A 140,210-nucleotide genomic window follows, 5' to 3' on the forward strand; every position below is an offset into this window, starting at 1 on the left:
TGGGAATGTGAAAATTGAAGAATCTAATTTGTCCTCGACATGCTCAGGTGGAAGTGGAATGAAAGGGGGAGGGATGATGATATCATTTGGAAGCAGAGGAACATTGAAAGTAAAAGGAGTGAAATTATCGGGATGTGCTGTGCCATCAGAGGATATTGAGAATGGAGGGAGAGGAATGGGAGGAGGGATGTTTGCTGAACTTGCCAATCAAATGGGAACGTTTTCATTGGAGAGCATGACATTTGAGGGATGCAACGCATGGAAAGGGAAGAATTTGTTTGTGGAAGCACAGGATTTGACAACTGTTATCAACAGCACATCAATTGGATTCGATCCAGAAATTGGAATTAAAGTTGCAGACTTGAATGAACTTTGTGGAAGAGAAAGAGATGAGGCAGAACTGATTGTTCCACTTGTTGTATTTCTTCGGACATTTTCATCACCAGCATATGTGAGTGGGAGAGAACAAGGAAGTGAATTCAAATTGTGTGGATATGAAGATTACCCATGCAAAGGAATTGGGAATGTTGGAGAAGTTCAGTTTCCGAGTTCAGAGAGAACGATCAGACTGACAAGCACATTTTCATTTGATGAAGAAGTGAATTTGGATGAACAATCATATGAGATTGATTCGAGCAACAAAGATGTTGGAATAAAAATTGGAGGAACAGGAACAAAAACACAAGAAGCACTTGTGATGAACAGTGTTTTATCAACATTGACAGGGATATTGTTTGAATTTGGAGGATCAATTGGGGAACGATCATCATTTGTTCATTCTTCAGGAGGGACATTGAGATTTGGTAATTGTGGGATAAAGATGGGAAATGGAGTGGATTCTGCGAATTATGTGTTTGTGAGTGCAAGTGGAGGGACATTATCCATTTCAGGTTTCAGCATGACTTATGTGAGATTTGGAATGAATCCATTCATTGTTGTTGATGGGAGCGGAGAGGCTTCGATTGAGGATTCGTTGCTTGAGAGTGTGGAAACAACAAATATGAAGGGATTGATTGATTATTCATCACCATCGAGTTCATTGACGATCGGGAATGTGACAGCACAAGAGTGTGTGATGGGAGGGAAAGGACTGATATGGGATGATAATGGAAAGAAGCTGGGGATGAGGAATTGCACGATTATGAAAATGAGCAGTTTGGAGGGAAATGGGAGTGTTGTGAGTGGAGAAGTTGGGGATGGATGTGCTGTTGAGGTGAATGATGTTGTGATTGAAGAATGTGGAACATTGAAGGGATGTGGAGGAGGGATGAGTGTGATATTGAAGGGAACAGGAGAAATGCGTTTGGGGAAGAGTGGAGTGGTGACATCGTTTGAGAAATGTTCGGCTGGTGGTGAGGGATCAGTTGGGGGATATGGAGGAGGAGTGTTGTTGAGATGCGAGGAAGGAGGAAGGGACTTTGTGATGAGTGGATTGACATTTGGAAGAGGTGAGGGAGCAAACACAGCGGCACATGGAGGAAACAATGTGTTTGTTGAAGGAACTAATTTGTATCAATTGGTGAATAATGTTTCATTTGACTTCTTGTTTGAGATTGAAGGTGAAGGATTCAACATAAAAGATCTTATGGGAGCAGAAAATGGGAATGAGTTGAAATTGATTCCAATTGTGGTGTTCTTTCGAGAGAAGCCGAGTGTTGGGTATGTGAATGGGGGAAATGGAGGGATGGACTATCATAAGTGCGGATATCCTGACTTTCCATGCTCCACATTGCCATATGCAGGAACAAGTGTTTTTGGCACATCGCCAGCAACACTGAAACTTGTTGATGGAAGTTCTATTTCTGATGAAATGATACTCAACACTCAAGAAATGAACATTGATGGAGATGTTGAAAAGGCAAATATTGGAATTAGCGAAGGAGGAGAAAATGAATTTTTGATAAAGAGCGAACGAGCAATATCGTTTTCATCATTGGCATTTTCGATAACAACATTTGCCGAATCAAGAAAGGAGTGTGTTTTTTTGTGCAGTGCAAGCACATTGAGATTTGAAGGATGCTCATTTGGAGCAGAATCAGAAAAGATTGGAATTGGATTGATTTGCGGGAAAGGAGGGAAAGTGGAGCTGGCGAAATGTGAATTTGGAGATTTTGCAATGACCAAATTAGGGATGGTGACTTTTGATGGAGCAGGGGTTGGAGGATTGATTGATGAGGTGATTGTGAGGAATGTGACAAGAGAATATGAGGGGAGAAGCTTATTTGAGCTGAGAAACGGAGGAGATGTTGAGATTAAGAACACGACGATGAATGAATCGAGCTTTGATGATGGAAATGAGATTGAGATTGGAGAAGGGATTAATGCGAAAATCTGGAACTGCACATTCAAATCGATTCAGAGAGTGAATGGGAATGGAGGGGTGTTGAATGGGAGACTGGGGAGTGGGAAGTGTGTGGATATTAACAAATGCGTGTTTGAGGAATGCAGATGCAATTCAGCGAGCGCAATTGGGGGAGGAATTGTTATGATTGTGGGAGATGGAGGAAAACTGTTGTTTGATGATAACAAGATGAATGGATGCACAGTTTCAGATAGGAGTGGAAAAGGAGGAGGGATGCATCTGACATTTGAAACAACGAATATTGACTATTCTATGAAGAATGATGATTTTGCGAACAATGTTGCACAAAAAGGAGAAGATGTGTATTTGGTGTGTGGATCACCATGGACGATGCTTCTTCCAGCGTTGTGGGAAGGGACAGCCACAAGAGTCACAGCAGAAAATAGGATGTGGGTGCTTGAGTCATCTGAAGCAAGAAAAGAAGACTCGCTGATCAATTATCTGTTTCCAAGGTTGGGAACGGATTTGTTTGTAAGCAATGCTGGAAACGGATTATCAAGTTGTGGAGCGAAAGAAAATCCTTGCTCGTCTGTTGATATTGGGTTTGATCGGTTGAAGGATGAGATAGAGAGGATTATGCTTGTTGGTGCTGCTTCAGTGAGCAAGACGATCAACAGAGGTGGGAAAGGACTGACAATCAAAGGGAATGAAGTTACAAAAAAACTGGTTGTTGAAGAGGGAGGGAAATTTGAATTGACAGAAGGAGATGGGCAAACACATTTGACTTTGTCACTTCTTCAGATTTCGCTTCAATGCTCCTCCTCTGCAAGCGCAAGTGGTGATGAATCGATTGTGGAAGTGAGGATTGGGGAATGCTTCATTTTGGATTGTTTGTTTTCAGGAGGAGAAGGGAATTCAAATGTGAATGAGTGTGGGAAGTGGATCGTGATTGGGAATGGAGGGGTCATTCGAATGGAGAGAACAGAATTGAATGGGATAAAGTTCGAAGGATGTGGAGTTGCAAGATTTGGAGGAGGGAGTGTGATATTTGAGAACTGTTCATTTGATGGGATTGAGACTAGTGGAGGAGGAGTGATAGTGGGGCATAGTGGATCGGAAGTGACATTGAGGAACATGACAGGATTGGGGTGTGTTGTGGGAGCTGGATCGCTGATAACATCTAATGAAGGATCGAGTTTGAGGGTTGATGGAGGAAGCAGATTTGAGGATATTGAGACAGAAAGTGTGAGTGGAGGGTGTGTGAAGAGCGAGATGAAGCTGAATGATTTGCTTGAAATTGGATCAACATCCATATTGAGATGCTCGGCGAATGGAAATGGAGGAAGAGGAGGAGGAATATATCTGGATTTGAGTGACAATTGTGTGAATAACTTTTCGTTGACAACATTGACATTCAGAGAGAATGTTGCAGCTGAGGGAAGGGATTTATTCATTTCTTGCAAGAAACTGAATGAAACAGTGACGAAGGAGAGGTTTGGATTTGAATACAAATATGAAAATGGAGAAGGAGAAGGTCAGGCAGTTGATATGAAAGGGATTGACAGAGACTATTTTGCAGAGAGTGTTGATCTTGGGCTGTTTCTTGTTGAAATGAAGAGAATGGATGTGTGTGTGTCGAGAGAGGGTTATGACACATTGGGATGTGGGAGCGATGGATATCCATGTGAATCGATGTGGAGTGGAATAAGCCACATTGACATGAATGGAACGGAAGGAGAAAGGAAAGTGAAAGTGAGGGATGAAGGGACAATTGAAGATGTTTATTCATTCACAGATGCACTTGCGATTGATGGTTGTGTGAATGAGGGAGATGAAACAAAATACAAGCCTGTTCATTTTGAGGAGACAATCAAAGGGAATTCTGCAACAACTTCATCTGTTATTTCATCAACTGTCTCACTCAGCTTGTTATCTTTGAAATTGCAGTTTCCAAGTCAATTTGAGCCAAATATGAATTCGTTGATCTCATCGGGTGGTGTTCTTCAACTTGAAAGCTGTTTATTTGAGATTCGATCATCAACAGATATTGTTCAATACTCATTGATATCCACAACCAGTGGAAGTTGCACATTGAAAGGATGCAGTTTAGCAGATTGTTCGTTTGTCAAATCTCCATTGGTAATGGCTTCTTCTGTTTTATTTGAAAACAGCAACTTTTCAAACATTGTGAATACTGGTAGAGGTGAAGGAGGCATTGCAAAAGTGACATTGAAAGGGAATGAAAAACTGGAAATAAAATCAACAAATGTGTCATCTTGTTCGCTTTCATCAAGAAATGGAAAAGGAGGATTCTTGTATTTGGATTGTCAAAACTGTTTAAATGAAAAGCCATTTCTTTTTGATGCTTTCATAACTTTAAAGAATAACAATGCAGCCATTGGAAAGAATATGTTCATTTTGGGAAAGGATTTTAATTCTTCTGTGACAAATGAGTCATTCAAGTTCGATTACTCATCAATGATCAATGATAAAACTCTGTTTGTGGGGAGTGACAACTTTCATTCAAACAAGGATTTATTCATGTTCCTCGTTCCATACAGCTCATTTGAGATATTTATCTCATCAGGAGGATTTGATGTTGCACGTTGTGGAAGTGAGGAAGAGCCATGCTTCACAATGTGGAAAGGGATGGAAAACATGAAAGATGAAGAAGGAAATAAAACAATTCAGATTGAAGGATCAACCGTTATTCTAGATTCTTTCAATGTTTCCAATTATTTGATCAAAAAGGGTGTGAAGATGGGAGAGGAAGATACAAAAGCAAATTTGAAATTTGAAAAGACAATTGGAAATAAATTGGAATATTTCATGGTGAATAACGTTCATCTTGAATTGACAAATATCCAACTCCAATTAACATCGGGATTCGACAACTCAGCCAAAACAATTATTTCAAACAAAGGAGGAGATTTGGTGATTACTGGATGTTCATTCCATTCAGAGGCTGGAGTGAACAATGGATTTGATTGTGCATTTGTGGATGTGATTGGAGGCAGTGTGGAAGTGAATGATTTGTCATTGGAATCATGCAATGTTGGAAACAGTATTTTTGTCATTCACGATGCTGGAATAACTTGCCATTTTGTGAATGTTCGAGTGGAATCGTTGAATGAAAGTGGAGGGTGCATTTTATCAATCAAGAAATCTGAACCAGGATTGAAGATAAATGAAGGAGTAAATGAAGAATGTGTAAATCTTGAGATTGATAATTCATCATTTTCAGGAGTAAAGAGAAGTGACAATGGACCAAGCATTTTGGATTCAAAGAGTGAGAATAAGATTTGTTTTGTTGTAAAGGAGAGCAACATCACAGAAGATAAGGCAGAATATAGTGAAAAAGGAGGGGCGATATTCTTCACATTGGGATCGTTTGGATCAATGAATATGATTGACTCAAAAATCACTAATTGCAATTGCAGTATTAGTGAAGGGAAAGGAGGAGGAGTGTATTTGGCCACAAAGGAAAGAGGAGATTTGAATTTTTCATTTGTGGGGATGAAATTCAGTGACAACGGTGCAAGTGTTGGAAAAGATGTTTTCATTCATTGCTTTAACATATCTTCGCAGATCAATGAAACCCAATTTCAATTTGATCTTCGAGAAGGTCATTATTCACGAATTAATGCAATATATGGAATGGATAGTTGCGATTATCCAAGCGATACTGATCTGATTGAATTTGTGACGATTCATCAGAGTGATACGATCATTGTGAACAGCTTGAATGGATCAAACGAAAAACAATGTGGAACGAACATTCTTCCTTGTTATTCAATTAATCATGGGCTGGTGCATCTGACTTCGGAATATGTGAGTCTGTTGCACATTGACACCAAGAGCGCAATTGAGGAAGAGATTAATTTGAAGGAAATGAGTCTGAGTTCAAAGAGCAGAGAGATGTGTGAAGTTGAAGTGAAATCAAGCATTGAAAAAACAAGAGAGGCATTGATGGCAATAACAGGAACAGTCTCATTGTTGAGAGTGAATTTTGTGTTTGATTCAAATTTCATCTCTTCACATGAATCACTGATATCACCAGAGGGAGGAATTCTTGAGATAATAAATTGCTCATTTGACTCAAAACAATCCAATGAAGAAGGAAATGCTGAATTTGCAATCATTCCATTTCACATAATAAACATGGAAAAAGGAGAATTACAACTTGATGGATGCTCAATATCAAATCTCATTATTCATGAATCAGCATTGTTTCTTTCTTCTCAACTTCCATCAGTGATTTATTTGTTTGAGATCAGCAATTCAACAATGAAAACATCTCTGATAGATATAAAGGAATGTGGACAATTAACAATTAAAGATTTCAAAACAGAAAATATCACAGTTGAAGGAAATGAAGAATCATTGATATCTTGCTTTTCAATGAAAAAAACGATGCAGTTGGCAAATTGCACAATAGGTGGAGTCAGTTCAAACAATACAAAAGGGAAATTGATGAAATTGGAGAATTGTTTGGATGTGAAAATGGACAGTTGCATTTTTGATGGGAATTCAAAGGAAAGAAATGAAAAGAATCTGAATGCAGAAGAAGAGATGTGCAGATGGGAAGGTTCTGTTGTGGATGTTGTGAAGAGTTCTGTGATGATGAAAGATACAACAATATCGAATTCACCAGAAGGTGGAATAGCAATGAGTGGAGGAAATGTGATAATTAAGAAAGGAGAGTTTTTGAATAACAATCCATCAATTGAAGGATATCCATCATTGAGAAGAAACATCATCTGCTCAGACTCAGGGGCATTGAATGTGATGAGTTTGAAAGGAGGAGATGGAGTAAAAGATAGCTCCTCACTTTGGATGTTGAATGAAGGGTGCAATTTTGAAGGGATTGCTTCAGAGAGGGATACATCATTCTTTATTCCAGTTCTGGAAAGCGTTGAAGCAAAAGAAGAGACAAACAGAATGAAGCTGACATTCAAAGGAATGCTTCTTGTTCCATGTAATTTGTCATTCTCAGTTGTAAAGAGAAAAGGAGATGAGAAAGAGATTGAAAAACATGATTTTGATTCAAATGGATTCTTATCGGAAAGAGAAGTTGAAGGAAGTGTGGGAAAAGATTTTATAAGCGGTTGTGGAGATGAAATAGAAGTGAGTGTGCACATTTTGTTTGGGAATGCAGAATCTCCATTATCAACAGATTCATTCATTCTGAAGAACAAAAGTGAAACTGAACCAAAAGGAGATGAAATAATATCAAAAGGAGAGGATAAAATTGAATGGAGTTTATTTGCATTTATTGGCTGTGTTGTTGTTGTAATAATTCTATTGTTTGTAATTGTTGTGGTTGTTGTATTTCTGAGAAAGAAACTGAGGAAAGCCGAAAAGAGAGTTGAGAAAGAGAGATTGGAAAATGAGCAGATTTTGGAGAAGATGGAGAGGAGAAGAAGGGAAAACAATGGAGAGAGCTTTGAGATGAGTGAAATGCCATCGACGTTGCTGGAAGGGATGACGAGCCAAATTCCACTTTTCATTGACAGCGATGAAGATCTTCCAGAGCCTCCACCAATGACTGATGGAGAGCTGAATGAGAATGATCTTCCAGATTTGGAATCTCCATTGCTATTTACTGATGATGTGTCTATTTCTGAAGTTCATCAGAACAATTCATTCAATGTGATATCAGCAAAGAAGCCATTCAGAGAGAAGGAAAAAAAGAACCTGGAAACATTGCATTCAGTGATTCATTCCGTTCAAGGTGATTTCGCACTGGGAACGAGAGCAATGGATGTTTTTGATGGGAAGGAAGTGGTTTTGGCAGTGGCAGAGCTGTTTGAGCATTTGATTTCTGTTGGAGATGAAAGGGTGGTAATGATGGGGAGGCAACTGTGTCCGTATATGATCTTTGTTGAGGAAGGAAACAATGAAATATTTGTTTTGACAGAGGAATTGGAGGAAGAGAAGCAGAAGGAAGAAATGAAGCGATGGAAGGCTCCTGAAGAGAGAGATGAGGAAATAGAAAAGGCAGTTGTTTTTACACTTGGACTGATTCTCCATGAAGTGACAACAGGGGAAGTGCCTTTGAGCGAATGTGGTGCGGAGGAAGCGCAGGAGATGATAAGGGATGGGGTGCGACCGCTGACAGAAGGAATCGAAGGAGAAGATCTGGTTGAGCTGATGGAGAAGATGTGGGCAGATGAGCCAAAGGAAAGGCCCACATTGATAGAGGTGAAAGAATCGTTGAGAGAATTGATAGAAAACGATGTGTAGCCACAATTAACAAGAGAAATAAGATGCATTCTGATCAAAATAGTACGTTTTCATATCACTTCAATTTCATAACATTTCACATTCATTATTTCGCATTCATTATCTCTTTTCATCCATTTTCATTTCATTCATTTCAATTTTTGTCTCATTTTTTTTTTATCGTTTTTATTTCTTTTTCATTCGTTAGAGAACTAATTAAAATACAACTCCTCTTTCTATTTGGGATAGAGCTTCGTTTTATGGGCTCAGCCGATCAATGTGACGTGAAATTTGTGGTGTTTGCTGATGTGATGAAAAAGTTAAAAAGAATTAAAATGTTAGCATCGAAAAAAAGACTGTGCAAGTTTGCACTGAGGAGTTATATCTTTCATTTTAAACGATAAAACACGAAGGCTATCAACCTGCAAGAAAAAGTTTTATTAACTGTAAGTTCCATGGGTGGGAAAAGCTTCGCTTTGTGGAGGGAAAAGAGGAGTTGTATATTAATTAGTTCTCTAACGAATTAAAAAGCATTAGCTTCTTAATTCTCGAGAACTAATGAAAATACAACTCCTCTTTCTATTTGGGATATGGGTGATTATTTTCGAAATCATAACTTTTTTGGGGTATCAATTTTTCAAACGTTGTTAATCATTGGGAAGAGACATTGTGCTTATATTGTTAAATTATCACAACTGCTTTCAAAACAAATGATAAAGCTGAAATAAAGATGATAATGTTTCTAATTGGTCTTTTCCCTATGCAGTGATCATTAATTCATATTCAAAGGAAATTCTTGAACCGTAAATTTTTAATGAAAAAATATGACTTCAAAAATAATCACCCATATCATTAATTGGGCATGTTTTGTGTCTCCTCTTCCATTAATATTGCGTAGGCTCTTGTTACCACTCTCTCTGTTCGTGTGCATATATTTCTTGATTTCTTGACAGTTGCATGGGAACATGATCGCTTCGAATCCTCTTCCTGATCCACACCAATATTTTCCTTATTATGCAGTTTATCTTCAACTTCTTTGACTTCTTCATTTTCCTTATTGCTATCCTTCTCCTCTCCAACTGTCTGCGATGATTGCGACTCTTCGATGTCCATGTCAATGCTGTGTTCTGTGAGAGAGGGAAGCTGTTGTGTTGGAATGGAACAATTTGTCTGTAAAGATAGTTGTGGAGAATTGAAAGTTTGTGGTTGCGCCAGCGATAATCCAATTGAATTTGAAGGTTGAAGGCTATGAAAATACTGAGAGGAGGGCTGATGATTAAACGTCTGAGGTTGTTGTTGATACAGTTGTGAAGGATGTGGTCGAGGTGAAAGGACAATATCATGTTGAACAGGAAACACGTTTATTGCAGATTGGATTGGAGTCTGGATGTTTGCGAAAGCAGATCCTTGAATTATTTGAGCACTCCAAGGTTGTATTTGAGATCCTGTTTGTGGGAATGGTTCGTGTTCTGTCAGAACCTGGGCCATCGCTTGAGCAGTGTTTGTTTTGAAGAAAGAATTAGTTGATGTGTGAGCTGTGGGAGACAATCGAGCAAAGTGTGCTTCCATAACCTCCGGAACTCCAGCGGCAAGGAGAGCAGACAAAGTTGCATGCTTTATTGTGTAAGGCCAAAACGAGGGGTTGATTCCTGCCTGCTTCAATGCCTCCTTTGCAAGTTTACGAATTCCATCCTTTGACATTCTTGATCCATTTCTCGTGTTTTTAATGAACGTGTCTCTACCTGGATACAAAACTTTAATTTGGTTCCAAAGTTCCAATATTGTTCGCACTGGACAAACATCTGACTGGATCTCCTTCAGTTTAGGGACTGTGATGAACGATCTTGCGAGTCTTTTTTACAATTGGACTGAAAGATGAATTGCATTCTCAGAGATTATCGAATCGTTCATTGAAATGCTCGCCAGTTCTGAAAACCTGCATGCAGTGAATAATATACACAGAGTTATTGATTTCAATGTCAGAGAGAATACGCTCAAAGTCTCGTTGGGCCACAGAGTTCTGAGATAATTGTAAAGGACCTGTGGATCTCATATTTCCTCGTACGGAGCTCTTTTCTTTTCCTTTCTCATGATAGAGCGAAAGAATGTCTTTATTATCGGAACTGTTCCAAAATCGAAAGAGAAAGCACTTCTTGTGAATAGCGACACTGCGGACCTTGTTTGCTTTAAGCACTGAGGAGGAAAACCCTCATTATCTAAGCATATGAAAGTGTCCAAGCACTTCCTCACCCAAATCACAGGATCTGACGGTAGCTCCCCCATATTCCCCTTGATCCAAGATTTTGCAAAATGTGCGAATCCAAATGTGTATGTTGTCCATGTTAGAGATATGGTATACCCGCTATGGATCCATCTCGATGAGGTCAATCAATATTATCGATTCATGAATATCTGGTAGTTATTATCATCTTGTATAATAAGCTGGAATAGGCAATGATAATGAGATAGAGATAGAGGGTTATTGATGAGACTCTTAGGGGTTTCTCATGATTAGATAATCAGTGATGTTCTATAAAGATGGAGTAATTGAAAGGTGTAATCGAGATATATCCATAGCGGGTATACCATATCTCCAAGGAGAAGAATTAGCTAAAAGATTAACTGGAAGTGTTCAAGTTGGTAAATTAGTGGTGAAATTGTGTGAAAATTGATGTTTTCGTTGATGAAATACATGAGTTGAACATGTGTCGAACGTTGATGAAATAGCAAATAAAAATAATTGATTTTGTTTTTTTGTTTTATCGTAAATGGGTCGGAAGAAGATATTCTCGACTGTGGAAGAAGCGAAAGAGGCTCAACAGAAACAAATTAAACAGTTTCAGGAAAAACGTAAAGAAGAAATTAAGTATTACAACGAACATGTATCTGAAAAACAGAAGAAAATGATTAAGATATTGAGGAGAAAGGTTATCGAAAGTGATGAGCTGTTAGATGAGTTGATGGAAAAAGTTAGTGGTTATTGCCTGCACAGGGTGGATAGGTTAAGCTGGACAGAAAATGCAAATGATGCTGTGTTGTGGAAATATTGAGTAAAATCTCCATGCTGGAAGTGTGGACAGGTGGACAGGACTGGGCAGGATAATTTAAATTCTTCAAAGAATGTGTGCAAACGGGCAAACTGAGCAAATTGGGCAAAATAAAATTTATGTTTTAATTAACTGTTTCCCTTCAAAGTTCGACATCAACCTCAACATCATCTTCCTCGTAAATGTTCGTTTCAAAAATAAATCTGTTTCATTTTAAAAAAAAATTTGTTTTTTTTAATTTTAATAAAATGACAAACCGCCAAGCAGACACTGACAACGTAATCCAACAACTAATTGATTCAATTTCAACAGAACAGCAAACGCTGGGAGAACGAATGAAAGATCACATCGTTGACTTGTTCGACTACAAGAAATACTCTGACAAGAAGCAGGTTCAACGACACACTGGAACAGCTGTTGATATCAGCAAATGTGAGGATCTCTGTGTCGTTGATGTTGACATTAACAAATCCCTTCAAGCTGAACAAACGAAAACCATCAGGAATTCCATTCTCGACAAACTCCCCCGAAACGTCGGACTTGTGCAAACAGCTCATGGTGGTCTTCATATTTATTGTGAGCTGTGTGGTTATCCCCTCAAATGTTCGTCACAAACCAAAGTGTTCACGAGTCCAGAATACGATATCGACATTTTTGCAGGTATTGGGGATGGAAAACAGAGACTTGTTGTTCAAGCTGACTCTTCATACAGAGAGATGAAAGATGGCAAGAGAATCATCACCAAATTCACTCCACTTAACAATCACAGAGAGCTCACAGATCTTTCATCACTCGAAAGTGTTCTTGACGTATTCGGTATTGATCTCAAAACAGAGAATACATCAGCGACAATGGCGGCTGAACCACATAATTTTCTCACACAAGATGGTGTTGTTGATATGTCTCCAACTGTCGCTCTTGCTTTTGTCAATAAAATCAAAGATGTTGAAATACATAAAGACACAGGTTCTCTGTCACTTGATTCTGAGTTAACTCTTTTACCGTTATTTGCAGCTCTCAACTCACTCGTTAACATTAACGGTTTCGAAAACGAATCAATTGATTTTCTTTACAATCAAATCAGAGAGACAGCTGCTCTTACAGCAAATGCAATTACTCACTTTGAAGAGAAAAGAAACAGATACAGAGACAACAAGTCACATCCATTTGTTCTTCAAAAGATTGTCAAGAGATGGAATCCAACATATTAAAACGATGTTATCATTCCACTCCTCAGAAAAGAGAATGAGCAAAAGGAAGAACACCCACGAGAGATTACTGTTCATGAAATTGATCTCAACTCATCGTTCTCGTTCTCTGAAATCAGGGATAAAGCTTGTCGAAAACAATACTCCACACTGTCGGAAGTCGCCGAAGATCTCACAAAAGTTCTGAGGTTTGTTGAAGCAAGGATGGAATTCATTGTGAAAGAGTTTGACATTCACACCTCTTGTTATTCAATTACATTCAAGATAAAATCATCAATGAACGAACTGTTCAAAACAATAAAACTGTGGCATGATGACAAAAAGACTCTCACAGTTGAGACAGCTTTCGAACAATACTCTCATGTTCTATCGATTGATGGGGTGAAGTTCTTCTCAGATAACCCTCGAATATTCTCTTTGTTCCATGGGTTCAAATACCAAATGGCAAACGAACAAAATGACGAAATCATCAAGCCATTCCTTGATTTCACACGAGAAGTTATTGCCAACAACAACGAAGAACTCTATCAATACATCCTCTGTTGGATTTCATCAATTGTTCAAAATCCTGGTAGAAAAGCAGAAACATCACTTGTTCTCAAAGGCTTGCAAGGTATTGGAAAGAATGTCTGGACAAATGTTTTTGCTGAACTGTTGGCAGGATATTCATGTCCGAATGTCACAGAGATTGCAAAACTGACAGGACAGTTCAACTCCATCGTCGAAGGGAAAATGCTGATTGTACTGAACGAATTGAAAAATGTTGGAGATGATCGAACAGCTAACTTTGATGCATTGAAGAGTATAATCACAGATTCAACAATCAGAATCAATGAGAAGAATCAGCCAAGAAGAACAGCTGAGAATGCAGCTAACTTCATATTTGTGACAAATCACACATACCCAGTAAAAATTGAGATTGGTGACAGAAGATATGTTGTTTGTGATTGCAACTCAAAATATAAGAACAGTCTCACATTCTTCAAAAATTTCACAAGCTCTTTCGACAATGAATTCTATGAACAACTTCTCTGTTATTTCCTCAGCAAAGATCTCACCAATTTCTCCACAAGGGCTATTCCAACAACGGAGGCAAAAGAAGATATCATTGCAGCATCACTCTCTGTCATCGATGTGTTCTGTCAGGAGCATTACAATAAACTCAAAGAAGGGTGGAGATGTTCTGATGCACTTTGTTGCAGACTAGTTGAATACAAGAACGATCGCTCATTCCAACTAGCAATTAAAGACAGATGTGAGCACAAGAAAATGGGTGGAAGAGGAAATTAAGTGTGGTGTTATAAACTTAAACCAGAGTATGAACAACTCCTCAAACAACGAGAAGATGAAGATGACATTGACTGTTCTGTGGAAATTAACTAAACATATTCGTTTTTTTGGAAATCATTAATACAAAAATTATACAACTTGTGTGCCACATGTTATATACCACCAACGATACCATGTGGCAATGTGGCAGAATGACAACACAATCGAAAAACAAAATACACCTCAAAATCATGGTAAATTAGGGGTAAATTGCTCATGTTGGCAGAAATGGCATGCTGGCAGCTCTTTTCAGATGAAATAAAACTGTTTTGGACACCTGGATACCTGGACACGCTTCCAGCACGGAGATTATAGTTAATATATCCCTTCTGCTGAGTCTTCGATATTGCCACAATCCGGTATCCAGTATACCGATTTACTACTTTTCCGAGTAAAAATATAGATGTTGGCAATCAACCCGAACATCAACGTGTCCACTGTTCTTAACAATCAACAGTACAACAAACGTGTTCCCCTTGTTATGTTTCATCAATTAACACATTTATCCCAATCAAGCTTGTGCAGACAATGACCACTAACTTTTTCCATCAACTCATCTAACAGCTCATCACTTTCGATAACCTTTCTCCTCAATATCTTAATCATTTTCTTCTGTTTTTCAGATACATGTTCGTTGTAATACTTAATTTCTTCTTTACGTTTTTCCTGAAACTGTTTAATTTGTTTCTGTTGAGCCTCTTTCGCTTCTTCCACAGTCGAGAATATCTTCTTCCGACCCATTTACGATAAAACAAAAAAACAAAATCAATTATTTTTATTTGCTATTTCATCAACGTTCGACACATGTTCAACTCATGTATTTCATCAACGAAAACATCAATTTTCACACAATTTCACCACTAATTTACCAACTTGAACACTTCCAGTTAATCTTTTAGCTAATTCTTCTCCTTGGAGATATGGTATACCCGCTATGGATATATCTCGATTACACCTTTCAATTACTCCATCTTTATAGAACATCACTGATTATCTAATCATGAGAAACCCCTAAGAGTCTCATCAATAACCCTCTATCTCTATCTCATTATCATTGCCTATTCCAGCTTATTATACAAGATGATAATAACTACCAGATATTCATGAATCGATAATATTGATTGACCTCATCGAGATTGATCCATAGCTGATATATCATATTTCTTCCATTTAACTTTTCAGTTATCATTAATTTATATGCAATTGATATTTTTGAACAAAAAAATTAAAATGAAAAAATATTATTTCAAAAATAATCATCCATATGTAGAATTTTCTTTTTCAAATTTTTATCTTTAAACAAAGCCGTTTTTGTTTCTTTGTTCTGTGTTTCTTCATTTTTAGACTCTTTTCTTTCATCCTTGTCTTTTTTTTCATTCATTCATAAATTCTTCATCAATTATTTATTTTCAGAATTGGTAAAACGTTTGTGTTATTGTATTTATAATGATTGACCGTTATTTTGGAAGCTTGGCTAACAGTTCGCTCCACTGATGTGACAGTACTCCGCTCTTCGCAAATGAAGAGTTGATTGTTGAAGGCAACAAAGAAGTTTGCAAAGCTTGTGAAAGAACATCAGCCAGTGCTTTACATCGCAAAATAACAGTAGTAGAAGAAGAAGCTTTATAATTGGCATTTATTGTTTTTTTAAAAACAGCAAATACGCCACGATCCAACGGCTGTGCGATATGAGTGGTGTGGTGCACGAAGGTGACGAAATCCATTGAAGAATCGGCATACTTCTTCCATAAGTCAGGCTGCGCTCTCGAAGAATGCTAATCAAGAAAATAAAGGCAATGTTCTTCACTCTTCCTCAACATTACTATTCAATATTTGATACCTGAATGCAACACTTCTTCATCATATTTGAGGAATAGCGCTTCAGTCATCCAGCCTTCATTTTCACCCCAAACATCCAACTGCGAACTCAAAACAAGGAGCAGTTCATCAGGTAATTAGTGGCAAGTCCACAGAACGACGCTTTTAAGAGAGAAGCCATCAGCTGCTGCTGCAACGACGAGAGTTGCTTTAAGCATATTCATCGGTGTTTTGGAGAAACCGGCTGGCATGTCGGAAGGATGGAAAACAAGAGTAGAGAAAGAATCAGAGAGTCAAAGAGAAGATTCATCAATATTGAAGATGAGAGAGTTAGAAAAATGATGTTGATTATGAAGGTTTTGTAGAAGAGTGAAAAATGGAAGAAGAGTTTGTTGATTTGATGCAGAGAGTCGTTGGATGTCGACATTTCGAGGATGAGAAGCTTTAAGTTCGGGGTTCCCTTTGGTGTATTGATAGGGATATGCTTTAGAAATGTTCATTTCTTTATCTTCTTTGTCGAAGTCATCTTTTTCCTTTCATTGATAACAGCATTCATCAAAATTTTTAAAAAATAGACAAACACAACAAATAAAAAATTTCAATGAATAAATTTACTCATAAGCTCAGCGTTGTGAATTATTCCAGTTTCAAATTCTATTTTCAGCACTTCAAATATGGTTTCATTTTCTTCCTGCCTAAATAATACGGGTCTTCCATATTTTCCTGCCTTTTTTCTTTTTTTGCACATGCCACAGCACTTACAATTACCGAGCGAGAAAACTCCTTCATGTTAGCATCATCAGCAACAAGAGCTTCTCCATTAGCAATAATTGTTGTATCACGTTCTTTTCGATATATAATTCAACGATAGTGGAAATATTTCATTATATCTCTCAATTCCATCAATCCACTTTCTTTTCTTTGTTTCGCTATCCTTATAATAAAAAAAAAAATTTAATATGGGTAATTCTTTTTGAAAAGTCGCGAATGTTTAATTTTCAAATAAATCAAAATATTTTAATTTTGCTCAAATTTTTGTTTGCACCCACGAAACTTCACCAAAGTGGAAGAAATAATTTGACAATGCTATTTAACGCATTCCTGTGAAGTGACATGAGTCGGAACCGAAATATGATCAAGATATGAAATTTTTGATTTATTTGAAAATTAAACATTTGCGACTATTCAAAATGAATTACCCATATAAATCTGTTTTCTTTTTTTTAAGATATTTTTATTGAAATGAAAAATAAATAAATAAATAAATAATTCAATAAAATTCTTTCTTAGAAAACCTTGTTGCTATTTCCTAATCTCCTTTGGAGAGGCACTAATTAGAGATAGAGGAGCTAACCACTTCAATTTCTCCAGGGCTATCAGAGATAAGGCATTCTATTTTTTGACATAAATTCTGATTACCGATTTTTCCTTTTATACTGATGACAACTAAAATAATTAAAAAAGTGAGTTGAAAAAACCGATGAAAAAAATGTTCGGGTTGAAAAGAATGTTCAAGAAATAAAATCACACTATTTGATTTTATGTGTTTTCAAAAATTTCAAAAGTTCACATTGCAATGAAATAGTATTGAAAAAAAATGTTTCTGAAAGTATTTTTCGCAAATATTGTGTTATTTTATTTAATTAATCATTCGTTTCATCACTGAAATGAAAGAATTTTGAATTTGAGTTATTATCATATACTGACGGGAATTCTCAATTGCAAAAGAATGTGACAAATAAAATTTGTTTCATATAACATGTTTTCTGAATAACAAAAATGGGCATAAAAGAACAATATTGCATTTTGAAAATTTTTCTAATAACACTATACTTTGATAATATATGTTGTTTTAAGCATGTACTGCATGATAAAAGTTTGAGGAAATGTGTATTTGACAAATATAAAAAATAAATCATTTCTACACCATTTATTATTCGATTTTGGTAATCTTCTTATTCAAAATTAAAAAAATTGAGTATTTTTTTTCAAAAAATTATTTGTGAAAAATTGGTTTTTTGCTGAGTATCAAAAAGTGATAAAAATATAATATTTTTTCATTATTAATAAAAAGGATGAGAAAACGAACCTCTAACATTACTATTTGTGAAAAAAACATAAAAATTTCAAATTTTTTAGAAAAAAATCTTCTTCATAGAAATTGGATTATTTTCGAATCATTCCACCTCACATTGTTAGATTAAACATTATTCAATCAAGAAAAGTTTTTTGCATCATTATTATAAACTGATTACAAATATTTTTCTCAACTGAATAAATTTGTAAATGCACTTTAAAAATTCTTCATTAGTTTTTTATTGATCTTCTGAATATATTTCGAAAAAAAAACTTTTCTTGATTGAATTATGCTTAATCTAACAATGTGAGGTGGAATGATTCGAAAATAATCCAATTTCTATGAAGAAGATTTTTTTCTAAAAAATTTGAAATTTTTATGTTTTTTTCACAAATAGTAATGTTAGAGGTTCGTTTTCTCATCCTTTTTATTAATAATGAAAAAATATTATATTTTTATCACTTTTTGATACTCAGCAAAAAACCAATTTTTCACAAATAATTTTTTGAAAAAAAATACTCAATTTTTTTAATTTTGAATAAGAAGATTACCAAAATCGAATAATAAGTTTGCCAAATTTGAATAATAAATGTGTGATTATTTTTGAAAAGTCGCAAATGTTTAATTTTCAAATAAATCAAAAAATTCATATTTTGCTCAGATTACTGTTTCTTCTTACGAATATACTTAAGAATGTTTGAAATAGCATTATCAAAATATTGATTCCATGTTTGTGAAGTTTGGTTGATGTTAACAAAAATTTGAGCAAAATATGAAATTTTTGATTTATTTGAAAAATAAACATTTGCGACTTTTCATAAAGAATTACCCAAATGGTGAATTTTTTCATAATTCGAATTTCAACAAAAGAATGCATTCCAAAGCAATTTTCACCATCTCAATTTCCTTAATAAACATCTCAATCATTAAAAACGTTATTTTGAGCCTGGGTGACGTGAAAAAAAAGTTTGTCACGTCCGTCACCAATTTTCCACTTCAAAAAAAGTAAAAAAAAAAAAAAAAAAAAAAAAACAAGATATTTTATTCAAAAAAACACATTTCGGTGAATATACAGATTATTTGATTTTTATTTTTATTTTCTTTTTTCGATGATATTTTTTGATCAATTCGTCCTATCATAACATAATTAATGATACAAACAAAACGCTCTAACACTTTGAAGGCAATAATAGCATAATGAGAATGTGTTACAGGTACTAATGTATTTATTTATATTAAAAATTTTTTATTTAAACCATTTTCTTTCATCTAAGTGTTCGCAAATTCCTCATTTATATTCTTCCACCGCTGCTTCTGGATGCAATGTTTTTCTAATTTGCATGCAATTGAAAACGATAAACGCTATGATATGCAATTGCTAATTGAACTAATTTTTGTTTGTATCATTTTCTTCTTCAAAAGGAATTATTTCATTAATTTATAGAAGGCAATGAGGAAGTGCAAATCCAAAAAAACTTTGAAATAAACAAGTGAGCAGACGAAATGAATTTCCAAGAATATGAATCAATTTTTTTTTATAAAATCGGTCAATTATGCTACAAATATGATTGGAAAAAGCTAAAATCTTTGGATAAATATATTGTGTTGTTACAGCATTTTAAACATTCTATGCATTTGAGAGAATATAGATTCGGAAGTTTTCTCCATTCTTCGCGGTGGAAATAAATTGCGGAAGCAAATGTTGGTGAAAATGGGAAGCAGAAAGCAAAGGATGAAAGACTCTTGGTTGATCTTTACAAATGCTTTACGAAGCTAATTGAATGATTCATTTTTGAGGAATTGCTTTCGATAATTGTGATTTTCCTTCTGAAGATTGAGTCAAAGAAAGAAAAACGTAAAGAGTCACAAAAAAGGTTTTCATTTTTTTTTGGATCACTTTTAACGGAATTAACCATAGGGGAATGTAATTTATTATTTGATTGATTTTTAGAATTTTTTGTTTCATTTATTTATGTCTTTCTTTTTTATTAGAAAAATGAGTCAGAATTTCATAACATAAATGAAATTCAAGAAATCTTTAAATATCATCAGAATCATAACGATCTTACTCATCTTGTTTTTCAGCGCTTTTGGGTGTTTGCAATGGGGAGGATTGTCACTGAACGAGGCTTGAAAGAACTTGTGCATGATGGGTAGCATTTAATCAGTGAGGCAATAAAGGAAATGGAAAAGTTTGCAAAAATTGAAAATAGGGAAAGAAACGAAGATGAAAATGGAGAAGAAGAAGGGAGAAATAGTGAACATAATTAGAAGATAGCTTCAAGAAAATTCTTAAGAAGTTATTTTTTTGCAAACTTAGGAACAAATAATACGCCAAATTTTTTTATCAGCATTATTTGTGTATTTGGAATGGAAGACAATTAACAAAGAGGAATAAGTGATCAATGCATCATATTGTTTCGAAATGCAACAGAAAATGAATTTGTGGAAATGGATGACTTATTGCAAAATGGAACAGTTGAAGCTAATTTGAAACAGGTCAGTCAATAAACAATAGATGTTGAAATTACATTCAAAAGCATTTCATTTTTTTGATTTTTTTTACAAGGTCATTGAAAGAAGAGGAGACTGGAGAAACGAAAAAAGTGAAAAGAAAGATAATTGAACGACATGTTCTTGAAAAGATAAAAGAAGCAGAATACGAAAAGGAAATCGCAAACTTTTGTTGAATATTGGATTTCCAAAAAAGGAAACGCAATCTTTTTGTGTTCTCGTTGAATATTTCTGATAATTACGTGAAAGCTTGAGAAATAGTTTAAATTTTTTCAGTAATTTTGGATATTTGGTCTTTCTTTTTTAATCGTTTAACAAAATAAGTGACAAACATTCGCTAAATAAACGAAAGCATATCTTTTATTATGAAAATGTTTCGAAATGAAACAAAGCGATGAAAGAAAAGTTTTTATTTCCTGTTCGATTAATATCTTTTTTCTTCTTTCAAATAAAGAACAAATTGGATTATTCAAAAAAAACACTCCACAAAGCCGGTATGCCCTTTTTGAAAATAATCGTCATTAGATGCTGTTTGGAAATTATTAAAGAATTTAAAAATCTTTAAGTCTCTTTCAGTTCTTTCTAAAAATATGCTCGATAATATTTGGGTGATTTTTTTTGATATCATAAAAAATTCCGACGTTTGATCATAAAAAATTTTCATTAAGGGTGGGGTTGATGTGATATTCTTTATATGAAAATACATAAAATTATAGTTAAATATATTGTTGTTATTTATTGTTTGTTGAAATAAATTTGTTTCCAATCGTTTTTCTAACAAATTTTGAAAAAAACATAAAAAATTTATACAAAAATATCGAAAATTCGAAATACATTATAAAACTTTAGTTAACTGATTTCAAAAACATGATAACAATAATTACGATAATGGAATATAACAATTGCAAATTAAAAAATGTGTTTCATATTGTTATTGAAAAAGAAAAAAAAATTGATTCGTTGATATTGAAAATTGTGAATTGAATCAATAAATTTACACAGATCTTGCGCTGACTAACATATCGTCCTTTCTTATATCCTTTTCTCCTTTAAATGTTTCTTCTTTTCTCGAAAAGAAGAGGTTTTTGTTTGTTTTATAAATCCAACTGCTTCAAAAGAAATTAACATCTCTAATTTCCTTCTCAATCCCTCTGTCCTGTGGACTTTCTATGAATTCTCTCTCCCAATTCGATGTCAATTCTGCATAACACGATATCCAGCTTTTTCTCATTTTCATTCATTTCCACCTCCTGCCCTGAAAGAAACACAAAAACATCAACAGATAAATATTCATATAAAGAAAAATAAATAAAGACCAAACTGCGCTTCGACTGTTTTTCGCCAAACAGCCTCATCTCCACAGCCATCATCATTCCAAAAATAAATCAATCTCTTCATTTCAGTCTTAGAATGGTCAAATACAGCATTGCATCCTTCTCCACAAAATACATCGTGTATTTAACTGGAGGGTCTTTTCAGCCCGTACACATTGTGGTGGATGTCCAGAGGGGTTTTTTCTGTTTTTGTCATGATCATCTCCTTTAATAATATTCTCAACAATACAAAAAAGTATTTGATGTTTATCTCATCAACACCTTGCACATGAGGGATAAGGTGCATACAAGTGATGGAAGAATATTTTTTGTGGCAGGGGATGGGAGTTGAGAGTTTTATGGAATGTTAATATTTCGAGAGGGATTTTTGAATGAAAGAAATTCTGAGACAAAAAGGTGGAGAAGAGCAGGTGGAAATTTGTAGAGGAAAATGAAGAAAATATGTAGAGAAGTGGCTGAGGATGGTGGGGAAGGTTTATTGTTGAAAGGAGAAATGGATTCTGAAAAAAAGGAAAAGAGGGCAAAGGCGGGAAAGAAGATGAATATTCTGAAATGTTTAGATGAAAGAGGGATATTTTTTGAGAAGAGAAAAAAGGAGAGAAGATTTTTTGAAGATGGAAATGGAAAAGAAAGGAAATTGAGAGTTATTAACATTTTTTGTTTTTGAAGAAAAAGGAGAGGAAATTAAAAAAAGAAGGCAAATGACTTTGAAGAAATGCAGCTTAATTGATTAATAACAGAATATTTGCCAAAATAATTGTAATTAGGGTTTATTGTCTTCTTGTGGAGTCATCTTGCCTTATACGATCTTGCATCAATCGCCAACATCACATGAAACATATCAACTTCTTCACTAAATTTATTGGAATATAAATGGATTTCTCAATCACCATAAATATTTATTTTCATCATCATCTCATCTTCTTCACCTTATTTCTCATCTTCCTCATAATTTCCTTCTTCTTCACCTTCTCCAAATTCTTCACCTTCTTGACCTTCTTTTTTGGTTCCTCTTTTCACTTTGTGTTGCATCACATTCAACCTTCAGATGTTTGTAAGCTGTTCAATCAGCATCACCAGTTTGCCTTCCAAAATGAAATCTCAATAACTATTCTTCCTCTCTACAGTATCTTCGTCGCTGTATAAGCCTTCTGTGAGATAACGAAATGTGCTTTTGAACTATTTTCTTCTTCCGAAGAGGAACATTCAGCTCTGCTTCAGCGATTCGAATAGCATCAATTCGCAAGCTGTACAGAATGAGATGAAAGGAGTGAATGGACATCGAATGAGAAATGGCAGTGGGAGATGGAAGGAGCTTTAAGGCACATTGCGTTCATCCGCTCGCTTTATGACATCGCCAAGAAGCGAAGAGAAAGGAGAGTGCGAGTTCAAATGGAAGAAGCAAAGAAGGTGGATATCAGAAGCAAATTGAGCGCAGAGCAGAGGAAAGGAAGACAGCAGGAAGAGCCAAAAGCGAAGAAGAAGACGAACGAGAAAGACGAGATTTTTTTATTGCAAATTGACATTTTTGACACAAGAGTTTCACAGGAAGCAAAAGAAAGGAGGAGGAGGTTCAATGGAAGAGAAAAAGGAGGTGATGAGGAAGATGAACAGAAGCGGACATTTTTCTCGTTTGACAGCACATTCTCATCTTCCCAGTTGCACACTCAAAACATCACAGCCTCCTCGTCAATTTCCACTCATCCTTTTTCTCCCTTGCCACACACACAATTGTCTGCCCCTTCTGTTCTTGTTGGAACTTCTCCAGAGCCACTCGCTCATTTATCTCCTGCTACATACTCCTCTTCACTCACACTAAAGTCCATTTGAGCATCCGGCCAAATCTCTTCCTCTCACTCTCATTCATCTATTTCTTCAGTTTCGCTGCATATCTCTTTTATGATTCTCCGGAAGAGCAGATTGGGCAATGCTGGTGTGTTTGCAAGCATCAGCGCGTCAGCGACGAGGGATGTGTTTGAGCCACAGAGTATCCTTCTGAACTATGCAGCGTATGTGGCTAGCCAGGGGATTCGTGTGCGTTGTGGCGAGAAGGAAGTGAAGGAAGGGAAGGGAGAGAAGAAGGATGAGAAGAGGAGTGAAAATGAGTTTGTGAGTGATAAAGACGAAAAGGGATCGTTGTGTCTGACAGATAAATGCATAGATAATGAGAAAAATGAAGGGGAAGAAGAGGAAGAAGAAGATGGATTTGACAAACACATTAAAAAGGCTCAGAAAGAAAGAGGAGCAAAAGAAAAGAAGAAAACAACAAATGAGAAGAATAAGCCTGTAACGATTCTAACCACTCTTGGCTCAGATTTTCTGCCTGAAATCAAAAATCGAAGAATGATGCAGCAACAAATATCGGAATACAATTCACTCTCTCAACATTTTCATCTGCTAACGCATCATCTTCATTCTCAACTTCTTCGTTTCCAACTTCATCACCATCCTTTTTTGCTTCAACTACTTAATCATGTTCTTATTTTTTCTTTTATTCAAGTTTTTTCATCAATTCATCATTTCTTTCTCTTCTTCTTCACCTGATTCATTTGCTAACATAGAAGAAATTCCTCAAAATCATCATCCACTTCCACAAGTGACGCCAATCAATCCTCCTCTTCCAACGGCCAATTAGATACAGGCAAATCAATCCAAACTGTTCAAGATTCCTCGTTCAGGTATTCATCCTTCACCTGTATCATTGTCATTGGGAATATATGGAACTTATTCTTCTTCTTCCTCTTACTCTTCTTCTTCTCATTTAAATTCTTCTTCCTCTTCTTCTTCTTCTTCCAATCAACCAAATGAAATTCCAGCTGTTTTTCAGCGTTGAACCGAAGACAAACAGAAAAGAGTAGTCGAAATGGCAATTTTGTGGGGGAAAAGAGAAAAAGAAAAAGAGGAAAAGAAGAGAAAAGAAGAAGAAAGAAAAAATGTGATTTGAAACGACAAATCGGAAGAATTGGCAGAAAGAAAGAGAATATGAGACGAAGAAGAAATGATAAAATGGATAGAGAAGAAGAAGGAGAAGGAGAAGAGAGAGAATGAAAAAGAGAAGGAGAGGAAGAATAAGGAGAGGAAGGATTTGGTAGTGAAAAAAGGAAAAGAAGGAGAAAAAGGAGGAAAGGGAAGAAAGGGAAGGAAAACAAGAAGAAGAAGAAAGAAGAAAAGAAGAAGAAGAAAATACAGATGAAGACTATCAAGATGAACTTTTGCTTTTGAAGCTAACTTCTCTTTTCACTCAGCGAAGACTGAAAGAAATCGAAGAGAAGAAGCAATTGACAAAAATGTTGGCTTTGAGAAAAGAAGAAGAAGAAGATGATGTTGTTGGGTTTTATTTTGCTGGCAAAAATAATTCGAAAAAACAAGGCGAAAAAGGGAATTTAAAAGGAGAAAATAAAATTAAAAATAAAAATGATGAAAAGAAAGACAAAAAGAAAGAAGAAATGAAAAAGAAGTGGGAAACCCAAAATAAAAAAGAAATTTCTCCGTCGCCGCTAATTCTCCAACTGTATTTTCACGATATAAACACACAAGCGGAATGGTTAGCAGCCGAAGAAGCGAAAAAGACGAAGGAAAACGAAAAAGAATTGACGTTTCATCCGATTATTTACAAAGGGACAGATTGGATTGAAAGAGAGAAGAAAAAGAAAACGAAAAAAAGACATAAAAAAATAAAGAAAAAATAGAAAAAAGAAAACATTAAAACATTATCTTCTAAGCCAACACACCATCAACCAATCTTTTCCAATCTTCTGGGAACAAATAAGGCATTCCATCTTTTGTCATTCTTTTCTTCCAAAACAAAAAGAAGTTGATTTTTTCATTGGACTTGTTGTGAATGGAGCTGATGGAAGAGATGGATTTGGTGGGAGGATAAAGAAGAAGAAGAAGAAGAAGAAGAAGAAGAAGAAGAGGGATCGGAAGAGGAAGAGGAAGAAAAAGAAAAAGAAAAAGAAAAAGAAAAAGAAGAAGCAAAAGCAGAACTTCTCTTTAAAGTGAGTGTTTCGCTTCCGAGCGGTCCAGCTTCTTTTCGTGTTTTTGAAGGGGACTGTTTGGAAGAGGATGTGAAACCGTTTTGCGAGAGGTATTTTTTGAGAGAAGAGAAAGAGAGGAGGATAAAATAGGTGGTGGAGAACGCATTGGAAGGGAGAGAGAGAGGGAAGAGAAGAAGGAAGAGAAGAAGGAAGAATGGAAGAAAGAGAAAGAGAAAAGAAAGAAAACTGTGCTGTGAGAGACAAACATTCTAATCAATCACTTCATCCTTCGTCTTCATCATCGTCATCGTCGTCATTTTCTTCTTCTCATTCTTCTTCATTTTTTAATTTTAATTTTTATTTTAATTTCTTCTTCTTCATCATCTTCTTCTTTTTATTTTTCTTCTTCTTCTTCTTCTTCTTCTTCTTCTTCTTCTTCCCACTCGAATTATGGATCAACCTCTTCTTCTTCATCCTCCTCCTTTGCTCACCTCGTCGCTCACACAGCGGCCAATGAACTTTGTGTAAAGGAAAATTTGTTTCCATAAGAGTTTCACAAGCAATTGTAGTTATTGAGGAATTCAACGAGAAGAATGACGCAGAAAGAACCGGAGAGGAAGCCAACAACACCACAGGTATTTTCGAAGGGAGAATTTTGATTGGGCAGAGTGGAAATGGAAGGAAGATGAGAGAGGATGGAGAAGGAAGAGGGAAGGACAAGTGATGAGAAGAATAAAGAGTAAAAAGACTAGTTCGAATAAGTTTTATTCATTGATTATCGATTTCATTGTATTTCATTCAACGTTTGATGAAGAAACTGAATCGAAAAGAAAGGACTGATATATTGTGATGATATTTCCGTCGAAGAAATAGATAAAGTCAAGAAAACAAATTGGTTTCAAAAGTTTGAAGTTAAATAATTTTTAATTGAAACAAATTTATAGCAAACTACTTCAATTGTGTTTTTCAAAGTATTTTTTATTTATTAGGATAGTTTTAGCAAGTTGAGAAACTTGATATTTTTATCCAACAGTTTTATTTTTTATTTTTCACATTATTTTTCTTTGATCAAAAAAATTCTTTTCCACAAAAACCTCAAAAATGTATGTTTTTTTTATATAACAATAAAACAAATATATATTACAGATATTTTAGCTAAATGCTGAAGAAAAATCAATTTGATTTTTTGATCAGTAATACCGCAATAGTATTTATTTTTTCGATTTTTGATCTTTTTATATGATATCAAAAAAAATCACCCATTTGAAATGAGATGGAAAATAAGAGCAGTTTTTTGAAGACAATCACATCCAGAAGTTGAAGAAGAGTGAACAAATCTTTTTGAAGGAACTTTTTTATTTGAAAAAATGCATGATCAATTATGAAAATATCAATTCAGCAAATATCGTTGAAAAAATATATATATGGGCGATTATTTTTGAAATCATAATTTTTTTCGGGGTGCTATTTTTTTTTTAACGTTGTTTGTAATTGTAAAGAGCTTTTGAATTCAAATGCAAAATCTGTCGCAACTGTTTCAAGAATTAATGAATCAGCTGAAATAATGAAGAAAATGTCTTTATTCATCCTTTTCACTTTTCTGTGATCATTATTTTATGTTTATGGGAAATTTTTGAACCGAAATTTTTGAATGAAAAAATTTGATTTCAAAAATAAACACCCATATTCAAAATTGTTAAAACACTGTTTCACTTCAATTTGAAATTTGATCGTTTCACATTTAAAACAAACATTTGTAAACTTATTTAATAACAAACCACTGAAATTGCTATTCTTTTTAAATTGCATTTAATTCTCATCATCTATGGGTTAACATCTGAATGTTTCAAATCAAACATGAACGAAAATATTCTTTTCATTTCTACGAAGGAAAAAAATGCAAAATTCATTTTTGTAAATGTCATTTCATCCGGCAACCATGTTGAACATCAATGAATCAACAAATCCTATAAAGGATATCATTTCGAATGTTCGTTCAATTAACGAAGCAAATATATGTTTAACATAAAAACTATAATTGAACATTATTAACAAAAATTGAATAATTTAAAAACAATTCAGACTTTGCACTAAGTCTCATTGCATTTATTCAACGACAGAAAACAACAATGCAAGTTCTCATTCTTTTCAAATTGCTTTTATTTTTATCTTTAAAGAAAAAAAGGCAAATGTATCAACTGAAGAATGAATAGTTATGGTTGTTGAATAAAAAAATGATAAAATAACAAAGTTAAGATTTGGGTCGTATGTCTTGTTGTATTGTTTTTTCTTTTGCATTTTTCGAATAATTGACGGGAAGTGACGTCAATGACGTCAGTGAAGTCAGTGACGAATGAAAAATCCGATTTCCGCTTTTGCGTCAGTCATAACTGAAAAATGGTAATTTTGATAAATAATTTTCAATTTTTTTCTTTTTCTTTTTCTTTTTCTTTTTCTTTTTTTTTTCTTTTTTTTTTTTTCTTTTTTTTTTTTTTTTTTTTTTCTGTGACGTGGAAAAAATGTCACGTCCGTCAAAAATCGAAAAGGTCACGTCAGAAGTCAGTACGTCACCCAGGCTTACGTTTTTTTATCTTTTGCACAACCGGATCTCGGTTTAATAGATAAAATGTGAAATAAATCGGTCATTTCAAATTATTAGTGTTATTTCAAGTTTCAGCCACGAATTTTAAATTAACCCAGTTTTTTCGAAATAACCTAGGAAAATTTAAATTTACTGAACGTTTTTTAAAAACTCTGAAAATGTTATTTATTAAAAAAAAGATGGTTTCTAATTTGTTCTGAATTGTTTTTGTTTATTTTATTTCGTCTTCGATTCTTAAATTAACTGTTTTTGGTTCACAAAAAATAATGTTAAAACATTTTTTTCTAATTTTCTTATATATATATAAGCGTATTATCATCGTTCTTATACTTTAAAATATTTTATGTTTCTCTTATTATATAATGTGAATTAGATTTCTTTGGATAAAAATCTTTGTTAAAAGATTTCACAAATTTAGTAACTAACAATTCATTGAATAAAAATAGAAAAACTGAAGAAGTATTGCAATAACATCTTTATTATTTCATTTTCGAATATTAGGTTTATCAAAAACTGCCAAAAAGATTGATAAGCAAGCTGTGTTAAATTTCAATGCTCCTGATCATGTCGGATAATCAATTTGACTTTATTCTAATGCGATTTTTGATTAAATTTTAACAAAAATAAAAAAGAAACAGAAATAATTCGATAATGTTAAATATGAATAAGAATCGCAAACACATAATCTCCAGCATTGTTCATAGTCAGCAAAGCCATTTCCACTTCTTTTGGATTTTCTTCGCTTTCCTCTTTGTTAAATGCAACTTTCAGAAGACAGTGCGTACAAATCGACGACAATTCAGGTGTAAAGTTGTTATGTTAAGATGTCTGTCATTCTCAATGATCAACAAAAAGCTTTTTATTCTTTTTTTTCTTTTCTTCATCATCAATCATATTCTCTTATTTTTCGTTCAGTGAAGATTCTTTAAAGCGAAAAAGCCAAATACTTTTTAGTGTATTCCAAAATAAAACATGCTTCATCAACAAAACTGCACTTCCCGCTTAAATTTTTTTTCTTCTATCATTTTGCATATTTTGTCAAACAATTCAATTGTGAAAGCAGATTTGTATTCTTCTTTATTCATTTCATCAATCACTCCATATGCTTCAAGGATTATCTGCTTTTGCAACCCTCATTTCAATCTTCTAAGCAAGAATACAAATCTGTTCAAAAACAATGAAATAAATTTGATCATCATTAATTCATATTCAATGACAATTTCACACTTGTGGTCTTTATTGTTCTTTCACTCTGCAGTATTTTCACAAAAGCATTTCAACCAGAAAGTATCTTTATAATATTTTTCGAACTTCATTCAAGAAAGCTTTTGAAATGAAAATAAAATAACAAGAAAACATATAAAACAAACAAAAGAATTTGCTCTCAAACTTGTTTTAACTGTATTTTTGTTTTCAACAAGCAAACTTCAAAATGAAAAGAAAATGAATTGATCATTTACATAAATAAATATCAATCAATACAAAAATTTCAAAATCAAATTAATATTTTTATAATATTGTTAAATATAGTATGTTGATTAAGAATGAACAAATCGTTTTTGATTATTTCATTGTTTAACTTAAAAACGGAAAGTTCTCGATATCAAAAAAGCGAAACTCAACAGATATAAGAAAAACCTATCTTATAGATGGATGCAAATGTTCAATAAGCATTTGCGTTTATTTTAAAATTCATTATTTTGGAAAAATTATTCATTTTCCTGTTCGAAGGAAAATGATCAAAATTTTGGAAAAACTTACAAAAAAAATGCTTTTTATTTGAAAGACATAACATAAAATTAAATGTTGATATGTTTTTGTCTCCGACCTGCAAAAAAATGTTTTATCGATAAATGCAAGACTTTCAGGTCACAATTGAAAAAAACTGGTTTTTCTTAAAAACATTGCATTTTATTTAAAATTAGTGGGGAATTAAACCTGTGTGACGTACTGACCACTGACGTGAAAATTTTCGATTCTGACGGACTTGACCGAAACTTTCACGTCAGTGAAAATTCACTCTAATTTTCTGAAGCAGATTTTTTTTTGAGAGGAATTGTTATCTATTTACATTTCGTTATGTATAAATATTTTTATTATAATTTATGTTCTTTTTTTTAGTTTTTTTTTCCTAGAAAAAAAAACTAAAAGTTATTTATTTTTATGGGATACTGACAAAAAGGCAAAAAAGGAATTTGAGATCGTCAGTGACAGTCATGCCCGTCAGGTCAAGTCAGAGTCTTGAGGAATTGATCAAAAAATGAAATAAATGCACATTTTATAAATGAGTTGCATTTATTTATGAATCCAATAAAATGGTTTGAGATTGATAGGTTTTTTTGAGCTTTTCACGTTTATTGAAAAATAAATATAAATTGTACGTATATCACCAAGAATACGATTTGAAAACTTCTCTGTGAATTTATTCTATAATTCTTTCGCTACGAAATGTTATCGGAAAATGGCTTGTTTGCATAAGAAGAAAAATTTGAGTGAACTTTTCATAATTTCCAAATTCAAAAAGTCACTTTATTATTCAAAGCCAATCATCAGAAAATTCACTTCTCATTGTCCGTCTTCACCTTGGAATTCCTTTATAAAGTTTTCTGAAGACTCAACTCTGAGAAATTTCTCAATTGAGAAATATTATTTCAGATTTTTCCATTCATCTATCTCTTTTGATAATGAAAATAAGCATTTATCCATTTCATCATATGATGTGGAACACAAATCTTCTTCAACTTTGCTTCTTGAAAAATATTCATTATTTTCTATGAAATTCCAACTGAACAGCCTTCTTATCAATTTTTCACTGGAAATATTATGATAGAAGCAATTTATTTGAATGATTATAACACTCATTCAAATGTTGTTGAAAATGAACATAGTGAAATGGAATAATAGAAGTATTTCTGAGATTTTTTTTTTAATCGTTCGTATCGAATGAAGATATGCAAAATATTGTTTCATGAATTCTACGAACACTTATTCATTCTCTTTGCACAGAGTCCAGCTGGAGGTTAATAATCACTTGCATTCATAGAATATTTGTAGATGAAAGATACTCAACGATTGCTAAGACAGTTGATTAATTATCAAGAAAGAATTTTTCCAAATATTCAAACAATACTTGTGATAATTTTTATTTTTTGATCCATATCACAAATTATAAAGAAAGAAAATATTATAAGAAATAAATGGAGCCTTTAAATTTTTGTTATTATTAAGGAAAAATGAAACGAATGTAGAATTAATTTCAAAAATTGTAAACAAATCAATATTTTCGTTTTGTTGCTTTTCTAAATTACGAAATCGTTGAGAGTTGGAGGAGTTGAGGGTGAGGGGGTTTGTGAGGGAGGTGAGGTGAAAGATGCTTTGGCTGTTGAGGGTGAGACTGGTGATTGCTGTGTGGTTGAGGGCGAGGGAGCCAGCAGTGAGGAAGAAGAGGGTGGTTGTGATTGATGATGAAGATGGGGTTGTTCCGGTGATGGTGGTTGTGTTGAGGTTGAGGGAAGGGGAGTTATCGGAGAGGTGGAAAAGGATGGGGGTGATTTGGTTTGAGGAGTTGTTGGCGATGGCGAGGGCAGAGGCTGTGAGGGAGCCCTGGGTCTGTTGGAAGAGGGCAGAAGTGGCAGATGGATCTGGTGAAGAAGACATTGATGACGATGAAAATGATGATGTTGATTGTGATGACTGCGAAAATGAGTTTGATGGTTGGGGAATGCCACTGGAGGCGATGGTGGTGGCATCTGTTCCGTTTCCAGTGATTTTTGTATCAACTGCATTGAAAGTAAGTGTTTGAGTGGGGACAAATATTGAGGAAAGGAGGGTGAGAGAGGCGTCTTGGAGGAGGGAAATGAAGCCAGTGAGAGCATACTCGATGGTGGCACATGGGGTCTGTTGGGGTCTGCCACAGGCATCAACATCAGTTCCATTGCTGGTAACGATTTTGTTCTGGGCAACGAGGGGGAGCCAGCCATTGAAAGTATCATTATCTGCAGTTCCTTGATTCCAGACTCTTTTTGTTGGGGTTGTTGATCCACAATTCTCGAATGGAGATTGGACAATAGAACTGCTATTGAAGAACACATCATTCCCTCTGCCATTTGTTGCTGTGTTGCCATCGAAGAAACAAAATGTGATGAATTTGAACCCGCTCATCCAATCATATGTTCTGGTGCAACAAAACGCAGCACCTCCATATGCAGTTGGATATTCTACTTTATTGTTTTTAAAATTGAAATCATTGACCAAAAATTGATTTGGTTTGTTGCTTGGAGGGTAATGAAATGTGAGAGAACCAGAAGAATCACCACCAGAATTTGCGATACATTTACATTTCGAAAATAAGAATTGGCAATCTGAAGTCATATTTTCGAGCCAGAAATACCAGCCAGTTCCACACCAACCTGATATTGAACAATTTTCCACTTTGTTTTCCGAAATGTGATAGATGGAATAAGATTGTGGATGATAAGTGTGCACTGCTCCTCCATGCCTGGCTGAGCATCCTGTGAAATTGGATTTTGCAGTGTTGATATTTAACAAATTTCCACAACATAACGCACCACCTTGACCATCTCCAGTGCAGTAACATTCGTTGGATGAGCAAGAAGTGATTGTGAGATTTGCATTTGTGCAAGCAACAGAAAGTGCACCACCAGATGAAGAACCACCATTTGAATCGTTCCATTTTCACCATTCAAAGAGATAGCCATTCAAACCAGTAAAGGACAATCGACTTAATTTCTCTCTGTGAGTTTCAGTTCCTCCAAGCACGAAATGAGCATTTTGTGAAGAGTCTGTTTGCAACATGAAGTTTTTTGTTCCGAAAAGGAGGTAGAATCGATTAAGAGGTGAGGGAACACGGACATAAAAGCATTTCAATTTAAATACGAAATTGAAATCAATTAATGGGACATGTTTTAAAAAAAAGACTGAAAACTTTAAAAAAATTATAATCACAAAATCTCAATTATTTATTAAAAAATAAGTGCATATTGTTAAGAATTTATTCATTAAAAAAAAAAAAAAAAAAAAAAAAAAAAACTACTGGAAAATAACTGACGGACGTGAAAAATTTTTTTCTGCACGTCAGACAGGTTTATGGGGAATCTTGAAATTAACGGTTTATTTTGAAATATTTTTTTATTTCACAATTTATCTAATGATTTTAATAAAAAAATTATCATTTTTGATCTTATCCCATTAATAATTTGAAAAAATTGATTTTTCTAATTATTTCGATTTCATGAGAAAACGTTTCCGCACAAAATCATTAGCATAAATAACAATTATATAATAAATGAAATCATGCCATATAAATATTATTCTATTTCAGTGAATACCAATAAGTATCATTATTCCCAAAAATGATTCAAAAATGTTAATTGAAATAAAATTCTGAAAATAAACTTATTTCGTTCCATAAAATTTAAGAAATTCAGTTGAGAAAAAAAAATTACTTACTTTGTAAATTTGTTGGAGTCATTCTTGAGCTTAAAATAACCTTACGCGAAATGCTTTCAATTAAATTGGGATAGTTAATTATTTTCTTCCTTTATTAATCAAAAATAGAATATTTTTGACAAATAAAAAAATGGTACTTAATATTCATCATATGATATGAATCAATAATGCCAAAATAAAACATGATAAAAAGAAGTGACATTTTGCAAAATGTTTGTGTGACAAATAATAATTTTTAACATATTTACCTTTTACAAAGTCTTTGCGTTGAATATATTTCTACAATTATATTTCCAAAACTTTGAACTTTTTTGTAACATTTATCTCTTAGCCAAGTTTTGCTATTAGAGGAAGCAAATGATGCGGTCCCAGAGGAGCATGCTTGCGAGCAATAAACGGATGTTCGAGAAGAACTGGAATATCGGCTCTGAAATAACAATAATTCAAAAATTCAAGATATATAAAAAATTTTTGTATTATATTTATTAAAATCCAAAATAGATAAAAATAAATAATCCATCATTTCACAAAATATCAATCTTCACAAAAAAATTTAAATCGAAAAATTTCTTCAAGCAAAAGCAAATAAATTGCTTTCATGCAACCTAATCAACGTATAAATTTTCTCAAACCTTTCTTTTGGATTCATCTTCAAGCACAATGTCAGAAAATCTCTGAACTCTGGAGACCATTTTGTTGGCTCCTTTAATGTTGGGGGAGGAAGAGAAGGAATCTTTCTTATAGCATCTTGCCATTTGTATTGAGACAGAGGAGGCTTTCCTTCTGCCAGCTCAATTGCAGTGATTCCAGTTGCCCAAATATCAACCATTTTATCATAAGAATCAGCAGTCAGCATTTCAGGTGCCATCCTGAAGTGAATAGTTTATTATTCATTAAATGCATTTTTATCAGATGGAATTATATTAAAAATTTGGAAAAACTCTCCAAAAATAATTGATCAAACCAATAAGGGGATCCAATGAAAGTGTTTCTTCTTCCCCAAGTGGCATTCAGCATGGCAGTCTAATAACAACATTAAATAATACATGATAACGTACAATTAAAGTTAAATATTCAAAACTATTCCGAAATCTGCAAGTTTAACTTCTCCTTTTTTGTTGACAAGTACATTACCGCCTTTTATATCTCTATGCATTTTATGCCTGTCATAAATAATTATTAACAATGTTTCCACAAACAACGAAGAGCATACTGTCCATGCAAATATCTTAAACCTTGTAAAGTGCCCATTATGACATATGCAATTGTTGGTTCTGGAAGGCCCGGAAGAGATAATTTGGACATCAGCGATGTGATACTTCCGATTTCACACAGCTCCATCACTACATATAATTTATCAAAGCCTTGCCGATAGCAATTCAGATATCTTGTTACATAAGGACTATCGCAATCTCTGAGGACTTGGATCTCTGTAAGAGCATCATCCATTGATTCACCTTCTTCCATTTCTATTGTTTTCAATGCTGCAAGCTCTCCAGTGGATTTAACTCTCACCTATATCGTACGTCAGAGGTTAAATAAAAAGTTCCAAAAGAACTTTTAAAAATTCTGATCAATCAATAACTTCAACCTTATATACGGATCCATATGAGCCAGAGCCCATTTTGTCAACAACTTCATAAAGTGAAGGATTGTATTCTGGAATATCCATCTGAAAAGTCAAAACAACTTTGTGAAAATTACAAAGGTATCAAAACTGGGTTACGATCAAAATAAAAATGGCGCAGTATGGTTTGTGAATAATGATCAGATAAAAAAAAAGAGATTCGTTTAAATATTTAATTTTTATTTTCAATAAAAAATATCAATAAAAAATCAAATATTTCATGTGTACACACTAAAAATTAAAAGCAATTAAAGTTCAGCCGTCAAAAAAAATTTTTTTTCAAACTCGTGAATTGCATATTCTCAAATATTCTTTGAGTACGCAAAGCAAATTGAAACATCTAATTTCGTAAATATATAAATTTCAAAAAATATTAAAAAAAATTCGCATTGAATAACTTTGAAAAATACCACAAAATAAAACAATATTATTGAAACTTTTATTTTCAAATTCATTTGTCCTTTGCAAGTTCCATACGGCAATAAGGGCATACGCCACTCTTAAGGATCCAATCAACGGAACATCCTGTGTGGAAATAATGCCCGCCTATTGAATCAATCAACAAAATAAATAAATAAATAAATAAATTAGAATATTAATATAAAAAATACAAAAAAAGATTAATTTGTTTCAATGAATATTTTGAAAAACAACATTTTCATTAAAATAACATAAAATAAAATAAAATAAAATAAAATAAAATAAAAACAAAATAGATAAATAAATAAATAATACATCTTTCTATTTAATAGCACACATTTATTCAAATACGTGACAGCATCGCCAACTCCAAATGGAAGCAGGCAAATTGGACAATCTGTGGCCACAATTGTCTTCGTTGTTTGCTTCGATTCATGTCTCTCATCAGATTCATTCATTGTTTTTTCTTTCTCTTGTTTCTCGCTCTCAGAACAGCTTTCCTTTGAAGAAGAGGATAAAGAAGAAGAAGAAGATGATGATGATGAGGAGGTGGTGGTGGAGGAAGATGAAATTGAAGATAATTCTTCGCTTTTACTTTTACCTCCCTCATCCATACACCCTTTCCACTCCTCACTCTCAAACACCATAAACCTTATCCCCATCGTCAATATCCTCTTCTTCTTCCTCTCTTCCTCCTCTTCCTCTTCTTTCCTCCTCCTCTCCGCCTCTTCAAACGCCTTCCTCTGCCTCCTCTCCTCGTCTTCTGACAGAGCTGCCAATGAAAGTGCCATCGCCTGCCTCATCTGCTCCTCAAACAATCTTTCGCTCTCTTCTTCTTCTGTTTCTCCTCCTCCTCCTTCTGCTTCTTTTGCTGTTACTGGCAGAGAAGAATGTCCCATTGTCTGCCCCATCTCCAGCGGAATGGCTAAAAACGGCGCTTCTTTCAGTGCAAAATATGGATGCATTTTGTTCTCTCTTTCTCCTCTTTCTCTTTCTCTTTCTTCTTCCATTTCTTCTCTTAAATAGATATCAATTAATCGTGGTTTAATCATTTGTTGTTTGATATAATTAACCTTTGCCTTTTTCATATTGCTTCTGTTTGAATTGACTTTTCTTTCTTTGCTTTTTCTTTTGTTTTTATTTCCTTCTTCAATTTTCTTTTCTTCATCACTTATTCCATTCCCAAATTCATCATCATCATCTTCTTCTTCATCGTCATCGTCATCGTCGTCATCATCATCAAATATAACTCTTTCTCTTCCAGGTGAATTATCCTTAATCTTAATTGCTTCTTTTCCTCTCCTCAAGTTCCCTCTTTTGTTTCCTTCTTCTTTTATTCCTCTTCCTCTTCCTCTTCCTCTCAACTCCACTCCAACACTTCTGCCTCTTCCTCCTCCTCTTCCTCCTCCTCCCCTTCCTCTCCCTCTTCCTCTTCCCCTTCCCCTTCCTCTCCCTCTTTGCCCTTGTATTTCTTCCGCTCCTTCTCCTTCTCCTTCTCCTTCTCCTTCTTCCTCTTCCTCTTCCACATCCATCATCAGCATTTTCAATTCTTTCTTCAATTCTTCATCAATATCTTCTTCTTCATCTTCTTCTTCATATTCTTCTTTCCTTCTCCTTAGTTCTTCTTCTTCTCCTCCTTCTTCTAAGTCTTCATCATCCTCATCAAGCAACAAATCTAACAGTTCATCATCATCTTCTTCTCCTTCTACTTCTTCCGTTTCTTCTTCTTCTTCCTCTTTTCTCCATTTCGCTGGCCTTTCAAGCATTTCCTTCAATTTTTTCCCTTTCCCCTTCAAATTTTCTCTTTCATTCTTCTTCTCTTTCTTCACAGCCAATTTCACCTCTTCCTTTTTCGTTCCTCTTCTCGTCGCAGAAGTCGCTTTGCTCTTCGGCTTTGGTTGTTTCTTCATTTTATTGCTTTCTTTTCTCTGTGTCTGTTTTTTGTTCAACTTTGCTTTTAATTCACTGATCGGCTCTTGCTCTTTAAAACTCTCTTCAGAAGAGTCTAAATTGGACTTTTCTATTTTCATTGATGAAGTGATGGGAATGTGTGATGAAGAAGAAGCAGGCAGATCATGGAATAGAACAGGTGATATTGGTGGAGAGGAAAAAGGAGATGGGAAGGAAGGAGATAAAGAAAGAGAAGGTTCTTGAAGTGATAATGTTGAATCCAGAGGCTGGGGGTGAATGTCTTTTGAAATTAAAGGAGGGCATGAAATGTCTGATGAAATTGCAGAAGAAGAAGAAGAAGAAGAAGAAGAAGGTGGAATTGAAGAGGAAGTATAAAACAATGAAGAAAGAGAATTCATTAATGAGTTAATAAAATTCGACGGTTTTGATCGAGAACTTGAAGTGTTAGATAAATCAGAAGGCAACGATGAAGTAGGAGTAGAAGACGAAGAACGAGGATTTGGAGAAGAAGAAAGAGGCAAAGATGAAGGTTCTGAAATGGATGTTGAATTGGATTTTTCACTTAGGGAAATGGAATTGATGTGTGATGGAACAGATTGATTCATATTTTTTGATTCACGCTCCGTTAGATCTCCAGATAAAATGCTTGAAGTGAATTTCACTTGTTTGAAGGCCTTTTCCTTTTCAGGAGGATAATAATCACCATCTTTATCTGTGTTATCTTCATTTTCAGAAACGTTTGCTGGATCTGAATTCGGTAAATTCACAAAGGAAGAAGAAGATTTTATTCTTTTTTGTTCGTAGGGAGCATTTTCTTCTTCTTTTACACTGAAATCCCAAAATGACTCCTCATCATCATTCCTGCTCATATTTTCAGGACTTACAGATGAATACATAAACTTATAATCTTGATATCTCTTAGGAATTGTATGATTACGTCGTGAATTGCGTGTTGCATTCGCCGGCAATGACGTTATGTTTTCATTAACAGCATTATCAGAAATCATGCTTTTTTGCCTCGATATTATTTTTAAAAGTAAGATAAATCGTTGTTTTTTCTTTAAAAATATGGAAGATAAATTAAACAATGATCAAAAAATGCGCTAATGAAACTTGTTATTCAGAAAAATGAGAAAATTATAAGCTGTTTAAGTGCATGTGGGACAACGATCAAAGTTATTTATCTGAGCTTTTTCTATGGGTTGACTTGCTGTTGAATTTGATGTTCTCGCTTGATATCCCCCTTCGATAAAAATAATGACATTCAAATTAAAATTCCTTTGACCATCTTCTCAATCATTTTTTCTTATTTTTGGTTGAAAGTTTTATTTATCATTCCTGCTTTTAAAAATAGTAAAATGAGTTTTGTTCTCAAACTTAAAATGTGTTGAAGTTAAATGTTGCATAAAGGAAAAGAGGAATCGTATAAATTAATAAGTGAATTATGAGAATTATAAGCATTTCAAGAGTCTATTTATCTTCAACAAGGAACAGATTAAAAATGTTTTTTATTATTCTTTCCATCCCTTTTTAAATTTCTCCTTTTGCATTTCCCTCCAAATCACTTCATCAACGAACCTTAAAAAGGATGTGTCGTTCTTCTCCTATTCTCTATTCTGATTTCTTTTTCTCCTGCATCTCATTAAAAATCTTATATAATTTCAAAAGATCATCTTTCTTTTCCGGCATAACCATAACAATTTCTCCAACAATGGGAGGAAGTAATTCGTAATCTTCAGAAGAAATATGAAGTTGAGAAAGCTCTTCAAGAAGAGAAGGAGGAACTGACGAAGGACCAGAACTTGTGGTTTCTTTATCTGAAGAAGAAGAAGAAGAATCAGAAGAAGAAGTTGATGAAGAAGAAGATGATGATTGTTCATCAGAAGCTTGATTCATTCTCGAAATCGCTTCCAACATTTTACTCTTCAGAAACTGCCTTCTCTTTTGCAGTCTTTCCTCTTCTTCATCATCAGCTTCCTCGTCATCACCTTCTTTTTCTTTTTCTCTCTCTTCCTCATTCACCACTCGTTTCCTCTCCTTCCCTCCTCTTCTCCCGTTCTTCCTCTCCCACTCCGCCAACACCCTCAAATAATCTTTTTCTCCATTCACTTTTTCTTTCTCTTTCTCTTTCTCCTCTTTCTCTTTCTCCTCTTTCTCTTTCTCCTCTATCTCTTTCTCTTCTTCTTCTTCCCCTTCTTCTTCTCCCTCTTTCTGCTTAGAGCTTTTTCCTTCTTCTTCCTTCTTCTTCTCATATTCCCTTCGAAACTCCATCTCTTCCAACGTCATTGGCTGTGTTGGATCAAGCTGAGCTACCCATCTCTCTCTCTTCTCTGCTTTCTTCTTCTCTCTCTCTTCTTCTCCTTCTCCTTCCTCTCTTTCCTCTCCTTCCTCTCCTTCTCTTTCTTCCTCTCTCTCTCTCACTCTCCTCTCAAAGAACTCAATCACAGCCTCCTTCGCACAGCAGCTGCTCCACTCGTGTTTGACTGTGCCTGCAGACACACAGCTGCACCCGTCTCTCGCACCGATGTACTTCGACAGAGGGAGAGAAGAGCACTTGAAGTGGATAGCATTCGAATAGAGACAGAGAGATGCTGGATCTGAGGGAGAGAGAGAGAGAAAGAGAAAGAGAAATAGAAAGAGAAAGAAAGAGAGAGAGATAGAGACAGAGGGAAAGAGAAAGAGAACGAACGAAAGATAGAAAGAAAGAAAGAAAAGCATCAATAGATAATGTTGAAGTAGAAAAACAATGAAAGGAAAAAATATACATTATCAATATGAAAGGAAGCAAAAATGCTCCAATTTTATTTTCAAAAAAATCAAAATAACCAATAATCAACAATCTCCAACCATCCCACATTCAACTCTATCAAACCATCCCTCGCTGAGTGCCCATATGCCAGCCCATGCACAGAGTCTGTGAAGGCCACGGCGCAGATGCTTCTGGCGAGTGTGGCAGAGTCTGAGCGCATCAAATCGACAGTCCGCACACCCCCAGCTGAGTGTGCGACGATCAGGAGGTTGCGCATCGAGGTAAATCGTGGAATGACAACTTGCCTGTGCACATAGTTCACGCTATTATATGTGGAAAAACGACCCTTTTGCGTTTAGATGAATTTTTGAAAATTCATGATAAAGTATACACAAAAAATATAATATAATATAATATAATATAATAATTTTTAAATCATGAAGGCAATCATCAAAAGAAAAAATATGAATTAAATACTTTTGCATACTCCAACAAAATCGATAGCATCATTTGGATTAAATACAACGCATCCCCATCCACGCTTTTCGAAATCTTGCAGATATGGAAAGATCGACCCTTCGTCTAATGATTCGTTTATGCAAAGTGCGCGAGACCATTGTCCAGGTCTTCAAAAAATAAAGAAAAATTAACAAAAAACATAAAAGGTTTCTCAAAAAAAATTTCTAGCCTTACAGCCCCTGATCCTTGAATAACATAAACAACTGTGTGATATTTTTCCGGATTTTCTGAAATGAAAACATAGCTTTCTTTCTGATCATTAATAAACTTGCGAAGTGACGAACATATGGCAGACCTGATATGGGCGTTCTTTATCAAGAGGAATAATAATCTTTGTAAAGTTATATTTTGTTTCCATAACTGCTTGAATGTAACTTACAACGAATTCACTAAAGGAGGTAAAATTATTATGTTAAATTAGTCAAAGTTAAACCCCAAATTATCATATTCTTCTTGATTTGTAAACTTTCATAAAAGAATCAAGCCAGAAATTTAACACAATTTACATTTGTTAAATCCAAACTGAGAATTTTGATCCATCCTTTTTCTTTACTAATCTTCCTTTTTCATCAAATCTAAGTGCAAAAATAGAATTTATCTTTTTCAAAAATATTAATGATAACCTATAAACAGGGTGAACAATATTCAATTCTTTATTTACAACTCCTTTTGAGCATAGCATAACAGCAATATATATATTTTTCAGTTACAAACGATGTAATTTAAAATTTTCAGAAGAAAGTTCAAAACCTTTTTATGGTATTACTGATCAATTATTATTTTAATATTTTAAAAATTATTTTTAATCTTTATAAACTATCTCATAATAAAATATCAATATTAAAATTTCTGTTTGTTTGTCTTTACATGTTATGAGAACGAATATGCTTTTTATAATTTTTAATAATTCCTTATTGCCTATTTTTCTTTTCTCAAAAATATACACACATCAAAAATTGTTCATAATAATGCATTTCGCACCAAATTATGTTTTTGCGTAGGATTTAATTGTATTTTCTCGGGAAAAAATATATATTCGCAATGCAATAAATATTTTTTGCATCAAAAAAAAGATGTTTTTCAAACAAAATAATGATTTCCCCAATAAACACAAAAAATATTTCTTGATTTCATATGGGGAAATTGCAGACTTTCAATCATTTTCACTCAAAGTACAAAAAAACTTATTTCACACATATTTTTAAACTTAACCAGATTTCAAAATAAATTTGATTTTCTTATCAGTAAACAAACATCACTGATGTGATTACAAAATGTTTTGTGACCTCATACATTTGTTAAAAAAAATGAAACCGGGTGATTATTTTTGAAATCATAACTTTTTTCAGGGTGTTTCTAATTCCAAAATTTTGTTTCTTGGAAGAGGAATTATTCTTTTGAAAAAAAAAAACATAATAATTTATTTAAAAAAACGATATTCGAGAACATATTTTTAAAAAAAAAAAAACAATCTTTTGAGCTGCGATAACTTTTCAATATCGATTAATCTGCATTTTCAGAAAAGACTCAGACTAAATATTTTGATTGAAAAATTTTGAATTCAAAAATAATAACCCACCCATTTATTTCAAATTTTTTTTTGTCACAAAAAGTTCATCAAAGATACAAAATTTATCAATGAAAATGTCAGAAGTTAAATATTTTGTTTCAAATATGGGTGATTCTTTTTGATTTTATTTTTTTTCAATCGAAATGTTGGAATTAACAACTTGTCGCAAATTCTTTGATATCAATCAAATGTTTTTCATAAAAACTATAAATGAACTTCTCTATCTTTTAATGATAACGTGCATTTGAAATGCCATTATAAGAAAGGATGTGAAATATTCTTTAAAAATCCTTTTGAAAATAGCTGCGAATCAGAAAATTATCCATATCCCGAAAAAATATGGGGCATTATATTTTGCTTCAGGCATTTTCATTGAAAAATTATGTGCTTTTCATTGACTTTTTGAGAACAAAAAATTTGGAAAAAATGGGTTTATTTATTGAAATTCGTGAAATGTTGGAAAACTTCATGTTTTAATTGCAATGATGCCTGTTTATGGATATGAAAATCAAATTTATTTTGAAATTTAAGAAAGTGAAATAAAGTTTTGAAAAAATCAATTTTTTTGTGCTTTGTGCAAAAAAAGCTTGAAAGTCCATATTTTCCCCCATATGTGATTTCAAAAATTATCACCCATTTATTATTATTTCAATAAAAGCTTTTGACAGAAAATAAAATTTTATCTTTTTCGAAATTAAAGAAAGATGTTTAAAGAAATGAGTTTTACAAAGTTTTTATATTAATCTCAAAAAAAGATTGAAATCCCATATTTTCCTCTTCATATTTCCCCAACTATCTCCAACTTCGATCAAATCAAAAACTTGTCATTATTTATTTGTTTCGATCTTGATAAATAACTATTCTAAAAAATGTCACTGTTTTTATTTTTATTTCCTTTTTCAGAACACCAGAATAATCTGTTTATTTCCTCAAGAGTGCTTCTTTTTAATAAACAAACTTTCATGTATTGAACATAAACCCTATTTTCATTGAAAAACCTGAAAACAATCAAAAATTGAATATGCCATATTATCCAACTTTACAAATAATATCTTTAACAGAATTGAAAAATTTTGAATCATCAATGCATTTGCTCTAAGTTCACATCCAGAAATGAAATTGATTCATTGTTATTTTCTTTTGAAAATAGCTCTCAAAGAAAGACGCAAGAAAAAAAAAAAAAAGATAAAAATAAAATTAACTAGTTTATTAAAGAGCCTAATGAAAACAGACAAAATTATAAAATCATTCTTTAAGTTGAATTAAGCCACATTGGAAGCGAACCGTTCAGAATCAAATTATCGTTTCCATTTCTTCTTCTTCTTTGCATTAACAAGTTCAATCTCTTCTTGTGACATTTTTAAGATATGAGAGATCACATTAAACATCTGGAACTAAAAATTCAATAAATATTATTTAGCAAATGAGATAATCAAATATTCAAAAACAAATACGTTAAATCAAATTTTAAAAATATTCATTTAAAAGATAATTTTCATAAGCAATCCACAAAAGATTCACAAGGAAGTGGCAAACCTCCATCTCTTCGTCCAAAAGCATTTTCAGAATGAGATTTTTGAGATACGTCACATCCACTCCTTCTCTTGACTGAGCCCTTTTCAGCTCTTTGTTCTCTTCATCCAGCGCTGCGTTGTGCGATGCTATGTAATTCAGTGCAGGCAGCAAAGAAGGATGCTCAATGAAAACGGAGGAGCCAAAAATTGATGACGGGATGTGCAGAGTGGCGATGACAGAAGCCAGTGCAGGTGTGATTGAAGGAGTTGTCAGCAAAGCAGGAGAAGAAGTGCGGAGTGCAGATGATGAAGACAAAGAAGCAACCATCGATTGCACTGAAGGCGAGGGAGAAAGGGAAGGAGAAGGTGAAGGGACTGCAGTGTCTGAGGTATGCTGAGATGAAATCACTGAAATGGATGAAGGAGATGTGGCAAGAGATGGAAGAGGAGGTGTGACAGGCGAAGAGAAAGAGGCTGCCAACGAGGAGGAAGAAGGAGGCTGGACAACAGGCAGCGATGCAAGCGAGAAAGATGGAATGGCGCTTTTAAGTGCAACTGTTGGCTGCCTGGCTGAATGAGTGTTGATTGGAGTCAGCGTCTTTGGAGTGGCCGACTCCAAATCGGAACGTGAAGGTACTTGATTAAGATTGAAGCCATTCAACGGAGTGGGCGGCTCTTCAGAAACAGAAACAGAAGAAGAAGAAGAAGAAGAAGAAGAGGCAGCAGGAGAGAAAAGAGGATGCGGTTGAAATGAGGAGCTGGAAGAAGACAAAGAAGACAAAGAAGACGGCGGAAGCGGAGATGATGTGAAAGAATGTGCCATTGGAGACGAAAGTGCACTGACTGAAGAAGGCAAGCGCTCAGATGAAGCAGAAGACGGTGCAGGAGACACCTCATTGGCAGTTGAATTAGACACATTTGACACACCTGGCGACTGGATTGACTGCATCGACGGCATCGGCGAGGAAAGCGAGGAAGGCGAGGCAGTCTTCAGTCTGCTCTGGATGAGCTCTCTTTCAGCGTCTGACAGCCTGTGCTTCAGCTGCGTGATGATGCTGTCCTTCTCCATCAGCATCGCCAGCGAGCGCGACCGAAGTGTCTTCATCTCGTTTTCGCACTTGCTGCGCTGCTCCTTCTGCGCCTGCTGCATCCCACTCACCCGCGACTCTGCCTCCTCTGCCGCCTGCTTCAGCACACTCTGCTCTTTCTCCAGCGCTTTCTTCTGCTCCAGCAGCTCTTCAATCAACACAGCACTGTCGTCCACATTCTGCTGCAGCTTTGCAATTTCAGCTTCTTTCGCTTCGATGCTCTCCTTCAGCTGGCTCATCGTCTCCGCTGCCTCTTTCTGTGCCTCTGCCAATCTCCTGGCAAGACTCTCGTTTTCAGTCTGAAGAGAATGCAGCAGAGGAGAAGGAGAAGGAGTAGTTGGAATGGACGAGGTAGAAGGAGACAGCTGACTCTCCGATGAAGATGAACTGGGTGAAGAAGAAGAAGAAGGCGATGTGTTTGAAGATGAGGGAAGAAAAGAAGAAACAGGGCTGTTACCAGATGATGATTGCGTAGATGAATCATCAACATTTGAAACAGCATTTGTGGAATTCAACGAGCTCATGACACTCAAAGAAGAAGAAGAAGAAGAAGAAGGAATTGAGGAAGAATAAGTCGGCAGTTCGGAGCTGCTGTTTGGAGTGATGTCTTTCACAGTAGACACGGTTCGTATTGCCATCCGCAGCGCTTCTGCTGCCCGCAGCTTGTACGAATCGAATTCGTCTCTCAACGTCTTCAGCTCTCCTTCTTTTTCTGTGATTTTCAGCGAAAACTCTCTTTTCTCCCGCTCAAATGTCTGTGTGAGGCGCGAAATGGCAGAGGAGAGGAGGAAAGTGTGGTGCGCATTCAGAGTGGGAGGGAAGGTAGAGAGGAAAGGCAGACGAGACGACAATGTCGAAGGGAGAGACGAATATGACTGCAATTTGAAGGAAGAAGAGGAAGAAGAGAATGAGGCATTGGTTAACAGATCAGATTCCAGTGACTTGCCATATGGATACTCATCCACAAACACAATCTCTGCCTCTCTCTTCTTCAGCTCCCGCTGCTTTTCATACGCACTTTCCACATTGCTCACCTTCACTTCATTTGTTTTTGTTGCTTTTTGTGCGGATTGTCCACTTTTATTCTCCTTTCCATTTTTCTTGCTTTTATTCGATTTTTTTAAGCTTACTGCTTTGATTTTGCGTTTTGGCAACGAAACTCTTCTTTTTTTGCTCGAAAATTTTGGTTGTTTTTGATCATTTTGAATCTTTTCTTCGTTTGAATTTTTTGTGTTGGTGCTATCCAATTCAAGATCTTTGTCAGCATTTAGTTCAGTCGGCTTTTCTATTTCTTCATCCTCTCCTTCTGTTTCGTTTCGGTCTTCTTTTTCTTCATCATCATCATCTTCTTCTTCCTCCTCCTCATCCTCTTCTCCTTCCTCTTCATCTTCACTCAATGAAGAATCCACACTCTCACTCGATCCATTTTCATCGTCTTCATTCACTCCCAATCCAATGTGTATCTTTTTCTTTCTCTTCTGCACCCCATCTTCGTCTTCTTCGTCTTCTTCCTTCGCTTCTGCCTGCAGCTGTGCAAGCTCTTTCGCTTTTATCTCAGCCAACCTTTCCACAACCATCTCTTCTGGCACCCAAATTCTATAAACATTCATATAACTTGAACTTTGCAGATTATTGTCATCAATTTTGATGTCTTTTCCTGTGCTCTTGTCTTCAAAAACAGACGGAGAAGACGCTGGTGAAACAGATGGAGAAGCACCAAAAACCTGAAAAGACGACGAATATGGAGATAAATGCATGCTGCTTGATTCATCATTTGTGCTGTTCTTCTTGTCAATTTTTATCTCTACAAAATCCCATATCTGATGAAAAGTCGGAGTACGTTGGACCGCAAACGAAGAGTGGCTGTAGAATTCTCCTGACTGCAATTGAGATTCTCTATTGATGTTAGAATTAGGACTTAAAGAAGAATAGTTTGATTTGTTTCTGAATTCAATAGGAACTGCAACACGACATAATACATTCACAGACAAAGCTTCATTAAGCCAGATTTCTTTCATAATCCGTTCTGGAACTCTCATGCAATTTTCCATTGCCGTAATATCTGATTGTATTTTTCTTGTTCCATGCTCCATTTCAAACATTCGTTTCTTCAAATTTTCAAGATCACGCCTTAATTTTTCGTTTTCAGCAATTTTCGTTTTGCACTCTTTGTCTTTGCTTTCAATGATTTTATTTTTTTCTATCAAAGCAGAATGAGCAGTCGATGCAAGCTTTTTTAATCGTGCATTTGTTGCTTTTATTTTTTCTAATTCTTGACTTTTTGCTTCAATGTCCGCATTCTTCTCATAATTTTCCGTTGAGTCTCTTTCATGCTCTTCATTAATTGAAATTTCTGCGCTCGAAGACTTTTCCACTTGCTCGCTCTTTGTCGAATAATCAGATGTTGGCGTTTCCTGTCTGCGAAAATATTCATCTTCCGATACTTCCTCTTGCCTTTGCGAATTGGATGAGTTTGGTAAATTTTCATCATTACTTACATTCGGGACGTCTTCTTCAGGAACTTTACAAAAATATAACATTTTCCAAAAGACAATCGTGAACAAATATAAACAAAATCATCAACCAATTAAAAATTTTCTTTCACATTTTTCTCATAAAAATTAGCAAATTTATACCATTGTCTCTTGGTGGTAAGAACATTTCAGCTCCATGAGACTCTGTTTCACTCATCAATGATTTTTATAATATGACATCAGATCACAAGAAAAGAATTAAAAGCCTTTTTTCATAAATTAGCAACAACCTGTTGTTGAGACTTTTGAAAATTTATGAGAAATAATGATGCACACTGAAAGAACTGGTACAACAACTCAACTAGAAAGATTTCATTCTAGAAAAAAACACACGTTAACGTTAAAGGAAGAAATGAAGTTAACGAGCAAAATTTTAAGAAATGTCACCGCTCAACAATTTCCCCAGCATTTCATAGCACAGATATTTAGGAGAAAAGCTTCTTTAATTTTTTCTTATACGTGCAACGCGACAACACCACAAGAAGATTTATTAAAAGTTTTTAACTTTGTGAAGAAAATTTTGGCACTTGATGACTTATTAAAATTTAAAAACGACAGTTATTGCTTCAATGGATTATTCGAAATTCTTGTGAGTTTGACTTTATTTTGGAGAGAAGATACGAATCTGCCAAAAAGCCTGCTGTTTGATTACCTTGAAAGCTCACTCCCAAGAAAATATTTGGAACAACTTCTATTTTTGCTACTGTATCACTTAAGTCATGTGCTCATACACATGCCTCATCAAACTGATTTTTCATTTGAAACAACTTTATTGCATAATACATTTTCACTAATTTCATCTTTGACGAATCTTTCGTATCCACCTTTTGCTAAAATTATCAAAACTTTTGTGCGTGCGCATGCAATCGAGCTTACATCGATTTGTGCGTTGAATGCAAAGGCTGCACCTCAAACATCTGCCATTAATCATTTACTCCCTGAGCAGACAATACTCTTCAAAGTTATAGGAAATCCAAGGAAACTGAATGACCCACTATTTACTTTTCCAAACCTTATGCAAGTCTCCCGCGCGTATGCGGAATCGACGGCGCACACGCTGAGCCAGTCGCTGAGCCTGCTGATGGGGGTTATCAACAGCCGGAACCACATCCAAAAGAAAGAGGCTATGCGGAGGAATCCGATGATGCACACGTGGATGGAGGCGTTTGTGGAGAGCGGCGGGCTGAGCCGGCTGCTGTGTCTGTATTTGGGGAGCGACATGCCAAAGCAGCTGGAGGAGATCGACAACGACTGCGCAGAAAGCACACGGATTGTTTTGGGGCAACTTGTGTGTGTGGTGGCGCATCTGCTGGTGAAGGAGATGTGTTCTCCATCAACTCTGCTGGGAGAACGTAGTACGACAGACGAGAAAACGAGCGAGAAAGGGAAGGAGGCGAAATGGAAGGGAGAGGCTCATACGAACTTGGCTTATTCTAATCGGTCTCCAATGCAAAAGCAGATGAAACAAACAGAAATTGATTCATTTGCCGCCTCAATTGCTACAAGAAAGACTGATTTGAGCATTTCACTCGCCAACTTCCCAAAGAATCCTGAGCCCATTCCGCAGATTCTGCCTCCTCCGCTTCCGCCCGACTTGTTCTTGCAGTCGCTTCTGATGTGCAACATTTATGTCTCTGTCACCTCTTATCCGCTGAAGGCACGCAGACACCTCTCCTTCAGCGACGAAGAGCTGAGCCTGCCAAATTTGCCTGATTCTCCCACAACTGCTCCTCCATACACTCCGACAATAACATCACATACACCTCATTCATCATCATCATCATCATCATCATCATCATCTTCCTCTCCTTCATCTGCTTTCTCCAGCCCTCTCTTTTCCCCTTCCTCTCCTTCCTCTTCCTCTTCTCCTTCCCTCGACTCCACCTCTTCCCTCTCCTTCCTCCACCTGATGCCTGCGCAGGGTGTTGTTCTCCTCCTCTTCGCCCGCACAATCCAGCTGATTGTCTATTTTGCTCTGAATGTCGCAATTTCTGTCCCTTTCTCTGTGGATGTGCAGGATCTGACTGATTCCTGCGACAGCATCGACAACAACTCTGTGTCCGACTACTCTCCTTCACGTAAGCCTGCCTCTGATGGCGAGACAACAGCTGTCTTTGCCATCCCTCCTCCTCTTTCTCTTCGTTCTCTTCATTCTCCTTTTTCGCACACACATCACATGAAAGAATTCACAGTTGATCCCATTGAAGACATTGATTCCTTCTCTTCCTCTTTCTTCTCCTCATCATTTTTATGCCAACCAGATGTGTTTCAGCATCTTCTATCTGATCCACACACTTTTCTGAAATGTGCAAGCAGAATGTTTCTGAATGCACAAAGAGAAGAAGCAAACAGACAAACACAACAAAATTCTGCTTCTTCTTCTTCTTCTTCTTCTACTTCTTCTTCTACTTCATCTTCATCTTCCTTCTCCTCTTCCTCTTCCTCTTCCTCTTCCTCTTCCTCTTCTTCTTATTCCACTTCTCCTACTCCTCCTTACAACAGTTATTTGATGGAAGATGATCAATACATGCTCTTCTCTTCTCATTCACAAATGGAAGCTCAGCAAAACTTGTCTTCTTCTTCTTCTTTTTCTTCATCTTCATCTTCATCTTCTTCTTCTCTACTTGATATTTCTCATTTGTCCATCTCTAATGCCTTAGACATCATCAATGACCATTCCTTCTTCTCTTCTTTTTCTGCTATCTCTCCATCTTCTCTGTTCCAGTTCAAGAACTCACAACATTCACATCCTTCTTCATTCACATCATCATCATCATCATCATCATCATCATCTTCTTCTTCTTCTCCTGCTGCTTCTTCTCTTTTGTTATCTGAAAAACGAACTCTTTCTTCTTCTCCTCTTCAACAGCCTTCTCCTTCTTCTCCTTCTAAACAATCTTCTCATTCAACAATATATCCATATCCTTCCTCATCTTCTTCTTCCTCTTCCTCTTCATCTCCGTTATCATCATCATCCTCATCAACAACCTCTTCTTCATCTTCCTCTTCTTCTTCTTCTTCCTCCTCCTCCTCTTCCTCTTTCTCCTCCCTCGATTCTTCTCTTTCCTCTTCCCCCCGCTTCCAACTCCACAACACAGCTATGAATCCTCAGCATGCTGTCTCTATGCTCTTCTCCCTTCTCTCCCACCTCACTCGCCTTTTCCCTTCTGTCGTGGCTCCTTTCCTGTATTCTTCTGGCTTTGCTCCTTATCTGCTGCTTTTGTCTTATTCGGCGTCGTTTTTGTCGACTGAAGATGGCTTTGAAGAGAATGAGAAAGGAAAGAGAAGAGGAAGAAAGGGAGAAGAAGAGGAAGAGGAAGAAGAAGAAGAAGATGCTGTTAAAAAGGTGGAGGTGAAGGAGAAAGGGAGAAGAGATGCGAACGAAGAGATTGAGAAGATAAGGAAGGAGAACGAAAGAAGAGAAGGAAAAATCAGTTTGAAAGATAATGATTCGACAAAAGATACGAAAAAAGAAGGGGAAAAAGATAAAAACGAGAAAGAGAAGGAAAAAGAATATGAAGATTGGGATGATATAGAAGAAGGAGAAGACGAAGAAGATGAAGAAGAAGAAGAAATCTTTGAATTGGATGAAGGAAGAGCAGGCAATAGTTTTGATGAGTGTGTGATAGCTGGCAACAAAATGACTCAAAATAAAATGAATGCAGTTCCAATGAATGAGAAAGGAGTTGGAACAAAACTGTCTCCTTCCTTCACTCCATCCAATTTATATTCATCATCATCATCTTCTTCTTCTTCTTCCTCTTCTTTCTCCTCTTCTTCTTCCTCTTCTTCCGATGATGATGATATCAAACACAAAAATCCTTTCTCTTTCTCCTTCGACACCAACCTTTCTGAATGCATAAGAAATCTCAATGAAACCACTTCTGCTGCAACCAACTGGAATGTTCCTCTTTTCCCTCTCCAATTCAAAAGCTCTTCTTCTGTCCAACGGTCTTATCTGGCTTTCATCTACACTGCTTCTACTGTCGATCTGACTGCGTTGGAAAAGAATTCTTTTGTTTCTCCTTTTGCTTATTCTTCTTCTTCTTCATCGCGCTCCTCCTCCTCCTCCTCTTCTTCTTCTCGCTCATCCAGCCATCATTCATTCCTCTCCAGCTATTTCATCGACTTCTTCAGCAACATCCTCCAATCTCTTCTCCTTCTCCCTTTCACTTCCTCTTCTTTCTCTCCTTCTCTTTCCTCTTCTTCTCTTTCTTCTTCCTCCTCCTCCTCTTCTTCTTCTTCAGACTCTTCTGATAGATTAGACAGATCTTCCAGTCGCCCTTCTTCTTCCACAAAGCTCTCCCTCGTCTCTTCTTCTCAAATTCTTTCTCCTCAACCTCTTCCTCCTCCTCTTTCCTCTTCCTCTTCCTCTTCTTCCCCTTCTTTCTCCTCTCCCTTTGCTGATGTGAAATCTTCCACCACAACAGAAGTGTCTCAATCTTCTTCTTCTTCTTCTTCTTCCTCCTCTTCTTCTGTTTCTTCTGCTCTTTCTCTTTCTTCTCGCTCTTCTCAAAGACAGAGCACGAAACAAGATCTTCATTCAACTCAATCAAATGCTGTTGATAGCGATGAAGTTAGCATTCATTCCACTTCTTCTTCTGTTTCTTCTTCCTCTTCCTCCTCTTCCTCTACCTCTTCATCATCATCTTCTTCTTCCTTCTCTGCTGATCCTTCTCTTCTCTCCACTCTCATTTCTGGCTTGTGCATCTCATTGTCTGTTCTTGACACTCAAAAGGGAGAAGAAGAAGAAGAAGAAGAAGAAGAAGAAGAACTGAAAGTGCTAAAAGAAAGAGGAGAAAAAGAAGAAAACAGAAAATATTCAAATAAGCAGAAGAATTCAAATCATTTGTCATTCACAAGTGATTCAGATACAACACACCATTCATCATCATCATCATCTTCTTCTTCCTCCTCCTCCTCACTCCAATCAAATACATTATTTTCTGCTATTCCTGCTTCTTCTTCTTCCTTCCCTTCTTTCTCATCTGTCCCCCTTTCTCCTTCTTCTTCTTCTGCTTCTTTGAATTCTTCTCTTCCAAATGTCAGCATTCCTTCTTCTTCATTTGCTGATTCATTAACTTATTCTTCTTCTTCTTCTTCCTCCTCTTCTTCTTCCTCTTCTTCCTCTTCTTCCTCCTTCCCCTCCTTCCCCTCCTTCACCACCACCATATCTTCTGCTTTCTTTTCTCCTCCTTCTTCTCCTGCCCCTTCTCTTCCTGCCTCTCTTGCGTTAGCCTCTTCTCATCTTCTGTCTCAGCCTGCTCCTGATTTGATGGTGAATCACAGTTGGAATGAAGAAGAAGAAGAAGTTAGAAGAGAAAGAAGAGAAAGAAGAGAAGAAGGAAAAGAAGAAGGAAGAGAAAGAGAAAGAGAAAGAGAAGAAGAAGCAAAAATTTATTCGAACAACAAAGATATTTCATCATCATCATCATCATCATCATCAACATCTTCTTCTTCAGATGAATCTTCTCTTTCTTTTCATCACATTCTTTACAGAGAAAGACCTTCTCTTTTATTTGCCATGCTTCTTCGCTTGTTCCATTTGCTTCCTTCTTATCTTTCTTCTCGTTTGTGCCAAGTTAATCGATCTTCAAAAGAAGAGGAAGAGAACAGTGAGAATAAAAATAGCATGAAAACCAACATGGATAACCAATTAACATCAACTGGTTTTTCAAATACAAACAATATAACAACAACAACAACATCATCATCATCATCTTCTTCCTCCTCCTCATCATTATCCTCATCATCATCTTCTTCACAGTCAAGTGAAAACATACAACCATTTTTGAGTATAAACAGAGATGTTTCTGATATTCTGTATACAAATCTGTCAACTTTGACATTAACTTCATCATCACAATCAACTTCGCAATCATCACATCCTCCTCCTCCTCCTCCTCCTCCATCTTCTTCTTCTTCTTCTTCATCGTCTTCATCGTCAACACCTTCTTCTGGTTATGCTCCATCATCATCATCATCATCATCATCATCATCTTCTTCTTCTTCAACACCTTCCTTTTCATCAACTTCTCCAACAACATCAAATGAAGACAATATTTCCCCCTTCCCTCTACTTTCCTCTTCTTCTCCCTTCTTCCTCTTCTCACCTCTCCTCCACACACCTTCTCATTCATCTGCCTTGCTTTCTCTTTCCATCATGTTGTCTTCTTCTCTTTCTCCTCTTTCTCCTCTTTCTCTTATTTCTTCTTTGCCCCCTCAGCTTCTGAAGCAGGAGACAGAACGGATGGCATTGATTGTCGGAGGAAACGATGGATTTCTGAGCATTTTGAAGGAGAAAAGGAAAAATGACAAAATAAAAGGAGAGAAAATAGAAAAAGAGAAAGAAGAGAAGGAGAAAAAGAAAGAAGAGAAAGAGAAAATGAATGAAGAAGAGGAAGAAGAAGAACAAGAAAATGTTATTGATCAAGTTCCATTTACGCTCAACATGATAGAATTCATTCTTAATTCACTTCTTTTGCCCACTTCTTCTCATCCTCCTTCTTTCTCTCGCTCTCTTCTTTCTCTTTCTCTTTCTCTTTCTCTTTCTCAATCTTTTCCAAAGAATTCAACAAATACATTGAATCAATCTCTAATTGATCTTCTTTCTCTTTCTCCTGTTCTTTCTCCTCCTTCCCCTTTTCTTTGTGTTAAAGACACAAACCTTCGCTTCTATCTGTTTTCTTTGCTTTCTTCTTTCTCCTCTGCTTCTCCTCTTTGCAGCTATTTCATTGCAAACAGAGTGAAATCAGCTGTTTCTGAGTTCAATTCATTCACTTTCGTTGATTTGTTGGGATTTAAACAGAACAACACTCAATTGAATAACAATGAAGGAGCATTAGAAACAAAGAGGAACACACAAATTACTTCAGCATCTGCTTCATCTGCTCAGCAATCATTGAATTCTTCTTCTCTTTCTTCTTCTCCTCTTTCTTCTGCTTCTTCTGCTTCCACTCCTCATCTGTTGGAACAAGAACACACTCTTTCTCTTTCTGCTAATTCAACTGCTTCTTCAGCTTCAGCTTCGTCTTCATCGCTTCGAATAGTAAATTCAAATAGTAACACAGCAATTTTATCTTCAATCTCTTCACCAAATTCAACCTCATCTTCAAATAACCTTCTTTCTCCTCTTTGTTTTCTTCCTTCTCTTTCTCTTCTCTCTCTCTCTTCCCATCCTTCCTCTCTTATTCTCTCTTCTTCTCTCCTCCCCCGTCTCTCTCTGAACATTCCCCATCTGATTTCACTGCCTTCCAAGCAAAGTTCATTGGGCGCTGTTCTCATTCAGCTCTTCAGCCACATCCAGTTCAGAATGACATTAGCTGTGTGGGAAGGAGAAGGTGGATGGAAGAGAATTCGAAAAGAGGAGAAAGAAGGAAGAGAAGGAAGAGAAGAAGAAGAGGTTGATGGGTTGATGACAGATGCATGTGCAAGCAGTGATGAATCAGAAGAGGAAGAGGAAGAAGAAAGGGGAAATTTGGGAGGCAAAAGAGAAGGAGAGAAGAAAGGGAAAGGGAAGGAGAGGAAGAGGGATGTGGTAGAGATATACAGAAGATTCATTGTTGGAGGTGATGATGAAGACGAAGAAGAAGAAGAGGAGGAAGAGGAAGAGGAAGAAGAAGGTTATGAAGATGACAATGGAAATTGTGTTGATGAGACAACGAGGAAGTTAATGAGAGAACAAAGAGCAGAGAAGAGGAAGAGGAACAAGAAGAATGGCAACCGAAAAGGGAAGAGAACTGAAGAAGAGGAAGAGGAAGAGGAAGAGGAGAGAAAGAAAAAGCCATCGAAGAAGGTGATGGCAGATGTGAAGTTGATGCATTCACTGAGGGAGTTGTTTGTGCTGATGCAGGAAGGAGTCAGTGAAGAAGGGGACGGAATGAACAACTTGCAGAACAAAGATGGAATGTTGGTTGAAGAGCTGGAGGAAGAGATGAGTGGAAGTGAAGAAGAAGAAGAAGAAGAAGAAGAAGAATTTGAAAAGATTGTGAAGGATGCTGAGAAGGAGAATGTTGATAAGATTAGCTCGAAATGTGGAGAAAAGGAAGAATTAAACACGGACAAAAAGGAAGAAGCAAAAGACAGCACAAAAAAGGAATTGAACGAGGAAGAAGGAGAAGAACGTGAAATGGATTCATTGAAGCAACCAGCAGAAAACGAACAAGGAAATACACTCACAAACAGACAGGCAGATGAAAATGATTCAAATGATACAAATGAAGGTGTTCATAATAACAATGCTCAGAATCAATCAGATGGCAAAGCTGAGACAACTTCTGCCAATTCTGATTTGGCTGCTTCAACAAACAATGAAGAGAACAACAACACATCTTCTGATGTCCAATCTTCACAGACATCTTCATCTTCAACTTCATCTTCGTCTTCTCCTTCTCCTTCTTCTCCTTCTGCAGAAGAAGATTTGAAGCGATCACAAACTCTGTTCCCTCCGCCACCCCCACCACATTCTCTTACGCGTTCCCAGACACTCACGTCCTCATGCAGTTCAAGACAAACAAACAGCACATCAGAAAAGATGGATTCAAATACTCAAAATGTTGATATTAATAATAATAATAAAATCGCTGTCCAATCAGAAGTATCTGCCGTTCCTTCCATTCTCGAGGCAAGTTGTAAAGCACCTCAAACACACACACAAACAGAAGCACATCCACAAAACAACAACAATTTGACAGGCCTGTCAAATTCACAAATGTCAACTGCGATGTCTTCATCTTCTTCCTCTCTTTCTTCCTCTTCTTCTGATCTGTCTGATTCAACTGCTTCTGCTGCCTCATTAAAATCTTCTCTTTCACTCAGCACTTCTTCCATCTCTGACAACAACGCCTCTGCCCGTTCAATGAATCTTTCATCGCCTCTTCAGAATTCTCCTTCCACAACAAGAACACGCAACACACCACCACCACCACCACCACCACCTCCTCCTCCTTCCAAACGAAAACGCAATCCTCTTCAAAACTCTTCAATTGATTTGAAAACAAAACAACGCTGCAACTTAAGTGCAACCACAATTGGCAGTGTTACAAGAACATCCAATCAACTTCCATCCCCTCCTGAATATCAACAGCCAGACCCTCGTTTGTATTCCACTCTGCCTTCTTTACGCACATCTTTATCATCATCATCTTCTTCTTCTTTATCTTCTTCTTCTGATCAAACAAAATCATCAGAGAATTTAACAGACACCACAAGCACACCTCCTCCTCGTCCTTTGTCTGCCTCTTCCACTGCAAGCTCATCTTCTCTTTCTTCTTCTTCATCTTCTTTCTCTTCCGCTTCTTCCTCTTCCTCTTCTTCTTCTCCTGCCTCTTCTTATACAGTGAATACCCCTCCTCCATCATCTACCCAACGACTTGCTTCTCCTCCTCCTTCTCTTTCTCCTCTTCCTTCTCCTCTTCCCTCTCCTTCTCCTTCATTGCCTCAAATTCCTTCTATCTCACCTTCTCCTTCCCCTCAACCTTCGCCTTCTTCTGCCAACAATTCCATCTTTAAAATGCTTCTGAATGCTAAAAGACACTTCAAAAGGAAAGGAAATAGTTCAGATACAAATTCTTCATTTTCTCCTTCTCCTTCTTCTCCTTCTGCTTCTTCCTCTTCTCCAATCAGAATGGCCTCTCCTCCTTCCTCTTCTCCTCCTCCATCTTCATCCATTTCTTCATCAACATCTCTTTCTCCTTCCTCTTCTTCTTCTTCTCCTTCACTCACATACGAAACACATTCAGATGCTCATCAAATGCCTCACTCTAAATTCATTCATTTGGACAAGTTTAGTCAAATTTGCAATGAAATCGCACAAAATGAAGCAGAAAGCAGAGAAAGAAGAAGTCTTCGCCTTCAAAAGCAGAGCAATGTGTCTTCGAATTATTTGCTTTCCTCTTTTTCTTCATTAACATCATCTGCATCATCATCATCTCCATCTTTTCGTTCACCGTCTCCTTCATTCTCTCCTTCTCCTTCTCCTTCTCCTTCTTTCCCTCTTCCTTCTCTCCCTTCTCTCCCTCCTCCTTCTCCCTTCTATTTCTTCTCCTTCCTCATCAGCCATTTAGACCGTGCCATTCGTCACATAAACGTCCCAAACTTCCTCCGAAGGTTCTTCTTCGGTTCATTTCTCGAAGAAACACGCTGTTTGAATGGCCATGTGAAGACAAGAACTGTTCCCTTTGCCTCAATTTGTGTGGAAGCAGCAGGATTTCTTTCATTAGAGGCAGCACTTCTGAAGAAGATGGTTGGAGAAACAAAGCAGATTGTGTGTGAAGAATGCGAAATGGCACGAAAGAGGAAGGAGAAAGAGCGGAATGGGGCAGAAAATGAATCGATTTATTCAAACAGCGATGAAAGTGAATACAATGCAGAAGGAAGAGGAGAAAGTGGAAGAGAAAACATGAGGTTGAGTGTGAGAGAGAGGAAGAGAGGCAGCCATCAAGGAATGTATTTCAGACAAGGATCACACTATCTGCACCACCAAAGCTCATATTCACAGCCAATGATGAGCACACAACATGGAAGAGGAGGGTTGGAGAGAAGCATTAGAGACAATGGCATCATCAGCAGTGAAAGAGAGAAGGAGAAAGAGAGAGAGAAAGAGAAGAAGGCAACGGTGGCTGCTGTTGTTAGGCCTCTCTTTGTGGATCTGCCGAATACGCTTGTGATATTCCTGGACAGAGACACTATTCCTTTTCAGACTTCTGCTTTGTTGTCAGTTAATAGCTTATCATCATCACAAACATCATCGCCATTGCCGTCTGCTTCATCCACTCCTTCTCCTTCAGTTAATTCCTCTGCTTCATCATCATCATCATCATCATCATCTTCTTCTTCTTCTTCATCCAATTTTGTGTCTGCTTTTGATTCTGTTTCTGTCTTCACTTCTACAACTTCCCTTGCCCTTCCTCCCTCACCCGAAAAGTTCTCTTCTCTTTCATCAACAACAACATCAGCATCTTCTTCCTCCTCCTCTTCCTCTCCTTCTTCTCCTTCTCCTTCTCCTATTCTTAATCCCAATTTCAATACAAATATCAATGCCAATGTCGATACCACATTCACCCACCCGAACTCTTTCTTCTCCTTTCCTTATTGTTCTCCCCTTGATATGCATCCTTACTCGCTTGAATGTGACTCTTCTGCCTCTTCCTCGTTGTCTTCTGTAGAGAAGATGATGAGAGCAAACAAACGCATCTGCAATTTAAAGGAGGCAATGGCAAGACAGCCACCCTGGCTGATCACTCAGATGCTGATAGACAAAGGATGCCCTACGAAGAAGATGGCAAGAGAAGAGGAAAATATTGCTTCTGCTTCTTCCTCTTCTTCCTCTTCTTCTTCTTCATCCAATCAGAACCAGAATTCTTCTTCTCAACAAAATATTGAAAGTTCAACAATCATAAAAAGAAGCAGCAGCTACTACAAATACCAATTAGTAGGGATTGTTGGAAAGGCTGCACAAACACAGAAATCTTCAACATCCCTGTCATCTTCATCATCTTTATCAGCTTCTTCTTTATCTGCTTCTTATTCTTCCTCCTCTTCATATATTTCTATTGTTCTCAACAGAAAGAACCCATCTCAATGGTTCTGCTATTCTGATGGCACAATTACACCTTTGGATTCAAAACAAGTGGCAAAGATGTGTTTTGGTGAGTCTGCTTCTTCTTCTTCCTCTTCCTCTTCAGCTTCTTCTAATGCAATTTCAATGAACAATACTTTATCTTCCACTCAAAGAGATTTGAATGCCATCACTCCAGCAGCATCGCCAAGATTGTTTGAGAATATCAAACAGAAAGAAGAGAGAGAGAAGAAGGAAGGACACATTTTCAGTGAGAAGGAGAAGTATCCTGCATGTATGCTGATTTATGAGCGAATTCAGCCAGAAAACGACTGGGCAAAGGAGAAAGAGGAGATGAGAGAGGAAGAAGAGAAGAGGAAGAAAGAGAAAGCAATTGTGCAGGAGGAGATGGAGAAGAGGGAGAAAGAGAAAGAGAAGGAGAAGGAGAAAAGAAATCAAACGAGAAATAAAGTTGTTATGGAAATAGTGGATAAGAAAATCAAAGAGAAAGAGGATGAGAAAGATCTGAAGATGATCGATGACTCGAAGTCTGATATTGCAAAAGTCGAAAAGGTGAATGCGACCAATGAACATGGAGATGAAAAAGCAGAAGTTACCAGAAACACTCCTGTTGACAATGCACAAACATCTGCTGGCCTTTCATCAAGAGCCTCACCTGCTTGTTCATCTCCTTCTCCTTCTACACCTTCCTCCTCCTCCTCCTCCTCCTCCTCCTCATCTTCATCATCTCCATCTTCTTCATCTCCTAATCCTCAAACAGCAAATAATCTATCTCTTTCAAACAAGACAATTATCCCTCCTTCTTTCCACTTCTTCCAGATGACTCAGAATGTGCCTGACTTCCACACACAAAGAATGCTCCTTCCTCTTTCGCTTTTGTCTTCCTCTTACACAAAATGGCCATATCCTCATCTTCTTCACTTGGCTGATCTCATTCAATTGCACAGAGCAGAACAGCTGAAGTACATTGTGAATGATTCGAATTCAAATTCTTCTTCTTCAGTTTCTTCTTCAAACAACTTGAATTCCATTCATTCATATAAACAAAAGATGTTTTCTCAATTGTATTCTTCTCTGCCTTCTTCTTCTTCTTCACTCTCATTTTCTCCTCTTTCTCTTCGTCTGAGCCATTTGATTGAAAGAGACTGTCTCAACAGAACATTCCTGATGCATCTTTTGTTTGATCCTGCATTTCTTTACTTTGTTTATTCGCATCCTTCTTCTTCTTCGTCTTTGGATGAGGAAGAATTTGCGACCATTGAAGAAGCATTGAATGAGCACTATTCAAATAAAAGAGAGAATTCTGCTACAAAGAAAGACAAGGCTGATGAGAAGGGAAAAGAGCTACTCCAATCAACAATTTCCAATGAGAATGAAAGTAATGCCACTTCAAATGAAAATCAACCATCACAAAATGGAGAGCAGACAGAGAATGAAAAGAAGAATGAGGCAACATTCATTCAAAAGCTGTCTCAGAAGAACTTTTTCGATCTTTCTGTGCTTGTTCCATCTGATGACAATAATCCTTTGAACTCTTTCTGTTTCAATGACCCAATCGAATACTCCGTTGTGAAGGGAATGCAAAGACATTTCGTCTCATCTTCATCCAATTCGGATGAATCTTCCCTCAAATTGTCACTCCACACCCATTTTCCTTCTCAGCTTCTTCATTTTCTTCCAACAAACTTCACATATTTGCCGATAGCCACTCGAATGCATCTTTCTCTGCTGGCTCTTCTGTCTTCGCCAACACACCGTGAATTGCTCAGATTTTATGACAGCGGCAGATTTGGTGGTGAGAAGCCTGCAATCAATTTTGGCTCGATTTCTCCTTCTTTCGATGCTCAAATGGCTGCAGATGGAGTTATTTCATCACTTGTTCGTTTGTTAAAGCGATTTTCTATGCCATCTTCTTGTTCCTCTTCCTCTTCTTCCTCTTCCTCTTTTGCTTCTAATTCAACTGCATCCAATTCATTGGATGCTTTCTCAAACAGTCTTTTCGTTCTTTTCTCTCTTCTCTCCGCTCTTCTCTCAACAGACTCTTCTCTTCAGACATTTGAGAACTCTGTTTCAGATCGGAAAGAATTCGTAAAACATCTTTTGTCTTCTGAAAAAGAAGAGAAACCAAAAGAAGAGATGGAAAAAGTGAACAATGAAATGAAACAAAATAGAAAGAAGAAGGAAGAAATGAGGGAGAAGCAAAATGAATTGAGAAGTTATGAAGAAATGTTCTGCAGGAACAGAATGGAAGTGAAGACTTACAAAAAAGCTATTTATGAAAGAGAAGTGAAAAAATTAAAGGCGAACAAGGAAGGACGTGAAGAAGAAGGAGAAGGAGGAGGAGGAGAAGAAGACCAATTGAGATCAGAAGGATCTTCTTTTGAGAGGAGAAATGGAAGTGCTTCTCATATTCCAAAGGAAGATAACATTTCTTCAACTTCTCAATCAGTTTGCACTCCAATTTTGCTTGTCCATCCACCAATGAGCATTTTGTCATTCATTCTGACACATTCAAACAATATTGGCATACTCGAAAGACTGATCTTCAAAGTGCTTCTTCCCGCGTTCTCTTCTGTTTTCAGACATATTTCAAAGGATTCTCATATCCTTGCAAAGGAAGTGTTTGGTTTTTCGGTTCCATCGTCGTCTTCTTCTTCTGATTCAGCTGATTCTAATTCTTCATCTTCTTCATCTTCTTCTCTTCCAATTATCTTTGAATCGTCTGTATTTGTGTTTGAAATGCTATTTTCATTCTTTTCTGCTATTAACAATCTAATTTGTACACATCCTTTGTTCCAGTCTCATCTTTCAAAGCGTTTTCTCCAAAGAAGTCAATCTTCTGTTCGCTCTTCTTTTACCTCATTGTCTATCCTTCCTTCTCTTCTGAAGTTCCTCATTTCAATGAGCAGAATCCATCCCCTTTCAGCCACTGCTCTTTATCATTCTTCTCTTCTGCACACCCTTTTTGCCCTTTTAAACAGAATTATGCATCTCAATCTTGTTCAAACACAAAGAAAACAGAAAGAAAACAATGTGAAAGAAAAGGCTGTTGAAAACAGCTGTCAAAGTGAAAATGGAGATAATTCTTCTGAACGTGGAACAAAATCTCAAAACACTTCTGGATTTTCTTCTTTGTCAGCAGCAAGAACAAATGCTTCTTCATCTCCTTCATCTCCTTCTCCTCCTTCTCCTCCTTCATCTTTGTCATCATTCCTTTCTTCAACAAGCACTTTTTCATTGTCTTCTCACCAGCACATAATTGAAGGGCTGCTTTGTGAATGCTTCTCTCTTTGTGTGGACAGTTGCATCTCACTCGACATTACTCATTTTGCTCCTCATTTGCATTTTAAGCTTTTCAGCTCAACATTCAGCAGCCAAACACCAACATCAGATTTGCTTGGTTATTTCACTACATCGTTGGCACAAGACGATTCTTCAATGATAACTTCAAATGCTCCTTCTTCAGAAGCACCTGTTTTGAATGAAGCAAATGCTGTTTCTGAACTTCTGGATGCTGCTCAAACTGAAGAAAACAATGAAACTATTGCTGACGTGTCGATAACTTCAATTCCTCCTTCAATTCCTGCTCCTTTGCTTCCTTCTGTTGATGATGACAGGAATTCAAAAGAGCTCAAGAACGAAGAAAGAACTGAAGAAATTAACACCAAGCTTATATCCTCTTCTTCTTCATCTGCTGTTGAAAAAGAAAAAGAAAAAGAAGGAGAAAGAAAAGAAGAAGAAGATGACAACGATGATGATGAGAGCTCAGATGACTCGTCCTGCCCTCCTCTTCCTCTCCCTCCTCCTCCCCCGCCTCCTCAACTCGATCCATTTGAAGACGATCTTCTGATGTTTGAGGACGATGAAGATGATAAAGACGAATATGTCGATTATGACACTGAGCAAAATAACACTGCTTGATTCAGATTTATTTCTTTTCCTTTTTCTTTTTTTTCCTTTTTTTTTAATTGCTCCAATTTGAGGCGGGCCGTTTTCTTTCATTTTTTTATTGAAAAGTAATTTTTTATCATTCATTCAATTGATAATTTGATGATTTAATAGGATATTTTTAAGTTTATTCTTCAAAGGTTTTATGAAGGAATCTTTTATTTTCGGATTAATTTTCTGATACTTAACGTTCGAAGATTTTATTAATGTTCTCTGATGTTAATTTTTTTTTTTTTGGAATGAATGTAATTTAAAAACATTATTTTATTTATTTTAGAAATTTATTATCAAATTTCGTTTGATTCATAAAAACAATTGTAATTGCACTATCTTCATATCATTTTTTGAATTTATTTTTTATTATCATTTTGGCTTCGTTGTTCAAAATTTCACTATTGATAAAGAGAATTCATTTTTTTAAAATTTTTGAAACGCCCATAATATCACATGGTTCTGACTAAAATTAAAATTGAAGGTGGACAACAAAAAATTGTACTTATTAAAGGTGATGCGACACTCGGAAGTCATAAGAGCCTCATTTGCCAAAAATTAGGAATTGCAGATCTAGATGGTTATCAAATTTATACTGAAAAAGAAGATGGAGAGCCAGACAAACTCCTTTCTTGGGAATCCGACTCTCTTGACTCATTAGGCATTACAAAATCTGGAAGTAAATTTGTGCTTGTCCGACAAGATACAAAAGGTTTTGATTATTTCAGTTTTGCAATTATTTGAAATAATTCGAAAAACTCTATTAATATTAAAGTTTTGTCCTCAACAATACTTGATAACGATCCACAAACGCAACAGAAGCAGCAAGAAAAGACAAATCATATTGATAATGCACATGACAATTCATCCGATAACTCACCAAAAATTTCTCAAGAAATTGTTCATCCATCTTCGTCGGTTTCTGGAACCAAAGAAATTGAAACATCTCCATTTGCTTCTGTCTCAGGTTCTGTTAAGCAAAAATTGAATCAACAGCAAGAATCAAATTCGAATCCTCTCGAAAATGAACAAGAATTAATTCGGCAACTTTCTCCTTCAATTAATTTATCTCAAGCAACGCCTTCTCAAAAAGGAGTGCATGATGATTTTTCTGGATCCATAAACTCAAATTTAACTGGTATTGTTAATGAAGAGAATCAGCATATTCATGAAACCAAACAGCCTTGTGAATTAAAAAACTCAGAGTTGAACATAACAAATGAAAAATTACCCGCAACCTCTTCAAGTGCAATTATTTCTTCTTCTAGTAATAGCAAAACAGCACAAGAATACTATATTTCTGCTTTTGAAGCACCTCCAAGCGAAAAAGATGGATTTCAATCGGCGAAATTGGTTCATTATCAAGATATGTCAAACTCAACGATAACATCTGGAACACAAAACATTTCACCAATCAAACAAAGCGACAAAAAACAGGAGAATTTTACAAATACAAGCGTGTATGCGAGCATGCCAATGAGTCCAACTTCTGTTTCTGAACTGCCAAGGGAATTTCAGCCGATATCTCCAACATCAAGAGCGAAATTATCTTTCTCTCCTTCACAGCTTGCTGTTTCTTCTTCTCCAAAGCCAAAAGAAAAGGTATCTTTAAATGAAAGAAATTCTTCTGGTCCCTCAACTCATGTCTCATTAACTCCAAACCAGCATTCCTCTTCTTTTTCTGTTTCTCATCAAAAATCTGATAATTTTGCTCAATCAACATCTTCTTCACTTCCCAAATCAAATTCATTTCCTTCTGTAGAAATACCTTCTTCTATTGCACCGTCTCTTCCAACTCTTCCCACTTCACCTTCTTCGGAAACAAATAACTTTCAACATCAAAAGCGCAAAGGTGTTCTTGAGATGCAGCATCCTTCAGACATATCGGCACAACCTCTTCAGTTCAATCCTCTCGTTCAAAATCCTTCTCGGAATGAAGGCAACTCTTCATTGATTACTCGGCAGAAGCCAGACGAAGGACAAAACTGCAAGCTCAAAAGCGAAAATGCCTCAATTACGCCAACTTCATCATCCTCTCCTTCTTCATCAACTTCATCAACTTCAATTGATTACTCAGTTGCTCAAAACACTTCATTGAACATTTCACCATCTTCCTCAAAATCAGCTTGCACAAATGTTGAATCGAATGAAACGACGGTGAAGAAAAAGAAAAAGAAAAAGAAAAAGAAAATTGAATCCAACAAAAATCAGTCAGATATGATCTTGGAAGTATCTGGCTTGCGCTCAAATATTCAATCAATTTCATCTGCTTCAACTAATAGCACCGTACAAACTGACAATAACTTCACGAAAAGCGTATGCAAAGCAGAGAATGCAACTGAGCAAGCACTGCCATCTGTTTTTTCTTTTGACTTTGCGTCTTTGATGTCGTCTGTTCTGCCTTCTGAAGAATCCGCATCTGCTTCTCACATTCGAAGTATTGGAAAGGAAAGGATATCTCATTCTCGATCAGGTCATTCAGAAGGAACATCCTTGAGAGAGAGTCAAATGGCAGAGAAGGTATTTGAGGAGAGGTCAATTGGGAAAAGCAGCAGGAAAACGAAAGATCGAGAATCGTCAGCCGATCTATGTGCAGAACTGCATGAAAAGAAGAAGGAAACTTCTGCGAATGAACGAGATGCAGGCTTTTGTGGCAGGCATAAAATTAAAGAAAACGCAAAAAGAAAACGAAAGCAACGTGTTCATTCATTTTCTCCTTCCCCTTTGAATTCTCATTCTCATTTTCATCGACATTCATCCAGATCAACTTCTTCTTCCTCAATTAATTCAAGCGTTCAAGATGATTTTCTGTCAGAAGTGACTTCCTCTGATTCAGCAACGGCCAATTCGAGACAACTTGCAGCAGAGATTCGCCAGTTGAAAACTGAGAAACGGAAAATGAAGGAAAAAGAGGCAGCTTTGCTGAAACAACTCAAAGAAATGGAGAACACTCAGGAAAAAATGGAGAAGGAGATTGAATATCTGAAGGAGAAAGAGCGGACAAGCTCAGCAGCCATGGAAAAGTTTGTGGAAGAGATGAATGCAGAAAAGAGACGGATGAAAGCGAAGGAGGCAAAAATGAGAGAGACTCAATCTGCTCTGTCACGAACACTGCTAAAAATGCTATCGAAACAAATACAAAAAATAAAGTCAGAACAGGAAAGGGACAAATTTAGTTCTTCGTCTGAGAAAGAATTCGTGAATTCACTTATTACCACAAATTCCACTCAACAGACTATTCCATCTCCCGAAAGTTCAGAAAAAAATCTAAACAGGAGTGATAGAAAAGAAGATGTTTTAGATGACTGCAGTGTTGATAATCTGGAATCCACATCTTCAATCAACCATTCTTTTTTGCCCAAGGCGGAAAGAGTGGATGATTTTGACTGTGAAGAAAAGCACACGAGCCAAAACAGCTTTTTTCAGAAAAGCTCTATTTGTGCTCCATTGACATCTCCTTTATTTTCATTTCAAGGGCACAATCCTTCTGTCGATATATCAGCTAAATTTCTATCTGATCAAAAACTTCCCTTTTCAGCAGCTAATTCTTCTTCTCTTTCTTCCAGCTCACAAATTCATTCATCTCCATTACAAAGCAATGGTTCGTTTTCAAGCTCATTCCCTCAGCTTTTTTCAGGTGCACTTCACACACCAACAAAGATGGATGCTCCATTAACTCTTCCTCTTTTGAGACACGCTCCGCATTTATCTCCATTTCCTCATTCCACATTGCCTTTCCTATCTTCAAGCGAATCATCTTCAAAGAAATGCACATCTCCTGCAGGTGGACCTTTCATTGCAAACTCTCATTCGATTGCTTCTCTGAATTCAAATCAAATGAGATGCGAGGCTTCGCAAAGAGATCAACAATGTTTTTCAAGTGTTGAACAAAAATGCTTGGATGATAGTATTTCCAATGTTATGCCTTTGAACTCTCCTTCTTTTCACGACACTTTCACTCGACTTATTTCGAAGTTGGAAACTGCCACGCCTGTTTCTTCACCGCTTCGTCAGCCACTTTCACAGATTTTGTCGCTATTAGCCTCTTCAAAGAGAGGAAAAACGGATTGTAATTCGACATTTTCAACCAATAAGTTAGACAGTTCTTTGGAGATTGACGGACCACAACAAAAATATGATTTTTCTTCAAATCTCTCTGATCCGCCTGAAGATCAAACTAATGAACAAGAAATAATTCATCATAATTCGAGTCAGCAAAATGAGTTTCCTGTTCTGCAACAGAACGTGAAATGCCCATGCAATTCACAAACTTCCACCTTAACTTCTTCTTCCTCTTCGCTATCATCGTTACCATTTCAAAGACCGTATATACCAAATGATGATATCGTTTCCCAATGTATCCAACCTGTGAAAGAAATTAGAATGCAAAATACAGATCATTCAAAATATCAACTCAACTCTCAAACAGCACTTGGTACTTCATCTTTATCACACAAAACAAGCAACAGAGTTTTGGATCAAGAAAACCCTTCAGATAAAGAAGCTGTAAATAATTCATTTTTCCTTAAAGCACCTCCTTTGCCTCCATCAATTGCGGAGCAGTTTCAACCAGAAGGCATCCTCAAATTCCCATTACTTCAAAGCATTTCGAAATAATAATTCGGCTTGAACACTTTAATTGTCCTGTTTAAAAATCGACTTTATAATGGAGCTGAATATTTACTTTAAAGTTTTATTTGTGAAAAGTCAAGAACAAAAAAAGAAGAACGAATTTATTGCTTGTATTTTTTCTTTTGCTTGTTTTTTCTGCTTCAAAAAAATAAATGAACAAAAAAGAAAAGCGACAAAAACACGCTTCCTGACATGCTCAGCTGTGCATCTTCTTCCTCGTTGCAGATGCTTTTCTTTCTTTTCCATTTTTCTGAAGGAGTTCGCATCAAAAAACACGAAAAAAGCTGCTCTTTCTGCACCGCTGCATGTGCGCCTTTTGGAAAGGCTCCTTCTGTTCAGAAGGGCCAGGGATGAGTAAAAACATAAAATACGACCAAACACGCCAATATCGGCCAAAAGCACTGCCCAACATCCCTATGCAATTGATAAATCGAAATATAGGAATCAAAAAAAGACTCATTCTTCCAGCTCGGTTTGCGAGGCACAAGGCTTCAAATCCTTTCAGATGAATAAAACTCGCAAAAGCGCTGCCAATAAGCAAACATTTGCCATTTCATAAGCTGCATTGCACTTGCACTGCAATTCTCCTCCATTGCGCTGTTTCCCCCATCTTCATCCAAATTGAAGTCATTTCTTGATTTCGTTTGAACAATTATCTTTCCCTCTGTTTTCCTCAAAACAATGAAAAATAACAATCCTGCCTGGAATGCAGCATTCATCTTTTATTCCTCCCTCTAATCAACTGAACTCTTGCTCCTCCATATTTGCCTCGATATTCGCGTTTTAAATGATGAACAGCCCATAAGGGCAATCATGAGGATCCACATTCGCATAATAACCAAAAAAAGATCGCGAAAACAAAAATCGAGGAATTGACGCTGATACAGCGATGAGCATCATAGCATTGGGTATTGCGGCGCTAGCAGCGGAATTGTGCTTGCAGGAAGGAGGTGTTGGCGCATGGGGAGAGGAGTGGAAGAGGGCAAAGAGAGGGAAAAGACTGAAATGATTACTGCAGGAGCACACAAGGGGGTGAGCACAATTATTAATAAACAGAAAGTGAACAATATATATGTGGATGCGAGGGCAGGAAGAGAAAATGAAGAAGAAAATGAAAAAACGAATGGATTGAAAGATTTGAATGAAGAAAAGCCCAATGAAGAGAAAGAAACTGACGGAAATGAAAATGGAAGAAAACGCGAGATAAATAATAACTCGGCATATGCAACCAGAGGAAGTGGCAGAAATGGTGTATTTGGGGCAGAAGGGAGCGAAATAGAAGGATGCTGGAGATTGAAGAATTCTTCGGCAACATGGAGTGGATTGGGGCTGCAAACGAGCGGGAACAGAAATGTTATTTGGGCTGAAAAGGGGAGCAAGGTGGTGATTTGCGGGTGCTTTGTTGCTGTGCTCGATGAGATTTCGCCATTTTATTTTGATGGGAGCTGTGGATTGTTCACCAACATTTCCCTCAGATCATCTTCAACCTCAACTTCAGCCTCGACTGAACAGATATTCCCTCCACTTTTCTCTTCAAAAGCCATGGAAGCAGAGATTTCAGAGAAATGCCATGTTTCTGTTTGTTCTTCTCATTTCTCATCTTTTTGTGTGTCTTCAGCCCCATTCATTTCATCGCATTTTGTTTCTCTTTCCCAATTAGAATTCTTCAACATCTCCACAAATCCATCGAAAACAACACATCTGGGTGAAGGGCTGAGCCAAACATCATTTCTGATGAGTGGGTGCGAGTTTGTGTCGGTGTGGGATGTGTATGATGGGGGCATTGTCCCCTCGCTCAACAGCCCCTCGTCATCCTTGGCTGCCTCAAACACCTCATTTGTCGGGTGCTATCGCTCTCAGAATGTCGCAATCAGCGGGAGTGAAGGGAATCCATCGAAACCAGGGAGACAGCAGATAGCAGACAATGGGGCGAATTCATTCACTTGGTGTGTGTGGAATGGGTCAAATACAACTGGGTCAAGTGGTTCTTATTCAGATGGAGCTTCAAATGGTGGAGCAATTTACATGTATAGCAAGACATCAGGAACACTTTCTGTGAAATTTTGTTCGTTCAACGACTGCTATGCGCATTGGTGTGGTGGAGGAATTATGTGCTATATAATCAATTCAGTCAAGATTGAGAACAATTCGTTCAATGCATGCACTGCTCAAACAGATTATGGAGGAGGGATGTATGCCAGGTCTATTTCGTCATGCGTCAGGATCAGTGGGTGCGAGTTCCAGAAATGCAAAGCAAGTGGTTATGGAGGAGGACTTTATCTTGAATCTTTTCAGGTTTCTAGTTCTGGCTGTATTGGAACAGAAAGTGGAAAAGGTGAGAGCGCTTGTGTGTTTGAGTGTTTCTTCACTTCATGTTCTCTAACAAGTCAATATGGCGGAGGGTTGAGTTGTATTACTGTTCCAGCTGCATTCAAAATGCGGAGACTCCAATTTATTTCGTGCTCAGCAGTTTCATATGGTGGAGGTTTGTATTTTGATCCAAGTCGATCAACAGCTCCAAGCAACAATCATTATTGCTATTTCTTCTTCTTCCACGATTGCAGATGCACAACCACTTCCACTCCATATGGCCACGATGTGTATTTTGAAGATCGATACAATCTCTTCTCATCGAACAATCCGTTCTACGAATCGTACATAACTAATACGGATGAAAAGAGAGTGTACTACCAATATTATAACGGAAACAATTGGGTATATCAGGAAACACAAAAGAAGGAATGGCTGAAGGAATGGATGAAGGATCGGTTTGTTGGGGTGGGTGGAAGTGACACGAGCAATCTGTGTGGAATGAGCGAGGCAACGCCTTGCAAGACAGTGGGGCATGCAGTGGAGTCGAGCATGGCACAGCTGAGCTCGACAATCACGTTGCTGGATGGAAGGCATGTGAGCGAAGGGGCGACGATCAGTGTTGGGGAAAAGAAGATTTCCGTTGTTGGGAGAGGGAAGACAGTGAGTGTGATTGGGACGAGTGCACTTTCTACCTCTTCGACAATGCTGTTCAGCATATCATCTGGCCAACTGGAGGTGGGGCATATGGGGATCGATCACAACGCGACAAGAAGCTCATCGCCGAGTGTGTTTGTGGTGTCACTGGGGAGCGGGGCTCTTTCGCTGGAGGATGTGGCGATCGACTCTTCGACATCAGGTGGGAGTGGAATCTCGTCATCTGTGTTTGAAGTGGCACTGAGGCAGCTGAAGATGATTGATGTGGAGATAAAAAATATAAAAATGAGTCAGCCACTATTTGCAGAACCATCATCAGCAGGATCGTCAACTGGAGAGAGTTTGCTTGGGAATGTGACAATTCGGAATGTGAATCGGACAACAGGGGATGGAGTTGTGATTGCAAAAAGTGTGAAGTCAGAGGAGACATTTATAATGAGCAACGCAACGGTTGAAGATTGTGTGTGCGAAAAAGGGAACGGAGGAGGGATAAAGGTTGAGTTGGAGGGAGTATCGAGCAAGGTTGTTATTGGAGATTCAACATCGCTCAGTGGAGGGACAACAACATTTAATCAGTGCAAGTGCAGTGGATGTGGAGGAGGAATGTTTCTTTCTCTGGGAGATGCAGATGCTATGTTTGAGTTATCAGAAACACTTGTATTTGATGGAAATGAGGCAGAATTTGGAAAGAACATGTTCATTTTGGGAAAGGATTTTAATTCTTCTGTGACAAATGACTCATTCAAGTTTGATTACTCATCAATGAAGGATGACAAAACTTTGTTTGTTGGAAGTGATGATTTTCATTCAAACAAAGATTTGTTCATGTTTCTGATTCCATACAGCTCATTTGAAATATTTATCTCATCTGAAGGATTTGATGTTGCACGTTGTGGAAGTGAAGAAGAGCCATGCTTCACAATGTGGAAAGGGATGGAAAACATGGAAAGGGGGAATGGAAATAAAACAATTCAAATTGAAGGATCGACAATTATTCAAGATTCATTCTATGTTTCCAATTATCGGATCAAAAAGAGTGTGAAGATGGGAGAGGAAGATACAAAAGCAATATTGAGTTTTGAAAAGGCAACTGATAGTCAACTGGAATATTTCATGGTGAATGATATTCACCTTGAATTGTCCAACATCCAACTGCAATTGTCAACTGGATTTGACAACTCAGCCAAAACGATTATTACCAACAAAAATGGAGAATTGGTGATAAGTGAATGTTCATTCCATTCAGAAGCAGGAATGAACAATGGATTTGATTGTGTGTTTGTGGATGTGATTGGAGGCAGTGTGGAAGTGAATGATTTGTCGATTGAATCGTGCAATGTTGGAAACAGTATTTTTGTCGTTCACGATTCTGGAGTTTCTTGCCATTTTGTGAATGTTCGAGTGGAATCGTTGAATGAAAGTGGAGGATGTCTTCTTCTGATCAAAGGAACTGAATTAACAACAAAGATAAATGAAGTGAGTGAGGAAATGAGTCTCAACATTGATAATTCATCATTTTCAGGAGTGAAGAGAAGCGACAATGGGCCAAGTATTTTGGAGTCAAAGAGTGAGAACAAGATTTGTTTGGTTGTGAATTCGAGCAACATCACAGAAGACAAAGCAGAATTGAGTGAAAAAGGAGGAGCAATATTCTTCACATTGGGTGCATCTGGATCGATGAAGATGATTGACTCAACAATCAGTCAATGCAGCTGCAGTCTCAGTTCAGGGAGAGGAGGAGGAGTGTATCTGGCAACAAAGGAAAGAGGGGAATTGAATTTCACATTTGTTGGAATGAAATTCAGTTCAAATACAGCAAGAGTGGGGAATGACATTTTCATTGAATGCTTCAACATCACCTCACAAATCAATGAAAGTCAATTTCAGTTTGATCTTCGAGAAGGCAACTACAATCGATTCAATGCGATATATGGAAGAGATCTCTGCGAATACACAAGCGATACGAATCTGATTGGATTTATTACGATCCATCAGAGTGACGCAATCATTGTTTGCAGTGTGAATGGATCGAATGACAGACAATGTGGAACCAACACACTTCCATGTGATTCAATTGAGCATGGGCTGGTGCATCTGACATCTGAATATGTGAGTCTATTGTATATTGACGCTGAGAGTGTGATTGGAAGAGAAATAAATCTGGAGGAGATGAGTTTGAGTTCGAAGAGCAGAGAAATGTGTGAAGTTGAAGTGAAATCAGAGATTGAAAGAATGAGAGAGACATTGGTAACAACAGCCGGAACAGTCTCGTTGTTGAGAGTGAATTTTGTATTTGATTCAAATTTCATCTCTTCACATGAATCATTGATATCTCCCGAAGGAGGAATTCTTGAGATAATAAATTGCTCATTTGACTCAAAACAATCGACTTCAGAAGGAAATGTAGAATATGCAAGCATTCCATTTCACATTATCTTCATGGAAAAAGGAGAACTACAACTTGATGGATGCTCAATATCAAATCTCATTCTTCAAAAATCTGCATTATATCTTTCATCACCACTTCCATCAGTGATTTATTTGTTTGAGATCAGCAATTCAACAATAAAAACATCTCTGATAGATATAAATGAGTGCGGGCAATTGAAAATTGATAGACTGCTTGCTGAAAATATCTCAGTTGAAGGAAATGAAGAATCATTGATATCTTGCTTGACAATGAAAAAGACGATGCAATTAACAAATTGCACAATTGGTGGAGTCAGTTCAAACAAAGCAAAAGGCAAATTGATAAAAGTGGAGAATTGCACAGATGTGAAAATGGACAGTTGCATTTTCGATGGAAGTTTGTATGAAAAAATTGTGCAATATTTAAATTCAGGAGAAGAGATGTGCAGATGGGATGGATCTCTTGTGATGTTGTGAAGAGTTTTGTGATGATGAAAGACACAACAATCTCAAATTCATCAGAAGGTGGAATAACAATGAGTGGAGGGGAAATGACTGTTAATGATGGAAGATTTGAGAACAACAATCCTTTCATTGAAAAATATCCATCATTGAGAAGAAACATCATCTGTTCTAATTCTGGAGCATTGAAAGTGATGAGTTTGAAAGGAGGAGATGGAGTTTTGCCAAATTCATCATTTTGGATGTTGAATGAAGGGTGCAGCTTTGAAGGGATTGCTTCAGAAAGGGATTCATCATTCTTTATTCCTGTGCTGGAGAGTGTGGAAGCAAAAGAAGAGACAGATAGAATGAAGCTGAAGTTCAAAGGGATGCTTCTTGTTCCATGCAATCTGTCATTCTCAGTTGTGAAGAGGAAGGGAGAAGAGAAAGAGATTGAAAAACATGATTTCGACAGAAATGGGTTTTTGTCAGAAAGAGAAGTTGATGGAAGTGTGACAAAGGATCTCATCAGTGGTTGTGAAAATGATGTTGAGGTGTGTGTGTGTATTTTGTTTGGGAATACAGAATTTCCTTCATCAACAAATCCATTCGTTTTGAAGAATGCAAGTGAAGCAAAGGGAAATGGAAACGAAAGGATTGTTGAAGGAGGAAACAAGACAGTGCCTTATTGGATTATCATTGTTGTGGTATTTGCAGTTTTGTTTTTGATTGTTCTGATTGTGTCAATTGTTGTGACCATTCGATGGAGAAAGGCAAAAGAAGAAGCGAAAAAATACAAGGAGATTGTGAATGACAACATCAGAAAAGATCCGAAGCTGATTGAGATGGTGACGATGGAGATGTCACCAGAGGCGCAGTGGAGGAGAGAAAAAAAGAAGAATGAAGAGAATGCAAAGAAGAGAGTGTTTGTGAAGACGATGGCACACTCGGAATCTTCAGACTATTTGTTGGTTGAGAGTGGATCTACTGAATATTTTCTTGGAAATGATTCGGACAAGATCCCAGAATGGGTGCTGGAGAAAGAAGAAGAAGAAGAGATGAGGAAGAGATCACCGTCACCATCCATCTCACCCACAGACACAGAAACCACATTTGTTCGTGGGGAGGATCTTTGTCCAACCACCTCATCGATGTCGAATCTGGTGGATGCAATTGCTTGCTCATCACCACATGAGAAGCTGATTGTGGACTTGAGGGATTCATTGTTCATGCTGCTGCATGGAAGGAATGAGAAGAAAGAGATGGCGATTGGCACTCTTCAGCAAAGAGAGCAAACAGCTGCCCAGATCCTGTTCTGGGTGGCTAATCTGGCGCTCCACTCGTTTGATGAAATGGAAGTTCCTCTTCAATCACTTATCAATTTGAGCCCGCACATTGTTCTCTTCTCAGAGCACATGGTTATTTGCATTGTGATGCACTCCGACTGCTCGTCAGATGATGAGTCAGATTCATCATCCATCTCTTCTTCAACCATTGTGACATCTGCCAGTGATGAAGATGATAGTGACTCTCTTCCCTCATCAGCGTTTGAGGATGAGCCCGACAACTGGAATGAGTGTTTGAGATGGAAGGCGCCAGAGCTGCAGATGAAGAGGAAGATGGGAGCAACCAAGGAGTCAGTGGCATTCTCGTTTGGGATGATGCTGTGGGAATGTTTGACACTGGAGATTCCGTTTGGGGAGTGTGAGGCTGTGATTGCAGGAGACAAGATTGTTCGTGGGGAGAGGCCGAGGATGGGAGATGAGCAGTCGAGTCTTGAAGAGGTGGTGAAGGAATGCCTGTCAGCTGAGCCATCAGAAAGACCATCGCTGCCAAATCTTAAGAGAGAGTTTATTCAGCGTTTTCCAGCAGGTGCAGCGATGATAACGATGTCAGATGCGATTGACGTGACTTCCTTGAGATCGAGCCAATACACAATCAACAAGAGCGGAAGAATCATCATTTTAGAAGCAAAGAGTGAAAGCACAAATGCTGAGGAATGATAGATTTCTTTGGATCAACAAATAAAATGAGAAAGGCGAATGAAATGTTTTTATGTTGAGGTACATACTGAAGAGAGATGGTCATAAATGCATCTGGAAACCATTGATTTTCAGAATCTTTTGTTTGTGATTCTTGAGAAAAGTCTTCCTTTCATTTTTCACACATGTTTTTCATCTAGATTATAATTGTGTATTCACATTTATATGTATTTTGTCTCCTATGTTTTCTTTTGATGTTTTATGAAAATCTTGTAATTCACTTTTCGAAAAATATGTGCCTGTTTGTTTGTATGTGTATTTGTATGTTTTCTTTAATGTTCTCTTTATGTATTCATCGAGTTATTGTATTTTGATACATAAATATTTTTAAATGGCTTTATGTTGGTGGATGCATGTTTGTATTTCCATTTGATTGATTAGTTTTTTGCCGAATCACTTCACAAAAACATCCATACAATATCCTAATTTAACTATATTTATTGAAAGCAAATGTGAAATTATGCAATGTCATTTGAAGCAATAAGGTTTATTTTTAAATAAAAAACTTGACTTACAAATAAAAAAACAGTTATTTTTCTTTTTTGGAGACTTGAATATTATCATGTGATTGAAATATGGTGATAATTGATGTCACTCTCTCTCTCTCTCTCTCAATTTTTTTTTTTAATAATTCACCCCTTTCCTCTACTCTCCTCCACTCGCTCAGCTGTCTTTCTAAACTTTCCAGAAATTCCTTCTTCTGTCGGATCACAGGCACTGGACAATACATTCTGACAGATTTGCTAACATAGAAAGAGTGTGAAATCTTCATTGGCCATCGTGTGACACCCAATGCTGGGATCTGTGCAGTTGAGAGTGGCTTTGCAGTGGAACGTTTGAATAGTTGGTTATGAAAAAGAGAGAGAAAGAGAAAGAAAAGAAAGGGAAAAAAAACCAATTAGACTTCTGAATCGCTGAAAGAATGCAATTAACTTTCAACTTTTTTTTTCATTTTTTTTCTTTCCGTGATCATTTTGGATTTCAACAGTTCAAAAAAAATGAAAAGATAAGAAAGAAAAGGGGAGAAAAAATGGACGCAAAAACTGAAAGAGTTATGAACAGCTCAATGTGAAAATTCGACAACCTGAGGAGCATTGGAGGCAATTGGAAAGATGCTCAATTATGAACATATCTGAACGCTTTTTCGATTTTGAATGAAAAAAATATCATTTTTGTGTCGGAATTGATTGCTGAAAGATGAAGGATATGCATGATGTTTGAGCAGCTGGAATTTTTTCCAATGCCTCAACGTTTGGCTGATTTCGTTGAAGATGAATGGAAAACACTCAAACTTTCCAACGGTCGATTGCAGCAACACAAAAGAATATCCTCAAAAACATCATACAAAATTGTTGTCTTCCTCTTCTTTCTGATGCAACTTAAGTTGGATTCAGGAAAAATCACTTTCATCCGAAAACCTCATTCTCTCTTTCATATGAAGAGGAATTGCCTTGCTGTTGTGTTTCTTGAGTGCGTCTCATGGAAATGTTGCCTTCCTCCTTCTTCTCCAAATCTCAGCTCAACAGAAATAAAAATGATCTTGCATGAGCAAATCTTCCAATAACAACCAAGGAAATACATGTGTTTCTTTCAATGTTTCAGTTTCACCAAACTTGTGAATCCCAACCTGCAACAACAGAAAAGATATTCATGTTTTTCTCCATGGTATAAGATTATTTTGAAACTGAAGCATTGGACCTTGATCCTCTGCAAGTTGATTGGGATGTTTTCGTTGTCGAAGTGCTTTTTTTTTAATTTGTATTGTTTTTCAAAATTTTCATTTCTTCTCTTCTTTCAAAATCCATCAATCCACATATTGATGAATTCAAAATGCGACAATATGCAAAACATTCCAAACCTGCAAGCATCGTCTGTTCTTGTTTTTTGTCTCAATCTTCTTCACAAATAATCACGAAATACGTTCCCTTCACTCATTCTGTCTGCCTGGTTTATTTTTCTTTTCAATAAAACACTATTTTTCAATGGGCAATTTATTCCATTCAGCGTAAAAATTGTATTTCAAAAAGTGAACGTCTTTTGAAAAAAATGCCTCAGTTAATGTAACTGTTGGTTTTGATCAAAAAGAAACAAAAGATTTCCTTTTCTAGCCTCATACAGCTAATCCTTGTGTATTTTGTTTCAATTACTTTTGCGCTTCTTTTTATTAAGCAAAAATTTAACAGTTTGTGTGGAGTTATTTTAATTTTGCGAGATAATCAAGATTTGCCTTTCATTTTGTTTATTTTTTGCAACAATCAGAATGATCATATGCGATGGTGATAAGTCTGAAGATGATAATTTTGAAGACGATAATTTTGAAGATGATAGTTCTGAAGACGATGTTGTGAGAACGGCCAGAACCGAGAAGTTTTCAAGTTTACCATTTAATTTTTGGATTGAACAATTTTGAACAGATTTTTGTTTTTTGAATGTTTTTTGAAGAATTGTTTTATGAACTGGAATGTTGCAGAGAAGGAGAACAAATGCAGAAAATAGAGGAAATGAACGAGCTTGTGGAAGAAATGGATGAAGAAGAATTTAAAATAATTCTGACAAAAAAACAACAAAAAAAATTGCACCAAATGGTAGAAGAAGAGATAATTACGTGGGGGGATGCCATTGTGCTATTGAAACACATATGTTGCATCAGGGAATTAAAAAGTGTTAATGCTTATCCAAATAGTGAATTCTCGTTGAGCGAAACAATGAGAGAAATGATAAATGATGAAAATGAGAAGAATAAAGAAGAAAAGAACGAGAAATTTCTTACAGATCTGTGCGAAAGCTATGTTTTTCTGAACGCGGAATATGATTCAGACGAATCGCGTTCAATTTGCGCGCCTTGCCTTCTGAAAGTTGCGTTGAAGAAAGAGGAAGATAAGGAGACTCAAAAAGAGGTGGAAATAGCATTGTTGGCTTTGATCAATTATGCATATTACGTATGAGCATTTTTTTTTTCTTTTCTTTAAATTTTTTTTAATTTTTTCAAAGTTTGCGGAAGAAAAACTGTATCTGAATGAAATCAAAGAGATCATCCAACATCATCAGAAACACAGAAATCTGACTCAACGGTCGTATCAATTGGGTTGGGAATTGTTGATTATCCGATTTCTGTATGAAAGAAATTTGGAAGATATAATTGTGAATGAGCTTCATTTTGTGAGAGAAGCAAGAAGAGTATTGGAAGAATTGATAAAGTGCATGGATTGGAAGAGAAAAAAAGAAGAGGGAAGAGAAGCGAAAGAAGAGATAATAATCAGGAGATGGCTCGATGAGATTTATGACTTCATTGACTCATGCGAATTGTGGAACGAAGAATGTTCTGGGCTTATCAGCAGCGTTGTTCAGGTATTTCGAGCATCAAGGGATAATTACGAGGATATAAGCAGTCTGTGCCTTGTTTTATTAAGAAGAGCATCAGAAAAAAGAGTTGTGAAGGTTGAAGAATTGGAGAAGAGAGGAGTTATTGGTCTCTTATTGGAAGAAATGAAGCAATCAACTTTTGATGAAGACTTTTTGGGAGATATTTTGATTTTCTTTTTGAATATTTCAAGAAGATTGGAAAGAAATTCAGATGAAGAAACGAAAGACGAGGAGAACGGTGAAAAGGAAGAAAAGGAGGATTATGAAGCAGAAGAAACGAAACGGAAAATGTTGAAAAGGCAATTATTCGAAAGGATGGAAGAAGAAGGATTTGAAGATATTATTGCGAGTCTTTTTGGAGAAATTTGTTTGTTGAGTGTTGATTATTCCGAAATATCAAAAAATATATCAGATTATTTTGTGAATGTTTGACCATATTCTTTTCATTTGATTTTGTAACTCAAATGTTTCATTTTTCTTTGAAAATTAATTCGTTCATTAGCAAACAGGCGATTGCAGCCTTTTTCGTTTGAAAATTTAAATTGAATTGTTTGATGTATATTCATCTTTTGATGTTAATGTTCGAGAAAATGAGATGTTATTTATTTCGTAACTCCAAATTTTAACTTTTTTTCATTTCTTTTTATTTTTTTAAAACAATGTGGGAAATAAAAAATTAAAGAGTTTTTTGAAATGAAGTTTTTGCTTCCTTTTTCAAAAAATGAAAAATGAAAATTATTTTCAATAATTTTATTTTCATCAAGAAGCTTTGTTGAATGAATTAGGTTGGTGTTTTTATTGGTGCCTTTTTTCAATTTCCTTGTGAACTTTAAAATGTCATATAAGAAACAAAGAATATTTGTTCGCACAATTATGCTTAACAACAGTGGAGGAACAAATGCATTTTTTTTGATTGGAAAAAAACGTTTTTTTTTATCAGTGAAATTGTAGTTTGAAAAAAATGAAAGAAACTTTCTTTTGATACAAATTGAACAAACAAAAATTACATAATTGCAAATACTCCCTGTCTCTGAACTTATTATGTCATCTAGCTGTTCAAAAAAGTAATTTTATTGTCATTTCCCAAAGTATTGATTTGTTTTCACAATTATCCATAAAAAAAGCTGAAGAAGGGAAAAGAAACATTCGGGCTGAAAAGGCGTTAATAGATTATCGCATTTATGAAAACAAACTCGAGAGAAAGGAGCGAATTCTATTGAACGGAAAATCCAGGTTTGTGGATTCCATCAACTTCGGTGAATTTTCAAAAAAAAAAAAAAAAAAAAAAAAAAAAAAAAAAAAAAAAAAACTCCCATTCATGTTATGAAGGCTGTTCAATGAAACACGTATGTTACAAAAATGGGAAAACAATCATTGCTTCGCAAGGTAAAAAAAGAAATAATTTCAGACGTAATAAAAATTGAAGCGAAGTTTTGAACGAACCTGACAGTGAAAAAAACGAAAGAATCTGTTTGCAGAAGATTCTAATTGGGCCGATATTTTTTGCTTTATGAATTTTGTTCCACACTATTCTTTTAAAGATTTTTTTCGATTTTTTCTATTTCTGTGTTTAATATTGCAAAGAAATGCAGAATAATAATCATTCGATTGAAGAAAAAGTTTGGAACAAATCATTGAATTTTTTATAAATGGGTCATTATTTTTGAAATCATATCTTTTTTCGGGGAATTGATATTAAAAAGATTGTTTGTCAATTGGAAGTGTTTTTGTATTCAGATGATATAATTATAACAACTGTTTTTAATATAAATGTATGATCTGAAATAATGATGAATATGTCTTGAAAATGTCTGTGCACTTTTCAGTGTTCATTTTCTTGTATTCAAGAGAAATTTTTGGACCGAAATTTTTGAATGAAAAAATATGCTTTCAAAAAGAATGACCCAAATGCAAGAATTCCGTCCCAATTTTCAATTTATTTGATTCGAATTGGATTGAAAATGTTTTAGAAGATGAAGAGTCAGATATTATTGAAGATGCTTCACCAAAAAAATTTTCATAATCTGCGGCTTATTCCTTCTTGCGAAATCAGCCCGTATTGAAATAACAAATGCCAAATATTTTGGATTCAAAACGTCTTGCAGCATCTTGCCAGGATGCTTAAAAACCAAACATGAAATGCCTAATGATTTGTAATTGAAACACAAATACAGACAGGAGCTGATCTTTCATGTGGATGAAACATCACCAAGATTATCTGATAATTGCCAAAAACTTGTTTCGACATCCTCGGAGTCTCCTTCAGCCTATTGCCTTCCTCATTCGAGAGTGCGAAACGCGTAGCTTATGGCCGCTGTTGTCTCAGTTGGCTTTTCTATAACCCAAATTGTTCTTTGGCCGAGTTCCAGTTTTTTGGATGAGTTTTCTTCATTGATATGGGGCAAAATATTTTGCTTCAAGCATTTTCATTGAAAAATAATGCACTTTTCATTGACTTTTTGAGATCAAAAATTATTATAAAAATGGTTCTATTTTTTGACATTCGTGAAATGTTGGAAAACTTTTTGTTTTAATTTCAATGATACCTGTTTACGGATATGAAAATCATATTTATTTTGAAATCCAAGAAAGCGAAACAAAGTTATGAGCGAAACAATTTTCAAATGCTTTGTGCATAAAAAGCTTGAAAGTCCGTATTTTCCCCCATATCTCCTTCGCTTGATGTGTCGATTAATACTAACAGTTGGATAAACTATTGATGTTCGAACGATACTCTTTGCATGTTCAGTTTACAGATATATTGGATAGAAAGAAAAGAATGGAATTACCAGAAGAGAGATGTTTGTTATTCAAAGATTAGCACAGCTCATGAGCAAACCATTTTATTTGAAGAAAATTTATAAAATCGAATGTGGATATCATCACATTTGTTCCTCACACAACACATATTTTTCATCCTCTCGATTGAGGTGTGTTTGCTGTTCTTTAGACAGAATAAAATTCATTAATAGAAATCCTGCAATTTTCAACTGCTTCATTTATCAGAAAGGCTTTGACAGATCTCATTCTTCAAGCCATTCACTCTGCATTTCCACCATTAGTTATGGAGAATACCTTTAATTTAAACTTCGTATTATTTCCATCGTCAGGGCCAGTTTTACGAAAATTACATAAATACTCCTCATTTCTGTTGCCTGTTTATTCATATTGTTTTGATTTTTTCATAAAACTGCTCACAAACGAAGCTTTCTAAGAAATATAGTGAATAGATATTTTTTATTCAAACAAGAGCATGATGTTCTGAAGCCGAAGAAGAAACAAAAAACATTGAAGAAACTCTTCCATTAAAGTCAAAGAAGAAAAGAGTTAATTGAAGAATTTTTCACGATGACGTTAAAAATGTCGAAGGAGATCTTTTTGCAGATAAAAGTGCAGGAAAAAGAAAAGTTGAAGGCTGTTAGACACAAATTTTGTTTATTTTTTCTATTTGATTCTGTATTTTTTGTTTTTTTTTTTTTCAAAAATTAGGTTCTTATAAAAGAAGGTTTCCAATTGAAACACCAACCTATATTCCTGCACTTGCATCAAAAAAAGATCATCTTCATTTCAAAGAATTCAATTCTTCGGTTGTTATCTCTTGAAGACTCTTGACTCTTTTTTTATTTCTATTTCTTTCTGTATTTTCAAACAATATCTTGAAGAAGAAGATAGTTATGCCATTTTAGAAAAGAATTCTAAAGCATAAAAGAAGAAATTGGTGATAATTTCAAAAACCATATTTTCATGATCAAATTTTTTTTTGTTTGAAAATTCACTATCACTATTGATAAATGAACACTGAAAAGATTTAACTCCTTTCAAAAATATATTCATCATGAATATGTTTCAGAACATTGTCTTTTTTTAACAGTAACAATGAGCTAGTCTTTACAATGAACATTTCCTCTCAAAAGAAATCAAACATTTGAAGAATCAACACTCCGAAAAAAGTTCAAATTTCAAAAATTTTAACTTAAATGAAAGTTTAAAAAATTCAGTTGGAAATATCGTTTTGGAATAATTATCAGGCAAGAGATCTGACTACAAAGAAACAACTTGACAAGGTCATTCAAAAACAGTTTGACTGGAGAAATCAAACACTAGATAATTCCTTCTAGATCTTTTTTGTCATGATTTTTGACTTTTCCAAACATCAACAAAATTACTCATCAAATCGTTTATTTTAACGGGAATAAAAAATGTTCTGTTGATTTCTTCATACCCTTTTCGGTCAAATAAAATTATTCTTTTTTCATTTCAAAAACACTTCGTTTCATATTTTTAATTAACCTCTGTGACATGACAAAAAAAAATTGAAATAGTGACAAAATGACCGACAAGATATTTATGATTTGTCAAAAATGGTCATTTTTAACGATTTCACAATTCTTAATTACTACAATAATTAAATTGAAAATCTACATGAAACAATTCTTATTATTTTGAAAAAATCAAATTTGAAATAAAAAAGTTCAAGTTCCCAACATATATTTTTTGACAGGAAATGTCAGCTGAAGAATTATTTTGTCACAATTTGTCAGTGATAGTCATTGACGATCACCGACAAAAGAGAAAAAACAACCAGATGTTGCAGATGCTATCAACAAATTTTTTCCTAAGCTCCTTATAAAACTTTTAAAAGATTTTTCTATCATTCGTATAATTTTGTTTTTAATAAATAAAATTTATTTAATTTTATTTTATTTTTTTTTTTATTTTTTGTTTTATTTTTATTTATTTTTTTTTTTCTTTTGTGACAGACAAATGTTTTTATAACTTGTCACGTCACAGAGGTATAATTTTTGATCGAAAAAATAAAATAATCTTCTCTCAAAAAAAAAAAAAAAAAAAAAAAAAAAAAAAAAAAAAAAAAAAAAAAAAAAAAAAAAAGACATGAACTCTATTTTTTGAAAATTGTTGCAACATAATTAACGATGCATCACTCAGATTTGTCCAAATTTCTTTTTACCAATTGCATTAATTGAATTTTTTTTCATGGTATTTCTCAACCAGATTTTTTTTAAATCAGATCCATAATAAAAAATTTTTTTATAAATGTATCCAGTCAAATTCTTTCCCACTATAACAAGACGAAAAATAAATTCAAAAAATTTTCATCAAATTGATTATGATTATGTTTTTGAACAAGGAATCAAAACATGACAATCAAGAATTGCATTTAAAAGAACACATTAAAATTGATTCATCAATCATTTTTAATTTCGAAGACGTAAAAGATAATGCTTCAAGCGGCTTCAATTCTAAAGAATACGTGTTGGAGCAACCTGAGCACAAAGCTGTTTCAGTTGTTCATTTTGAGAGTATTGGTGGAAAAGGTTGCAGTTATTTTTGCTTTGATTTTAATTCTAATTCAGTTTATTAAGAAAAACATAATCCCTTAAAATACAATAGTTGCAAAGGTTTGATGGAAAATAGTCATTTAGATGAATATATTTTCAAAAATTTAGAAATATTTCCCCAAGATATTTTTTGCTCTCGTTTTTTTCAGCATAAAATTTCAGAGGTATTCTTAAAATATTAATCTAAAGAAATTTTTATTTTCTTTATTTTCAAAATGACATTTTTTTCAAATTATCTTGCCAGATTAAGACTGAAATATTTGCTCTTGATTTCATCTCATTGACTCAAAAGTTACTATCTATGAAATTCCACAACATTCCTTCAAAAGAATTCTTATCCAAAAGCGTTTTACCACAGTCAAAAATTATTCTCTTTACGATCACCGAAGCACTTTGGCTGATGACTTCGTGTGTTCCTAAAAGGATAAATCAAAATCATATTTCGACAAATGAAAAAGAAATATATTTGGCTTCAGATTTATTGAATTGTGGCGAACAGTTAAATGAAGCAAAGTTGTTGAAATATTCAAATTTAGTTGCTTCAATGCTACAAAAGAAGGCAACTGAGAAAATTAATTCAATAGAAATGCCAGAATTTCAATTCCAAAAGAGAGAAAAAGAAAAAGAAACACTTAAAATGAATGCTATTAAATACGAAGAAACTGCAGCTGGAGACAGAAGAAGCATACTATTATTTCACCAGGTATTTCATTTTTCTTAAATGGATTTTTTTTTATCTTTTTTCCGCACACATTGAATTATTTTTCATTCACAAACGAAATAATCTTGTCAGGTTCTGTCTGTACTTGTTGACCTCATAACAAGAGCATGCGACATTGTGCTTTATGCGCCTGCAGTTCATTTGAGCCACCGAAAGTGCAATTTCTTATCAAAAGGCGATGAATTGGGCAGTCGTTCGAAAGAAAGTGAAATGGATCATGCTGAAAGAGCTCAAATAACAAACAGTGGAATTGACACTGAAAAGAAGGCAAATGAAAATGCATCAGATTTACACGATGATTCTGCTTGTGCTTCTGCTTGTGCGCAGCCTGTGCAAATAAATGCATCTCTTCCTCATCCCCTTCCAGACATTTCATTACCATCTTTGCTTTCTTCTTCTTCTTCCATTTCATCATCACCATCATCATCATCATCATCATCATCATCATCTTCTTCTTCTTCTTCTTCTTCTACTACTACTACTACTTCTACTACTACTTCTTCTTCTCCCTATCATTTCAATGCATCTTTTCATTGTGATTGTCTTCCCCAATTCCCAGTGACGCCTCCTCCTTTTCAGTCCTCTTCTTTTTCTGCTGTTCTTGTTCTCTCTCCAGACAAGACACCCGCTCGGAACACAGTCAAAAGACAGCTGCCGACAATTGATGTGGAAGAGGATAGAGAAAAAGAGGAAGAAGAGGAAGAGGAGGAGGAAGAAGAAGGAGAAAAGGAAGCGAAGAAAACGGATTGTGAAGAAGGAGAAGGAAGAGATGAATGGGGAATGTCAAACAAAATAGCAGAAGCTGAATTCAACAAGCAGAAAAGAGAGGGCAAAAAGAAAGATGGATTTAATAATTCCTCAACTGGACTTCTTTCTTCTGCTGATTGCTTGTATGAACCTAATCCAGTTGTTACTCCTCCATTGATCGCTGCTCGTTCAAACAACTTGCAAAAAGCACAAAACATTTCATTTTCAAGCAAAATGAACAGAAAACAGATGGAACCATCTTCGGAGAAATTTTTCAACCCGACCGGAAAAACTCCTCTGAACCCATTGAATATTTCCGGGAAAGCTGGCCGGCCTACAAAAAACACCCGAAAGCAGAAGAAAATCGAAGAAAGCGCAATCAAAGAGAAGATTTCTGGTTCTTCATCAGCTGCTTCTCTTTCATTCAGTCCATATGCACAGCCACTGCCTCGAATGGAGTTGAAGCAGAAGAAAAGGAAAGGAAGCAAAGAACAAAAGACAAATGGAACATCTGATCAGTCAATTAGACATCTTCCTTCTCTTCCTTCTCTTCCTTCTCTTCCTTCTCTTCCTTCTCTCCCTCCTCTTCCTCATTCATTCTGTAGACATTCAGAGAAAAAATCAGTTTCAAATGAAAAAAAGTCTGATTCTTCGAATGGGATGTTTGTTTCAGATAGACAATTGCCTCTTCATCACGTAAAACCTTCTGTTTCTGATGAAACACATTCCATTCAATTGACAAAGAAGACGATTTCAAAGGAGAAAATGAATGAAAAAATGAATGAGAAGAAGAACGAGAAGATTGGATGTGTCAAGCTGGCTAGACCAGAGCCACAAAGAATGCTTTCTGTGCCAATTCAGATGAATTCTGCTTGTTCTCTGAAGTTGTATGAAGAGAACGTTGATGCTGATGATGCTGTGTTTGATGGCTCGTTCATTAGATTGCCTCGTCTTTCGATGGGAAATGAAGAAATTATTGGAAGATATTCTAAAAGCAATCCATCATCTTCATCTTCCTCTTCTTCCTCTTCCTCTTCCTCTTCTTCTTTTCTCATCTCTTCCACATCAAAAACATCTGCTTTTTCCCTCAAACATCCCAACAAAGCCAAAAAGCCTCATTCACATCGTTCTCAATCTCTTTCTCCCTTCAGCCATTCTTCTTCTCGTTCTCATTCTTCTCGTTCTCATTCACATTCACTTTTTTATTCTCTTTCCCACTCCACTTCATCATTCCACACAGAAACACCTCAGAATTCAGCTAATCTTCATTTCCCTTGTGTTTTCAGACATTCTCGTTCTCTTTCTGCTTCTGCTGAAATTTCACCCAGAAAGATGCATCGTTCTTCTTCTGTTTGTTCTGAAAAAGAAGAAAAAGAAAGAGAAAGAGAAAACGGAGAAAATGAAGAAGAACTTAGAAATTCTTGTTATTTGAATAAAACAGGTTGTCTTCCTTCATTCATTGAAGGCTCTTCTTCATTCACTCCTCCGCCTCGCACTAAAACTCCGGTTGTGAGCAGACCTCTGCCAAATGTGAATGTTAAATCAAATTCTGTTTCTTCTTCTTCTTCTTCTTCTTCATTAACATCGTCATCATCTTCTTCTTCTTCCTCCTCCTCTTTTCTTCCTCCTCTCCCTCCTTCCTCTTCTCATCCTCCTCAATCAACCACTCCAGTCAATCACTTCATCGACAATAACATTCCTCCTCCTCGTTGCATTGAACACACCCCTCGTTCTCTCAAAATGCCTCAAAAATCTTCTTCTTCCATTTCTTCTCCCTTTTCTTCTTCTTCTCCTTCTTCTCAGAAAAAGCTGAGAGAAATAAGAGAAAAACAAGGTTTCGAGGGAACGTCTGACATTTTATTGAACGAAGCAGGTTTGATTAATAAAAACAGAATTTATCAAAATTCAGCTGAAAATACGGAAAAATCAACAGAAATGAATCATTTTATTCCTTCTTCTTCTTCCTCTTCTTATTCCTCCTCCTCTCAATTGTTATCTTCTTCTTCTCATTCTCTTCCTCTTTCTGTTCTTTCTGTTCCTCTTCCATTGAATGTGGATGGAGAAGCTCTTGTCACTCCGCCTGGCTATTTTGAAGATTCAGACACAAACAGCAACTTTGAGGAAGTTCTGAATGAATTCCAGAGGAAGAGAAAGAGAAGAGAGGAAGAAGAGGAGGAGGAAGAGGAGAAAGAGAAGGAAAAGGAAGAGAAGGAAGAGAAGGAGAAAGGGAAGGAGAAGGAAATGAAAATAATGTCGGATGAATATAAAAGAGAAGGAGGAAATTATGAACTGTTTCAGAGAAGGAAAGCTAAAAGAGAGAAAAGAAAACTGAAAGAGAAAGAGAAAGAAAGAGAGAAAGAAACAAAAGAATTATCTAATTCTACCTTTATTCAATCAAAAGATGAAGAAAAAGAGGAAAACAAAGTGAAATATTCCTCAATGAGAAGAGGGAGGTCGATAGAGAGGAAGGCAGATTTGAGAGGGGAAGAAGAGAAGAGAATGGCGCTGCAGTCAGAAACAAGCCAGGAGAGAAGGAAAAGAAGAATTGTTGCATTCAAATTGGAGGGGAATCAGAAGAAAGAGGAAAGTTTGAATACTTCTGCTGGGTGTTTGGGGATGAGCGGAGAGAAAGAGGAGAAAGAGGAGAAAAAGAAAGAAGGGAAAGAAAAAATGGAAGTGAAAGAAAATAACATGATTATTAGTTCATTATTGACTTCTTCTTCTTCTCCTTCTTCTTCCAATTTGAATAACCTCACTTCTTCTCATTCATCAGAAGAAATTGATTTTCCAATGAAATTCTCTTCCTCAGATGAAGATGACTTATTTCTGATGGGAGAAGAAGAGCCATTTTCGTTGGATGAGCGAGAAATGAGAAGAAAACACAGAGAAAACAGGCAAAATGCAGAAAAAATGGCGAATATTTGGATGAGACAGATTGAAAAGAGGAAGATGATTGAGAAGGAGAAGAAGAGAAGCAGGAGAAGAAGAGAAAGAGAAAGAGAAAGAGAAAGAGAACACAAAAGAAACGAAAAACAAGGGAAATTCAATGAAAAACAGATTTCTCCGAAGAAAATGAGTAAAAGAAGTGAGAAAAATGAAGATGAATTGGAAAATGTTAAAGTTATCAGAGCAGAAGATGTTGTGTTCTACTCAACAAAAGAAGAAAATGCGACTTCTTCAAACAATAAACTAGAATCATCATCATCTTCTTCTTCATCTTCATCTTCTTCTCTTCTCCCTCAATCTTCACCTTCAACCCCTCCTCTTCATTTCCTCTCTTCTCCTTCACAACTTCCTAATTCTCATTTTCCTTCTTCCTCCTCTTCCTCTTCTTCCTCCTCTTTTTCTCCTTCTTCTCTTCCTTCTTCTCCGTTTCGTCAGCATTCTCTTCAGAACACTCCTTCTTCTGTTCATTCTCTTTCTTCTCTCTTCTCCTTCTCTTGCGACCCTCTTCCCAATCCAAATACCCTATTTTCAGCTGAAAATGACCAGCTTTTGTGGAAAAGAGCCAGAAAAATCAGCATTTTGAAGCAGATTTCGATCGATTTTGACGAAAAAACAGGAAAAAATTCAGAAAATTTGAGAGAAGAAGAAGGAATATTGACTTTATCGCCAACTTTTCGTTCTCCTCTTTCTTTCAAAAACTTGTCCCCTTCAGTTGAACACTCATCTTCACAGAAAAATGTGTTGACTCCGAATGTTATTGCACCTGCTTCCACACCTCCTCTTCCTCTTCCTCTTTCTGTTCCTCTTCCTCCGCATCCTCCTCCTCTTCCTCCTTCTTCTACTCCTTCTTCTTCCAACTCTGACTCATTATCTTCTTCATTCACAGTTTCTCGTCTGTTTCGTCCACTCCACAAATCAAAAAGAAATGCAGCACAAACAAAAGATATTCAAATACCTTCTTCCTCCTCCTCCTCTTTCATTTCTTCTTCTTCTTCTTCTTCTTCTTCTTCATTGCTACCATCATCTTCTTCATTATCTTCCTCTTCTTCTTCTTCCATTTCTTTTCTTCCTTCTTCCAATCATTCAACACCCACTCATTTGCGTAGTTCCACTTTTCATACACCTTCTTCTCATCGAAACTCACAAAATTGTTTAAAACCACTCAACACAACACAGTTTATTCATTCACCTTCTTCTTCATTTCCTTCATTTCCTTCTTCTTCTTCCTCTTCTTCTTCATCTTCTTCTTCTTCTCTCACATTTTCTCCCTCTAATTCAGTCATTCCTCTTCTGGACAATGAAGATCGCTGTCGAGAAAGGCTCTTTCCTCAAAACGTGTTTCTTCAGCTGATTCTCACTCAAAATGAGATGTTTTACTCAGAAAGAGAAAAGACAAAGACACAAAAATGCAACAATTTGAATGAAAATAGCACTGAAAATACGAATATTCCTGAGAATGGCAATATTCTTGCTTCATCTTTGCTTTCCACACAAAAAGAGGAGTCGGAGGAGAAGAGGAAGAAGAAGGATTTAAGCAACAATCGATTGAGTCTGATGGAAAGATGTATTGTTAGCAAGCTTTCTGAGTCATTTTCTCCATTCAGTCACAAACAGAATGAAAACTGCAGTGCTTCTTGTTCAAAAGAAAGAAATTTGTGTGCTTCAAGGCATCTTTCTTCAAAGTACATAACTTTGTCTTCTTTTCTGGATGAGTCTTCTATGAAAGAGACAAAATGCAATGAAAATGGCAATTCTCGAATATTCTTTTCACCTCCTCTTAACTTTAATGACTCAGAAAAGCAACAAATGTCTGCTTCTCCTTCGAATTCATCCAAAACAGCCAGTTCGTTTCCTTCTCTTCCATTCAACAAGCATTCATCTGATGTTCTGAATGAGTCATTTTCTTGTTTGATGCCTGTTTCATTGACACTCGGCACAAAAGCAGCAGATGCTCCTTTCTGTTTCAACCCTTCTTTCATTCCTTCTCTTCGTTTCTCGCCTTTTTTCCCAAAATTCTCTCAAATGAGTCAAAAGAATGAAAAAGAAGGTTGTTGTTGCAATTATTCGAATTGTGAATTGAATCAAACAACTCCAACTTCTTCGTCATTGCTATCTTATTGTTCTCCCTCTCAATCAGCTGAACTTGACTCATGTGGATTGGGGAATGGATATGAAGAAGTTGGCCAAATGAAATTGGAAGAAGGAATGAAAATGGAAGATAATAGCTCAGAATTGAAGAGTGTTTGTGCTGATGCGAATGAAAAGGCAAATTCAAATTGCGCTTCAGATGAAAATGTTATTCATCCTGTTGATAAATTTGTGGACGTGAGCAAACAAACAAGATGTTTGAATGAAGAAGTGTCTTCAACAGAACTTTCTTCTTCAATCAATCTGCTTTCTTCATCACTTCCTTGTGCGGCTGATTTATTGCCATCTGCTTCTCAAAGAAATTCCTCTGATAATTTGAATGATGCATTGAAGACTGAAACTTCATTCAATTATTCATCTGATCTAAATTCTAATGGCCTTTCTTTGTCAAAACAGCCAATTCTTGCCTCTTTTATGAACAAAAGCAACAAACAACCTTATTCTTCCAATGAAATTGATTCATTGCTTCAACGCACAAATATGCAATCTTCCTTTGCAACCACAGAATCTACAGATAGCTCGAATTCCTCTTCGTTCTTCTACAGATCGACTTCTTCTTCTTCTTCTCCTTCTCCTTCTCATCCTCTTCCTCATTCCGACATTCTTTCTGCACAGGAATCTTTGTTGTGTGCTGAACCGCAGCGGACTTTTGTGGCAACATCACTTTTCAGCTGCCGTTCATTCACATTTCATTGGCTGGGGATTGCATTCAAGGCATTGAAGCAGTTTTTGTTGAATGAAGAAGAGGAAGAAGAGGATGATGAAGAGGAAAAGGAAGAAAAAGGAGAAGTTGAAGGAAAAGACGGAAGAGTTTGTGAGAATTCTTCGGAAAACGCTAAATATGATTTTGTTTTTCATGATGAATCAAAACAAGCCAATCAGATTTCATCTGATATTCCTGTAAATGAATCTGTTCAACTTCCAAAGAATGCTCAAAGAAAAAACAAAAGCAAGAAATCACCATTTCCTTTGGTTCTGAAGAATATGGACTGTGAACGATGGAATGAACTTGTTGGAATTGAAACAAACAAGAAAGCTGAGGAAATTTCATTAAACAGCACAATTGAAGGCAAAGAATCCATTTATTGTCAATTTTTGGGAAACAATACAAACAGAATTGAAACGAAAGGAAAAGATTGTATCACATCATCTGAGCCAAACTCAACACCAACACTTCCAAAGTATTCATCTGAAAAGAATCATTCACTTTGCTCAAATTTGCCTTTGTTCTCAACTTTCCAGTCATTCGCCTTGTCGAATTCTGGAAATACTCAACCAAGAAGGCAGTTCTTTGACGATGGGCTGTTCATTCCTGTTCTTGCCAGTGCGTCTTCTGTTCTAAATGAACTAAATCTGATGGAAATGCAACAGAAAATGAAAGAAATGGATGATTATAAAAACATTCAAGCTTCAACTCGTGATACCAATGGAGAAAAATACAGACTTCGCCAATTGACTTATTTGGCCGAAGCTGCAGAACAAGCACTGGGGTGTTTGTATGAAGCAGTGAAATCTCCTTATATCAGATTCTGTTTGAGAGAATGTTTGATGTTGGATGATCCAATGAAAGATGACGTTGTGAAAAGAAAGTTGCGAATCAAACGTGAAGAAGTTGATGGATCTGAAGTTGATGATAAAACAGAGTATGTCATGAAGACTGATTCATTTGGAGGATATGAAGTTAATTCTTCAGCACAATTACCAAATACTACCTCTTCATTGCCATCTTCTCAATCTTCAAATGCACTACCTCTTCAATCACATCTCAATTCCAGTAAATCTTCTCCTTCTGATGAAGTATGCGTTCACTCTTTAACATCAAACACATTCACACGCTTCAAAAAGATTCCTTCTGTTGCTAAGTCAATGAAGCAGACAATATTCCTGTTGCTGTCAACGCTGACTGATGCACTTCAATCACAGGCACAGTCTGTTGTGAAGATTGCTTTGAAGATACTGAAGATTTGCTTGATTGATGAAACAACAGAGGAAGAGGCAGCTAAGCGCTCTGAAAGGAGATTGAACGCCGCAAAGGGGGGAGAGCAGTATATTTCAGAATTTTCTGATGGCAAAGGTACAAAATCTGATGTAAATCAAAAGAATTCGTCAAATGATACAGAGATTGAGAATGAACCAACTAAAAATGGAATCAGTGGCATTTGTGAAAGAAGTTCAGGATTTAAATGTCAATTGAGAGATGGCAATGAACTTGTTGTGCTTCTTGGTCCTTGTGGTGTTCTGAAGCATTTGAGAAAAGTTTTGGATGAGGAAGCGAAAAATGGCAGGATTGAGATAATTGCAATGATTACAGATGTTTTAGTGTCTGTTTTGACGAAGGAAATGAAAAGAGACGAATTGTATCAGCGTCTGGTTGAACAGAAATCCGAGAAAGAAATCAGAAAAATGCATTGCTCAAATTCCTCATCAGTTTCGCTTGGAAATCTGGAAAGGGGAATAAACTGCAACATTCAAATATCTGATGCCTTTCTGACGCCTTCGTCTGTCCTCCACGATTTCACACTCGATTTGTTTGACAGCGGAATTCCGTTTTCTTACACAGGCTTGCTTTTCTCGCCTGTGTTGAGCCATCGAAAGGCTGCTCTGTATTTCTTGGCTGCATTTTGCAGAGTCGACTTGAAAGAAGGGAGTCTTTGGGACAAATGTGATGCATTTCGAGGAGATGCATGTTTGAAGCATGAAAAAGAAGAAGAAGAAGAAGAAGAAGAGATTGGAAAAATGTTTCTATGTGATGATGAAGGCATTCGAGAGAATGTGAGCGAGGCAGCAAAATTAACAGATTTTTCTAATCAAACGGAGAAATGTCATGATGAAGCAAAGCCTGAAACATACACTACTAAAGTTGTTATTAATCAAATAAAATATATATTGGAACACAAATAAACCGAAGTTTGCTTTTGCTTGAGATTTCTACAAGATTTTGATGTTGAAGGTAAGGTTCAAAAATTTGCTCTTCAGAAAACTTCTTCTGACTCAACAAAGTCAAATTTTTCGAATCAGCTTTTCAATCTAATATTAGGAAAACAACTTTTAAGGAATTGGAAAATGAATTTATTAAAATATAATTAGTATTTTCAAACATCCTGAAAATGAGTCCAAAGAAAGTATTTTGAATGCAACAGATCCTGGAAAAGAATTTTATTCAATTGTTGTTTAATGCTTTTCCAGATTCGTTTTTTATTGGAAAAAATATTGAAAAAATAGAAAATAATTGGAAATTTTTTTGTTTTATAATGTTTATTTTTGATTTTCTTCTTTCTTCTTCTTTTTTTTTTTTGAATTTATGTTGATTTTCTTGGATGTTTTAATATTTTAAGTTTGTTTTATGAAAATTTTTTGTTTGGTTGAGCTAAATAAATGTTTTATGAATTTCCACATCAGCATATTTTGATGATTTTTTGTTCATTCATCATTCGCTCTTTTCAGTTTTTTGTATATAAATTATTCACAACACTTTTTTTGGAAGTTGACATTATCAGAACACGCAAAAGTACGCAATATTATGAATTCATAAAAATAACCATACAACCATAATGAAAAGAATATCATCATTTCATTTGTTGATGCAAAAGAGAACAGAAAAAGTTTAATGATTATTAATTTTTTATTTATATATGACATGTTTTGCGATATACAAACGAAAATGAATTGTATTTCATTTGACATTTTGCCGAAATTTTGTTTTAATTCAAAAGTCTTTGACAAAAAAGGAATATAAGAGTGTGACGAAATTTAATTTTTGTAATTAAATTGTAGTTTTATATTTTTTTATATTTATCGAAGAATTGCTTTCTGAGCTTAAAGATTGCAAAGAAGATGAACAAAAAAATAAAATTATTGAGATGAACAAATTAATGGATAAAATGGATGGAGAAGAATTAAAAGTGGTTTTGTCTAATAGATTTTTTGATGAAATAGAAAAGAAGATAAAAGAAAAGCAATTGTCCATCGAAAATGCCATTTTATTGTTGAAGTGCATTGGATATTGCAAAGCGTTGAAAAATATTTCAATTGACTTCTATGATTTTTCTCCACTTAGCAATAGACTAAGGAATATTATTTCAGAAGAAAAAAAGAAAAAAGAAAAAGGAAATAAAAAGCTGGTTATCGATCTTTGTGAATGTTATTTTTTATTAGTTTTCAGACACGCAATCCTCGAAGAAAGTCTTGCCCGTTTTTGTGTGCCTTGTCTTGTAAAAGCTGCTTCAAGGAAGAAGGAATGCGAGGAAACGCAAAAAGAAGTGGAAATGGCTTTTTTAGCTTTGAGCGGAGTAAATTCTCTGGTTGTGAATCAATTTTGTTTTTTTAACATTTTCATTCATTTTCGCATTAATTATTAGAATTTCCCAAATGAACGATTTCCTGATGAGTTGATTGATGCTATAAAGTATCATCAAAAGCATCGTCATCTCACCCAACTTGCTTATCAGTCAGCTTGGGAGTGTTTGATAAACCAGTTGCACCTTGAAAGAGAAACGAAAAAGAAAATTGCAAATGAGTTGCATTTTATCCCGGAAGCAATTCGAGAATTGGATGAACTTTCAAGATGCGTTGATTGGAAGAGAAATGAAAATGAATTGAATGAAATAAAGGAAGTGTACTTAATAAAGAAATGGGGAATTATGATTGAATTGTTTGTGAAACATCATGCATTTCTAAAAAGCGAAGAGTTAAAGCTCATTGAATGCCTTGTTCGATTGTGCAGAACAGTTAAGGATTGCCACATTGAAATATTCGATCGAATTATAGGTGTTTTTTATGGATTGATTATTTCAGAAACATCCAATATATTCGATCTGTTGAGAGGTCAAGCAATTGATTTCGCTTTGGAGGAAATCAGTCAAATTTCGCTGAATAGCGTGAAGATAAGATTGTGCATGTGCTTCTTTTATGAAATTTCGGGAAAACTGAAAAATCAGAAGAGAAACAGAAATGAAGTTGCAGAAATTCGTATGATTAAATCTGCTGTGTTCGAAAGGTTGGAAGAAGAAGGCTACGAAGACATTGTGATAAGCTTCCCCAAGAAGTTGCACTATTGCAATTTCAACCATTTATCAAAAAATCCAACTGATTGCTTTGTTCGTCTTTGAAGGAAGGAATTATAATCGTGATAATGTTGGCTGCATATTCTGTTTTTTTATGTAATTACCAGCATTTATGCTTGAATGACTTTTTAATGATGATAATTCGGATTAATTTTGAAAGTTTTATTTCCAACTAAACAAGCAATAAAAGAATCTTTCTCAATGTTTTTTTTTTGAATTGTTAAAAAATCCTCTCTTTTAAAAAAAACAGTGCTCCAATAAAATCAACAAAAAAATTCATAAAAAGTGTGCAAAATACTCTCACAGGTTTAAATATTGAACCTGCAAAAAACAGAATTACAGAAATAAATCAAAATAATATTGATTTAAAAAAATAACAAACTGAACGCTTCAAACTAAAATATTACTCAAAACTCAAAATTTGTTGTTTCTCCTTTAAATTCTCTATAATTACGCATTTATAAATATTTAAATAAATTGCACATTGAACTTGTTCATATGAAACATCCAAAGTTTCCGACAGCTCAGTTTCTGTCTATTCCGGTTCCGTAAAAGGGAAAGGCCCTTCAAACTGCCACTCCTTCTGCTTCGTCTGGCTTTTCTCCAGCCAGCTGTAGTCGTATTGTGGGTAAGACTTCTTGTTCGCCAAATAGCTGCTGTCTTCCCATTCGACTTCTAAATAGTTGGATTCCCACGTCCCACACCTGCGCGCTCCCACATCAAGAAAAGAATAAGGCCTGTCAAGCGAATAAAGACGTGTTAGTAGAAAGATTTTATATTTGAAAAAAAAAAAAAAATATGTATCAATTAATGATAAGTTAATAAATAAAAGAAAAATTCAAATAAATATGAGTTTTCAAATGAAAACAGAAAAAAAAATATCTTTCCTCTCTTTTTGACCGCAAACATCATGTTATATCCACAATTGTCAACCTCGTTTGCCAGCCTTTTAGATTGTTCTTTGATTGGATGAAACAGCTTTTCGACTTGTGTTACGGGGATACCATTAACAGAAAACATTTCCACTTGCTTTGTGTCTTCGCGACTCACTGAAGCAAAATACAAGTTCACTAAGTGATTCTTATCAATTGTATTTCCAATGAAGAAATAGCGCTTTTTGCCGTTATCGCAACCAGTGATTTCTGCCCCTGTGTCTGTGCACTCAAACTCTGTTGGCTGTCTCATCACATCAATCACATGATCCATTGAATTTGCATCCAGACACATTGATATATCTATTTTATCTGTGTTCGTTTTATTGTTTGCGTTCATGTGTTGTCGGTGATGAATAAGGCGCTTAGCATACATGTTTGCGATATCATTGGCGTGCGGATGCTTCCTCATTTCATTCAGCTGTTTTCGTTGAAGCTTTTTAATGGAAGATACAGTGTTTCTGTTTAATTTCCAGTTGCGTTCAAAAGAATCATCCTTTCCATTTGTCTTCCTATTCTCATTTTCATACGTTTCTCCTCCTTCCTCTTCATCCATCGAAGCACACGCAAACCAGTTCTGAAAGTCCATCGAGTTCGGGCACACCATCCGCTCGTTCCACGCCGATCTCTTCTGCATCCAAAAGGCAATCGAATGCGACCCTGTGGCCCAGCTGTTCTCGAGAATAAAGCCTCCTTTCTTTCCGTCGTGGGTCACCCACTCGTCGTTGAACCCGACAATCTTCATTTCATGCCCTCCTACGGACACAAAAGGCGAAAACGAAGTCCACTCACCATCAGGTGAAATGAAATCTTCTTCTTCCATTTTCAGACATTGATCGTCATTTCGTACTTTATTTATATAATACGGGCAAGGAACTCGATCTGTTGTTGTCTCACAGAACTTGGAGTATGCATCATTTTCGCCTTTGGCACCAACATTGCAAGGAATGTAAAATACATTACTTGGAAGTGCTGTTGATATTAAAAGAGGTTCCTTCTTTTTCAAAAGAAGTTGTTTTGTATCTTCAACACTGTATGTTGTGTCCATTGCCCTAACTGTAAAACGAACAGGATTTGTTCCTTTTGTTGATTCATTCAGGTTAGGGCAATCCCATTCTTCTTTTACAGTAGGCTTGTAAGCACAAAGCGATTCTGGATAAAGTTTAGTGTACAAATTTGGCAAATAAAAAATCTGATTTTCAAAAAATTGAATAAACATTTTGGACAATAAAAACAATGAACAGATAGTCTCATACCCAAGCAGATTCTCCTCCTTGCGTTGTGTTTCTTAACGGTCCAGCTCCAACTTCCTCGCATATTTTCATATTTTCAGGTTTTTGGCACTCTTTTACAATTTCAAGTCCAAATGCTTGTACAGAAAATGGAACATATTCATCTTTGACCAAAAATCCTCTCTTTATGCCATTTTCGCGATAAGAATGCTCCAAAGATCCAACAAGTGCTTGAGCCCTAAATTTTTTTTATTTTTTATCTAAAAAATGTTCATCAAAACTCACACCAACAAGTACCTCGATGAGCCTGGTCTTTATGTGGTATAGACATATCAACAGCCCACTTAAACGGTTGTAAATCATAAGAAAAGGATGTTGGTTTTTCTTTTGTATTCAGTTTAAGAGATGCGAAAATTGTCAGTATTATTCCCAAAATTATCGAAACGCAAATTAAAAATAATTGCGTAAAGTGAATGCAAGGATTCAAAAATGTCCTTTTCTTTTCCTGAGGCAATAAGGGCTCTTCCATTTCTAATAAAAACTGAAATATTTCATTAATTATAAAGGGTAAAATCGAAACCATAAATAGTTTTTCGTTAAAGTGTTTTTTTATTTTATTGTTTTAACTATGTCATATTGTTAACAATGTTCCATCAAAATTTTTCCGTGTGTTATGAAAATTCAAAAAATTGTTTTTGTTATTTTTTAAAATTCTATCTGAATACAAAACACATCGGGGAAAATACGGACTTTCAAGCTTTTTATGCACAAAGTATGAAAAAAATGATTCACTTATATCATTATGAAACTCTTCATGATTTCAAAAATAAATAGATTTTCATTTTTGAAAGAAAACGCCATTGATGAAATAACAAAATGTTTTGTGATCTCAGATGTATTTCAAAAAATAAACCCTTTTTTTTCAAATTTAAAGATCACAAAAAGTTCATCGAAGGTGCATAATTTTTATTTGAAAATGCTTGAAGTCAAATATTTTGTCCCACATAATCTTTAATAATTTTCCCTTCTGTTATAGATTATGTAATATAGAATAATAATGAGTTTAATTTTCATTTGGGCGATTATTTTTGAAATCATGTTTTTTCTAACAAAATTCTTGGTTTTAAAATTTCTAATGAATATTTACAAACGAACATTGAAAAGTTCAATTTTTTTTAAAAAAAGATATCTACATGGGTAATTATTTTTGGGATCATACTTTTTTTCGGTGTAAGTTTAAGATTATGAAAAAACAGTTTTCAAACATCAAAAATGCTTTCAGGCATCATGAATAATATCAATCATCAACTTTCAAGTCAACAATTATAAAAACAAATAGTTTTTATATGATTATTATTTGATGACCATTATAAAAAACGCAACTTGTTTGATATTTGTCTTTTTTGATGAAAAACAACTTTTACGGATCGCACATATTACATGAATGTTTATAATCTATTATGATGATGTTGCGCTATCCAAAAGAATGCAATCATTTCAATTTGGAAAATTTTTGTCAAATGTTACTGTTTTGTATAATCGTGAACAAAAATGAAAAACAAAATCACTTTATTGTTTGTTTCAAATATGCAGCAACACTATCCATTATTGTATCAAACTTTGCAATAAATTGAGTGTCAGTTGTTTAAAATCTTATAATTCTCTCATTTAACCGAATGTTATTGTTGTTATAAAAGTTTCATTGAATTCCATATATTTCTCGTTTTCATTTTTTCTTTTCTTTAAAACTGGCATTTTATTCTTCACAGTAATTATTGATTCGCAGTTTAAAAATGTTAATCATGTTTTTTTAAAAATTATAATTTGTCTGTGTTTCTAAGTCCAAAAGAAAAATTGTAACAATGTTGAATTTGACACTCAATTTATCTTATAAATTAATTGCAAACAGTTCTTTTCAAAGCGAGACATTTTGAGATAATTTTACTCCATAAACAGTAAAAATAAAGTTCTCCTTATGATCGCATTTCTTTTTCTTTTCTTTTATCTCTCACTCTCTCTTTTTTTCTTCTCCTTCTTTTCTTCAGTGCCTTCCTTGGCCTTCTCTTCTTTTCTGTCTTTCGCTTCTTTCTCATGTTTCTCTTCTGGCTTTCCTTGCTAATCTTTTTCTTTTCCATCATCTGGGCTATTTCCTAAAATTACTTATCTTTTTGCTCTTCTCTCTTCCTCTTCTCTTTCTTTAATTTTTCTGTTTTCGCTTTCTCTCTCTCTTTTCAAGCCGCTCCACATGGTTTCCTTGATACACCTCCAGAAGCATCAATAACGATGATATTGAGTGCAGATCCTGCCAAATCGGTTGTTCAAGCCTCCTTTCTTCTTCCTCGCTTTCTCTCCCTGCCTCTCTTTCATCCCTTCTTCAATGGTTTCCATGAATCATCACAGAAAAAAAGTGGTGCACGTGGTGTGCTCATCTGCACCTGGAAAATGAATAGTTTTGGTGGCAGAAGGCCAAGAAGTGTTTGTTGAAAATTTTATTGTTTTCCATTTTTGGAGAAAAGAAGGAAGTGAAATTGTATCTTCGTTGGAAGGGCAGATGAAGCGAATTTGCGTGATGAGAGCGGCTTGAATAGCTGAGATGTCACGCAGGAGATGAGATAGGGAAATTGCATATTCTGAAATGAGTCAAAAAAGTTCATGGATGAGAAAGAAGAAGAAGAAGAAGAAAAGTGATAACAACAAATATTTAAGTTGTTTCATGAAAGCACAAAATTACTAATAAGAAAAACAAATATATTCTGATCCTTCAGTACATATATATAAAATAAAAAGTTTCGAAAATTACACTTAACAACTCCAAAAAAATGCTAATATAACCAATCACGCATATTTCACATTTCTGTTCGTCTGTCTTTGCCACATCTCCTTTGAAATCCAGTCATAATGAGAAATACGTAAAAACTGAAAAGTCAATCAAATTAACAGAAAACTTCTGAAGATGTTTGTTTTTGATGACCTCAAATTTGAAGCATCAGCAGAAGAAAAAGGAGAAGAAGAAGATATTGGATATGCCTGAGAAGTTTTACTGTTCGGGGAGCTCACAATCTGTGGCAGCTTATCGTTCTGAACAAACCCTTTGCTCTTCTCGTTCTCCTTCTTCAAAATCCTCTTTTTCTCTTCTATGCGTCTCCTTAACTCCGATTTCTAATTCAACTTCGCAGTCATCTTATCGCCTGTTTTTTCTCCTTCATTCAGCTTCCTCAGCTCCGCATGAAGTTTTTCCTTTTTCTTTTCTGTCTGCTCTTTCCTGAACCTCTTCAACTTCCTTGTCACTTTTAATAATTCTCCAGTCCACTTTGCCCTCTCCTGTTCCACAAATTATAAAGAATAGTATCAGGTACTGCTTCATAACGGACACAAGCTCGTCCACGTGGGAGATTATCTCTTGAAAGTTGACAAGTTGAATTTTGTTGACCAAACTGGTTTTTTCACCTTTAAGGAAAGATGTTGCCTTGGCTGCTCATAGATGATATTGAAAATTGAAAAAGTGGATGGAAGCGAGGTTGGATGAGAAACGGTGTTCACTTATATGTCTTGTGGGATGCTTTTGCCGTTTGCGACTTCTGAGACACATCTGCAAAAGGATGAACTGTGACAATAATTTTTGAAGTATTTGACTTTTTTGCGTTCTTTGCATTCTCCTTATTCTCTCTCTGCATAATCTCTCGTTTGTGCTCCTCAATCATCATTCTCCTCTTTTCTTCGTTGTTCCATTCCAGCTTTTTCATTTGCTCCTCAAAACGCTATTCCTCTTAGAATATCATCGTTAGCGATAGCATTGACAACAAGTGAGTCAAATGCAACGTAAGTTTCATTTTGGAAAGTGCAAAAATATTGTGCCTTAACATAGGTTTATACATATAATGCTTCAGGTTCGTATCAATCTCCTTCTTCTCATGCATCTGCTGCTTTTTGGTCTTCAGCTTCTCCTCTCCATCATCCTCCTACAGCCACAGTTAGTCAACAAGATTCTTTTTTTCCACTTCTTGTTATGTTTGCTTCCACGAAGCCACTTCGATTGTCTTGTCGTCTTCTCTCCTTCTGCCTTTTTTCCGTTCGCTTTGCACCGACCGCAGTGCCCTCATCTCATTCACTGCCTCGTGGTGTTGTAGCTCGATTTCTGAGGACTTCTTCTTTTTTTTTCTCTTTCTTTATCATTCATTATTTCTCCTGAGCAATTTCTCAAATCGCATTGCACTCATCTCACGTTGTCGATCTCTGTGAATGTCTTTCCTAACAATCTGACAGAGAAAATTTGAAAATCTTGACGAAAAAGGATTGACGCCTGCACCGTTATCGTATCGCTGATGCTGCAACATTAGATTGTTTTCTTCTTTGGAATGAAGAGGAGGAGGAAAATATAGGAGGAGGAGAAGAGGAGGAGGAGAAGAGGAGGAGGAGAAGAGGAGGAGTAGAAGAGGAAGGAGAAGGAAGAGAAGAAGAAGAAACCAGATTATTTGAGAATACAACTTAAGTTAGATCAGATGGAGAAGAAGAAGACGTTAAATTTCATTATTGAAGTTGTCATAAGTGAACTTTACAAAGAAGTTGAACACTATCACTCACAAAACGGGAATTAAGTGACTTTCCTTGAAATTAATAATATTCAAATAACATTTATTCTTATCATCAATAAAAGCAATTCAGATCACATATATGCAAAGAAAGAAAAAGAAAGAAAAATCTTTTTATGAATATTTGTGTAAATGCTCTCAAACAAAAAAACGAAAGAAGGATGAATAAAGCTTAATTAGCTTCATGATAAATCGAAGCTATATGATGTCAATAACAAACTTCGTTATTAGATTTTCGTTGATTTTTCTGTGATTTGAACATAATATTCAAAAGCCATGTTTTCAATTGGATGCTCATCTTTGGACTTTCCTTCGCTCTCTGAATTCTGTTCTTTTTTTTGGATTCTTTTTTCTCCGTTCCTTTCTTCGTTCATTTTCACTTCTTTCCTTATTAACAAAATATTCATCTTAGCATTCAAAATCTTCTTTGCATTTAAAAGTGAATTTCAAAAAATATTTTGGTCTATATTGAAGTGTAATTCATCATTTAGGCAATATTTATGAATCTTTGTCAGCGTTTTTTCGCGCTTCAAAAACGCTTCGCAGGCATTTCGATTTTCTAAAAAGAAAGCGTTACAGCAAATTGTTGAAAAGCAACAGTTGCATTTATAAATCATTCACAATTGATTTTTTAAACAGAATATTTCATTGTTGCTATGAAAACAAACTTTATGAATTAGCTTTTTGATCAATGTCAATAGATAAATCATTCTATGATTTGCTTCTCAATTTCAGTTTATACAAATATTATCGTTAATTCAAAGCTAAATCAACGAGAGTTCTGGTTTTTTTTCTACGCACTTTAAATTACTAATCCAATCTGCTCTGAAAATGTGTAGAAAACTTGTGAATTATAATTCAATATTAACATAATACATTTCTTGATCTTTTCACTGAACAAAAGTTAATTGAAAAATGAATAATTTTAATAGAAAGCAATGTGATACATAAAAATAAAACATCAAATGCCGACATTTGAAAAACAGAAAAAAATAAAACAAATGAAAAAAAGAATTTCAATATTGAAACGAATTTATTAAATGATTGTCTACCCTGGGAGGCTGATTCTGGACCCAAAGCCTTCAAGGGACTGTGCTGGACCGGTCACAGCACAGTCCCAGGACGGAATCAGCCTAGCCTCATTTATTTCGCTCAAGAGCGAAAATTGAGGTACCAGAAAGCATTTGTTGGAAGCAAATACTTAATGGCTTGAGCAGCAGACGAATCAAAAAACGTCATTCGTTTCTATATAAAATTCAACAAAAACAAAATTACTCATCAAAAAGACCAGAACTTTAAAAACAAATTGTATCCAATTTTTCCCTATCATTTAATAATTTTCTTGTAGCATTCCCTATTTCAAACATTTCTGTTTTGCGAGAATATTTTTTAGAGGATTTTATCATCCTTTCATCTCTTATGCTTTTTTCAAGGAAGTTCATTAACTCTTTTCCTCGGGAATCTTGTGGTGAACACACAGATCTGAAAATTTGATGACCTCGTTTCTCATAGAACAAATACGTCTTTATGGACTTCGCTTCAATTTTCCTCCATCGTATTTTATTTCCAGAAGAGTGTCTGAGTTAATAAAGAAATGAAGAAAATAAAAACAAAATTTACATAATTGCATCACACTTGACAAAATATCGCGTTGTCTTTTGATAATTATCCGAGTTGTTATGGAGGGAATCATATGAGTCATCTGTATGGTCTTTCAGAAATTTAATAAGTTCATCAATATTATTAAGTGAAGGTCCATTGGGCAAGTTATTTTTCACACAGTTTGTCAGATTCCCGAATTCTCCGTCACATTCACTTTTTCCATGTTTTTCACAGAAAAAGGAAAGAGTTGTTCGTTTGCCTTTGACGGGAGAAGAGTTGTCAGAAAGGAGAAAATGCATAAGCTGGGAATTCCGAAAGTGTGGCCCTGTATCACATGCAAAATGAAGAGTTTGCTTGTCTTTAACGATTTCATTTTCCAAAACTTGCTTCAAACATTCAATGGTGAAACGGTAGTCGTGAGAAAGAGCGTTTGAGAAGAAGTTAAAAATGTGCTTTTCTTTGTCTCCTTTCTTGTTAACAATGTAAACAATTACACAAAAATGTGTGATTTCCTCTTTTTCGTAATAATCTCGACTTATTTGATTTTTGCAAATAGGAAGCGTCCAATTCTCTTTGAAATCGAACAAAACCAACGCTTCCGAAAATGAAATGTTCTTTTTGATTTTATGGAAGTGTTGACGTTGATTTGACGCCAGAAAACGATGTTTTTCAATAAGTCTTATTGTTTGTTGCTCTTGATCATTCAATGTTTGTGATTTTGTTTTTAGATATTCTTCTTTTTTCTTCAGATGATTGAACATTTCACATAAGTTGCACAAGTCAGTTCGCCTGGAAGCCCTTTTAAGGTGTTTCGTCTTTTTGTAGAAAGAACTTTTTGACATTTTAATATTCGTGGTTTCCATTAACTTTCTGAATAGCTGCGCTTTTGTTGAATTGATGATACGAACTTTTTGTTTTTTGATATGTGAATAAGAATTGTTTGGAGAACCATGAAAGAATGGATTATTGACGACTGCATTTTGTGAATCTTTATGTCGATTATTGTGAAGGGTTGAAAAGTATCGATTAGGATTTGTTGATCTGTTTTTTGTTTCTCTCAATTGGCTGGATGAAATCATTTCTGGAAAGAGAGATTGTTTTCCATTTGGTTTTGTAGATGCGGTTGAATTATGAGTGAGATGATTATTAATTGTTGTATTATTTGTTTCACAGTCTTTTGAGTTCGTTTGATAATTGCAATTAGAAGAAAACTCGTTAGAAAAAGGAAGAAATGAAGTATCAATTTCAGATGTGATGGAACATCCGGAATGTCGATTTGATAAACCAAATAAGGTCGATTTTTTGTGGTGATTTTCTGACGAAGAATGGACATTAGTAATTTCATCATCATATATTACTGAATGTGAAGTGGAATGATGTGGATTTGTCGTATTAGGATGAAGTGAATAATAAGGATCTTGTAATAAACCATTACAATTAATGCAAACCGAACGAACATTTGTTTTCTTCTGATTCATTGATGAAATATTATTCGAAAAAGAACTTCCTTGATGTGATAGTCCCAATTGAAACAAATTTGGTGAAGCAATATCGGAAACAGGAATGCATCCACGATTCTCCTGAGAGTAAACAATCATAAACGGAATTGAACCTTTGTTTATGTGAGAGTTTGTTTCTGTTGTAATTTCATTATTAATGAAGGATATTTCTCCGTCGTTACAAATATACCAACAATCTTTGTATGATGCACATTTTGGGGATGGGCATCTGCTTCTACACATTGCATAAAAATGTCCGCAATCTTTCGATCCTCGATAAAACAGGACTGCTATCAATCGATAATTGTACATATTTTCTGAATAAAAAGGAAAAGCCTTAATTGTTTCTTCATTCTTAAAAAATGAAATTTGTAATGGAATGTTGTATATTTTCTTTTGATCAAATTTATCAGATTCAAGAGTGATTGTTAAAATATGAGGGAATTGAAGGATATTCATTATTGAATATTGATCTGTATTTTTCTGACATCTGAGACAAAAGGCCTCTCTGTTGTTTGTATTTGTTTGACCTGATGAGAATGATTCATTAAATTCCGAAATGACATCTGAACCGTGAAGTCGAATTAATGGAGTTGATTCACAAATTCCATACTCATATGATCCACATTCACAACATTTTCTTGGAAATGATTGGTTCGTTCTCATTTGGTTTGCTAATGCTGGTGTTATACATATGAGATCCTGGTACATATTAAAAAATGTTTCATAACATTCTTGTTGTTCACCCTTTTTCAGTCCATGCCTTTTTTCCCAACATCTCACAAAAGGCAAGGACCAAGATTGTGGGACATTATCATTGTTTATGTTAACTGATAAATCCAAAGGTTGGACAATGTCCAGCAAACGATGCAAATAGTGTGAAATCCTTCCTTTTCGAGTACAAAATCGTTCTGAGTGCAAATAAATAGAACGGAACACTTGTAGCATTGCAGCGAGATAACAAGTGTTTCCCAGGTTTGGTAACGGACAATAAGTATTGTTTTCTCTCAGTGTTCCAGTTTGTGCAGCGTGCTGATGATTCTGTGAACAGCATTCGATGATTGAGCTGCAAGAAGAAATTGGGCCTTGACTATTCTTTATCGAATTCTCATTGGTTTCGTTGGAATAATGCAGTTCTTCATTTTTTTCAATCTCCATATTATCTCCATTATTGATTTGTGATGCTAATTCTGATAAATCCAAATTTATTTCCGGTTCGAAGCAGCTTTCTTCATCCATTTCACATTGAACATCCAAAAGCGAAATTTCATCATCGATCTCCATGTGAATGTATTCATTGTTTTTTGAATTGTTTGATTCTTCTGTTGTCTGCAAATATTCGCTTCTTGTGTTGTTCTCTGTGAAATAATCATATAGAGGATCTTCATCTTCTTCCATTTCTTCACTGCAGTTGATGATTTTAAAATCATCATCTATTTCCATTGAAGATTCTGAAAGTGATAATTCTTCAACACTTTTAATTAATGAACCCAATTAGAAGACAAACTGTTATTTTGTTGTGACAACTTACAAATGCATTTCGATGATTCGGTTGAATTTTCATTTATGAAATTAGTGAAAACTTTTTCATCTTCTGGTCTCATCTCTATAAAAATGTTTATATATGACAAAGAACAAATTAAAGATGAACAGTTTCACATTTTTTTCAATAAAGAATTAGATCAAACTTCGTTTTGAGGGGGGAAGAGCAGCCTTTTTCGGAGTTTGAAAATCAAACGATGTATACGAGCTATTGTCCTTTGCGTGATAATAGCTTCCATGAGAGCATTCAAAGCCCAAATCGATCAATTGCGATAGGGCATATTCCTGGCAAACACATTTTAAAAGCGTCACTTTTGTATGAGGATTTTCTTCTCGATTATACGCAGACGCTAATCGCAAAATTACATATTGATTTCGATCTTCAGTAATCAAAAATTTAAAAGAGTTTGACTAATATAAATATTAATACAAATAATAATAACAAACCGTTAAATATTTTTTGAATATGGGGAAATATTTTTTTACCCGTATTTGTATGGAAAAACATGTACTTCAGCATTTCCACACAGTCATTTGCAGATTTGTTTGTTAGATACTCCCAAACATCTCTACATCTTTCGCTTTTCCTCGAGTTTGATAAAAGAGAAAACTTGATTCGTTCCATGACTCAACAAAAAATAGTTTATTCTTTGTGATGACAAAGTTCCACAAATGGGATGATCTGCGAAATCTTTTATTGTTAATAATTTTAACTTTTTAAAACGAACATCAATGTGTGGAAAATGAATAAAGAGCACATGTATTTTTTGAATTGATGGATATTGAACACTTTTCAAATTTAAAGTATTAGATTTTATTAAACGTTTTCACTGAGAATTTTCTTAATTATTAGTTTATCCTGACAAATATTCCTTGAACGAAAGGGGAAAAAAATATGTTTCTTCAGAACGAAAGGTTGCACCGATACAACTTTTGAATGAAACCAGGTTTGGTTGCTTCAAACGATTTTTATTTAAAGAAATGCAAATTTTCACATATTCTCCTTTTTATTCCCTTTTGTGTCATTTCAATTCGGCAAAAGTGAATTGCAGAGATTCCAATTTAAAAAGCAACAATTATAGAAAAAAATACTGGCTCTTGAAAAAGATGTGCTTATATATAACGATTTTCGACAAATAAATCACATGAATATATTTGCTCAATCAATTGCTGAAAATACATCCAATGTTTTCTTATCAATCCACAGTTTTCAGGCACATTCAAATTCATTTGTTTGCTCATTTATGATTTTCTCTCCTTTGAATTAGTGCTTCTTTATACTTCATCTGCAACCAGACATCCTCTAAGTTAAAAATTTCCTTAGGCTATAGAGAGAATATTCGAAAAACCTTACAGCGCAAACAAATTAATATTAAAAGTAGTTCACTCAGTGAGAGCAATGCTGAATGAGAGATCACCAAACAGATAAGAATGAATATTTGAGGAAGAAACGTGCCTAGAAGCAGTTATGCAGATGATAAAAAGCAAGAGATATCAAAACTTGATGAACGACATTATATGACTCCAACGAGTGCAGCTGAAGCAGGAAGGGAAGAACAATGAGGAAGGAAGAGAAAGAGATAATAGCAGAGAGGGAAAAGAGGAAGAAGAGAAAAAAAAGGAAATAAAAGAATTGAAGTTATATACCGAGATGAAAAGTCGAACAAAGTTGCTGGACATATATCGGAATATGGAAGAATTGAAAGTTTTGTCGAGTATTCACAAGAATAATGTGAAAAAGTTTTGATACTGTCTATTTATATGTTTTAGAAATGCTTTTAAGGGAAAGTTGAAGAAGATGTGATTGCAGAAGAAAATAAAGAAAAAATGGAGAAAAAGAGGAAGAAAAAGAAGCGATTAAACCGATAAATGAAACAGCAACGCATAAAAAAAGTTCGTTCAAATGAAAGTGGTGAACAGCAAAGCCAAAGAGAATGATCGAGAAGATCTGGATACATCGCAATCCATCAATTTCTTGATCTGATAAAAACATCGACTTTTTGCATTTTAAAACATATGCTTTTATCAATGAAACTTTGGATTCATTCCTGTCGAATTTTTGGTAGTTTTCGCATGAAACAAGCGAAAATACAAGTTATTCTCATTCATCATCATCGTCAACAATTGGCTCATTGCCTTATCATTACTCTTCGCCAAGCAACATGAATGCACGAAATTCTTCATTCACTTCTTTTTCTCCTTCTCCTTCCTCCTTCATCATCATCATCATCTTCTTCTTCTTATCAGCATTCTTCATCAACCATTTCACTCAACTCACATTTTCCTTCATCAAAATTCATTTTTCTTTCACAATTATCGAAAAAATACTTTTATCTACTATCATATTGCAACCTCATCTTCAAACAAACTTGTTTCTTCCTAAGCCAATATTGCTCAATTGCAGAGCTTCAGCAGATAATTTTTTCACAACTCTTCCACAATCACGCTACTCTTTCATCTTCCATTCGACTATCATTCATTTCTGAGCTTCAGCTTCCTTTCAACTTTCAATCAACAGTCTATCTGTATCAAAATAATCATTCTAAAATGGCTGAACCAACTTCAAATTATTTATTCAACCTCAAAGGGTTCTGTGAAGCATTGTGTTTACAGTTGGAATTGCTCTCAATTTGTGATTAGAGTTTTGTTGCAAGAATTTGGTTTATTCTTGTTTACTGATTTTTTAATTGTTCTTTTCAAACTTATTGAATTTTTGGACATGTTAAATATCAAAATAGTCACAAAAAAATAAGCTTCAATGTTGATTTATGATCATTTGGATGCATTTTTAAAAAATACTAAAATAACAAATAAACAATTGAAAAGAGATATTCACAAAAGTCACAAATCACAAATCTGAACGATCAATAAAACAAATGAAATGGCATATGCATGAGTAGTCAATTTTATTGTTTATACTGTACACTCCTCGAAAGAACTGAAGAAATCTGATATACACTTGTAAACTTTATTGATGTTTACTTAGTCAAATACAAACATTCTGTTATGTCTCCTTTTATTTTGCAATCAATAAAATCGGAATTTTATGAATATTAACTCTACAAAGTTCGATATCATCCAATTTGCAATGATATTTCAAAAAAAGAAAAAAAGAAAGAAAAAGAAAAAGGAAAACACAACGAAGTTTCATCATTTTGATGTGAATAACTTCATCAACTGTTTAAACTTTCTGATGCGAAAATTGAAGAAATCAAAGTGAAGCTTGTTGGTCAACTTTTAAAAAATTATCTCACATCTCTTACACATTTTTATTTCAGGAAAACAGCACAGCATTATTCTTGTCATTCTATTTTTTTTTTTGACTTCGTCTTATCCAACTGAAGCAGAACGTAGATCTTCTTCTCCATTCAGGAGGCAGAGCAGCGAAGAGAAGAAAGCGGAAGGAGATGACAAGTAATTATCGTCTTCATCTTCGCCTGCAATTAACTCTTCGTATGCGTCTGCGGTGGCGTCATACACGTCTGTAGCAGCGATGGACGATATCGATAGACGGATGCGGATTGCTGTGTCAGAAGAAGCTGGGGCGCATGCAAATCAAAGGAATTCGTAATTAAGGGAGCAACAGACGCTTCAAGGAATATGTTGTGGCTCGGCGGGGAGTGCTGAATGGAGGTGTTACGTGTGCACACGATGTGATGCTTTCTGTTCCGTTTGTTGGTCAGGCTCCATCGCTTGCAGCATTTGTGAGCACGAAGTCGGGGAGAAAGCGGATCGTTGCAGCAGCAGATGTGAATGCGCTCACATCGATCTGCGATCAATTTGAACCGTCGCTGCTGCCGTCGGTGATAGCGCGGCTGGTGTTGCAATCGCTGCAGTCGAGGCATGTGGTGGAAAAGCTGGAAGGCAAAGGGATGGGATGAAGGAGAAGAGGAAAGGAGTGAAGATGAAAAGATTGAAGAGGAAGAAAAGGAGAGAGCGAAGAATGAGAAGAAGAGGATTGAGAAGAGACTGGTTTCGCTGACGCAAATGATCGGGATAGAGCGGATTGTCTCGCTGCGTGATGTGAGCGAAAAGATGGTGATGAAGGAAGAGAAGGCGATTCTGTAGGCTGATTTTCCTTGTGGGGAATATGAGCTGTTAGAGTGGGCGACGGGGTTGCGGACGTCTATTTCGCTGAATGAGCCACGGAAGATGGCTGAAAGCAACAAGAAAGATGGAATGAAGGGGGAAAACATGAGCGAAAAATGGAAAGAAGAAGAAGAAGAAAGCGATTGTGGGATGAGGCAGGACAACACATCGCTTCTATGTGGTGTGCGGAGGATCGGGCGACGAGGAGGTGATGCGGCAGTGGCGATTGTGGGGGTTAGGCAGATGAGAGAAGGAGCGGAAGCCGGGAACGTAGAGGTGATTTTGAGCAACTGCACAGCGATGACGCGTGTGCATGTGTTTGGGAGTGTGTTTGCGGGGGCGATTGATGCAGAGAAGCAGCTGACGTAGCTGAGAGAGGGGATGCAGGCCGAGGTGCAAACAGCAAAGGTGGTGGGGTCATTCTACACGTCGGACAAGAGGCTGGGCACAGAGCAAGAATGCATCCAGCGAAGACAGACGGAAGCAGAGCGCCTGGAGAACGCGCTGGATACGCCTTCTGTGCTGATGCATCGGGTTGTGACGAAGGAGACTTTAAGAAAGGAGGCGAGCGCATTTGCAGGGGATGCGATCTGCGGAGGAGCAGCGAGCGGAGAGATGATGGCAGACATGATGGCGAGGAAGCGGAAGAAGATGATGATGAACGGGGTGATGGAAGGGGGAATGGGAGGAGTGCGGAACTGGAGGAGGAGCCTGGCAGACTGGAAGAACATCGACTTTTTGGGGGAGACGACGACAGTTGTGCTGAACGAAGCACCAGGGGAAGGGAAGAGGAGGCGTGTGGTTGTCCAAATGGAGGTGATTGCAGGGAAGGGGCAGAGCACTGTGACAGTGGTGGCGACAGACGATGAGCATGTGGTGGCGAAAGTGGTGGGGGTGGATCTGAGTTTGTGCGGAGGGAGAAGGAAAACGGAGGGAAGAGAAGGAGGAGAAGGAGAAGAAGGAGAAGGACGATTGAGGGAAATGCGGCTGATGAATGTGTTTGACCCGAAGAAGCATGTTTTTCAGAAGATGCACTCGGCGCTGATTCTGCCAGAAAAAGTGCTGAGAAGCAGATGTTGGGATGCAGGCGATGAGAAGGATGAAGAAAAGAAGGAAGAAAAGAAGGAAGAAAAGAAGGAGAAGGAGGAGAAAATAAAATCAAGATGTGAATGTGAATGTGCCAGTTCAAATGGGAAGAAGACAGGAGGAGTGTCATTTAAGAAAGCATATCTTTCGAAATGTGTTGCGACGCGGAAGATAAAAGATCTGTCGACATCTTCATATGAAAGCTACAGTTGCTTTGGGGGAATTCTTCATCTGCTGAAGTGCGTGATGAAGGCGAAGGCGAAGAAGAATGAGGGAGACGAGGCAAAAGTGAGAGCATTTGATGCGTGGTGTAATGCGTTTGAGGAGCTGTACAAGTTGGATGATGATGATAATGAGGATGAGGATGAAGATGAAGAAAAAGAAGAAGGAGAAGAGAAGAAGAAGAAATTCCGAGAGCTCTGTGATCGTTACAGCGAATTTGCATGTGAGAAAACGAATATTCTGCTGTTCAAAAAGGCGCCAAAATTCTTTGCGACAGCGGTTCGGCCGAGTTTGGCGAGCAAAAAGGAGAAGACGGTGGTTGACCACTATCTGCTGGGCACGGAAGATGTGGAGCTGTTTGAGGAATATGCAGAGCCAGCTTTGTTTGCGAAGCTGAATGCAGTGGAGCAAGTGTTTGTGCTGGCGAGGCTGGTGGAGCTGGGGCAGAAGGCGAAGAAAAGGGAAGAAGGAAAAGAAGGAGAAAGAAGAGAAGGAGAAGAATTGCTGGAGAGGAGTTTGAGGAGGTGTGTGGCGTTGGTGGAGAAAGTGGAAAATCAGCTGAGGTCGCAGCTGATAGACAAGAAAGAAGAGGAGAAGGAGTTTGAGAAAGTGCTTCCATTGGGACTGGATGATGGGGGTTTCATTGAGGCAGAAGAAGAAGAAGAAAGAGGAAGAAAGAGCAGTGTGAAAGGAGCATCGGGACGAGCATTCAAAGAAGGAGGAGATTTGGGGAAGATGGTAGTGCAGGTGAGGACGATGCAAGGGAAGATAATTCGAGTTTGCGTGACGAAGGAGACTACGGTGGAGGAGCTGAAGGAGCTTATGCAGAAAAAATTAGGGATTCTGCCTGACATGCAGAAGATTGTCTTCAACGATGTGCAGCTGAGCGACACGCGCACAATGAGCGGGTGCTTCTTCCGGAACAACGACGAGCTGAAGCTGATGCCGCGTATGCTAGGGGGTGCAACAGATGTTCAAGGGCAGATGGGGCAGATGGGGCAGATGGAGAAAGGAGCGATGCCTGGAGCGAGAATGGCAATGCTGATTGTTGGGATGGCAAGGGCAGGAGCAGGAGCAAGAGCAGGAGCAGTGGCAAGTGCAGGATTAGGGTCGAGGCCGAGAATATAGATGCAATCGAATGCATGGCAGAGGATAAGCAACGCTGGTGCGATGCCTCGTCGGGCAAATGACTTTTGTGGCTCTTTCTTAATGGATATTCGATCAAATCCTCAGATGTCGATGCCTATGGGAATGCAGATGGAATCAGAGTATATGCGTAATGTTTTCACTTCTGCTTCTTGTGTTTCTTGAAACTCTTTTGGAGATGATTAACTTTGTTCCTGGAAAGAAGAAAAGATAATGCCAGTTGCGAAGTTCCAGCAGGTGGAGAACATGAAGGAATACCGAGAGAACCAATATCATCGTGTGGTGTCATCTCATTCTGTGCTGGTTGAGTGGAACCATTTCTTCCTGGACTATGCGCGGTATCTGTTTGGATGTGTCGGGGAGGAGGTGGGCAGGGATACGCGTGAGTGTGGGAGGTCTGTTCCTTTTGTGTCAGCGAATGTGATTGAATGCACCGATTCGTTTGCATCAGCAGCGTTTGCAGCTGCGCTGACAGATGTTTGTGTGCATCCTGTTTGCGTGGAGAAGGCGACTGAGATGAGTTGAGGAAGGGCGAGTGTGTCTATTAGGAGCATGACACAGCCGCAGTGCTGTTTGTGAAGGAGATGGAGGAATTTGAGGGAGTGAAGGAAGGAATAGAAGGAGAAGAAAAAGGAGAAGGAGAAAAGGAAAGAGAAAGAGAATAAGAGAGACAAGCGAGGAAACAAGGGCTGTAGTTGAGTGGCTTGGGGAAACGAGTGGAGATGAAGCAGGTGGTTGTGTAGAAGTTTGGGTGTGATGTGAGCGAAGAGTGGGAGATGAATGAGGAAGGGCGGAAGGCGAGGAAGTGTGTGGAGAAGGAGAAGATGCTAGCTGTGCGTGTGTGTGTGCGATGTGGTGCTGACAAACACGACGTCAGCGCAGATGTCGGTACAGGTGCTGATGCAGGTGCCAGGACGGTCGATTGTACTGCAAAGGGGCAGCGCGACGAGGACACAGAGCGTTGTTCCTGGTGCGTGTGGGATGCAGACGGTGTCGTAAGAAGTCTATTTCCCGGAGAATGGGGAGTTTGTGCACTATCCGGTGTTGGTGGCGATGCGGGGGCGGAATGTGTGCTGCAGCCGAGATGGAATGCGCCGTGTGAGGGTGGAAGTGGAAGGTGTGGCTGGTGATAAAGAGGAAGCAAGCTTGCCATAGGAAAAAAGATGTTGCCATATGTGTGGAATACAACATCACCAGCCGAGTGCAAAAAGTTCGAGAAGAAGAAAAAGTCGACACACTCGATCCGTTCGTTCGAACAGGTTTCAAAGATGGTAGGGCAGCGCTGATGAACGAGTCTAGATGGTTGAATGCAGAAGACGGAGACTCTAGAGGGTTGATGCTCACGCTAGTTGCGCTTTACATTTTTTGATGTTCTCTGGGTGACTTCTTCAAATACACTCCATTCAATATCAACATCTTGTTCAACTTCATTTTTTAACTCTTCTTGAACTCTTTCAAATGCTCAACCCACTTGCTCCTTCCGGCTAAATATTCTTCATTGTCTAATTAAAAATGTTCAAAATTGTTATTGACAACATGAAATATTTCCCTCTGAAAAATCACTTATTGTTGTAATAGTTATATGCAGAAGTTATATTTTTTTGAGAATATTGCAACAAAAAAAACGAATTCAAAAAATCAAAAAATAAATTAAACTTTTAAGAAAAAACAAATTACAAACAACCAATTATAAAAATGCTTTTTTTGCTCAAATTTCAGTGAGATGAATAAGCTTATACAAAACGTTGATATCAATTCTGAGATTTGAAAATTTCTGATTGAATAAAATTTTATATACGTGTCTTAATATTTAATTTTCTCGAAAAAGAATTGAAACATTCATTGTAAATTTTATAAACATCTATTTTCAAGATGGATCAAAAAGAAAAAACTCTAATTCACCAAAAATCAGCAATTGTAATTCTTATGAGATCAAAAAACATAACTTTTTAAATCTGAAAAATTGTCGACCAAATGAAGTTTGTGACATGTTTTTAAATATTATCATGATAACATTTGTTATTCTAGAATAATAGAAACTGAATGAAAAAAAACAATGTCAATGTTTCAAAATTATGATAAAATGCGACCATTCAAGTTAAAAATAAAGGATTTCGAAGAGTTTCACGAGAGATTTTATCTTTATTGATTTTAAGATGTTTTCCGTTCATATTCTTCACATGTTGATTACTTTCGAACCGAAAAAAATCAGACCGAAAATTTTGACAAAAAAAGTATGATCCCAAAAAGAATTACCCACATGTTAATTTCAGCTTTAACATTTGTTTTTGAAACGGCTTTGATGAAATTTAATTATCAAAACACAAAATCTTTTCCTTATATCAAACAACCTTTGAGAAATCAACACCCCGAAATAATCAATGATTTCAAAGATAATAATTATTAATAAGTTTACTCGTTTATTGAAATTTAATGATTACAAAAAACGATCCAAAATTTTTAAGCAGATTGCGCAAAAAATACCGGACAAGATCGATTTCTCGATTACCGCAAGAGGAATAATTCAGACAATTTTCCTCAAAATATATCTCATCAATACAATCTCATTTGACATACAAGACTTTCAGGACAGCTTGGCTTGAGATCAAAAAAAAATTATAATTAAAATCTGGGAGAAATTGTATTTTAAGTTTCTTTGAGATTTCATATTTTTATTTTTTGAACACAAATGAGGCTATTTAGAAAGACTGGTTTATTAAATGAGTTCACATTAAAGAGATATATTTTGGGAAAAATCAAAAGAATTATTCATCTTGTGGTTATTTAGAAATCGATCTTGTCCAGTATTCCTCTGTAATATGACAAGAGAATATTGAAACAATGACAAAATGACCGACAAGATGTGTGATTATTTTTTAAACATATTTTCTCTTTCAAAATATTTGGTTCGAAAATTTCACTTGAACATCAAAAAAATAACATTGAAAAATGAAAACACTTCCAAAAAACATCATTATCTTTATTTGAGCAAAAACAATTGTCCATAATTCAGTTGAAATGAATCCAGCATTCGAATTCTCAACCTCTTTTCAAAGGATAACAACCTATGATAAACAAATTCCCCGAAAAAAGTTATGATCTCAATAATTATCACCCAGATATTTATGATTTGTCAATAATGGTTATTCATGACGATTTCACAATTCTTTCTTTCAATAATAATAAATTAAAAAATTGAAATACAACAATACTTATTATTTAGAAAAAAACAAATTTTTAATAAAGATGTTCAAGTTCATAACATGTTATTATTCATGATAGGAAATGTTTGTTGAGGAATATTTTTGTCACAACTTGTTATTGACTATTAGTGACAGTCACTTACAAAAAGGGAATATGAAAGATATTTCAGTTGCTATCAATTAATCTTTTCAAATATGCAATGCAAAGTTTCAAGTCGTTTTCTTTTAATTTGTTTTATTTATTTTAAATTTTAATTATTTTATTTTGATTTTAATAATTTTGTTTTAATTTTAATTTTTAAGCCTTTTTCTTTTCTTTTCTTTTCTTTTCTTTTTGTTTTTTGTGACGGACAAATGATTTTCCAACTTGTCATGTCACAGAGGTATATTGACTTATTTTTTTGCGACATCCGGTATTTTTGAACAATCTATATTTGGAAAATAAAAAGTCGATCTTATTTGTGATCATGATTATGTGAAAGTATAAATTGAAAGCAATTCTTAAACGGCATTTTTTTGAAAAAAAGAGAAGAAAAGATTCAAAGACACTGCAAATAGAGTTATAATTGATGAAATTTATTTTCCAGAAAAAGTTAATTCATGTTATCAAATATTATTTCGTTGTGCTGATAAAAATCCAATAATTATTTCTGACCATTTATTGAACAAGAAATAATGTTTGAAGCACTGAATATTTCATCTCAACATGTGCTTGATCTGAAAAAATTTCAACAATCAAAGTGATTTTTTTTATCACAAGTTTTTTCTTAATGTTGATTTATACGGTTGTTTTTTAATCAAAGAAAATGCAAAAGAAATTGAAATGAAAAATTCGTTTCATATATGTCAAAAGCCGATTTTTTATGAATAAGATAAGCAACGATGTTTTTTGTTAAAGTTTTCATTTTTCTGTATTCATTAACAAATGTTCAAAACCAAATTGTCATCACGAAATTTTTGTTCGAAAAATTTTGTTTTCAAAAATATTCACCAATCTCCAAAAAACAACTGGGACAAAATTTAAGGCTTTTATATTTTCGTTCAACACAATATTTTCTATTAAATTTATAAAAGTTATTATCTTTTGAAAACATGCAATTGTTGAATATCCGGGAAAAATAAAACTGAATTTTCATTATCGTTTTTGGCAATAAAATCTTTAAGCTTTCACACTTTACAAATAAGAATATTCTATCCAATAAAATGGAAGATGAAGTGCATTGTGGAAAAACTTGATGGATTAAAAGCAAAAAATGATCAAATAATGCTTATTTTTATCAAACCTGGATACTTTTCATTTTCCTCTTTTCAAAAAGAATAACCCATCTTTTCATAAATAAAACGAATATAATATGATAAAAACTTTTCAAAATATGCATTTGTGTTAAAAGAAAAGGTGTGTGATAATGGAAAGGAGAAAGACGGATCAAACCCTGAGTAAGGAGAAGATAAAAATTCAATAAGTCCTTCACCTGTTTTCCACCGATAAAAAAAAACTTCAGTCATACCTAAAACAGTTTTTTATCTTTCTAAAACAATTCAATGTTCTTTCTTTCTTTCTTTCTTTCTTTTTTGGAAATATTGAATTGATTTTTTAATGTTTTTTAAAAACATCAAATTCCAATTTAAATTGATCTTATGCACTTTAATTTATTTTTAGATATTTTTGGTGATTAAATTTGTTTTTTAGTTGCCAAGAATGTCAGCAACATCTGAAAAGAAGAAGAAAAAGAAGGAGTCTCAAAAGGAAGATGCACCTCAAAGTCAATTCCTTGGTCACTACCAGCTTGGACAAGTGATCGGAAAAGGAGCTGCTGGTACAGTTTATAAGGCCATTAATATTCTTAATGGCGATTTTGTTGCTATCAAAGAAATTCCTATTACGAATGTTTCGGAAATTGATAATATTCAATATGAAATTACTCTTTTGAAAACTCTTAAACACCCAAATATCGTGAAATACTTGGATACAATTAAGACAAAAGATAATTTGAATATTATTACTGAATACGTAGAGAATGGATCCCTTCAATCATTGGTAAAGAAATTTGGAAGAATTCCAGAATCATTAGCAAAATTATACGTAAGTCATGTATGAAATATGCTTATTTTACTTTTTGCGGTGAATAAGCCAAATAATGATTTTTCTTTAACTGTAGACTTTGAATGGACTTATTTATCTTCATGATCAAGGTGTTATCCATCGAGATATTAAAGGTGCAAACATTCTTGTGGCAAATAGAAGTGGTCATGTGAAACTGGCTGATTTTGGTGTTTCAACGAAAATATCTGAAAAAGGGAAAACTGGAGACGATGACGTTGCGGGAACACCATATTGGAGTTTGCGATAGTTTCTGTAAAAATTTATTTGATTCATATATTTGCATAATTATATGAATAATTTCATTTTTCAATATTCATAATTTTATCATTTCTTTGTGTTTTATGAAATATCAATATAATACTTATTTTTCTAGTGGCGCCCGAAATCATTGAGCTATCTGGAGCGCAGTTAGCTTCTGACATCTGGTCACTTGGCTGCACAGTGATCGAGCTGCTGACTGGTGCGCCTCCATACTTCGATCTTGCTCCATTCCCTGCGCTGTACCGCATCACACAAGACGACCATCCGCCTCTGCCGTCGGGTATCTCACCTGCTCTGGAGGACTTTCTGATGAAGTCGTTCCAGAAGAACCCGTCACTGCGTGCCACTGCGAAGCAGCTGATGATGCACCCGTGGCTGGCTGGGGGACCTTCCCCTTCGACAACAGGAGGGGGGTCAGGCATTGATATGTATCAGAAGATCATGGAGTTCAAGAAGAAGTACCTGCAGCACACAGAAGGGTCGGCAGCAGCGGAGGAGGAGAAGGAGCTGGACGAGTTTGAGGATGAGCCGACGGAGGAAGAGAAAGAAGAAGGATTTCCGAAGCCGAAAGACGAAGGGGACAACAACAATGACGATGACGACGATGATCCGTTTGCTGGCATTGATGACGACGATGATCCATTTGGTGATGATGATGAGAAGCCAGCTTCATCATCATCTTCTTCTACAAAAGCTAAGCCTGTGATGGCCACGTTTTCATCACCCGAAGCGATGGTGGCAGCACTTGGCGCAAAAGCATCCTCTTCGCTTTCTTCGCTTGCGTCTTCGTCTTTGTCCTCTTCCACGTCTTCGACTGCTTCTATCTTGTCCACCGCTGCCCCGCCTGGCACAGACACTGCTTCTTCGTCGTCTTCCAAAAAGAGCTGGTCGATTGCTGATTTTGTGGAAGATGGAGATGACGACGACGACTTCGGAGATTTGGAAGGGAGCGATCTTAGAGCGAGGTTTGAGGAGAAGAAGAAGAAAGAAGAGGAAGAAGAGGAAGCAGGGGGAGACTTCACAGAGATGGCAGAAGACGACGACTGGGGCGAAGACGATGCGCTGGCGAATCTGGAGACGACGGTGACGAACGACGCAGGGATGGACGAAGAGACCGAGGCGAAGAGAAGAGCGGAGTGTGATGTGATTGACGAGGCACAGAGGCTGATCCAGCAGCTGGACACGGGTGTCTCATCGCAGCTGGGCGACCAGCTGGTGAAGCCGCTGAAGAGGCTGAATGAGCTGGTTGAGCGGTCGATTGTACCGCTGAAGGAGAAGCTGATCTCGTGGCACGCCGTGCTCCCGCTGATGGAGATTGTCGATCAAGAGTCGCCGAATGTGAAGGTGGCAGTGCTGATGCTGATGAACTCGCTGATCAGAGACAATGCGCAGATGCAGAACACGATGGGGATGATGGGTGCGTTTCCTGTTGTGATCTCAAACGGATCGACAAAGCAGCCGCTGGCTGTGAGAGAGGAGGCGTCGAAGTTTGTGGAGACTTTGCTGATCAGCGGGGGGGAATCAACCATTCAGATGTTTGTGGCGTCTCGCTGCTTGGCGGGGCTGTGTGACATGCTGGATGCAGAGTGGAAGACGTCAAGGACACTCGTGATGAGAGCAGTGCGGTGTGTGTATGTGCTGCTGGCACACGACAAGCTAAGGGACAAGAAAGGGAAGAAGGACGGAAAGGGCAAAGGAGGAGGGGCAGGTGGGTACAACGCGAGTGGGGTGATAGCAGCACTGACGAATTCGATCACTCTGAGTGGGACGGGGCTGGTGAGTGTGAACACAGGAGACTCACAGAAGCCGATCTTGTTGAGGAATGACCTGTGCCGGCTGTTCTGCAAGAGCAATCTTCTATCACGGCTGACAAGACATCTGAAACAGATGAACAGCGATGCACAGCAGGCGATGAAGCTGAAGGACGTGCCGAGCACTCAAAAATCACTCAAAATCACTTCTTCCTCTTCCTCTTCTGCTTCTGCTTCTTCTTCTTCTGCCAACTCATCTTCCTCAGTGGACATTACTCTCTCGACAGAAGTGTATGACATCCTCTTGAAAACAGTTGAGATCATCTCCATCTTTGCCAACAACGACAAGGCAGTTTCTGTTTATCTGTCTAAATCAGACACCCTTCCGCCGCTTTTGGATGAGATTCCGCGCATTCCGGATGCGAACATGCAGCTCAACCTCGTCACGTCCCTCCGCTTTGTGTGCATGAACCAGGATGCGATGGTCTCTTTAGAAGCAGGCGGGGTAATTGATACGCTTGTAGCCTACTTCCGGCTGATGAAAGAGAACTCGAAAGTGCAGAACCAGCTGGTGATGGCAGTGTTTTACTTGTCTCTGCTCTCTCCGCGCCGTTGCGAGCTGTTTGCTGTCAGTGGGGTGATTCCCATTCTGCAGTCGTTTGTGACGTCTGGCTCGGCTGTAGCGCAGCTGGCGCTGACGGTGCTGCTGACAATGCCACGCGCAGGGAGCAGGGGAAGGGCGAAGCTGTGGGAGGCAGACGGGGTTGGCTTCTATCTGTCGCAGATCAACACGCAGAGGAAGACGTATTCGGAGACATCGGTGTTTGAGGTGCTGTCGACGTGGATGTCGTTTGAGAAGGAGAAAGTGGGCACGTGCTTGGCGCAGGAGCAGAATCTGAAGCGTCTTCTTTTGCCGTTCACCAGAGAAAACACCCAGCTGACAGTGAATGAGCTGTCCAAGCTTCTCCCCAATCTGCAGGAGATGCTGTCGATGTCGCCGACTCTGAACACGGCGGTGGGGAAGTGCCACGAAATGTGGCTGTATCTGCTCTCTCTCTTCGACGACGCTGTTGTCTGCCAGTCGGCCCTTCTGCTGAACTCGGCTGTGCGTATTGTCAGCCACCTGTATGAGAGGCATTCATCGCCCAAGGAGCTCATCTCGTCGTACAAACTGTATCCTCTCATGCAGCGCCTGCAGAAGGACCAGCACATCATGGTCGCTGAACTCGCCAGCAAGCTACTTGTGGCTCTTGGCGCGAATGACGTGATTTAGAACTGGGAAGTGATATTAATAAATTAATGTATAAATAAATAAATAAATAAGTGCAAAAAATTAATGTGATTGTTCATTTGAAGATGAAGGTTTAACAAGAAGGCATTTTGGAGTTGGCGGACAAGAATATTCAATGAAAGTTCAATTCTTATCTCTTTATTATTTATCCCCATCATTTCAATTAGTTAATCTCTGTATTCTCTTTATATTAAAAAGTTGTAATTTTTTATTTATTTATTATAATAATTTTTTCTTTTTAAATATATTTCCTTTAAATTTAATTCGTGCTATATGGACAAAGATATTATGATTTGAGCTTAAATAATTTATTTTTTATTGCATATTCACAATTTGTCTTTAAATACTTTGAATATTTGTTAACCTTTTTTTTTAATTAAGTTTTTTCATATCGCATTACTCTTTAATATTTTTTTAGTGTTTTAAAGTTGATAATACAGTACTTCAAATGAAATTTGAAAAATAATTATCTTTATTGATCAATAACCCCTCATAAAATATATGTCTAAATTGGCTGAAAATACAAATTCATTTCCTTTTTTGTGGAGTTCAAAAGATAGAGCCCAATCAAGACATGCTTTATTTTTAAGAGAAGATGATATGGATTTCCAAAAGCCGGGGATTGATCAATTTCTTCTCAGAAAAAGAGATGACAAACGTTTTACATTTTTAAAAAATAGACGGAAAACAAACCGAGATAAAAATCTAGTTAACGAAGATTTAAAAAGTAATATATTAGGTTGTCTTAATGAATTAACATCACCCGTTCCTACCGTTTCAAAGCAAGCTTTAACGTTAATGAAAGAAATGTTTAAAGGTATTTTGCTTTTTTCAATTATAAGTGTTGAAATTAATTTCATGTTTTCAGATAATGAAAATGCCATAGAAATATTCCTTGATTTTGATGGAGTTTCTGCGATTTCTTCAGTAATTGAAAATACTACAGATATATCAATAATTGTGTGCTCGATTTTATATTTAAATTCAAAAATATGTGTTATATTTGTTTATTTTTATTTAAGAATTTATGCATAAAAGTACTGAGCATTTTATGTATGCATACATCTAGTTCTCATTTATTATAATTATTTTTATTTTTCATTATTTTAATTATAATTGAAATGAATTAACTATTAATATTTAGGTGTGAAAACATCAAAAGGTTCACGTGCAGTGGGCTTTAGTGGATTAATTCCTCGAGTTCAAAATTACATTCTAAGCTCAATTGACATGGAAGTGCAAAGTCATGTTTGCAAATTATATAATTTTGAATACATAAATTGCATTCTTTCATTCAGAGTTTGCATTTACTTTCAGCCATTGCCGCAGACAGTGAAGAACTTTGCAAGATAGTTATTTCAGAAGATCTTATTCAGTTTTGTGTAAAAACAATATTTGATGTATGCAGCGTTAATTCACAACTCTCAAAAAAATATGGATCTTCAAAAAAAAACATTGAAACATCTTCTCTGAGCACAGTTCAAGCAGCTGAAATTTCAGCATATTATCAAAGTTTGTACGTTATATATTTTTGTATTTTATTTTGTATGGTATTTTATATTTTTATTAATGTAATATTTTGTAATGAATGGTATTTTGTGAATTTATGCTTCAAATTGTATTATTTGCTGAAGGTCAAATTTTACTAAAGAAGAACAATCTGGTGGATGTCAGCATTGAGTATTTGCTGATGACTTTCACTGTGTATAAATCAATGCATAAATTGGATAAAATGAAAACGACTTATCAGCCATTGATTTGTGCATTGGGATATCTAATTAAGCTCAGCGGAAAACATTTTTATCACGATTCTGTTGCGCTTCTTGGATGCATTTCTATGTTAAATTGCACATCTTTAAAAAATGTACGCTTTGCATTAATATTTTTTTAAAGTCAAATTTTTTATTTCACATATATTAAATATTTATATTGTTTTTTTATATCCATTTATTTATTTACGTTTATGGGTGCATAGAAAATAGCAGATGAAGATATTCTCGGAGAAGTGATAGATATAATGTTGTACCACCAATCTTCCTTCGCATCCAATTTTTTCCTGTCATTACTTAATTCATTTGCAGTTTTGGAGCCAAGTAACAGCTTGAAGGTATGAGAAATATTTTGTGAAGTGATTTTGTGATTGATCATAGAACTATTGCACCAAAATGAATATATTTTGTAAAAATAAATCAGCGTTTTTTCTTTTTCTTTTTCTTTTTCTTTTTCTCTTTTTAATTTTAATTTTTATTTTTTCACGTTCGTTTGGATTACTTGAAATTTTTATAATGTTTTCAGAAATACTTCATTTTTCATTTTCATTATCTCTTTTATCACCGTTCACTTATAGGATTTATATTCAGACAAATGCTTCTTGCTTCTCCACAACTATCTTCACAGCTCAAACAAGAAAGTTTCTTCATATGCAATTGAGGTCTTGTCAAACCTGGCTGCTACAAAAAACGCCAAGTGCTCCAAACTGCTTCTGGACTACAAAAGCGCTCTTTTCATCCGCTGTGTCTGTGCTGGCGTTGTTTGCTTGGAAGACGACGCTGCGTCGTGTGCAGACTGCATCTCCTTCACACGAGGAAGCAATTCAAGCACGGCAGGCACAGCTTCTTCTTTCTCTATAGCTGCCTCTTCGCCTGATCTGTACTCTTCTCTTTCCCACCATTTCCTTTCATTCACTGAATACTATCTCGGCTGTGAAAGTGCCGCATTCTTTTTGTTCAATAACGCATGCGACACAGCAATTAATGTGTCGACGCTTATTCAATGCAAAGCGCACGTCGCCTTGTGCAATATCCTTCGTTATCTCCATGCAGAGCCTTGCCACAAAGCACTGCTGACTCTGCGCCATTTCTTTCGCTTTGCTGCGAGAATCGAAGAAGACGAACGAAGTGACATTGAACAGCTGCGCATGGTACTGCGCTGCAACTCAGCTGGACGTTCGATTGCAACAGAAAGCGAAGACGGGAGAAAGAGGGAAAACACAAGAGATTGTTCAGAAGAGATGAGTGCGGATGAGGATGATGAGTTGAAGGAAAAGAAACAAGAGCGTGACGCAAAAAAGTGTTTTGCTGGAGCAACAAGAATGGAAGATGAAGGTAAAACTTCAGCAATGCAACAAGATGTTGAATACGTTTCTTGCTTCTCATCTTCACAAATACAAAGCATTCACCCTTCATCAAACGTTAATACATTAGCATTATCAAATCCTTCTATTCCATCATCTTCATTGCTTTCTCCGTTTGTGCCTGCATCTGTCTCTTCTTCTTCTCCTTCTTCTCAATTTCCATCAAGGGATAGTTATCATGGAGCTGTTCAAGCCAAAACTGAGAAGGAAGAAGAAAATGATTCTGAAAGTTGTAGTGAATCTGATACTTCTTGTTCTTCTTCAAATGCAAGTTGTTGCCATGACTGCAATAATGAGTATGACGATGAAGAAGAAGATGATGATAGGGAGAGTGCTAAAAAATGCATGATCGAGTCTGTGAATTTTGGATTAAGAGAAAAAAGTGGTGAGAATGAAAGCGTTCTTGACTTGCTTCAAACAACGATGCAGAAGTTGCTTAGCGATTTAGAGATCAACGGAAGATGGAGAGAAATAGAAAAGTTTCAATCATCAAAGCACGATACTATTAAAAACATTGCAAACGAAATTATGACGAAATATTTGAGTTCCATCTTTGAAAACGATGAAAACGAAGAAAACGAAGAAAAAGAAGAAGGTGAAGATTTGGACGGAGATCTTATTGTTGATGACATTTCAAACAAGATTAGATGTGGCACAGCAAGTGCCTGACACTTCTATGCTGATGAAATTATGTCTTTTAAGTAATGCAAAATTCCATTTAAAGAACATGGATGTAAATTAGATTATACTGCAATGGAAGGTTTCAATGAAACTTTTAAAAAGATTCTTTTAAACGCAAATGTATAGAATTGATAATAGCGTGATTAGTTCTCATACAAAACAACACATTATTTGAAATATAGCAAACTTTTTTATGAAATAACCATTTATTTTGTATAAACTTTCAAATGTTTTAAAGTTTTAATGTTGAATCAGTTGAAATTTATAAAAAATAATAATAATGAAATACTTATAAATCTTCAAAGAAATGTCATTGCTAATTTCATTATAATGATTTTATTTCAGTAAACATGAAGGTTATTTTTTTAGAAATATTTTTTTGAACATATTTTGTGCTTTGAACCAATTTTTTCAATAAAAATTAAGTAAAAAAATATGTTTTTTTTTTTTTTCGTTAAATTTGAAAGGACTTTTACCAGCCAACCAGGCAACACCTATGAAATCGGGGACATGTTTCAAATAGTTTTCACCAAGATCTATCTATTTTTAATATTTTTTAATAAACAAATTTTTCGTAATATTTTTTCTCATTTCATTTTTTAACAACAAGTTAAAAAAAAAATGTAAATTTCTTTGAAAATATAATGAAATGCTAAAAATAAAAATAGAATATGTGAATTAAACTCTTTCATAATGATGTGTTTTTAAAAATTAAGTTATTCAATTGTCGATTTAACATTAACACATCAGAATTTCAAAATTGGAATTACCGATTTTTTCGAGTTGTGACCATTTAGTAACTCAAGATAAACACTTAAAAAATTGGAACAAAAATCATGATGAAAGAGTTTAATTCACATATTCTATTTTTATTTTTAGCATTTCATTATATTTTCAAAGAAATTTACATTTTTTTTTTAACTTGTTGTTAAAAAATGAAATGAGAAAAAATATTACGAAAAATTTGTTTATTAAAAAATATTAAAAATAGATAGATCTTGGTGAAAACTATTTGAAACATGTCCCCGATTTCATAGGTGTTGCCTGGTTGGCTGGTAAAAGTCCTTTCAAATTTAACAGAAAAAAAAAAAAAAAAGAGAGAGAGAGAGAGAGAGAGAGAGAGAAAATTTCTTTATGTGCGGGAAGCAAAAACTCAATACAAACTGTAGTAAAAATGTGTTAAACTTATAAAAAAAGTTTTTTGAAGAACTGAAAGCCAATCAGCGCTTTTCTGAAGTTGGCAAGCAAAAACAAAAAAATGTTCATGCAAAATATATATATATATATATCATTTTAAAGATGACACGCTGTAAATGCAAATTGGGAAATAATGAATTCAACGATTATATAAAAGTATAATATGACCTGCAGAATCAATTTTCTTTTATGAAATTGTTCACAAGCGGATGTTTTCCTAATTCATAGGGACACTTGATTCTAATTTCTTTTTTGCATTGAGATTAAAAAACGAATTTTTACACTTTAATAAAACAACAATCAACGAAAAAATACGTATTTGATATTGTATCTATTTCAACACAGTAGCTTTGACATTATCACAAAAAGGAGTGTTTTGTTCATCTTTGCATTATATGCAAAAAAGAAAAGATGGATTTCTTTATATTTCACATTATGATGATTCTTTTTGATTTCATATTTTTTCCAATCAAAATTATCGAATAAACAAGTTGTCGCAAATACTTGAAATCAGTTTTAGGTTTTTTCAGAAATCATTTATGAACTTTTCTGTCTTTCTATTTCCCTTTGTGGAAAATCTATTGGTTTGAGAGAAACCAGGAAGTTCAATGTTTTTAAAATACGAATAAAAAGGAAATAATTGCAAATTCGATGGCTACCGACTAAATCATCGAAAAAGATTTCAAACCAGATGAGTTTGTTAAATAAAAACTGCTTTGTTTTTAAAAAATATTATTAACCTTTTTGAGACCCATTAGAATTTTGTTACAAATTCAAATAAAGATTGCTTTTATACTGAAATATCACAAGAAAATGTTTCACACTGAACTTTTCGTATTATTGCATCTTCTTGTTTCAATTTATCCCTTCATTTTTTCAAGATTAAATAAATTCAGTCGTTGATCTGATGTATTACAATGGAAACTTCTGAACGCATTTTTTCTAATCTCCTCAACCGAATAATTGAGTCATCTGATTACCGCTTGCTTTCATCGCCTTCGAAAAAATATTAGAAATAAAAAAGAAATATTCAGTTTCGTAGAAGACTGAAGTGGGATCGCATGCCATCTCCAATAAAGCTTGGGAAAGGGGAATGGCTGCGTTGAAGGCAAAGCATCAAATTGGTGTATCTGGTCGGCCTTCGATTGTAGCGAGAAAACAACTTGAAACTGTTGAAAATCAAGCTGTTGCTTTTCTTTCGGTACAAAAAAAAATCAGACAAAAAGACATGCATGCTATAGTTATGAAACTTGAATTTTTAATTATCCATCAATTTTGACTTATACAAATTCAGGAGGTTTTGATTTCAGATCGTGAAAGAGGGGAAGAAAGAAAAGAAGTGAATTCGAAATTTGAATATGATTTGATCTAAAGGAGCGAAGTTCCAATGGAAAGTCTATAAAGACACATAGAAATTGCAAAAATCAACGCGCAATCTCATGAGACTGCATATGCATGGTTCGAAAAATTGACAACTGCCATTTCATCTAAAAAAACAAGTTCCTCCAATATCTGATATTTTGATAAATCTTCATTAAGAATTGGGAATGGAACAGAGAAATTAGTGGTCTGCTAAAAAAATAAAATTCCACCCTCTCCTTCTCAGTTGCCAAAAACAGAAAACGCAACTATTTGTATATGTGCATGTGCTCACCGATCACATTTTCCTCATATAATGATTTTCCTCCCGAAAAACGATACCACAGAAATTTTCTTTTAGGTCTTTAATTAATATTTCTTTGATAGGTTCATCATCAAATTGAATCACTTCGGATTTGTTAAGATTTATTATGATTTAGAATTTGTTTTCTTTAATTTCCGATAAACTGAAAATGTCCCAATCAAAAAGCGACTTTTTTATTAAAAAATCACAGATCTCACGATGATCCAAAAATTCTAGTTTTTGCAGAAAAACCAATATTATTATCGAGTTTTTCCACCCAAAATGATACACTTTATCCAACCTTGCAACTATTGCGTGCTCTCCAGATTCAGACAAGTTTCACAAAACTCTTTTGTTGCACCCACTCATTTTTCGACTTCTTCGTATCGTAAAGCTTTGGCTGATGTTTTTCCATAATCTTTATCCGCAACAAATTATTGTTCAGAGAGAAAAACAGCATTTCTGTACACAGGAGTTTATCCAGTAGCAGCTGCACATGTGCTTTCTTGTGTGAGCTGTTCGATTCAAAATATTTTGTGGATCTATATGTGGGAAATAAAACTAGTACCAATTATGAGACCACAACAAACAAGTTTTCTACTTAGGGAACAACATGCATTTGAAAGACTATTATATGAAAGCGTGTGACCTATTTATAAAAAATTCTTTTGATAATAACTGTGCATCAGAAAATCATCCATTCCCAAAAAAAAAATGAATTTCAAAAATAATCACACATATTGATTTAAAAATGATTTATCATATTTTTTAGTCTCAATGAATAAATGAACGAATCAATCAATCAAACGTCTTATTTCTGTTCATGCATTATTATACAAAATACATAATTTTCATAATCAAAAGCAATGATATGGAAAAATCAACCAAAAAGCGGATCAAGGAAATCAAACATTTGAAATGCAAAAAAGAAATTGTGATCGAATTATTGCACTTTTGACAAAAACAAGCAGCAAAAATAGATTGGCGAAAAAAAAAAGAATAATTGTGAGGAAAATTGACAAAAAAGTCAACGGAATTCCTGAAGATCTCAGCAAAAAAACAAAGACAAAGACAAAAACAAAATAACAAACAAATAAAAAGAAAGCGAAATGTCAGAAACATAGATAAATAGATGCATACAATAATGTTGAATTGTAATCTTCAAAAAGAAATATATTTCGATGTGAATAAGAAAGATCAATGCCACAAAAAAATATTTACAGCAATTATCTAAAAAAAAACAAAAAAAAAAAAAAAAAAAGAAAGAAAAACAAGATTCATCAATCACCATTCAAAAACAAAAACTGTTTTGCTTGCGAAAAAGTCAAACAAACTGGACAAAACGAAAGCATTCGCATTTCAAACACTCTCCAAGAAAGATCTTCGTCAATCATCAAATCAAAAATTGTAACTGCATATCAATTCTTGTTGAATCGTTAAACATCAACAAACAAATAAATAAATTAAAGAACCTAAAAAATCACAAAAAAAAAAAAAAAAATAAAAATAAAAAAATAAAAAAAAAATACATATTATGACAATAATCATTTTTAAAACTGAATATTTATCCGATATTAAAAAAAAAAAAAATCACTCTTTAATTTCAATACATAAATAAATCCTTACAAAACACATTGTAAAAAACAAATTACAAAAATAGAGTGAATGCTATTTGCCATTACGAGCCACCTCTTCCCCAACATCTTCCTTTCCCTCTTCTTTCATCGCTCTCTCCACTTCGCAAATTCCCTGTACTGCCATGTTTCTCACTTCACCACAATCACCACGACCACCACCACCATCATCGTATGTTTCCCCTTCCTCAATGATCGAGTCCGAAATCGTCAGAATCGCTGCTCCTGCTGGAAAGCGTTGAATGAACTCTCGCTTCAAATCTGCCAAGCCCATCCGCTCTGCTGCTTCTCGCGATGTGCAACAACGTACAATTCCTCCCAACGACGATCTCTCAATCAAACACATATTCGGCAGCTCCCCTTCTTTTATCTTCCATCCTGCCACCTCTGCCGAATACTCCCCAAACGGAATCTGCAAACTCAGGCACTCCCATAGCATTATCCCAATCGAGAACACAACTGACTGCCTTGTTGCTTCCATATTCTTGTTCCCCAGCAGCTCTGGCGCCTTCCACCTCAAGCACTCCTTCCAGTTGTCCGGTTCATCCTCAAACGCCGGAGATGGCACAGACTCTCTATCATCATTGCTCACAGACGAGCAGTCTGATGTGGAGGCTGACGAGATGGATGATGAATCAGAGTCATCATCTGATGAACAGTCCGAATGAAGCGCAATGCTGATTACCATCCCTTCCCCAAACAGCACAATATGCGGACTCAGATTCTCCAGAGAGGAAAGCGGAACTTCCATTTCATCAAATGAGTGGAGTGCCCCATTCGCCACCCAGAACAGAACAAGAGCTGATGTCATCTCTCTCTGTTCAAGACTCTCAATTTCCATCTCCTTCTTCTCGTTCCGCCCATGCAGCAGCATGAACAGCGAATCTCTCAAGTCCACAATCAGCTTCTCAAATGGAGATGAACAGGCCATCGCATCCACCAGATTCGACATCGATGAGGTAGTTGGACTCACATCTTCAATTTGCACATATGAGGTTTCTGTGCCTGTGGATGAGAGGGATAGCGATGGTGATCTCTTCCTCAACTCTTCAACCTCCTCCTCTTCTTCCTTTTCATCAACCTTCTCCAGTGCCCAATCAGGAATCTTGCCCGAATCCTTTCCAAGAATATATTCAGTGGAGCCACTCTCAGCCAACAAATACTCTTCTGATTCAGAATGCACCATTGTCTTCACAAACACTCTCTTCTTTGCGTTCTCTTCGTTCTTCTTCTCTGCTCTCCTCCACTGCTCCTCATGTGACATATCCATCGTCACCATCTCAAACGCCTTCGGATCCTTCTTGATGTTGTCATCAACAATCTCTTTGTATTTTTTCGCCTCTTCCTTTGCCTTTCTCCACCGAACAACAAAAATTACAAATCCTATTAGAACAACCAATAATATCACAACCAACACAACAACAATGATAATCCAATAAGATTTCCCTTCTTTTCCTCCTTCAACAATCCTTTCATCTCCTTTTGCCTTTGATTCAATCTCACTTTTGTTCTTCAGTATAATTGATCCTGTTGATGCTGGAGATTCTGTGTTTCCAAACAAAATATACATACTCACTTCTATTTCATCTCCATAATTGCTAATGAAATCTTTTGCCACACTTCCCTCAACTTCTCTTTCTGAAAGGAATCCATTTGAATCAAAATCATGTTTTTCAATCTCTTTCTCTTCTCCAAGACTCTTCACAATTGAAAATGAAAGATTGCATGGAATAAGAAGCATCCCTTTGAATGTCAGCTTCATTCTGTTTGCTTCTTCTTTTGTTTCCACACTCTCCAACACAGGAATAAAGAATGATGAATCTCTCTCAGAAGCAATCCCTTCAAAACTGCACCCTTCATTCAACATCCAAAGTGATGTATTTGGCAAAACTCCATCTCCTCCTTTCAAACTCATCACATTCAATGTTCCTGAATCTGAGCAGATGATATTTCTTCTCAATGATGGATATCCTTCAATGAATGGATTGTTGTTCTCAAATCTTCCATCATTAACAGTCATTTCCCTTCCACTCATTGTGATTCCACCTTCTGGTGAATTCGAGATTGTTGTGTCTTTCATCATCACAGAACTCTTCACAACATCCACAAGAGATCCATCCCATTTGCAAATATCTTCTTCTGTATTTGAATTCTTTTCATTTTTCCCCTTAGAATTCCCATTAAAAATGCAACTGTCCATTTTCACATCCAAACAATCCTCCAATTTCATCAATTTGCCTTTTGTGGTCTTTGAACTAACTCCACCCATTGTGCAATTTGTCAACTGAATTGTCTTTTTCATTGTCAGGCAAGATATCAATGATTCTTCATTTCCTTCAACTGAAATGTTTTCTGCGTTGAAATCCTTGGTTGTTAATTGCCCGCATTCCTTTATATTTATCAAAGAAGTTTTTATTGTTGAATTGCTGATCTCAAACAGATAAATCACTGATGGAAGTGATGATGATAGATATATTGAAGATTTTTGAAGAATGAGATTTGATATTGTGCATCCATCAAGTTGTAATTCTCCTTTTCTCATCTGAATGATGTGAAATGGAATGTTTGCATATTCTGCATTTCCTTCTTCATTAGATTGTTTTGAACTGAATGAACAATTTATTATCTCAAGAATTCCTCCTTCGGGTGATATTAGTGATTCGTGAGAAGAAATGAAATACGAATTAAACACAAAATTCACTCTCACCAACGATACAGTTTCTCTTGTTGAAATCAAAGAATCCTTTGTTCTTTCAATGTTTGATTTCACTTCAACTTTGCACATTTCTCTGTTCTTCGAACTCAGACTCATCTCCTCCAGATTTATTTCTCTTCCAATCACACTCTCTTCAACAATGAATATTTGGCTCACATATTCAGATGTCAAATGCACAAGCCCATGCTCAATTGAATAGCATGGAAGATCATTTGTTCCACATTGCTTCTCATTCGATCCATTCACACTGCTCACAATGATTGTGTCACTCTGATGGATCGTAACAAACTCAATCAGATTCGTATCATTAGGATATTCACAAGAATCTCCCCCATAGATTGCATTAATTCGTGAGTAATGATTCTCTCGAAGATCAAACTGAAATTGACTTTCATTGATCTGGGATGGGATGTTGAAACATTCAATGAAAATGTCATTTCCCACTCTTGCTGTGTTTGAACTGAATTTCATTCCAACAAATGTGAAATTCAAATCCCCTCTTTCCTTTGTTTCCAAATACACTCCTCCTCCTTTCCCTGTGCTGTTGCTGCAGCTGCAATGGCTGATTGTTGAGTCAATCATCTTCATTGATCCAGATGCACCCAATGTGAAGAATATCGCTCCTCCTTTTTCACTCAATTCTGCTTTGTCTTCTGTGATGTTGCTCGAATTCACAACCAAATAAATTTTATTCTCACTTGCAGATTCCAAAATGCTTGCTCCATTGTCACTTCTCTTCACTCCTGAAAATGATGAATTGTCAATCTCGATATTTACACATTCTTCATTTATCTTTGTTGGTGTATTGGCTTCTTTGATTGATAAAATGCATCCTCTGCTTTCATTCAACGATTCCACTCGAACATTCACAAAATGGCAAGTAATTCCAGAATCATGAATGACAAATATGCTGTTTCCAACATTGTATAATTCCATCGACAAATCATTCACTTCCACACCACCTCCAATCGCATCCACAAACACACAATCAAATCCATTGTTCACTTCCGCTTCTGAATGGAATGAACATCCAGTTGCCACCAAATCTCCATTTATATTTGAAATAATTGTTTTAGCAGAGTTGTCAAATCCCGATGCCAGTTGAAGTTGGATATTCGTCAATTCAAGATGTTCATCATTCACCATGAAATATTCCAGTTGACTTCCAATTGCCTTTTCAAAATTCAATATCGCTTTCACATTCTCTTCTCCCATCTTCACACTCTTTTTGATCTGATAATTGGACAAGTTGAATGAATCTTGAATAACTGTCGATCCTTCAATCTGAATTGTTTTCTTTCCATTCCCCTCTTTCATGTTTTCCATCCCTTTCCACATCGTTTGGCATGGCTCTTCCTCACTTCCACAACGTGCAACATCAAATCCTTCTGATGAGATAAATATCTCAAATGAGCTGTATGAAACCAGAAACATGAACAAATCCTTTTCTTCATGAAAATCATCACTTCCCGCAAACAAAGTTTTATCATCTATCATTGATGAATAATCGAAGGCAAATGTCTCATTTGTCACAGAAGAATTAAAATCCTTTCCCAAAATGAACATGTTCTTCCCATATTCTGCCTCATTCCCATCAAATATCAAATCTCCTGATAATTCAAATCTTGCATCTGCATCCACCAATGAAAGAAATATCCCTCCTCCTTTCCCTTCACTTCCACTTGTTGATGGTGCACAACACTTTTCAAATCTTGTTGATGAGACATACAGTTCAGACGGATTCTCCAATGAAACTAACAGCCCTCCTCCTCTTTTTCCATTCTCTCTCACCTCACATTCAAGGAATGTGCAATTCTCAATTCTCATTGTGTTCTTGCTTCCATCAACATTCGAGCTCAAACAAAGGCATCCACCATCTCCTGCTCCTCTCGTGATGTTCTCAAATGATGTATTCTTCAATGTGATTGATGAACACTTCTCAATCTGAATTGCTCCACAACTTGGCAGATCACAATTCAAGACTGAACAATTCTTGATTGTGACTGAGCTGTTTGTGGCAATCTCAATCAATCCACTCACTTCATTCGTTCCTGTTCGATTCACAACCACTTCATCCATCAGACATTCACAACTTCCATTCACAACAATCACACTTCCCACAAATCTCACTTCCCCCACATTCCCTCCACATTTCATCCCAAATATCTCCACTTTCCCTCCACTTGCACTCGCAAACACATAATTCGCAGAATTCACCCCATTTCCCATCTTTATCCCGCAATCAGCAAATCTCAATGTCCCTCCTGAAGAATGAACAAATGATGATCGCTCTCCAATCGATCCTCCCAATTCAAATAATATCCCTGTCAATGTTGATGAAACACTGTTCATCACAAGTGCTTCTTGTGTTTTTGTTTCTGTTGCCTCGATTTTTATTCCAACATCTTTGTTGCTCGAATCAAACTCATATGGCTGTCCATCCAACTGAACTTCTTCATCAAATGAAAATGTGCTTGTCAGTCTGATCATTCTCTTTGAAATCGGATATCGATATTCACTCGCTTCCCCAATTGTTCGGCATGGATAATCTTCATATCCACACAGTCTGAATTCACTTCCTTGTTCTCTCCCACTCACATATGCCGGTGATGAAAATGTCCGAAGAAACACAACAAGTGGAACAATCAGCTCTGGCTTGTTTCTTTCTCTTCCACAAAGTTCATTCAAATCTGCAACTTTAATTCCAATTTCTGGATTGAATCCAATTGATGTGCTGTTGATAACAGTTCTCAAATCCTGTGCTTCTTCAAATAAATTCTTCCCTTTCCATGCATTGCACTCACTGAATGTCATGCTCTCCAATGAAAATGTTCCCATTTGATCGGCAAGTTCAGCAAACATCCCTCCTCCCATTCCTCTCCCTCCATTCTCAACATCCTCTGATGGCACAACGCATCCTGATAATTTCACTCCTTTCACTCTCAATGTTCCTCCACTTCCAACTGATATCATCATCCCTCCCCCTTTCATTCCATTTCCACCTGAGCATCTTGATGAAAAATTGCTTTCTTCAATTTTCACATTCCCATTAACCCCCATCCCAACATTCAAACATCCCCCTCCTCCATTTCCACCTGCAACTTCCACCTCCACTCCACTCACTCTGCTGTTCAAAATCTCCAATTGAACTCCACTTGTCATCGTTATTGGAGATTTCCCATTCATCTTCAGCGTCACTCCACTTTCCATCACAAATCCATCAACAATCAGATTCCCTCCTGCCATCTCAATGATGCTGTATCCGATCTTTCCATCAGTCAATGCCCCATTCTCAAATGAGACTGAACAGTTCGTCACACTGAGTGTTGATGTTGAATGGATGAATGCACTTCTCCTTGCTTTTAACTGACCTTTCACAACAAATGAAAGTCTCCTCATTGTCAGTGAACTCGAACATCCAACAAGCCTATCTTGTGTGGCTGATCTTCCATCACTCACATTCACTCCCATCCTCTCTCCATCCTCTGATGATGATGACACTATTCTGCCTGAAATTATCACACCAAATGATGTTGGTCCTGTTATTTCCTTCGTTATTGACGAAGATGAGACAACCTCGATTTCATTCACAGTGCTGCTCAATCTTGAGTTCGCACAATAATCAATTGTCAAACACCCAAACCCTTCAAATCCACAATGATCGTGATCCTTCCCATTTCCTCCACTCCCATCAACAATCACTTTTGTTCCCATTGTGCATAAATACACAAACAGTGGAATCACTCCACTTTCATTCCCATCCTCGCTCCCACTCAACCTCAATACATCTGATGGAATGGTGCTTGTATCAAAAAATGCAAATGAGCTGGTATTCACTTTTGACTCCAAAAACACACCACTCCCACAATCAACAAACACATCCTTCCCATATTCTGCCACATTCCCACGATCTTTCGAAAACTTCACATTCTGCCCAATTGTCAATCCACATCCTCCACTCTCCATCAGCACAAACATCCCTCCTCCTCTCCCTCCATTTCCCCCACTTCCCCCATTATTCTCTGCCTTATTCCCATCAATCACACTCGTTCCATTAACATCAAATTTCCCGCTTCCTTGCAAGCAGGCAAAAATACCTCCACCATTCCCAGTTTTGCACACACATTCCTCAATTGTTGTGTTCCACACCACAAATGTCTCTCCTCCCTTCACACTCTTTGCCATCACCACTCCATCTCCTTCTGTCCGATTCACATTCCGAATTGTCACATTCCCAAGCAAACTCTCTCCTGATGACGATCCGGCTGATAATGGTTCAGAAAACAGAGGCTGTAATATTTTTATATTTTCAATCTCCACATCAATCGTCTTCAATTGCTTCAGCGCCACTTCAAACACAGATGCTGATATAACACTCCCTCCTGATGTTGAAGAGTTGAGCACCACATCCTCCAGCAAAAGAGTCCCGCTCCCCAATGACACCACAAACACACTTGGCGATGGGCTTCTTGTCGCGTTGTGATCAATCCCCACATGCCCCACCACCAGTTGGCCAGTAGATATGCCAAACAGCGTTGTCGAAGTCGAAGAAAGTTCACTTGTCCCAATCACACTCACTGTCTTCCCTTTCCCCAAAACAGAAATCTTCTTTTCCTCAACACTGATCGTCACCCCTTCACTCACATGCTTCCCACCCAGCAACGTGATTGTCGAGCTCAGCTGCGCCATGCTCAACCCCACTGCATGTCCCACTGTCTTGCAAGGTGCTGCCTCGCTCATCCCACACAGATTGTTTGCGTCATCCCCACCCACCCCAACATACCGATCCTTCATCCCTTCCTTCAACCAATCCTTCTTTTCTGTGTGCTGAAACACATAACTGGTCGACTGCAAATATGTATAACAAATTCTCTTCTCATTTGTATTCGTTGTGTATGATTCATAAAACGGGTTATTCGATTTTTTAAAAATATTATAATAGTCTTGAAAGCAAACATCGTGGCCATATGGAGTGGAGGCGTTGCAACTGCAATCGTGGAAGAAGAAGAAATAGCAATAAGTGTTGTTGATTGGTGCTTCCGATTGATAAGGTACAATAAACAATCCTCCGCCATATGATGCCGCAGAACACGAAATAAATTGGACACTTCGCATATTAAATGCAGTCGGAACATTTTGACAGCCAATCCCCCCACCATATGAACCTGTGAGCGCACACGAAGTGAAACAGCACTCAAACACACAAGCACTCTCTCCTTTCCCACTTTCTGTTTCAAAGCATTCAGTCCCCAAAGCGTTGAAATTTTGAAAATAAAGCCCCCCTCCCCAGTCGTTTGCTTCACAATTCTGGAATTCGCAACCACTGATCCTGAAACATGACGAAATTGATTCAGAATACATCCCTCCCCCTTCATTTTTTTTGGCAGTGCAAGCATTGAATGAGTTGTTCTCAATCTTGACTGAATTGATTGAATGACAAAAAATTCCTCCACCGCCATAATGCGCATAGCAGTCGTTGAACGAACAAAATTTCACTGAAAGTGTTCCTGATGCCTTATCATTCATGTAAATTGCTCCACCATTTGAAGTTCCATCTGAAAAAGAACCACTTGTCCCAGTAGCACTTGACCCGTTCCACACGCACCAAGTGAATGAATTCGCCCCATTGTCTGCTATCTGCTGTCTCGCTGGTTTCGACGGATTCCCTTCACTTCCACTGATTGCAACATTCCCTGATCGATAGCACCTGGCAAATGAGGTGTTCGAGGCATCCAAAGACGATGAAGGGCTGTTCAGCGAGGGGACAATGCCCCCATCATACACATCCCACACTGATGAAAATGAGCATCCACTCATCAAAAACACTCTTTCGCTCAGCCCTTCACCCAGATGTGTTGTTTTCTGTGGATTTGTGGAGATGTTGAAGAATTCTAATTGGGAAAGAGAAACAAAGTGCGATGAAATGAATGTGGCTGAAGACACACAAAATGAAGAGAAATGAGAAGAACAAACAGAAATGTGGCATTTCTCTGGAATCTCTCCTTCCACTGCTTTTGAAGAGAAAAGTGGAGGAAATATCTGTTCAGTCAAGGATGAGGTTGAAGTTGAAGACGATTTGAGGGAAATGTTGGTGAACAATCCACAGCTCCCACAAAAATCAAAGGGGGGCGTCTCTCTCTCAACTCCAACAACACAGCCACTCACCTCAACAAAACTTCCATCTGATGCCCTGAGCACACTCTCCCCACCCATTTCCCTCAATCCCAATGAATTCAGTTTCAGTGATGAATTGACCCCAACAACACTTCCCTCAACCCCACTCCCACCACACGCACCCTCCTTTCCCCACATTTTCCACTCATCACAAAAACCCCATTTTTCACATTTCCCAATCTCTCCACCTCCTTCATTCCATTGTTTTGTGCATTTCTTCAACATTCTCTCTTCTTTCAAGGTTTCTCCTACTCCACCTTCTTTTCCTTCAAT

At 36.1% G+C, this 140,210-nt stretch overlaps 25 protein-coding genes across 25 annotated transcripts in view; 17 read left to right on the top strand and 8 right to left on the bottom strand.

The window, feature by feature from the left end:
* The window catches only part of MONOS_4714fu4715 (uncharacterized protein), a gene marked incomplete at its 3' end in the record, with an annotated part of 13,238 nt that extends 4,690 nt beyond the window's left edge, over positions 1-8,548 (top strand). The window contains exon 1 of the mRNA XM_067874810.1: positions 1-8,548. This exon is cut by the window's left edge and continues 4,690 nt beyond it. Coding sequence (XP_067721967.1) covers positions 1-8,548 — 8,548 coding nt within the window.
* An 831-nt stretch (positions 8,549-9,379) lies between these two features.
* MONOS_4716 (uncharacterized protein) lies at positions 9,380-10,228 on the bottom strand (the record flags this gene model as incomplete). Its single annotated transcript, XM_067874811.1, has 1 exon — positions 9,380-10,228. One exon carries the CDS (start codon positions 10,226-10,228, stop codon positions 9,380-9,382), a length of 849 nt encoding a protein of 282 aa, XP_067721968.1.
* A 1,594-nt stretch (positions 10,229-11,822) lies between these two features.
* Positions 11,823-12,785, top strand: MONOS_4717 (uncharacterized protein; the record flags this gene model as incomplete). Its single annotated transcript, XM_067874812.1, has 1 exon — positions 11,823-12,785. One exon carries the CDS (start codon positions 11,823-11,825, stop codon positions 12,783-12,785), a length of 963 nt encoding a protein of 320 aa, XP_067721969.1.
* A 438-nt stretch (positions 12,786-13,223) lies between these two features.
* MONOS_4718 (putative Poxvirus D5 protein) lies at positions 13,224-14,072 on the top strand (the record flags this gene model as incomplete). Its single annotated transcript, XM_067874813.1, has 1 exon — positions 13,224-14,072. The coding sequence occupies one exon, from the start codon at positions 13,224-13,226 to the stop codon at positions 14,070-14,072; it is 849 nt and encodes a 282-aa protein (XP_067721970.1).
* Positions 14,073-23,159: 9,087 nt separating this feature from the next.
* On the top strand, positions 23,160-23,684 carry MONOS_18056 (uncharacterized protein; the record flags this gene model as incomplete). Its single annotated transcript, XM_067871036.1, has 1 exon — positions 23,160-23,684. The coding sequence occupies one exon, from the start codon at positions 23,160-23,162 to the stop codon at positions 23,682-23,684; it is 525 nt and encodes a 174-aa protein (XP_067721971.1).
* An 8,119-nt stretch (positions 23,685-31,803) lies between these two features.
* MONOS_7599 (uncharacterized protein) lies at positions 31,804-32,235 on the top strand (the record flags this gene model as incomplete). The annotated part of the gene is made up of 1 exon (XM_067877937.1): positions 31,804-32,235. The coding sequence occupies one exon, from the start codon at positions 31,804-31,806 to the stop codon at positions 32,233-32,235; it is 432 nt and encodes a 143-aa protein (XP_067721972.1).
* A 565-nt stretch (positions 32,236-32,800) lies between these two features.
* MONOS_7600 (uncharacterized protein) lies at positions 32,801-33,151 on the bottom strand (the record flags this gene model as incomplete). The annotated part of the gene is made up of 2 exons (XM_067877939.1): positions 32,801-32,944; positions 33,002-33,151. 2 exons carry the CDS (start codon positions 33,149-33,151, stop codon positions 32,801-32,803), a joined length of 294 nt encoding a protein of 97 aa, XP_067721973.1.
* Positions 33,152-34,014: 863 nt separating this feature from the next.
* MONOS_7601 (putative serine/threonine-protein kinase 3) lies at positions 34,015-35,650 on the bottom strand. The gene is made up of 6 exons (XM_067877940.1): positions 35,494-35,650; positions 35,116-35,417; positions 34,984-35,065; positions 34,867-34,925; positions 34,535-34,771; positions 34,015-34,329 (listed from the first exon to the last, which is right to left on the bottom strand). Exons 1-6 carry the CDS (start codon positions 35,572-35,574, stop codon positions 34,230-34,232), a joined length of 861 nt encoding a protein of 286 aa, XP_067721974.1. The 5' UTR covers positions 35,575-35,650; the 3' UTR covers positions 34,015-34,229.
* Positions 35,651-35,692: 42 nt separating this feature from the next.
* On the bottom strand, positions 35,693-38,756 carry MONOS_7602 (putative Ring finger domain; the record flags this gene model as incomplete). Its single annotated transcript, XM_067877941.1, has 2 exons — positions 35,693-36,075; positions 36,287-38,756. The coding sequence occupies 2 exons, from the start codon at positions 38,754-38,756 to the stop codon at positions 35,981-35,983; spliced, it is 2,565 nt and encodes an 854-aa protein (XP_067721975.1). The 3' UTR covers positions 35,693-35,980.
* A 409-nt stretch (positions 38,757-39,165) lies between these two features.
* MONOS_7603fu7604 (putative argonaute binding protein 2) lies at positions 39,166-41,486 on the bottom strand (the record flags this gene model as incomplete). The annotated part of the gene is made up of 5 exons (XM_067877942.1): positions 39,166-40,457; positions 40,733-40,955; positions 41,097-41,235; positions 41,298-41,380; positions 41,424-41,486. The coding sequence occupies 5 exons, from the start codon at positions 41,484-41,486 to the stop codon at positions 39,472-39,474; spliced, it is 1,494 nt and encodes a 497-aa protein (XP_067721976.1). The 3' UTR covers positions 39,166-39,471.
* Positions 41,487-43,663: 2,177 nt separating this feature from the next.
* Positions 43,664-48,006, bottom strand: MONOS_7605 (uncharacterized protein). The gene is made up of 3 exons (XM_067877943.1): positions 47,937-48,006; positions 44,235-47,821; positions 43,664-44,092 (listed from the first exon to the last, which is right to left on the bottom strand). Exons 1-3 carry the CDS (start codon positions 47,989-47,991, stop codon positions 43,997-43,999), a joined length of 3,738 nt encoding a protein of 1,245 aa, XP_067721977.1. The 5' UTR covers positions 47,992-48,006; the 3' UTR covers positions 43,664-43,996.
* A 561-nt stretch (positions 48,007-48,567) lies between these two features.
* Positions 48,568-63,333, top strand: MONOS_7606 (uncharacterized protein; the record flags this gene model as incomplete). The annotated part of the gene is made up of 1 exon (XM_067877944.1): positions 48,568-63,333. The coding sequence occupies one exon, from the start codon at positions 48,568-48,570 to the stop codon at positions 63,331-63,333; it is 14,766 nt and encodes a 4,921-aa protein (XP_067721978.1).
* A 474-nt stretch (positions 63,334-63,807) lies between these two features.
* MONOS_7607 (uncharacterized protein) lies at positions 63,808-68,076 on the top strand (the record flags this gene model as incomplete). The annotated part of the gene is made up of 2 exons (XM_067877945.1): positions 63,808-64,063; positions 64,127-68,076. The coding sequence occupies 2 exons, from the start codon at positions 63,808-63,810 to the stop codon at positions 67,966-67,968; spliced, it is 4,098 nt and encodes a 1,365-aa protein (XP_067721979.1). The 3' UTR covers positions 67,969-68,076.
* Positions 68,077-68,943: 867 nt separating this feature from the next.
* Positions 68,944-73,836, top strand: MONOS_7608p1 (uncharacterized protein; the record flags this gene model as incomplete). The annotated part of the gene is made up of 1 exon (XM_067877946.1): positions 68,944-73,836. One exon carries the CDS (start codon positions 68,944-68,946, stop codon positions 73,834-73,836), a length of 4,893 nt encoding a protein of 1,630 aa, XP_067721980.1.
* A 59-nt stretch (positions 73,837-73,895) lies between these two features.
* On the top strand, positions 73,896-76,177 carry MONOS_7608p2 (uncharacterized protein; the record flags this gene model as incomplete). Its single annotated transcript, XM_067877947.1, has 1 exon — positions 73,896-76,177. The coding sequence occupies one exon, from the start codon at positions 73,896-73,898 to the stop codon at positions 75,801-75,803; it is 1,908 nt and encodes a 635-aa protein (XP_067721981.1). The 3' UTR covers positions 75,804-76,177.
* A 1,740-nt stretch (positions 76,178-77,917) lies between these two features.
* MONOS_7609 (uncharacterized protein) lies at positions 77,918-79,934 on the top strand. The gene is made up of 4 exons (XM_067877948.1): positions 77,918-78,024; positions 78,102-78,217; positions 78,285-78,781; positions 78,834-79,934. The coding sequence occupies exons 2-4, from the start codon at positions 78,103-78,105 to the stop codon at positions 79,635-79,637; spliced, it is 1,416 nt and encodes a 471-aa protein (XP_067721982.1). The 5' UTR covers positions 77,918-78,024; position 78,102; the 3' UTR covers positions 79,638-79,934.
* Positions 79,935-84,299: 4,365 nt separating this feature from the next.
* Positions 84,300-94,645, top strand: MONOS_7610 (uncharacterized protein). Its single transcript, XM_067877951.1, has 4 exons — positions 84,300-84,541; positions 84,590-84,729; positions 84,810-85,268; positions 85,359-94,645. Exons 1-4 carry the CDS (start codon positions 84,334-84,336, stop codon positions 94,026-94,028), a joined length of 9,477 nt encoding a protein of 3,158 aa, XP_067721983.1. The 5' UTR covers positions 84,300-84,333; the 3' UTR covers positions 94,029-94,645.
* A 1,718-nt stretch (positions 94,646-96,363) lies between these two features.
* MONOS_7611 (putative hect e3 ubiquitin) lies at positions 96,364-98,883 on the bottom strand (the record flags this gene model as incomplete). The annotated part of the gene is made up of 4 exons (XM_067877952.1): positions 96,364-96,927; positions 97,098-98,314; positions 98,379-98,592; positions 98,642-98,883. The coding sequence occupies 4 exons, from the start codon at positions 98,881-98,883 to the stop codon at positions 96,726-96,728; spliced, it is 1,875 nt and encodes a 624-aa protein (XP_067721984.1). The 3' UTR covers positions 96,364-96,725.
* A 12,546-nt stretch (positions 98,884-111,429) lies between these two features.
* Positions 111,430-111,654, top strand: MONOS_3926 (uncharacterized protein; the record flags this gene model as incomplete). Its single annotated transcript, XM_067873957.1, has 1 exon — positions 111,430-111,654. The coding sequence occupies one exon, from the start codon at positions 111,430-111,432 to the stop codon at positions 111,652-111,654; it is 225 nt and encodes a 74-aa protein (XP_067721985.1).
* Positions 111,655-112,056: 402 nt separating this feature from the next.
* MONOS_3927 (putative Ubiquitin family) lies at positions 112,057-114,111 on the top strand (the record flags this gene model as incomplete). Its single annotated transcript, XM_067873958.1, has 1 exon — positions 112,057-114,111. The coding sequence occupies one exon, from the start codon at positions 112,057-112,059 to the stop codon at positions 114,109-114,111; it is 2,055 nt and encodes a 684-aa protein (XP_067721986.1).
* Positions 114,112-114,342: 231 nt separating this feature from the next.
* On the top strand, positions 114,343-114,654 carry MONOS_3928 (uncharacterized protein; the record flags this gene model as incomplete). Its single annotated transcript, XM_067873959.1, has 1 exon — positions 114,343-114,654. One exon carries the CDS (start codon positions 114,343-114,345, stop codon positions 114,652-114,654), a length of 312 nt encoding a protein of 103 aa, XP_067721987.1.
* A 251-nt stretch (positions 114,655-114,905) lies between these two features.
* Positions 114,906-115,498, top strand: MONOS_3929 (uncharacterized protein; the record flags this gene model as incomplete). The annotated part of the gene is made up of 2 exons (XM_067873960.1): positions 114,906-115,246; positions 115,327-115,498. The coding sequence occupies 2 exons, from the start codon at positions 114,906-114,908 to the stop codon at positions 115,496-115,498; spliced, it is 513 nt and encodes a 170-aa protein (XP_067721988.1).
* A 3,497-nt stretch (positions 115,499-118,995) lies between these two features.
* MONOS_3930 (putative ste ste11 cdc15 protein kinase) lies at positions 118,996-123,202 on the top strand. The gene is made up of 3 exons (XM_067873962.1): positions 118,996-119,424; positions 119,492-119,672; positions 119,810-123,202. Exons 1-3 carry the CDS (start codon positions 119,032-119,034, stop codon positions 122,719-122,721), a joined length of 3,486 nt encoding a protein of 1,161 aa, XP_067721989.1. The 5' UTR covers positions 118,996-119,031; the 3' UTR covers positions 122,722-123,202.
* Positions 123,203-123,731: 529 nt separating this feature from the next.
* MONOS_3931 (uncharacterized protein) lies at positions 123,732-126,839 on the top strand (the record flags this gene model as incomplete). The annotated part of the gene is made up of 7 exons (XM_067873963.1): positions 123,732-123,735; positions 123,778-123,792; positions 123,884-123,987; positions 124,038-124,251; positions 124,374-124,603; positions 124,715-124,846; positions 125,087-126,839. 7 exons carry the CDS (start codon positions 123,732-123,734, stop codon positions 126,539-126,541), a joined length of 2,154 nt encoding a protein of 717 aa, XP_067721990.1. The 3' UTR covers positions 126,542-126,839.
* Positions 126,840-131,081: 4,242 nt separating this feature from the next.
* Positions 131,082-140,210, bottom strand: part of MONOS_3932 (uncharacterized protein) — a gene marked incomplete at both ends in the record, with an annotated part of 9,327 nt that continues 198 nt past the window's right edge. The window contains one exon of the mRNA XM_067873964.1: positions 131,082-140,210. This exon is cut by the window's right edge and continues 198 nt beyond it. Coding sequence (XP_067721991.1) covers positions 131,082-140,210 — 9,129 coding nt within the window.

The sequence above is a fragment of the Monocercomonoides exilis genome (assembly GCF_001643675.1).
Source record: "Monocercomonoides exilis strain PA203 chromosome Unknown scaffold44-821271, whole genome shotgun sequence".
NCBI classification, from domain to species: Eukaryota; Preaxostyla; order Oxymonadida; family Polymastigidae; genus Monocercomonoides; species Monocercomonoides exilis.

Coding starts and splice junctions, on each gene's coding strand:
- MONOS_7609 (XM_067877948.1), top strand. CDS start 78,103: ATGATCATATGCGATGGTGATAAGTCTGAAGATGATAATTTTGAAGAC. Junction 78,218..78,284: donor CAGAACCGAGAAGTTTTCAA/GTTTACCATTTA, acceptor TGTTTTTTGAAG/AATTGTTTTATGAACTGGAA. Junction 78,782..78,833: donor TGATCAATTATGCATATTAC/GTATGAGCATTT, acceptor ATTTTTTCAAAG/TTTGCGGAAGAAAAACTGTA.
- MONOS_3930 (XM_067873962.1), top strand. CDS start 119,032: ATGTCAGCAACATCTGAAAAGAAGAAGAAAAAGAAGGAGTCTCAAAAG. Junction 119,425..119,491: donor CAAAATTATACGTAAGTCAT/GTATGAAATATG, acceptor CTTTAACTGTAG/ACTTTGAATGGACTTATTTA. Junction 119,673..119,809: donor TGCGGGAACACCATATTGGA/GTTTGCGATAGT, acceptor TTATTTTTCTAG/TGGCGCCCGAAATCATTGAG.
- MONOS_7605 (XM_067877943.1), bottom strand. CDS start 47,991: ATGAGTGAAACAGAGTCTCATGGAGCTGAAATGTTCTTACCACCAAGA. Junction 47,822..47,936: donor CTTACCACCAAGAGACAATG/GTATAAATTTGC, acceptor ATTTTTGTAAAG/TTCCTGAAGAAGACGTCCCG. Junction 44,093..44,234: donor TTTTGGACGAAGAGATGGAG/GTTTGCCACTTC, acceptor TTGAATTTTTAG/TTCCAGATGTTTAATGTGAT.
- MONOS_7610 (XM_067877951.1), top strand. CDS start 84,334: ATGATTATGTTTTTGAACAAGGAATCAAAACATGACAATCAAGAATTG. Junction 84,542..84,589: donor TGAGAGTATTGGTGGAAAAG/GTTGCAGTTATT, acceptor CAGTTTATTAAG/AAAAACATAATCCCTTAAAA. Junction 85,269..85,358: donor GCATACTATTATTTCACCAG/GTATTTCATTTT, acceptor TAATCTTGTCAG/GTTCTGTCTGTACTTGTTGA.
- MONOS_7601 (XM_067877940.1), bottom strand. CDS start 35,574: ATGGATATTCCAGAATACAATCCTTCACTTTATGAAGTTGTTGACAAA. Junction 35,066..35,115: donor TTAAGATATTTGCATGGACA/GTATGCTCTTCG, acceptor TATTTATGACAG/GCATAAAATGCATAGAGATA. Junction 34,330..34,534: donor AAGATGAATCCAAAAGAAAG/GTTTGAGAAAAT, acceptor TTGTTATTTCAG/AGCCGATATTCCAGTTCTTC.